Here is a 144,179-nt window from a genome sequence, read left to right on the forward strand (position 1 = left end):
ACTTGTCCTTAAGAGTATTCAACTGAAATACGTTGCGTGAAATCCTGGATTTATTAGTCAATAGAAAGGAAGCTGTAAGACTTGTGTGACAAGAAACAAGTTATGCTCTTTTTAGAGTAATCCTGTTAATTCCTGACATGGTAAACCATAATTTCATGATACGTTGACTTAATAAGTTCCTGCCTATTCAGTTATTTGAGGCAGCTGTTTGTGGGACCTGGTTAGACTATCTTGTTTGATTCCTATCTATCACTGAGTAATCACATGGGAAACATATTTGACTTAGAACTTGTGGTGGGCACAAGAGAAGGAAGGGAAATGTTTCGAAGGTGGCAAGAAGCGTACGAAAGATGACAGAGACATTTGGACACTGACTGATGCCTTAAAACCTCATCATTCCAGACAAGATAAACTGACTTTACTAAAGGACAGTTATAGAATTGTTAATGCATGGTTTGAAAAGCTTTGTACCCCAGTTTTATCAAATTCTAATATGTTTATTCCCTCATGTTCTATTCCTTTTTTCTGATTGGTTAGAATTTACTCCATTACAGTATTTCCTTATTTGGTATTGTTCCGCCCCTAAGTGCCCTTGTTTGAGCATTTCTCCTCCCCTTTACCCTAATAAGTCCTGAGTCTCTCCTACCCTTTCCATATATGGTGTGTCTCCACCCCCAGTTCTGGAACCTTCCCCATCCTACCCTATATAAGTGAGTCCCTGACAAGAATATTTCTACTTTGCTCGAACCCCTTTGTGCTGTTGCGTGATCCTTTCCCTATTCCTGACCGTGGCAAGAAGTAACACAAAGTCTTAAACCTTGGACCAGGAATAAACTACTTTTGCTTAAGCACAAATCTTTAAAGAGCTTCAGTTCCCTAACCCACATTCTTTTTACTGCACTTGTGTGCCTGGCTGGGACAGACCCAACAGGAAGAGCACAAGAGAAGGCATACCCTCTGGTGAGGCTGAGTAATGGGCATTGGAAAAAATTGCTACAATGACTCATATGGAGAAATGGTTGTGGTAAGAGGACCCACAATTCCGTCTCCCAGGACAGTGACCTTCACTAACTGATGGAGTCAGCCCACTACTTTTTTATTCTCTAACTCGTGGTTCTTCCAGGAAGAATGATTTCTTAGTGGTCACGCTTCACTAGAAGTAACAAGTAGCTCTTCTGCTGCCTTCTCGTGCAGCACTTCTCTAAAAATTAGGAACTACAGCTTCAGCTCTGCTGTTCTTTCCTCCCTTCCACGTGGAGTGGGTGCATTAGAAGTTCTTTGGTGGATACTGCCTTTGGTCTTTATGTGCAAGTCAGCATCACATCTGTAACTGCGCTTCTGTCTTGAGCTGAACATGGCACAGAGCCAGGTATGAATGAAATGAATTAGGTAAGCTAAAGGTCTCTGACCTTCTGAGAGGCTTAATCACAGTGTTACATTCCTCTCCACATATCTCATCATACCCATAAAATGTGTCTTCAGACTTGGGAATCCTGTAGCATACATGGGGTGGGAAAGTGAGAGAATACCCCTACCCCAAAAAGAAGTAACATTTGTTTTAATCTTATGACTTTTTTCAGTTTTGTTAGAGGTTAGGATTATGTTCTGAAACCTAGACACCAAGGCAGGAAATTGGGCAGAAAGCAGACTATTAACAAATAGAATGAGATCAGAAGTCAGTACAAAGGGGATTTTGTGTCTCTTTTAAAAAGGTACAAGCTGATTTGGAAACTCGGTCCATCTCTAGTTTGTTTTTCAGGATTTATAGATGAGGAAAAACATCTCTACTATTCCCTGTAAGGAAAATACCAGCATTAAGCCTAGGAGGCAGCTGGAGGCAGAGTGATACCATGTGGAGCAAAGTCCCTGTCAGTCTGAAGTAGATCCTCAGGAATACTACATTGACCAAACAATAAAAGTAACTTTCTGAGGTGGAAATAAAATCTATCTGGCCATTGTTAAATTAAATCAGTATCAGTCATGTCATTAAATGAATTTATTGTCATTATGAGTTATGATTGTCATTATGAGTGAGATTAAGAGACAAAAAAGATTTTCCTGTAACTTCATCCTGGCTATTCTGAGGTATCAGAATTCTTCCAGAATGGAAGGTAGCACATTGCTTCTGAATGTTTATAGTATATCTATGCCCTCCAAAGTTATCATCCAAAGGAAAACTGGACCTTTCTGCATCCTTCAGATTTGTGATACATAACTTACCTGTGTACTGTCTTCCATAAATACTGCTAATTTCTAACACTCTGGTGTCTCTACTGTTCTTCTGTGCCAGTTTCCTCTGATCAAGCAATGCATTTTTTCCTCTCAGAAACTAAACACCATTATTCTTGGGAAAGTGAACTAAAAATAAAAATGAGGCTTTGAGGTATTAGTATTCATTCTGACAACAACACTTAACCACATGGCCATGCTCACAGCTCTTTTTAGCCAGCTCTCTCTGCAGGCATACTGTGCAAATGAAGAGTAGTTAATCCAGTTGAAGAGACCTCAGCACAAAAGTACATAAAAGAGCACTTTCACCTTTGCTAACTTCCACTCTCTCTTTTACTTCATGACAGTAGTTGTGTTTCCTCTTCATCTCAAGATGGAAGCATCTGGCTCTTTTTCTTCAAAGCTCTGTCAATAGCTTATCCATCTGTACATTCAATTGTCATGATTCAAAGCAATTTGAACTCAGAGAGGCTTTTGATAGTGTTCTCTGCCTCACCAATCCCTCTTACAGAAGCTCTGCATAAAGCCTGTCATGAATTTCCGGATGGTTATTGATATGTAGTGACTTCGTTGTTAGTGTTGCCACCTATTTTTTCAAGATGCAGCGCTGGGGAAGTATTCCAGAATATCTGCTAACTGAGGGACACATTTGAAGCGTCCCAGAACAGGTACTGCTTGTCTTTTAAAGTGAGGGGTATTTGGAGCTGATCTCTTGCTTAAAGAACAGCAGCTCAAAGTATGCCTAGTGAGGGATATGCACCCAGATAAGCCTTGCCTGCCAGATGACACATCCCAATCTGGATTTAGGAGTTACTTTCTTGTGGTTTTACTTCTAAGGTTTCACTGAACTCTGCTTCACTGCCATGGCGTTTAGTATCTAACCCTCTACATCAACCCTTGCTAAGGGAGTTTGTCTGTCAGTCAGCTGCATAAGATCTAAACCTTCTTGTTACAAAAGAATTTTGATTTTTATTTGATCTGTATTAGTATGAGCATGTGTCATCATTTGGTTTGCAGTGGAAAATTTTAACTTTACTTTCTGGACCATAAATATGCAGTATTGTGAGTGCCAAAGAGGTTGTCCTGTTTTATTTTTACATAGCTAGATTTCATAAAGTTGCAAAAATAAAGATGCTCACTGGGTAGCTCTTCCTTCTGAATTTTTTGCTACCTCTTGGCCAAAACAACTAAGAGTCAAACCCTAATTTTGTTGCACTTACAATAGAAGAGTTGCATTTGGAACCAGAGAATGTACATAGATACCATGTACAGAATGCTGTTACCAGATTTGGCACAGCTCTGCACTGTTAGGTTTTAATGATGTACCACACAGGTCCATGTTTTAGGTCAAGCATCTCAATTCAGTAAGGCCCTTATCCATATAAGTAAACTTATACTATGCAAAGAGTCTCTTAAGCACATGCTTACATTTCATCAAGCAATGGAGTTGGTATCTCTTTTCTCAAATTGGTGGCTAATCGATCAACCCTTAGATAAAACAGTGGATAGTAATAAAGTCTTTTTGAGCATGTTGCTGTTATAATCAAATCACAGACTACTCTAACAAGTGGTACCTCCTTTCAATAAGAATCAATGCAAGACATTTAAAGGAGGAAGGTCAGGAGGACACAAGGTGATGGTGTAGTAGGTGCACAGTTTTGTGTACAAAGCAGTATGTACCAGTTCCATGTGACATCAACATCTTTGAGATGACATGAAGAAGTATTGAAATTGAACAGTTTCAGACAAAGTTCACTTGGGAGAATTGTAGAATCTGGGACTTCCTTTGAAAAAACTGCATTGAACAGGACAAAATAAAAATGCGCTACGAAGAATGACTTCTTGCTTTCCCTTCCTGCATCTGCAGCAGTCCCTGTACAGTGGGCCATAAAGACATGTACTCGGGAGCAGTTCACTAAACAAAGCTGTACGTCTCATTTCTCAACATTCAGCTTAATCAAGAAAAATGATGTCCAACCTCTGCAGAGCCACCAGCAGATGCTATACAATCCTACCAGCCCTGTTGTGGGGGAGTATAAAGGAAAAGGAGAAAAATCCAAGGGACTAAAAAGAGACAGAAGAGAAAATAAAAACATAGAGAATGAATAGAGAAACATGTTAAAATTTTTATTTCAGCAAAGGGTGGTAGAGGCTACACAAAGGTCTAGTTCATAAGTGTGAGGGTGCTTTCACCAGAAAAGCAAGAAAAAAAAATTGTAAATATGACAGAGAGATATTTAAGAGAACAAAACCAGCAGCTAGGTGTTGTTAGATAAGTATTTTCTTTTTTTTTTTTTCCCAATTTCTTTTATGGCTAAATAAATAAAAATCTGGCTTCTTCATGTAGTGATCTACCCACATCAATCTGACTCATTATTGTTTTCTATTTATTTTCTTGTGGCTAAGCATATTGAATAATGAGAGCAAACTCCATCCACCTGAATATATTTCAGGTCCCGCAATGTGACATATTATTGTAATATGGTGGTTGAATTAATGATTTCCATTTATAAATGAATCCGTGATTTAGAGCTGCACATATACACAATCTATTTGATCTGATATTCAGTCTTTGGAAGCAGCGTATATTTATTAGCACCTTCGCAGTAATGCAAATTATATTTGATTTGGCTTCTGAAACACCGAACAAAGAATCTTGTGAATTCAGACTTTAATCTAACTCTTTGTTGTGCATTTTACAATCTAGAACTTTAGCAAATGATTAGTCAATTTACCTGAAACAATCCTGGCTAATTGAAATAATATCCAGCCTCTAGTGGCAGAATTTTTTATTTATACTAAAATGCATTCAAGATTGCAGATCTTCATTACAAAGACAATGATCATTTGGCTGTTTCATGAAACTATGCTTAGCTAAAGGAGTTTAATGACTTAAATGTATTTGGCAGAGTCAATATAATAATTCTCATATGTTACAGAAATACAGGTATTACTGGAAAATTAATCTGTAAGAGGAAAGGACTTATTATATAGTTAGAGAATTATCTTTATTAAGCAATTATTGAATTCTAGTAAATTTTGTCTGCTGTTTAAGAAATTAGTTTCCTACTAGGAAAAAACATCCTGTACAAAATTGCTTTCATCTGTATTTGTCAAAAGACAACAAAGTAATGACTGAAACTGTCTTTCAAAGACAATTTGCTTAGAACATTTATTAGGTCCCTACTTATTCACAGAGGACAGAACCATTAGGGTTCTTGTGTTCACTGTCTGCAAATCTGAAGGTAGTGCTAATCAAGACCAGTCTCAGTTCCTCCTTCCATATCATATGTCTATGCCTAGGATGCTCTCTGGGACATGGCCACTCCCCTTCCCTTGTCTTGCAACTCACTCTGTCCTCCCCCAGTTTGCAGCCTGTTAAAGGACACCATTGTGTTGAAAAGTTCCCAGGATGTATCCAACAGAATGTTTTAGGAACCATATTGCATAACTCTCCAGGTTAGGTACCCAGATATAAAAGTGATTCACAAGACTGAGACAGAGTATATTGAATAGGGAGAGTTGGATTCCTAGGATTCAGTTTGCAACTACCCACAGCAAAACTAGATGAGGCTTTTTGTTTTGTGTCATAAAATATCTTAAGGTAAACTACAGTCTAGACGTTTGAAGGTGTAGCCAGATAAAAGAAAAGGTCTATAAGGACCAAAATTTGACAAGTGTTGGTGCTCGTTTTCAGGTTTTGGTTTTCATTATTGTTTGGTTTGTTACTCTAAGTATCCTAGCTGTTTTTCCTGTCTATTGCATTTTTAAGAAATAGGAATTGTCCCTGCCTAGCCTTTGAGACTGTTCTCTCTTTCCTTCATCTCTGTGGAAGTAGTGATGATAAGGAATTGTCCTCACAACTCCTTGTGTAGTGCAGAGAAGCCTAAAATAGCTCTGAGCTGGCTTCCATTTCTCAACTCCAGCACTTGAATGCAACAGAATTAGGTTTGCATGACACTGAATATGAGGACTAATTAGTGGCAATGGATGTGTCACCTTGACCTTGGTCCATAGGCATTGATCCTGGAGTTAGCTGGGTTATTTCAGAGTTGCATTCCATGGGGCAGACCTGCTTCTTATTCCCTCGTTTGACTAACAACTACTCAGAGTGAGAGAAATGAAACAGTTATTTTAGTGTAAACCAGGGTTTATTCTACTCAGTCTCTAATAGGATTTGAGAAGTAAGAAGTGGATTTATGAAATCTGTAGGCTTGTTCCTTACTTAAATGAGTTATAGCAGGGAAACACTAAGCCACCATTTGCCCTCAAACGCCATTCTATATCCTAGTTGAGGAATAATGAAATATTACCCTGTTATCACATACTGATCAACATTTTACACAGTAATGCAAACTTCTGTGACGTAATCTTTCTTTCTGTTGCTCCGGTAGTGGTTTTCAATAATTAATTCTGACTCACACTGCCTTTGCACTCACTTCAGTGGACATACTCAAATTCTGCAGGAATGCAAGGACTAAATCAGAACTGTCAACACCTAGTGTCACTTTCCTGAATTTTTTGAGTTATTGCTGGAATATTACTATGATATATCCCAAACAAGGGCTCTGAACTTTTTTGTCCTAGATGACACAGAAATACAAGAAGAAAATAGGTCACTATCCCAAAAAGCTGAGAGCCTGAGGAAAGGAAAGATTCTATTTTTAACATAGGCTGGAAAATGGTGATAAGAATCATCCATTTTCAAAATCAGAAGTAAATCTCTTTTTTTGACTTTTTGGAATCAATGTAGCAGAGAACAATTCAAGTTTAAAAACCCTAAAAATTACTGAAGAACACGACTTGCTCAAAGGGTCAAGATAATGCTCCTGTTAAGTGATATGTATTTCTTTCTGTGCTAATGGTGATTGAACAAAACATTTTTCATCCTTTTTTCTTTTACCATCTATAAATAATGAATGGGAAGGTTTTATTTTCTTTTTTTTCCCCCTATTTTTTCCTCGTTTTTTTTCCTCTCTCTCTTTTTTTTTTTTTTTCTGAAATACCTTCTATCAAGGTATAAAGCATAGATACTGTTGGCTACGGTTTTCAAGGTTAAATCTGGGTATAATATTCCATCTGTGCTTGCTTGTCCCTAAGACGATTCTGCAGCTCAGACTAGAATCCTGACTAGCTTTACTGCTTTTTCTAGCTTGTACTCTTAAGGTCTCCTTAATCTTATTTAAGTCTACGAACAGCTTACATTTAGCTGAAAACATGAGGTGGTTTTGTGTAGGAAAATGTCAAGCCCTCATCCTACGCTACGATAGAGCAAAAAGACTTGCTACTCAGCTTTCCTGGGTTTTAAAACTCCCTTGTCTTGTAAAGTAAGTAACATGCTGCCATCTATTGGCAATGAGAAATTATTTTATTTCTTCAAATGATTTAAGGAATTCAAATCCTCACATTCTTAAGGAATTTTGTTAGACGTTATTTTCTCTTCAGTCAAACTACAGGCATCTGAACAGCATAAACTTGCAAAGGACCATCCAATTATATCTTATTTACTTTAGGATCACAAAGAGATCTTTCTTGTTTGAACTGATACAAAGTCCTACCACAAAGCTCAACTACAATCTCCAAACTTTTTTCAACTAAAGGCCTAAAGAAATGTCAATTTCTTTAAAAACAAAGAAAAAGGTAATGTAAGAGTATACCCTCTCAAAGGGTTTTGAATGTCCTTCAAAACCAAGCAAACAAATGACAAAGGTATTTTCGCAGATAGTCTTCTGGTCCTGACTCTGAGCAACTGGAACAACATAAATGTTGAAGTAATTGCATGGAAGTGCTGCAAACTTAGAAATATTTGAGAAGAGAACTTTTTTTTTCTTTTCTTTGTTTTCAAAATAGTCCATTTATAAGAAGAAAATCAAAGAAACAAATGTGATAACTGTTCAGGGGGCTCTAGATGATTTATACCACTGAATTTTGTTTCCTTCTTCATCTCCAGTTAAATCCATTATGTACGCAGTCATATCACACAGCTGAAGAATATCTCTTTATGATTTCATGATGGAAAACCAAAAAGGAAAGAAAAAACAACCTCTTTTCTCATCTGAGAACTATAACTCTGTTCAAACTTGGCCTACCTGGCTGGAGTGCTGGCCAGTTTTGGTGGTGCAGCGACATTCTGCAACCAGAGGGAAGAGGTTTTACAGTGAAATAGCTGATTGAACCAATGTAATTTCCAACAGCATGTAATGACCATTTGTTAAGGTGAAAGGGTATATAATGTATTTATAATTTATACTTCACTTGCACATCAGTAAGTGTAGAAAACAGTCTGTGTCCATGTGTTTAAGTAATTGCTCCAGTTATCCAATCCATGACATTTTGAGTGACCATTTCAGAGTGCGTGTAGCAACTATAAACTGCTCTGTTGGTAGAGTGCTTGAAAACCAAAATACAAATGGAAATTAATTCTGCTATCCTGACTCTTGTGTTGTCACTTATAATGAACAAGTTGAATATTTAGGATACTAGTGTAAATACTGATGCTGTAAATACTGATTCACTTGTTATAGTAAATATGAACCTGCTCAAAACACAGGGCAAAACACATCAGACCTTACAGGTCACAAAAGTACGTTTAGTAAAACATAGTTCCACCCCACCCCTTAGGATAATTGGTGATACACCACCTCTATTTTATTTTCAAATTACTGTTTTCTTTGTCTCAGTCATATATTTTCTTTCTAAGTCCCTTGTTTTCTAACACGTAAGAGAAGCACAATGAACTTGTAGTCTTGTTGCTAGGCTTCAAGCTGCATTTATGCAGTCCTGTGAGACACTATTCTCGTTTTTGAATTCTAAATCAAGTCCCAAGGCAACAGTGCCTTGTTTCTTAGCAACACAGATGGGTAGATTGTTTATTCCAGCTCTTTTCTACGATGGAAGAATAAACAATTCTCTGAGTAAGGGTGTGCTGCAAGTTTGTCCCTTCACTTAACTTCCCCTAGAAGAGAGGAAAGAGAACGCTTCTGTGGTAGAGCATATGAAGTCTGTCTGGAAGTCCCCGTTTTTGCAGACTGGTGAGTCAGTCTCTATCTTTTTTTGTTCTTTACTTCTCTTTTGTGTCCTTATTCACCACCGTGCATATGGATCTGCAGGTATTTTGGATCAGTGAGTTCCAGTTCCTAGGATACAAACATATACATGGAATATCAATAGTAACAAAGGGGGCAGAGGTGGGATGTGTGAAAATACACAGACTTTTTGCTTTGGTGAAATTAATGGAGAATCATAGAATAGCTTTAGAAACTTCCTCTGCATGCAAAACCTTGGCTTTAGGAAGAAAATTAGGGCTGGAGAAAATAGGTTGAGGATTGAGAGGTAAGGAGGAATGGGTATTCATGTAATTCATAAGTTAGTAGTGTATGTTACCCAGTGTATGAAAAGAGTTTGTGGGAACTTAATTTATCTCCAGTGAGCTGCCTACCCAAATCCTTTTTCAGAAACAGTTTTGTTGGTAGGGACACATTTCTGTATGCCCTTATCCTTCAATGGACCAAAAGCTTATTCCATAAAAAAACCCCAAAACATTCTATCCTCAGAATGAATAAGCACAAAGTAGAGAAAGTTGTAATGTTATAGCTTTCCTTCAGGTTTGCTGAGCATTGAGTATTAAACAAAGTAGGAAAAAATTGTTTGTATTGTGTTGGGGCCTGTTGCAATACCCTTATGGTCTATGTATTTCTTCCAGATTTTCGGGGTGTACAAGGAACTCTTGTGTAAGACAGGTAACAGAGTATGGGAATGGCTTTTAGATCATAGAGACAAAACAGAGATAACAGATAGCTTGTGCAAAGAGTTAAATACTTTATTGCCTATTTAGGGTGTTAATGCTGCTCCAGTGGTTTTTCACCCTGCCCAGAGGCATCCTTGGGTGTAGGAAAGGGCCTCTCTGTACCTCTGGGCAAAAAGGTGAAGCTTGAGTGGCACTGCTGATGAGATAGCCCACGGCAGGACATAACACCTGGTCCTATACCAGGATAGCAATGGGGCAGCTCTAATGAACGTTGTGGCCTGGGTGTGCCCAGGAATGCAGAGCAAGATGAAAGTGCATCAGGAAGCATGGAGACCAGACCTTCAACATTTCACTCATTTAAGGTTCATTTGGTCACTTCTACTTGTGCAATGTGAGACTAGTGTAGGCCCACTGCTGCCCAACTAACCCCACTCCCCCGCCGTACTGCCCTGAATGTGCACAGGTTTAGTCTCCTGTCAAGGTTGTACTGCTTTATGAGGCAAGAACAAAAATGTGGAGAGGGTGTATTTGTGTTGTTACTTAGCAATGGGTATTTCAGACAAAATCAAAGTCAGCGCTTCAGTTCCTACAGGCTGGAATGAATGTGTAAATTCCTGAACATCCATGCTTTTGGCTTCAGATGGGGTTTCTCTAGGTTACTTCGCAGAACTGAAAGAAGGTATCAAGAAGCAATACTTCATCTAAGCACAGGTACAAAATAAAGTTAAAGTACAATTACACATTTATCTTCAATGAATGTACTAGGTTATGCAGACAGGACTAGCTACTGAAAGCAGCAATCAATAACAAACATTCTGTTGTATATGTGTGTTCATCCTCCACCAAGAAGAGAGAAAAATTTTATTTGAAAGTCAAAGCAAACTTTCTTCAAGCCTTGACTAGCCTTTCTCCCAACAACACACTGCAGTGCAGCAACCCAAAGCCAATACAGACATATGGCTAGCAGCCTCCTAATTTTAGCTTCCAGCTCTATAGATCATCCAACACTTCTCAGAAGCCACAAGGAGGGAGGAAAGAGGAACTGAACCCAAAAAGTACCTCTGAGACCATACTCATGCAAGAACTTTCCGGCATAGGTCTAGGCTGCTCCTTCCTCTTCCAGAAAAGAGAAGGGACTCGCTCCAGCTTGTCACTCGCTTTCAACGGATCAACTCTTACGAGGCCAAAACACTCCTTGTGAAGAATACCAAACATAAGCCTGGTGTGTATGAAGACCCCAAACCACACAATTATAGGCAGGTAAAGTGTCTGCCTCCCAGACTTTTATAAAGCAAATGCATTGAAATAAATATGTACTTGAGGATTGGTAAATGAAGCCACTAGATGTCAGTCTCATTAGCAAAAAAAGTCTTCAAACCCTGCAGTTAATACTGCAGTTGGGATCTAACTTTGATAGTTAACTGTGTTGTAGGCACACATTATTTGCCAAAAGATTCCATAGGTAATGCTGAAGAATGCAGCCTTGGAGCTCTATGTTTTAATGTGCTTTGTAGTTTTTATTTGGTAGAGCAGACTGAAATAGGGCTAATCAGTTCACCTTTACCTTGTTCACCGTGACATGTCTGCCTGTACTTTCTGCTTTCCTCAGATAAATAGGTAGCAGTTGAATTGCTCGACATGCTGGATGGAAGTATTGTATGGTAATTTTTCCATTTAGAAGCCCTAACTGAGACCAGCATCTCACTGTGCTAGATTTTTGTTTGTAATATATGGCAAGAAACTGTCCTTTCTTCTCAATACTGATTGTGTACAAACTGCATACAAAAAAGTTGACAGGAAATTTAAAAGTTCAAGATACAATTTAAATCAGTGTATTCCCTCACAATCAGTGAATTTAATGTTGAATCTACTAAGAAAGAGAAATCTTCAATCTAAATGTGCTTTTTTCATAGTAGTTATTTGGTTTGGTTTATTTGTTTTTGTAGCATCTTTTAAAATGAGATTCATTGTTCTATCCGTATTCAGTTAACTTCTCACTACGAATGTTCCTATCTCCTCTCCTCTGAGCCTTTCAAAGAATCTTACTCAAAGAGCAATTCAGCAAACTTACTATTTCTAGAATAGGAAAGAAAACTGAGATAGTAAACAAAATCCTTTCTGTCCTCCAAAGCAAACATTTATACCTGGACATGTAGTTTATTGAAGAACCACACAAATGGCATATGGCTAAAGCTACATTTCCATGGAAAACAATATTTTCTTCCCCCTTCTTTCTTCATAAGAATATAAATCTATAAATCATACCTTTATTTACTTGCCATCTGCTATAGGAGGAATTTAACTTCCTTGTTTTTTCTGCTATAGCAGGAATTTAACTTCATTGGTTTTGAGTTTACTTAAAGTAATCAAAAACAAACTTCTAGTTAGCTGTTACAGCCAAAAGAAATTTGTCCAATAATACTCTATCTCAAGGAAAATTTGCTTTATTTCAAGATTATCCAATTTTGATAATAGCAATTAGATGCTAATTTCTCTTAAAACCCACCAAACAAAATTTTCTCTTTAAGTAAATATGTCTTTTTTTTTTTCTCAAATCTTGACCAAAAATATAAATTTGCAAAATCAGCAGAAGGGAAAAAAAAAGTATATTTGTCCCACAATTCCAATGTTGTGTTTTCCAATATCACCAATTGAGAGGGCCTGACTATAGCAACCATATCTAAGGAAATGTTCTCAGGATTTCAGAACCTTCTCCACTTCATATTAGGAGAAAACTAGTGCTTTAATAATTTGAGTAGCTCCAAAATGTAATTCCAGAAAGTCTGATAAGTATACAACCAAATTATTTAGCTGTTCATGTGAAATAGAGTTTCAGGTTCATGTTATGAATCAGGTACTTTAGGAGATTTTAGTATCACCGATCACTGCTCTAATCTCAGGACTAATGGTTTATTGGTGTTTTTTTCTACCTGAGGGAAAAAAGTAATTATAAGTCAGCATTTGTGAAAAGAAATAAGAAAAAAGCAAAAAAGCAAGTTGAACCCAAAACTTCACAATATAAGTTCTGATAACAACAAAACATTTTGAGGTTCTTTTCAGGACTTTGTCCAGAGGTAGTGCTGATTTCCCCTATGAGGTCTGGAGGAAAACAGTATGTACTGTCTAATTGCTTTGACATACCATTAACTTTTCAGCTCACTGAAAACTTCAGGCTACGTAACTTTAGCAGGCTGTAGACTGTATGGTGATTACAAACTCAGTAGAACCGAGGACTTGCCTCTACAGGGAATTTAACACCGTATTTTCACCTCCACTAAAATGTCCCCTTGGGAGAATCCTTAGTGACATATTGTCAAGAGTTTAAAAGAAATTGATCAATCTCACTGGAAGATCTCTATGTAAAAAATGTACCTGAAGACTAGCTGCACTTGTCCAAAACTCTTAAGTATAGATTTGATCTTACATACACAAAAAAAGGCAATTTCTATGTTCGCTTAGAAATGTTCTCACCCTTCAGGCCAATGGGAAACGCTTCATTAAATGGAAATCAGAACTCAGTCAGAAAGGAATAAAAAAAGGCAAGGAAAAGGCAACAAGTAAAGTATATAAATTACCAGTGTACAATATTTTCTCCTCCTTGTGGCATTCTCTCCTATGCAGGTCTCATTTGATCACATCCATCAACCCACAGTTAAATATTCATTACAATCAAGTATTCAACATGTAACTTCACACACCATTTTTGTTCCCTCCATGGTTTCACAGGGCATTCATCTGACTGCCTAACCTTGCCATTTTGATTTTATCTTGTTCAATTAATCAAGGAAATATTTCTTCCTATTCATGCAGATGATGCTGATACCTCCAGAACATGACGGTTATTGATTTTCCATCTGGTATCTCAGAAGAAACCACATAGGTTAGTCCTTGACAACATGCACATTCATTGTGTTAAAGAAATTAGGAACCTGTGCTTGAACAGTAGGGAGCAAAAATAAGAGCATTGAACCCACAAAACTGGCTTAAGTGCCTCAGGTGAAGCTTATAGACCAAACATCAGTTTTTCCCCTCAAGTTTCAACATCAGAGAAAGTCCACTTCCTAATAAATAACAGACTCAGATTATAGAAAATAGTTCACTCATGCAAAGACACTTAGATTTAAGATATCCGATACAAGCAGGATTAGTAGCTGAACTGCTTGTCAATGTTAATGTTTCTGATAAGACTGCAATTTCAATCTTGTAATGGGGGGTTAGTCCCAGGCAACTGATTCATGTCCAGTGTCTGCTGTCATCATGGTAGATACAACAGTCTGTGGTGGATAGTTCACAATGAGATGCCTGCCCTTTAGTGTAGTTTCTATAGCTCCACCTCTTGAAAGGATAGCTTTTTAAAAAATAATTTACTACACACTAGTTACAGTACACAGACATACATATCATGCAGCATAAAACACTACTTTCTTTGTACATTCATAGCAAAGGCATGGACAGAATATCTTTTTGTTTATGATGTTTACTGTATATGTCTTTGTGTTCCTTTTTCTAGATCCTATCTGATTAACAATAAGCATAGTTTTTCAAATCCTAGAGTCCAGACAGTTTTTCCTATAGCTTATAAATACTGTTTGCTTAATATTTTCAGATCCTGGACTTGATTCACTGAAAGGAAAGCAAAAGGGCTCTGATAGGAGATTTCTTACATACAAGCCTTGTGCAAGCAAATGGGATTCATAGCTGCTACTGTTAAAGAGTCCCTGACCATCTAAATCTGCTTCATTTACAGTTAGTGACATTAAAACAAAACTTCTAGGTTTGTCTGCTTAAAAATATTTTGAAATAATAATAATAGTAATTCTTAATTATATTTCTTTCCTGATGTTTTGGATCATGCAATCTTGAGAGTACAGCTGGCATATTCTAAGGGAAATGTCATTTTACTGGAGATCTAGAAACATGGACCGTTAATTTCCTTTAGATTTTCAAGAATGTAATTCTGTTTCCACCTCTTGTTGACTTCCATGGAGTTGGAGAGATAGTCTCTTGGGGAACACTTTCTTATTTCAGCCTTTAGCAGAAGATTATACAGCATTGTATGTGGTAATTCATTTGTAGGAATTAAGATGTCCATATTAGACTGTTCAAAGACACAGACTATTTCAGAATATGCAGGTATTAGGTGCATGCCTTAATGGTTTGTATATATATACCAAACACTTAAATGTAGAGATCTCCAAAAGCAGAATACCTCTATTTTCATTATAAAACAGCTGCCATTTGCATAAAAAATTAAAATGTTTGGGGAACTGGTGTAGACGGTGACAGATTCTGAGTTGTGAATGTAACTCTACCAAATAGCAGCAAGTCAATACGCTTGTTGTAAAACACATGAATTGGCTGAACACAAATGTCTCTAGGCATTTCAACATGTTGTGCTCTGATTTGACTGAAACATGTCTGAGAATGAATTCTTTGATAAACTTGTTGAAGATCATCCGTATGACAGCCACTCCTGTTTTATTTTGTAGGTCTAATGTACCTGTACTTCTCTGCCCCCAGCAGCACAGATGGCAGTGTTGTGCTCACACTGTGTTCTTGGATCGTGTGGAGGAAAACTTTGCCAGCTGCATCAGGGAGAGGCAGGTAGAGATGCAAGTGTTCACTCTGCTATTTTAGGGACACTGGATCTAGCCTCATCCAGAGGGCAAACTTGGATAACAAAGGATTGATGGGTGCTAGCAGAATCCATAACTCCATTGTTTGGAAGGGTTAGGAGGACACTGATGCCCAGTTAAACTGACTAGACCCAAGCCTTCATTTGAGAGCAAAAAATGGAGATAGCTGGGCTGGCTTGCACTACTGAAAGGTTACTATCAAGTGCAGCATCCAGGGTGATCCTGGCTTACATGGGCTCAGGATATCCATGCAGGCAATGCAGCATTGTCTCAGAATCTGAGTTGCAATGCTGATAATCTGCATGAGATGAAAAACTGAAAATGTGCTGGTCACAACACTGACCTTAGCTGGAATAGCTTGTCCTTCTTGGAAAAATACACTTGTCTGAGCAGAGTCCTCTGCTGCTATGGCCAGAATCTATATTGCTGATTGTCAAATCTCTAGACAGAGATCATCTTGGGGAATAACTGCCACTCAAAACAGGGTCATTGTGGATGGCTTTCTAAGGCAGGTAGAAAGTAGGACTGCTTTTAAATGTGTTAGGAGACACTTTTTTAGCTTCCAACACACCTTTCCTTCAGTGTTCCTGAGTGGTTGACACTTGACAGTGCCCTCCAACAGTCTCCATGCCTGGCACCCAAAGTCCCGGGAGAAAAAGAAAAATATCCACGACAACCAGAATTTTCTGCTTCCATCTTATCTAAAACAAACCTCTCATGGGGAAAATCTTGATCTTTTCTCTGATGAAACCAATTTTCTGTAAAACTGCATTTTCTCCCATCGTGTTGGATACTAGCCTGATGTGACCTTACAGGATGATGACTATTTAAATGCCAATGTCTTTCCTTTCACAGGAACTCCAGTCAAAGCAGCATGGTGCTAAGAATAAAGCAGTGTGATATGGACTCCACATCATTATCCACATTGACCTACCAATTTCTCGGTCCCAAGAAATGTGTTCATCTGAATGTGCTACAGAAGACTAGTGGTCCTGAGATGTGTCTTGCATCTATCCTGTGAGTCAGGAATGAGCTCTTTGAGAGACCTGGCACACTTGTAACAAAGGAGGCCTAGGTCCTTCAAACAGTACAAAACCTGGCACAGAGGATAACAGCCTTTATCAATGATGTTCAAATGTTTTAGCAAATATCTGTTTCTTACTGTAAATACTAACATGGAACAAAAACATAGTAAATGTACTTTGTCTGGTTTATTAGTATTCGATCTCTTCTCCTTAGGTCCGGATTTTTGAAATAACATGGAAATTAACATTATTATCTCTTTCTACTTAACAAATTCCTCCCTATGTAGATTTCTCTGTATTGCTAAAAATTACTTACCAATGCTTCCAATTAATTAATTTTTTTTCTCTAACCAGTCCCTCAGCCATCTGTAAGTAAAAGAAATGGCACAGCCCATCACTGGAGGTGCTGAATGCCATCATGAGCTTACTTTGGAAACTCCCTGTCCTCTGCACCCAAGAGCTGGTGATTAGCAGACTATGCCAAAATAGAAACAGCTGCTTTGCTCTTGACTCTTAATTACTAGGAATTGACTGCTGAAAGATCGACACAGTCAGGTAGTTTCAATTTCTTTTCTAAACATAGTGTGTGGGTGTTGAGTGTAACAGCGGGAAGCACTTTTTGTAATAGTCTGCATTGCTGAGGGCTCTGGAGGTATATCCAGAGCTGGATTTGGACTCAAATCTCTAGACCGAAACTGTAAGTAAGCTACATGGTAAATGCACGCCCAGATAGTGATTTAGCACAAGAAAATTGCATATTGGATCATTTTGCCTATTCCAAAAGACAGTGAGTTACATACCACATTGGAAAGCTTGGGACACTAGTAAGAATCCCTTAAGCAACGATCTTTTAGCTCTATCTGCACTGTTGTGGAGTTCAGTGTTTCTCCAGGATTTCTCAGATGCAACACTTGTGGAAAGAAAAATGTGTAAGATGTTGACAACAAAAACAACACATTTTTTGTTAAAGAAGGCTTCCTGCTAATTGCGTTGTATCTACAGGCATAGTTTGAAGTTTGCAGTTCCCCAAATTTGGGTTGGAAAGAATGAAGTCCCCAGTCTTCCTGTAAATTACCTATTTTCTTGATGCCAGACAAACCCAGCCAAGTGAAAGCTGCTTTCTCTGTGCATGGCAGATGAAAGACTTGGGACAAATAAAATTTCAGAGGTTGTTTGGATCTGGAGCTCTTGTTGGTGGACATAATCATAATATAATAGTGTTGTATCTATACTAATCACGGATAATGATAAAATTCTAGCTGGGCTTCATCACAGTAATAGGAGTGACACTCTAATGAAGTGTCACATGTAGCAGTCCTTCAAAGGAATGCTATTGATCTGGTCTTTTTACAGATGGAAAACGGAGATACAGAGCAGGTAAATTGATTGACCCAAAGGCATGAGGGAAGAGTTAGTTTCAGACAAAGTCTTACAGGTAAACTTGATCTCTTATAACACATGTGAAGGCACTCCCAGTGTTCCCAAGGAAAAGAGGGATGAATTGGTCACTAACAACTGTACATGACATCTCATCTTTAAAAATATGGATGTCAGAGTTATGTCTTTCTTCTGACCCACAGGATGGGGGTTGTCATGGACGTGTTATAGACACTCATTTCCTGGCTTAGGCATCTTCACTTTTCATTAAAGAGTCAGGAAAAAACCACAGGGCTACTCTGCAGTGAGGAGAGTGCAAGTTGCTAGAGCCTCTAGGCTGCTAAGGAAACAAAGGTACCTGCAGTAAACCTGTGCATGGAAAATCCTCTTTACTGGCAAATATATGATAAGAGATATCCTAAGAACCTAAACTGAGAGTTGTGAACCTAAGAGTTTCTTGAAAATGTTGGCTCAATTTGTTCACCTCCTTTGAGTGGCTATTATATACTAAATACCTTTACCATATGTGACATATATAAGAAAGAACAGTTAAGAACACCGTGAAGAAGCATAAAGGGTTTTTTTCTTTGAACAGCACATCCTTGCAATGAAGCAGCTTAAAAAGCATTACTGCTAGTGACAGGACAAGTACATTCCTTCCAGATTCCTACAGGGGTATGACATCCAGCTGTAGCTGTTGTGAAAGGCAGCTATTGAGCTCTGCAGTGGGTTGACCCTGGCCAGATGCCAGGTAGCCACTAAAGCCACTCTCTCACTCTTCCTTTGCAACTGAATAGACGAGAGAAAAAAAACAGCAAAGGATTCATGGGAGAGGTCACTTACTGATTACCTTCATGGACAAAACAGACTCAAAGTGGGGATATGAATTAAATTTATTACTAACAGGATAAGAGCCAAAGAGTGAGAAATAAAACAATCTTAAAAACACTTCCCCTCCCCCCCTCCTTCCTTTCATGTTCTCCCTTCTCCCTACCAGTGGTGCAGGAGGACAGGGAACGGGAGTTATGGTCAGTTGTTGTTTCTGCTGCTGCTCAGGGAGAGGAGTCCTTCCCCTGCTCCTGTGGGGTCCCTCCCACAGGAGACAGTCCTTGATGGACCTCTCTGGCATGAGTCCATCCCTCGGGCAGCAGTTCTTCCCAAACTGCTGTCCCGTGGGTCACTCCTCCATGGGGTGCAGTCCTTCACAAATGAGCTGTACCGGTGTGGGTCCCCCAGAGGGGCCACAAGTCCTACCCGGGATAAACCTGCTCCAGCGTGGGCTTCCCTCTCCATGGACTGCAGGTCTCCAGCAGCACCCTGCTCCATCTTGGGCCTCCCACGGGGTCACAGCCTCCTTGAGGCATCCACCTGCTCCAGCATGGGCTCCTCCATGGGCTGCAGGGGTGTCTCTGCACCCTGATGGTCCTCCATGGGCTGCAGGGGCACAGATGCTCCACCATGGTCTTCACCATGGACTGCAGGGCCTCAGCTCCGGCACCTGGAGATCATCCTCCCCCTCCTTATGCACTGACCTTGGTGTCTACTTTGTTGTTCCCATGTTCTCGCTCCACTCTTCCCTGGCTGGAATTCTTTCTGTGCAACAACCTTCTGTTCTTATATATGTTATCGCAGAGGCATTAGTATTTCTCCTGATTGGCTTGGCCTTGGCCAGCGGCAGGAAGTCCATCTTGGAGCCAGCTGACATTGGCTCCATAGGACAGGGGAAGCTTCTAGCAGCTTCTAACAGAAGCCGCCTCTGTAGCTCACCCCCTGCCCCCCTGCTACCAAAACCCAGCCACAGAAACCCACTACAAGCTGCCATCCAGCTGTGCAGCTAGAAGCCCCCATTACCCTCCCAGGCTTACCAGTACAGTGGCTTGATCTGAAGATGCTGGTGATGCTGCTATACAATATGGAGATTTAGCTCTCCAAAGAGCAGTTCTGTTTCCACTGCAATATTGGCTTGATGTATGCCAGCATCCAGCAGAGCCCAGTAGGAGTGCAGTGTCACCGACCTTTTGCATTGTCTCTGTACCATTGCCCATGGCACTGGTTTACAGGTGCACATGGAAAAGCTCAGCTCCCAAGCAGAGTGCTGTGACAACTCTTCATGTCAGCCCCAGATTAGCATCTCCTTATCCCTCTGTTGCACACTCAAGTTGTTCCAGAGCCCAAAGATGCCCTGCAGAGATGTTTGCCATTCAGGCTGATCTCCATCTCTTCTGACATCTTTCACAAAGCTCTTAAAACTTCAAAGGAAGCAGACTGTGGTTTTTGTATTAAGTGTTGGCTAGAGTGGTGTTCTAATGCCTCAGCAGTTGTAGATACATGTAAAATCTCTTCATCCTTCTTACTTTTGCATTCTCATTGTGGGGGCGAAAATGCACAATAAATCTTGCTGACAGCTATGCCAGCATTTACGGACACAGTCAACTGCAGTGTGAGCACCTCTTAGCGCAGCTTATGAGGAATGAACAGTATCCATTATCAAAAATTTCACTGACCTCAAATCTCTTCCCATCAGTCAATATTTTTCCATTTACTTCAGTGTACTTTGAAACAGGCTTAATGGAGGTGAATTCTTTTGTTTTAGGCAGCACTCTTGGATTGTTCCTTTAGAATAGCTAATTGCTTTAGAATTGAAAATCTCTACAGCTTGTATAGATGCAGAGAGTGAATGTGGATACTTTCTGAAATCTTAAAAGGAAGAATCAGGTTTACAGGTTAACTGTAAATACTATGATCTCACAAATGACCAGAAGAAGTAGGTGTTACACAAAAATATGTTCAGATCTTTCACCCCCATATACTGATTCTATAAAGACAAATAAATAGATTCTGTACATTACTAATATTAGTATTTTCCATATGTATATAACTTACCCTACACATATTTAGTATAAAACAGAGAGCAAGATTTCAAGGTCTCTGCTCAGGATATCCTCTGCCCTGCCACTCCCCCATATACTTCAAATTGAATGTTATCTCTAAAACTGTTGTACTTTGGGCTAGATTTAACCATGTCCCCTGTGATTTCTGTAACTGAGAGCCTACTCATGAATGATTACCATGCAGATTCAGTATTTGAATTATACACAAGACTCCTAATTCTGATCTAAGATCTGTCAATAGTTCTGCAGCTTTGTCTATATTTTTTCCAAGAATTTATGCACAAGTTCAAAAAAAGACAACTTTCTATATCCTTCCTCCATCACAAACCCATATATTTGAAAAGTCAAGCACACATACATGGAGTATTCAGGTGGTCAACAAACTTCAAGTACTTTAAATGGTTGTATGATCATACTGGTCATGCTGCAAGTGCTAATATCCTTGACACACTAAGCCTTTGAAATACCAAATTTTATGCCTTTCTTGTGGAACAAAATCATAAAAAGACACAAAACAATAAACCTAACAATAGATTAACAGCCTAATGTCTAAAGAGTTATTATTCATTTATTAAGATCTTTCTGAGACCTGATTTATAAAATCTGGTAAAGAGAGGAGATTGGTTTGCAATAAAAAAATGTGGTATTGGCCACAATTAAAATTAATATACTGGAAAAAATGTAAAGAATAATGTGCTGCTAGATACTTCCCTGCTCCATTGAACATTGCTTTGAGCATTGCATTATACCTTATCTCATTGCAGTGATAGCAGTAGGGTAATTTTATTACCTTAATAACACAACTGCAGTTAGCTAACACTGCACAATTTAGTTCATATAAGAAAGAAAAATATTAATTTGTTTTAAGTAAGGGTCTGTTTTTAAAAAGCCACTAACTGCATCCAAAACGATGCATAAGAGACCTGTGCAATGCTAAATAAAGAAGTGAAGCAAAATGAAAAATATTCTGGGATGCCTCTTTTCATTTAGATAAAAGTAATACCTTCTTTTCCTTCAACACCAATCACTGGAACAGCTCAGTAAATGCTGGAAATGTTCTGGATGAATTTTGTGCACATGGTTGTGAAGGACAACAAACAGGGATAAGACGGGGAGAAGGGGGGTGGTGGAGTCATGGGGAGAGGGCTTTGGAGGGGGCAGTGGGTTGTGCACAGCAGCTGTGGCCGCGGGACGCCTGTACATGGTTCTTTTCATAAAGAGCCAGTTAAGTTTTAGTACCATGGGTTTTCCTCATATTAGAAACCAACAGGCAGCACATGAAACACAGAAACTTTATTCTGTAACCGTTTAAAACACTGAAGTGTGCTTTATAACACTGAAGTGCTGCTTTTCCTTCACAGAGGCCTTTTCTTAGTTGGAAAAAACAAAACCAAAGAGTGCCTGTCATGCAAGTTGTACTAAAATCATGTTTCATGCAATAAACTTATATGTAATAATGTGTTCTTCAACTGACTCTTTACCTATCATCTTTTACTTTGTAAAGAGAAACAGTTTATTTTCACTTCCTTCCTATATATTTGAAGAAGGCAGTAGCCAAGCAGTGATGGTATTCCTTCTATGTTCGTCTCAAGAGATGGATAGGAAAACTGCAATTGCCTGGCAGCCAGTGAAACTTCAAAACACAGAGCCATAAACAGCTGTGTTCCCGTACGTGTTTTCCTGTGAGGATAATTGTTCTTGTTGATGGTTATGTACCTTTGAAAGTAAATAACAAACAGTGTTACTAGTGAAAATAACTAGAAATAGAGAAAGTCAGAGGATAGAAATGGGATTTTTCTGCTCCCAACAGAGGAAATTTTCTGACCTTGTGGAGAAGACAAGGAAGGAAAGGGAATATAATGGCCTGATGTATTTTAAACAAATGTTTCAATATGTACCCTTCCCCCTGATTACGTCTTTAAGACCTGGCTGGCATGCCCAGTGCAAAAACATGAACCTAGCACATAGGGGCTGTGTAATCACCTAATGTTGGCTACCTTGGACTGAGTAAGGAAAATACTTCTCTTGAACTCGAGAAGGACAAAGCCTTAAGTGGCTTCCAGATCTGCAATTTCAAACACAAGGTCCATGCCCATAGTCCTTTGTCATTGAAGAAAAAAGAGCACAAAATTGTAAATTTATTATTGATTTTATTGTGCTGGGATTTGGGGGGCTTGATTGTTTGTTTTGGTGTGATTTTTTTTCTTCCTAGCACCACACGGTATATCACAGTTTCACAACATTATAGTCCTTTAAGACTGGGTACCACCCATTCTTTTGTGGTACTGTTAAGGATTTTATTTTTAGAAATAAAAATTTGATAAATATACTCTCAAAAGTCATATAGGAAGTGGGAATGTTTGGGATAGAGGTAACATTTATATTTGGTTTCTAGCAGATCTAGTCATGAAGGTTTGGAGCCAAGCTTGGAAACATGGGACAGGAGAATGCCAGAGCCCTCAGAGTATTGCACGAAAATGAGGGCATGGGATTTAAGTTAGAGGGATAAACTGAAGACCAAGGGAAAAGAGGTACCTAAACTACTGATTTTGAGAGAGAACCTGAAGGTTGCTTTCCATCTGTTAAAGAGTTTTATTCTGTAAGGAGTGAATGTTGCAATTCTATTAGGGAGAATAAGTATAAACGGTATTATTGACATGAAGGAAATAAGGGGATGATAAGTATTGGAGACATTAGCTCTTTTTTTATTTAGTTAGAGCATTCATTCATTCTGGGAACTATGCCTAATGCTAGCTTAATCAAGAGTGTGTAAATAAACTGCCCGTTTCACTGTCTCAGATCAGTTATCTCACACTTTATTTTATCTGGTATCTACCCTTTGTTAGTGGACAACCAAATAGGAAGAGGAATCAGGAGAACAGAGTTTGAAAAGATAAAGCACTGTGTCCCTGAGGACACGTCTTCTCTAGGGTAACAGGCTCCTTAAAACAAGATACTAAGAAAGTGGACTGAGGGACTGAGGGAGTTATGATTTACTGATCAGAATTCAGTTGATATGAAATGTGTGTTCTTCAAACTTTCTCATGAAAAAAACTTGTCCCTGATAAGTGGCAAAAAAGCTTAACAATATATTACTCCTTGTCTTTCCTTGTCACTTACACTTATGAAATCAACTTCAAAATAAACGTTAACAGTACAACATTTAATGTCAAGGCACCTCCATGCTTTCCTGGTATAGTGGCAATCAGAAACCAGAGGTTGGGTTCTTTTCCAGTAACTATACCTCCTAATCTTGAAACAGGAATTGGACTCAAGCTTTGATTTAAAATAGATCTTTCTGTAGATCTCTTGAGCAATATCAAGATCCCATCTTGAACACATGCTACCAAAAGACGACTGTTTTAGAAGCCGCCTCCAGCAGGTTTGCAGATGTCAGCAACTTTTTAGCAAATTAGTATACTTTCAATAAGTCAGATAAAAGGAAGAAGTTAATTTTATAAATCTGGTGATCTTGATGAAGAAGCAAATGTATGAATGCCTTTGTTTAGACAGCTTTACATTTAGATCTCCTAAATTCAGTAGCTGATTCCCAATAACCACCAGTGATCTTAGAAACTACTCGCTTAATTGGCCAAGGTTGATAAAAAAAGGGGTTCCTGCCCTCTTAAAACAAGCAATGCTGAGACTATTAAATTTAAAATGCTATGATGGGACTTTTGTTAGTGACCTTAGTGTTTTGTGCTGGCAACTTGGCTAATACATAAAGACAGACACACAGTAACAAAGTTCATGATTCTCAAATGTGTTATTCTCGGAGAGTTTAAAACCACATTTGACTAGTGAAAGTATAACAATACACTTTGTTATACTGTAAGAAAACAAGTACGAGGCATAAACACTTTCCTATATGATCTTGGTAACAACTGGATGTTTTGAACAACCTAGAAAATACTTATTTTTCCCAAGCTGGTGTACCAAATTCAAGAAACCTTCAAGCAGACTTTTTTCAGAAAGTCAGAGAACAGGTGGTCTTCCTCTTCTTTCCCTCCCCTTATTTTCTGTTTCATATATTTGAGTGACTTAGGTAAGTGCTCATGGCCAGAGAATTAAAAACTGACAGGAGGTGTTAAAGCTATTAGAAATTCTGTGTGAAGGTCAATGAATGTTTTTAAAAAATTATTTTCAATACATGATTCATATATGCGATTTGATGAAAAAATGTAACTTTTTGTGTGTAAGTATGAATAAAAATAGGATTTTTATTCATAGTTACACACAAAAAGTTACATTAAATTAATTTTACAACTATTTGACCTGGAAAAGATAATCTGGCCTATTCCATGCACATCTACCACTGAAATCAGATACAATGATCAGATACACATACAATTCTCAGAGAATTCAGAGGCACTACTTGCTAAACGGGGGTAGAAGATGCACATGCTTTGAGTACTCTGCTTTTCCCACACACAGCCTTTAAATACATAAAGATGTCTTCATCCAATAGAAAAAACTGTCTCAGAATAACTTTATTTCACCTGCAATTAGAATCTTATGAAAAATATGCTTTCCTTAGGATCTTAATTTAATGTCACACAAAGATTTTTTTTCTTATATTAAATTCAGTAACCTTCTCAGGCAGGTTAGTATCAAGGAAACAATGAAGTAAACATCTACTACTTAAGAACGCAATGAAATAAATTAAACTGAAATCCTACCTCAGTTGAGATAACTACTAGCAGTTTTTCATATTACCACTTTTCTAGAGATCTGATTGTTCCTCCTTCCCTCTGTGTAAGATGCCTAGAAGAGCCACTGGTTTATGCAGATGGAGAATGCTGTTTTCCCTGGGTCCTCTGCACTCCCCATATTACCATATCCAATATTTTAGGATCTCCTGTTGGAGAGTTGATCTTTGAGCTTAATGGATGTTGCACATTTAATTAATAGGTCCAGAAGATGATTGTGCTTTCTTCAAATTGTTCTTGATTTCTTGTTTCTGGGTAAAACTGTCTTCCTCAATTTTACTTAGATGCTTTTAACTTTAATTACTGCACTGATGGTACATGGCAGCGCAGCAATTTGCTTGTCCTTTATTACCAAGTATTCAAAAATAATTTAAACCATCATGAAAACCTTTAGCTGCAACATACAAAAAAGAAACTTCAATTATCACTTCTTAGCAATCAAAAGATCATCCTAAAATTACATTCAGGCCAAACTTAGAGTGATATTTTCAAATGCAAGATGGACAAACATCACTCTGACACTTACAGAATGTCAATCCATGCAGACACATTCTGTAACTGCCTTATAGCAGTCTTTTTAGGCTATGTTTTTGAACTTTAATTAACAAATAAATAAATAAATATGTATATAAATCAAGGTTTAATTCCCTTCCATCCTTTGTAATGTTTCTTTCACAAAGTAGTGTGCACCTGAATCCCAGTAATACTGTGGAAATAGATAAAAGCAAGTGAAAGAGGGTTTCTAGCAATAATCAAAGTTACTACCTGATATAAAATAGTCTTGTTTTAATTAAACTTTCTGACTAACAATTTTTGGCCATTACCTCTGAATCTTTCTTAGCAAAAAATGGCCTTTCAATTTTTCTAGTGTCAATGAACGTACACTGATTAATTCAAAACTTTAACTCTTTGAAAAGAGTTGTTTTCCCCATCAAACTTGGGATCACGAGATCTAAACATAAGGAAGCAAACTTAAGGATCAGTGGTCTGGATGAAACTTACTGATCCACATAGAGAACAGCATGATTTATTCCTTTGGTATTTATTCGTTGCTTTTCCAGGGCAGGAAATGTGGACAGGCTGACTGATCATTGATGGGAATAACGGCAACATTTTTCTATCTATGTAGACAAGGTGGGTAAAGTGATGAGTCTGAGAATATATTTTTCTAAATCTTGTCTGGTCCCATGAACATGAAATTAAATGAAATGTCATGTCATATGAACACAGAGGATACCTTCTCTGTTTTGGAAGATAGGTGATTGTTGAAGAAGTGCTTCAATTCTCTCTCTCTGACTCCTTTAGATACGATATACTATGGCTTGAGATGAACTTAAATAATAAGAATTTCTTGATTAAACATTTATGCTGCTCATTGAATAGTTCAGGGGAAAAACATAAGAAAAATGCAGGGAGCTATAACATACTTAATAATTAACACTTCACTTCTCACTATCCGTGTCAAAAATGTTTGCCTAGATTCTTTCACTGAAGCAAATATTCAGATCACTTTCTCTGCATACCCTACTTAGCCCCATTGCTGAAGAATGAATTTGAAGAGCGAGAACTTCTCATCTGAAGAATCCCTCATTGCCTGTACTAGAAGCATGGAGATGGCCATAGTGAGTAGGAGTGCTCCTGCAAGCAGAGCAGGATGTAGCCAGTCAGTTGACAAGTGGAGCTCAGAGTGTAGCTGTGATTCTGTCCTCTCTATGCCTTAGACAACTGCCTCAAAGCTACACAGAAAGGCCCTCTATTTGCTCTGGACTTGAGGAATTAAAACCAGATTCCTCTCTTGAAGGTAAAGGAAGACTTCATGTTTTTATATCAGATTCTGCATATGTCTCATTATTAGCTTTGTGACTCAAACTTTGTCAATAAGGAGGAAAGCTAGGTTTCAGTCTTTCATCAGCATGTTCTAGCTTTGCTAAAACCTTTCCAGTTGAAGCTGGGCTACTGAGCAGGATGATTTGAAGGACAACTATCACAGAATATTCTGACTTGGAAGGGACCCACATGGATCATCAAATCCAACTCCCTGTACAGGGAACAACTCCATGACCTTAGCCTCATGCTCTAACCAACTGAGCTAATCTCAGGGTCATGATGAGAGAATGGAGAGAATTAGTGGTAATATAGTTCTCTAGCTTGTTTTTTTTTTTAACTTGGCTGTCAGAGCTATATGGTCTGAATTCTGTATTCTCCTTCAGCTCACACAGTATCAGTGAAAAAAAATTTTTTAGATGTATATTGTAAATAAGAATTTAGCTCAGATCTCTGAACTGACTTCAGTCTGAAATAACTGTTGATTTGTAATTCAGCAGCAGAACAGATGAGAACATGGGTCAACTTCTGTGACTGTTTGGACAAGAGTGTGCTTTTGACACACATACTCTGCGTACAGCAAATATTGTCATGTGAAACTTGAGGCAAAACTAAACATCTGTAATCCCATTGTTGAGGTAGGGTCATAGAGCTCAGGAGGATACTTGGCATGAGTGGCGAAGAAGAAATAAGCTTTGTAGAAGGAAACACTTTTGACACTTGAAAATACTCTCTCCTTGCATTCCTTTTCATTTCTTCCATTGTTGGTTCCTGGTACTGTAATTCAAGACTTGTAGGAGAACTTAAACCTTAGACTTAATCTATACTGAAAGTAATTCCTGCTGGGAAAGATGCTGGGGCTTAACTTCTGAGGGCCCTTTTGGGTTCCTTGTATATATCACCTGGAAACAACCACTTTGTGTTTTTACAAACCTTATTATTGATTGGGACAAAAATCAGAACTCAGGACACTGCATTCTGGTTTTTTTTAATATATACACTCCCTGTATATACGCAGTATATGACAACAGTACTTTGAGGTAAAAAGATCCCTTACTCAATATAACAAAATACTTTGGAAATAAATGAGCAAAATTAAATGGCAAAGTTTTTCATAAATCCTTGAATCCCCTGAGTCATGGTAAAGCTTTAAACTCAATACGTTTGAATCTGCTGTTTTAAGGATTAGATGAGGAGCAGGAACACCTTCTAGCAGTCCTGGGTGATCTATCATGACTTGGGAAAAAGACAGGGCATTTAAAGATGGCCATACCTCCCACAGCGCAGTGAAGTAGGCAGAAATCTACATCCTTATTCCATGACTGTGTTCCTGGGCTGTGATAGCAGTCAATTGCTATATCCAAACTCCCCCTATGGAAAGAGTGTGAGGTAAAATTATTTCCCCTTGTTACTGAACAACTAAAACAGTGCTAGACCTTTGCCATCCCTCTGAGAAAGCCATAGTTTATCAGCAAGATATAATCTTTAGTAAATTAAGTAAAGTAGTCTGAAAGAAGTCTGAAACTCTATTACATAGCAATTTCTAATGAGCATAGCAATTACAATTTGACCTCGGACTTCTGAGTCATGAAAACAATGCTATTTTCAGACCTTTCCACTTCAATTACTATATCAAAGGACATACAAAAGCACATAAAAAGTAATTTTAAATATTGTTTTGGAATGTGCAAATCCTAAGATACTTCTCTTTTTTTTTCTCCAAAAATTTCACCTTTGAATAACCATGTTAAAAAGATTTTGTTTATTCCAGAAGTTATGAAAATCTGTGTAATGTTAACAATGCTAGCCTAATTTTGCTACCAAAAACAGTAGATGGAAATGGAAGAAGACAGTACAATTTTCATTAGGAGTGAGACTGCAAAAGCAAGATTTGCAAATAGTCAAAAATTAATGTTGAAGAGTACAAACAAGTATCCTGGCACTTAGGACACAAACTTCAATCCAAGGGTTTCTTTGCTAGGAGCCAAATGATTACATAATCCTAATAAGACAAACTCGGGCATGAGAAAACTCTGCTCTCAGGACTAACATCTTTTGTGTCTGAGTGGTGCCACAGACACTGAGACAAAACAGTTTAACTGTTCTTGTGTCTTTAACCTTTGTCCATTGGTGTGTGATACTGGGAATGGTCAAGGCTAAACAAATAGCATTAGCATGAGTCTCATGCCAGCAATGGGGATTCTGCTTACAGTAGTATTTAATCTGTAGACTGAAATTTTAAAGCTCGAATAAGGAGATATAAATTTAACAAACCTGACCTGTGTAATCTGTGCACAAACAATTTTAGATTGGTGAGACAGGCAGAACAGGCAGGAAAAATGAGGCTTCATAACACTGAGCTGGTTTGAACTCCTGTATGGGCAAAACTCAGCACAGTTCCAAAGTGAGTGCATCTTGCCAACTTCAGAAGAAATAGTAAATCCATACAATTACAGAGTATGTGGGAAGTTCTGTCCTCGCTGACTAAAGCAAACTAATGCACAAGAAGGCAAAAAGGCATGCAATTAGAAAAAAACAAACAAACAAACAAAAAATCCCCCAAAAATGTGGTTGTGTAATTAAGTGAGTAAAAGTGAACAGAAGACAATATTGAAACTGGAACTGCCAGAATTTTTTGGCTACTCTTCCTTGAGGTTTTTTCTTCTTCACATGGTGAACATCTAGAGAAAGATATTTCATTTGGGAAGCATTGTGCTTTATCAAGCAGGCTTACTGCAGCCCTGGCAGAATGAGAGAGAAAATGCTTGGCTGCGAACTTGTGAAGGTGAGCTGTAATATGTTCAGCTGAATCTTAGACAATAGAGTGCTCGTAATTTCCTTTTTTAACAGTGAGGATAAAGTTTAGGGTGCCTGTACACCTCTATCTGGAAATTGATGAGAGGGTGCTCACCAAAATGGGAGAGAAGAGTAGATACACATTGTGTAACATCATCTTTTTCCTCAAGACAGTATAAAGAGAAGGAGGGAAGATAGTTAAGCAAATTTCTTAGTTGTGGTGTGCTTTTTTTAACTTTTTTTTTTTTTTTTTTTTTTTTTGCAAAAATGCTCTCCAACTGATTTGTTGCATTTAACAGTGCCTCTCCCAGTTACTGAGGCAGCCCAGTTCTGAGCTCTTCTGGTACTAACTTGATAAAACCACCCAGTGGGGAAATCATGAGCTTCAAAACTCATTCAGGTGGATAAGACGATGAAACTAAACAAAACCCTTTCTAAAATGTATCTTTTGATATATTGACAGCTTGAGCTGCATCTACCCGTAATGTACTCAGACTGATCTACCTCCTATCAATATCAGATGAAAACAGTTGTTGCAAAAAAACCTGCAATTGCCATGTTGATATACCAACCATTTATAAAGGACAAAGACAAGTAGGAAATGGGTTTAAATCTTTCAGGTTGTTGCATAGTGTTGGAAAAAAGGAAAGGAAAAGGAAATTTATACAAATTCCGGGCTTCATCTAAAATCTTCAAAAATATTTTTCCCCCTAGAAAAAGTTTGCTAGCCATATTGGACAAATGAAATGGGATTACTGGGTAAATGAGAGCTGTGCTCTGCCATTCCAGCCCGGGGTGAAAAAGAGCCCAACCACAAGCGCAAGCTACAGAAACTCTTTGTATTCCGGTATGAGCAGCTTAAAGAAACAAGGCAGATGTGATAATTATAGAAACACACTGCACAGCACTGTAACACCCATAGGTACTGGGTTAGCCTGCTTGTACTTCATTTTCTTGACTTTTATGGGTTTTTTCTCTTATTACTTTAGAATAAGGAAACATTCTCTGCTTGCAGTGAGGGAGGCTGATTATTTTTTTTTTTTTATAATACCCCTGCTACGACAATAGGCACAGAAGGAAAAAAGGACGCCAAGTGAGTTTTGCAGAGGTGTAAAAAAATTAATAATTAAACAAAAGCTCCGCCGGCCCCGGGAGCAGATGGAAAGGGGTGGGACAGACGCATCCCACCACCCGTCCCGGGGCCGGCCCGGCCCCGCCCCGCCCCGGCTGGGCACTATATAAGTGGCCGCACCCGTTGCCCTAAAGGCTGTACTGGCTGTTCTGCTGCGCTCGTTCTCCGTGTCCCGCTATGGCTCCTGAGCGGCCCCCGCTGGCCTTCGCCGAGGCCGGGCGACAGAGCGGGCTGCAGGTGTGGCGCGTCGAGAAGCTGGAGCTGGTGGCGGTGCCCCCCGGACTCCACGGCAACTTCTTCGTGGGGGACGCGTACCTGGTGCTGCACACCGAGCGCCGCGGGTCCGGCGTCGCCTACCGCCTGCACTACTGGCTCGGTAGGAGCGGGCGGGGGCCGGGCTCGGGGCCGTGGGTGAGGTTTGTCGTGCCCACTCCTGCTGCCGTAGGTTCTTGCTGGGTTCTGGGGGATTGGGAGCTGGATTTTCCCTGCCCTTCTGAGAAGGGCAGTGGATGCGAAGCTTCTGGCTGGAGACAGTAGGGCTGCCACCAAGCATCAGGGTGATGTCGAGCTTCACCCCTTCTGATGGTCACGGTCTGTGTGGTGGGACAATGGGGTGCGGCAGAAAAGTGAACACTTACTTGCTCTGTGATGTTAGTTTGGAAGTGCTGAAGGATTAAAATTGAGTTTTGGGTGAACTCAACAGAGACTTACTAGTGAAATCCTGCTTTGACTCACATCAAGAGTTTTCTTGTGTTTGTTTCCCCTTGGATGAAAATTACCTCTTGGCCATCTCCCTGTGGTGTTGTTGACCTGGTTTATGTCTGGGCGTTGCCTTTTTCAGCTAGACTAATTCTGCTTTCTGATGATACAGGGATCAGATGGAAAGTCACCAGTTTTTTTGTAAAACCTCTTTAGTATCAGTCTGACAGCCTACTGGGAACACTGGAACTAGTCTGATGTCTTTTGCTTTCCACCTTGACCAGCATACTTTACATCAAAATAAAAGTCTGACATAGGGATGCATTTTCTGTGACTTCCTCATTTCCTGGAGGTATCTTATGACTTCCCTGTCTGGCCACCAAGTCATCCAGTCACAGTGTAGCTGTCTGAAACCTATTACTTTGTTCTGTTTCACCATCAAGTTTGTGTTTGTACGCAATCATCTCAATGAATGTACACAAAGATAGGTTAATGTGTATTAACATTTAATGTATTTGAGTTGCAGTGTTTCTCATTGTACTTTTGCATGCATTGAAAAAAGAATAGCATACAAAGCTGTGATTGCTTCTGTATAAATGCTTGGAGTGTGCTTAATTTTGCATGTGTTAGGAGTTTTTCAGATGGCAAGCAGGATTGTGTCCGTCTCTGATAAGAGTATAATCATAGATGGCAATGTAAATGAATTTCTGGCAGTTCTGTCAGCAGTGCTGCTAGTTAATAGCAGGGTTTGGCTGTTCAGACCTTCATTAATGAATCTAGAACTACTTATGTTGTAGTTAAGGTCTAGTAGACATTTCCCAGGGAATGATGTAAGGACTCTTTGCAATTCTTTGGAAGTGAAGAAAAACAGTGACTGACATTTGCAGTAATTAAAACCTCTTTGCTGTTGGCAAAAGAGCTTTAGTTGTACCTGCTGATGCACATTTTGTGCTGATGTTGTGATATGCAGATGCTGTAAATGGCTTCAGGTGATCAGGGTATCTATTGTTGTGCAGCTGGCAGGGTGGCAATAGGGTGGCTCACTGCTGAGAAATCCCTTACTGTTTGCGAGATACTTCAGTAGCAGGGTGGAGCATCTCAAACACTGCTGCACTCATAATATGAACAGGAGATCAAAACTTCAAACAAGATGTATGGGGAGAGCCAGTCACATGCAGGGCAAGAACCACAGAATCACTTTGGTATTTTTAACTGATTTGCACTGCTGATATGTACACCAGACTTTTCCCTTATGAGCAAAGACTGCATAACCTGTGGGCAGGAAGACTGCAGTAGGGTTTTTATGAAGACTTCCCATAAGCTGTCTCTGGACAGATACAGCAGTCACTATCAGACTTTTGGATGTAAAGAAAGAATCACACAATCAGCTAGGTTGGAAAAGACCTCTGAGATTGAGTCCAACCTATGGCTGAACACCACCATGTCAGCTAAGTACCACATCCAATGTTTCCTTAAACACCTCCAGGGATGGTGACTGTCACTTCACTGTGGAGCCCATTCCAATGCCCAGTGACACTCTCTGTAAAAAACTTCTTCCTAACGTCCAACCTAAACCTCCCCTGGTGAAGCTTAAGACTGTGCCCTCTTGTCATACTGCTGGTTGCCTGGGAGAAGAGACTGGCCCTCACCTGGTTACAGCCGCCTTTCAGGTAGTTGTAGAGAGTGCTAAAGTCTCCTCTTGTGAACTCTCGTGAAGTTAGATAGGTGGAAACCCTGCTGACTTTGGGCTTAGATACTTACAAGGGCCTTGCCAATTTGGTGACACAGTTCTGCTCCTGCCTGTTGTCTGTTGTGTGTTATTGTGGGGATCACAATAGTTGTTCTGTCATCCTGAAGTTTCCTATGGGAAAGCCACTGTTTTACCAAATATCACACATACACTGAAATGATGTTGAGGTTGGATCATTTCTGAAGAAGCTGACTCAGGTGCTGCAGCAGTGTTGGCATGGCTGAGCAATCAGTGCAGATCTGTGTCATGGTAGCTGTATCCATTTTTAACTTGGCTCAGATGTTCTGGCTCAGTTGTCTGTACTGGCACTTCAGAGATGCCTTAGTAGCAAAACTACCAAATCTAAGGGAGCTGTCTGGACTTGAAACTATCACTGGTGGAAACAGCATGTACTGTGCCAGTATGAGGCTGCTTGTAGAAGTAAGACTGGCTATACCCCACTTAATATCTTTAATAAAATCATACATAGTGTTTTTCAACTATTTTTTTAACCCTTCTCCCCAGAGGTGTAGTCATAAGATCTGTCTGTGTGACCTGGGATTTAATCTGGTAAAAATTTGTTCTTTTTCCTATATACTCTGTCTTATTTATGGCTGTTTGTTCATCAGACTGTGAGGTAAATATGTTTTTCATACAAACTTGAATAACCCATACTTGGACTGATGCCCACTTGATTTTTATTTTATTTTTTTTAATGGAGTTTCTCTGAGTATTTTACTGCATAGCAGCAGTGAGACCAGGCCTGGTAGTAACTCTTATTTCTAAAACTGTTCAAAAAACATTTTTCTTTATTCTTTACCAATACCTTACTGGCAAGCCTCCTGTGACACCAACACCTCACTACACACTTCCCATTCTTCTGCAGCCTGTGAGAGGTATCTCTGTCCAGGCTGTCTGGGCTCTATGCTGCTTTTCTGTTGAGTCACCTAGAAGCAGAGAAATGGTTAATGTAAGTGAGAAGCTGCTCTTGAGAACTGCTGCTTGTATACCAGCTTTTCCCTCTTATTTAGACAGAAAAATAAATCTAAATGGAAGACCTCACTTTTCCTTATTTTTCCAAAGTTCTTGAGAAGCTTGTTTTTTTCAGACTTCATCCTGTTTGTGCTTTCCTTTACACAATCAAAACTGCTGAAAATGTTCATCAAAAATGTATAGGCACATGTTAAAAGCTTTGGTTTGATATACAGCCTGATTTGTGGCATGATTAAGCCATCAGCACACTAGGTAGAGGCCATTTTGCCACAGTCCTGGGAAGAGGCTAATCTCTGAAAGGTACAAAACAAAGTGTGACCTCATGAAGCAAATATCGAAGCCCCATAGATGCTGTTCTTTCTCCCAGCTGTACTAGGCAAACTATCTTGCTTGCATTATTGTGTGAAGAGGGCTGCTTTTGAATTATTTTAGCTTTATAGCTTAGAGAATTGTTCTTAGCATAAATATCCAGTTTACCATCCAGATGGTCCTTTGACATGACCTTCCTTTGTCTTTGCACTTCAACTCAAAGTCCCAAAATCATTATGGCTGACAGTTACCATGCTAAACTCAATTGAAATATTCTTTTGTTTAAAGAGGCTAAGAGAAGACAAACTTTGCTATTTTTCACCTTTCCCCTCCCCCCCATATAAATGCAGTTCTACTATAAATGTAGTCAAGAAATGGTCTGGAAGATCATGTATTTGATGGTGAACAAGGTTATGATGTAGTGCTTTGTTGCCACATAAACATTGGCTGTACAACCTGCTGAAGGCAGTGCCTGATTGTCACGGAAACAATTTCTCCAACAGAATTCAAAGTTATATTAATGCTTTACAGACATAATATTTCCTCTTATTTCAGGAAAAGAATGCACCCAGGATGAAAGCACAGCTGCAGCTATCTTTGCTGTTCAAATGGATGACTATTTAGGAGGAAAGCCTGTGCAGAGTAGAGAAATTCAAGGATATGAGTCTACTGAGTTTGTGGGTTACTTCAAGGGAGGAATCAAATACAAGGTAAAGACTCTTGTCAAAATGAATTCTAAAATTATATGTAATATTGTCCCCCACAGTAAAAAAAAAAGCTTTTTCTTTGTAAATGGAGAGTTTAAAAATTGTTACTTAGTGCTTACTGGGCTTAGGTCTGAACTGCCCAACTTAAACTGTGGGAGTCCCAGTGCTTGTACAGAAAGAAACAGCTAGTTTGCCAGTGCTTCTTATGATATGTGAAAACCTTCCCCAATTATTTTTTCTCCAAAATAAAGCTCTTCTGAGATTTCATGGTAGTATGTCTAAGGGAGCTCAGAGTAGGGACTCTTTGTGTTTGGGAGGTATTAAATCGTGTGGAAATCACTTCTGTGTTGTAGACTGAATCATTTTGTTCAAATGCAGAACCCAGTGTGCTCAAGTGGTTAGAAACATGAATAGAGTGTAAAAAAACCAAAACCTCACTTGAGCCTAAAAATGGTGCTTTTGCAGTCCTACTGCAATTTTTTTTCTAAGGTAGATTAAAAAAACTCCCAAATACTTCTCACAAAAATTTTATATTTTGAAAAGGTAGTGTCAGCATTCTTGTGTCACTTCCAGAAGCTGAATATTTGAAAGGAATTTTTTTTTTATTTTGCAGCATCTGTGGGGGTTTTTAAGAATAAAATAATGTATCTCCTGAGAATCTCCCTATAGTAGGAGCTCTGGGAAATGTGGCTCAGTCAGCCTTTTTTTCCCCATTGTGGAGGCTTGTAACTTCTCACAGACTACAAAACCAATTTGAAGCTTTTAACTCTGCTTGCATAAAACAGTGAGTCATGTGCCCAGTCTTTTACATTTTATTTTTATTTGTAGTTTCAAGAGCTAGTTTCTGTTCCAAACCGAAGTCTGAGTCTCCTGGAGGAGTGGAGAACACTGCCTCACAGAGACAGGCAGCCAAGCCAGTTTACAGGATTATGTTTATCTTTATGACTATAGATTATAAATCAACAGTTTGGTCTCACTTTCCCAGTTTGGTACTCCTTGCTACATTGTCTCCTAAATTGCAAATATTCCTTTCATAAAATTACAGAGCTGCTGTAGAATTACCCATCCCTCTACACATAACTGGCGACTAAAAGCACCTGTACCTCTGACAGTCAAGTTTGGAAATCTTAAAAAGGAGCTGCATATTTCTCTGCTTTTCCCCAGTCCTTATTTGACAGCCTACTGACTTTTGTCCTAACAATGCAGTTCAGTGTTACCTCATCCTCTGCAGGATGCAAGAGAGTGCTGTAAATTCTGTTTTCCTTTTCCTTGTTTATCTGAAAACCCTTTGAAGCAGGGTGACATCTGTTCCCTTTGCTAAAGGTTCACACCTGAGAGTTCAGCATCAGCAGCAGTTTCTGTTGGGTCTGTGGTCAGTACTAGATTATTATCAACAGTGGATTATTTTGGCTTCGTTCTTGCTGCATAAACTTTTTTCCTCTGCTAGCTCCTCATCTGTAGCAAAAAAAGGTAAGTTTGCAGAAATCAAACTGAAATAAAGCTGGCTGCTTTGTTTTGTTTTATTCAGGCAGGTGGTGTTGCCTCTGGATTTAATCATGTTGTTACTAATGATCTGAGTGCCCAGAGGCTGCTGCATATCAAGGGGAGGAGAGTTGTAAGAGCCACAGAAGTCCCTCTGGCTTGGACCAGCTTCAACAAAGGAGATTGTTTCATTATTGACCTTGGAACTGTAAGTGTTTCCTAGAGCAAAATACACTGAAAATAAGACATGCAGCATCCCTGATAAGGTCTGAATCATCCCCAAAAATCAGTTGTGCATTTTAGTCACTCATGTAAACCGACAAAGAATCTGCTTTACAAAATCAGTTTGTAACTTGGAAGGTTTGAAACTGCCCTAAATATTTCCTGAAGTGTGCCCAGATTATCCTTCAGGAAAAAGATCTCTTGGATTTTTTTAGTCCTGGTGTTTCAATAGCTTAAGCTGTTGATATGGTTTGAAGCTGGCTCCCTGCCAAGTCTCCAAACCTTACCACAAGAGTCTCACCCCCCACCCCCCCCCAAACCTGAGGGAGAAAAACAACCAAGAAAACCTGAAATGAGAGAGAGACAGCTAAAGTGATATATATATAAATATATTACACTTATATTACAATTATATACTATTAATATATATATATATACAATTTCACAGGGGAAAGGGAAGGGGGAAGGGAAAAGGAACAAAACCAAAATAATATATATGTATCTCAATCAGTAGCCCGAGATCTAGTAACTAAAGAGTTAGCAAAGAAATATCCCACCACTCTTCTTGGGACAACTGAGAGTCGCTCCAGGACGATCGCCGGCAACCTCCGCCTCCCAAGGTCGACAAGGCCTTACCAGGCCTCACTCCCCAACACTGCAGACTCAACAGTAGGGAACCTGCACCTCCAAGCTGCTGGAAGGAAAGAGAGCGAAGGCCTCTCCTCCTTTCTTCTTATAGTCTGGCTTATGTAAAAATCGTAGGGAATACTGGGTAAATCTGGACCCTTCGTTGGTTACAAACTGGTCACCAAGGAAGACCTAGCCCAAACCACCACAGCTGTTCACAGTAAGTCCAGTCTGACTTTGACGCTATCACTGGCTCACTGGGATCAGTGCTAGTGTTCAAAGCAAAACACAAATTCAACCTTCACTTAAGAGCATTTCTTCATAGGTATAGAACTTTGATCATGACAATTCACCCTAAAGAAATAGCTGCAAAAGTGGTTATGAAACTACTTGAATATTTCAAGAGTTCACTTGAAGAGCAATCACTTGCTTCAAGACTTTCTGCTGAGAGCAAGTAGAGACAGCACAGAAGAATATGGACAGAGGTGGGAAGATAATTTTGCTTGCTTTAGATGAACTGTAGTACTGTCACCTCAGAATACATGTTAAGAGTTTGATACTAAAAGTAGCATCTAAGATGTAGTCCAGACTAGATGCTAGTTACCAATTTGAAATTATTCCCACACCTGATATGTCAAGTGTATTAAAAGGAAAGCATGTGAAAGAAAATAGTATCTGCAGTTGTTTTTAATTGTAGTGTTTGACAAGGAAGTGGTGAGCTACTTTCAGAGTTCTGCCGACCTTTTGAAAAATGAGATGAGCTCTTCTGAACTCATGTTGCACATTTGGCTTTTTCCTCTGAAAAGCATCCGCTGGTGTGACAGTTGAAGATAATCGATATGATTACTTGATACCAATATGACTTCGATTTATTATGATTCACAGCCTTCAGAAGGAACACCAGCCAGTGTTTTTTGAACAGTATTCTATTCCTCCTATATCAGTGTGATCTAATCATCTGAAACAGTCAGGTGATCAGTATCCAAAGTTATCTCTCAATGTCACTTTGCAAAAAAGACTCAAATCATCTATTCCCTTTCGGAGTTAACACATGGGAGATGGCAGAGTTGGAATTAAACATTTCTAGAAAATGCTGCTTTTGCATTCAAGCTGTATGAGTTTTCTGGAGTTAACCTCCCATGGACAGCCTGTGAAACTGGGTGTACTTCATGAATTCAACTTGTCCTGGCCCTTATTGTGCCACAGTTACTTAGTTTTACTCAGGTCACACTGTAGACATGGCTATGATACTGATGAAGTGCACTGTGGGTATATTGCAGTGTTAACCTGTATAGCTTGGGGTTCATCGCTTTTGGTGAGATTTGAGAGTGCTGTGACTAAACGATTTAAATGTAATATGGCTTTAGGGTCTTATCTAATGCTGAGTGTACATCATGAGTTTTTTTCTTTTTTTAGTATAACATCACTCTGGTTTCTAACTTCCTGTTTGACAAGACAGAGGTCAAGCAGCAATGCAACCCTGTGCCTTCATAGGAAGAAAGATTAGATGTGAATTTTTTTTTTTTAACCACTCTATGGGAAATGTCAGTCAAATCACATGACTAATAACAGCTCTTGGTCTTGTCATGTCAGTTGTGTAAGAGGGATGTTTTTTCTTGGATGTATTGACAAGTTAAGGTAAAGAGTGTTTCAGCATCCAGACATTAGTAGTTACTTCACCGTAGGTTATTATATAAACCAGACCATGCATGTGGGAGATGAAAAGGCAACATGTGACATAGTTCAGGATGAAGTGCCTGTAGATAAATGGGTGTGGTAGAAAATATATTGTCACAGGGGAAATCTTGAGCAAGTTTTATATGAACTATATTTCAAGCTAGAATAACTATTTCAGATTGAAATTTTCCATGACTATGGGTCCATTGTAAATAGATGAGTCTTTACAGGACCTCTTAATTGAATGTAAGGGTCATTTAAGAGAAAAGGATTTTGGCTCAAGTAGATTCCTTTACTTAATAATTGAAATAAGTCATCTTAAATAGGATTGCTCTTGAATCTTAGGATTTATTGCAGGGCACTACTGACTCATTATCTGAGAATAGTGGGCAGTAATTGCATAAAATAATGAGCTTATGATCAGTGCTTTTAATATCGAATTATTGTATCTCAAATAAGATGAATTTTCAAGATCTACTTTCTCCAGTCTCTTAACTAACCAGAAGGATGGCCTCCATGGCACTGCAAAATTGCTTGTGCAGTCCATTTCCTGTTAGATTTTATCAAACCACTTATCTAATATAACAAAAAATCACTTCAGTTTTCCCATTGAGCTCAATTACTGCAGTATTTTAAACCCATGGTTTGAACAGATGAGGGGAAATTACAGAAGGTAATAATGATCAGGAATAAAATTGTTACTGGTCACTAAGGTTTCCCTCATGTGGATAATGCTTTAAGGAAAAAGTATTTGTGTGTGTTTCTAGCTACGTTTACAAATTTACAGTTCATGTTCTGATAGTCACCTCATACCTAGATCATAGAATAGTTAGGGTTGGAAGGGACCTTTAAAGGTCATCCAGTCCAATTCCCCCTGCAATGAGCAGGGACATGTTCAACTAGATCAGGTTGCTCAGAGCCCTATTCATCCTGACCTTGAATGTTGCTGTGCAGGTTATTCTACCTTGATCCAGAGTTCTAAGTTTGATATCAGAGTCAAACCTCGGTTGGAAATAAGATTGAAAAATAGTGTTGTAACTCTTTCTTGTTTTTTGTTGTTTTTTTTTTTTTTTAACAAGAATTAATGTTGCCATATTTAGTGCCGTTCATTTGAGTGCAATGTGGACTTCCCATCCATTGACAAATCAAAAAGCTGTTGCTGCAGCCCTTCCACAGCTCTGGGAAACCTCTTTTCTGAGCCTGACCCTGCTCTTAAATGTGGTTGGGGTCCTGTGCATGTCTTGCATGTCTTGCATGTGCACAACCCACACAACACCCTTGGTTGATGTGTTACCAAGCCACATTTACAGCACTTCAAATACCCTGCCCAGGTCTAATCTTCCCTCCTTTGAACTGTTTTGGCTGGAACAGAAAATATCTGCAGAAGGCAGAAAACACTGTCTGTGATATGAGGGGAGTTATTAGCTGCAGGTAATATGTGAAGCCTTTCGTTCAAGCAATCTTCTGTAACATCATGACTGAGAGCGTTGGCCACTACACTGATGTTCCTGTACAATGCATGATCCAGGAGAGTGCCTGGAGTGCCAGACCCTGATTTAAGATTTACGTTTTTTTCTACAAGGGTTTTCCATGACACCCCTTTAATTAACCCAGGGATCTCTCCAAAGAGCGCCTTAGGGACAGGGCAGCAAAGACAAGTGCAGGGCAGTTGCTGAGAAGGCCTGGAGTAGAACACACCTTACTGTGTCAGGTGCTGCTTAGTGTGTCCTGTCCTGGCATAGATCTGCTCAAATCCTCCCAGAAGCTGTTATCTTCTGCCATACTTCCTGTCCTGTCCTGAACTATTCTTGGTATCCCACCTGAGAGGTGCCAGGATGAGTTTGACAGTTGTTGGCCACCATAAACTGTCTGGCCTTGCTCTATATTTCCCCTTTACCTCCAGATGCAGCTCTTCCTCCATAACACCATTCTCCAGCCACCTTTCCGTTGGCCACATCCATTTTTCCTCCTTCATCTCCAAAACAATTCTCAAAACAGCAAGGAGCATGGGAGGGCATGGAAAATGACCACAGAAGGTGAGGAAAAAGCTGAATCATTGTGCCATTTAGTGAATAACATACACACAGTTTCACAGGCTATTTTAGGATTTATCTAGATGCATATGTAAATATACTCTATATGTTTATATTTATGATAAGATGTGCTGAAGATTTTCATCTCTTGTCAATTTTCTTGGTTTAAAGTAGGAAGGAAAGTTGTCAGTATTGTGAAGTTCACCCTATGTACATTGTTGTATGCTGGTGACTTACAAAACTGGAATGTTGAGATTGGAATGATAATTTGTGTAGTTATGAAAACGTGAAGCAGAAGTAATGGGAGTAACAATACAATAAAACAACACGAAGTGATCAGCTGATTTTATTGAAAGCTTCTCAACTCAGTTCAGGAAGCTCTGCTGTATCAGAGCTGTTTAAAGTTGTATCCTTAATGACCAGCAAAAATATCCTCTCTGCATTTGTTTGGATAGAGCTTTGTAAAATGTGAGACTTGATTCTCTCTGTCTGACTTACCTCTTGATGGGAGGCAGCAGCAGTGCCATGAGCTAAGTGACTGCAGAGTGCAGGGAGAGGGCTGTGCACCGCTCAGCCTCCTTGAAGAAATTAAGAGACAGTTGTTAAAATAAGGGTGTGAGGAAGGATGTGTGATAACTACCAATCAGTTTTGAGCTTGGGCCTGATTGCAGTTGAAAAGTTTTGTCAGTGCAATAAAAGTTCTGCGGATGAGACATTACCCTTCTGCCAAAGGAAGAATGCAGATGGTGAGGTGATAACTGTAGCTCAAACTAAGTGAAAACTGAAGGTAAACTAGATTCAGTTGTCCATTCTTCCCATTCCTACAGTGGTGCTTATAAACTGATTTATATACAGCCAAGAGGTTGCTGATTTGAAAGCATGTACTTTTTAAGGGCTCCAAGGGAAAATGATGATGCTAGAACTCAAAAGTATGAGACTGAATAGAGCTGTTGTGACATATCTGTCAGTATCTTCTTATTTTGAACTCCTGACATAATAGGTATGTCAAAAGAAGACAAAATTGCTGCCTTGCACAGATACTAGAAAAAATACATCAAGCAAAAATGTTGGCTTTTTATGACAACTGCTTTTCATAAAAGCTGTTAACTTGGTATAGATTAAATTATGTTTACAGAAAGAAAAGTAACTTCTGCTTTTTAACAGTAAAAGACCAAGAGAACAAATACTTGCTTTATGATTATGACTGTGGGGTATGATTCAGCATGTCAACCTTAAGCACAGTTGTTTTGCTTGCCTCTAATCTCCTTGCCTTCTTGCCTGCACTATCTCTTTCAGTGGCTTTGCTTCTCTTCCATTGGAGAAAACAATCCACAGTCAGCACATTAACTGCTTTAGTAATGTCACTTTAGGTGTAAACAGGACTGGAAGAGTAGATTCTTGCATTTTGCAGTTCATTGCTTTAAGTTTCTAGTTGCTTTCCCTGGCACTAACAACTGACTCAGGTAATTTTTCCATGTTTTTCCATTCATATATTTCTCCTACAACCTCTTCCCCAGTTTCCTCCAGCTTAGGGTTAAACTATTGCTCATACTGTAGCAGGAAGCTGCTAAACAAGTAGTAGAGCTTGAAGAACTGAACTGATTTCATTCTTTATTAACTTTATAGACTTATTAACTTTATGGACTTATTAATAACATTAAACTGTGGCCGTATCTATACAATGTATATCTTGATAAGCAAGCACCTAATTTTTCTGTTATTCTGTGAACCAATTACTTTTACAACTCTAGTAGTGTTAAATCCAGCATTCTGTAAATTGCTATAGTGTCAAAGTCATCAGATGGAAAAAGAAATATTAAGCCTTGTTCCACCCCTATACTTCAGTTAGAGTATACAGAGTATGGATTTTTCCTTTATACTCTATGGACTGGAAAGCTTCTCCTCACCCCTACTTGTACACAAAAAATGATTGGACCAGAGACCATCCTTTAAGCTTCAGGTGGACAGGACAGACATGCATGCACAGGGGTTTGGTTAAGTTAGTTTACTTCCTGATGTTGTAGAAATCCAGATGTTTTGCTGATTGAACTGCTGTTATCTAGAATTGATGTCCTTCTGGCATTCACCCCTTAATGCACTGTGGTATTGCAACAGCTGTTCTTAGTACATACTAGCAAAAGAGTTGTGAGAGGAAAAATGAGTGTACTAACTGCATCACTGCTATAGCTAACTTTATTTTTAGTCTGAAAATTTGTTCCATTTGAGTCAAATGGGAGATTCCAGGACTGGTTACAAAGTCACTATTGTAATTATACTAGGACCAGGCTCATGGTGGCTTCAGCAGCATTCTGGCTGAATGAATCTAGAGTTTGTTTTGGATTATCAAAACTCCACAACTTTCAATGGTTCACTATATTACAGTTTCAACACATGTCAGAGGCAGATTTGATGGATATGTGAAATGAGGGTTTTTTTCTTCTCCCTGCCTGTATCGACAATTCAACAATCAAGACAGGGAAGAAATTGAATAATTTAAGAAGACTAATGTTTTTGGAAGGCTATGTTAACTTGGTTGAATTCAAATATTCTTCTTAATATGTATCATCAGTTCCTAGAAAAAACCTGAATGTCAGTGAACTGACAAAAAGTGCTGTATCCTAGTAATTTTTATTAAGTTTTACAGTTCAGTTATCTTCCCCACTGTGTGGACTTTAAGTACAAAAAAGTAAATCAGGAAAAGAAAAGCTCTACACTCTTGTTTTATTTCTAAACATTTGATGTTTGAAATATGAACACCAAGGTAATATGCAATTGTTTTACAAATACCTGGAATTGAGGGCATTGAAAGCATTTCTGTTGCTTGTAGCTTATATGTAAACTTTTTTCCAAGTTTATTTGTGTTTTGTATTGGCATTTTTTTCCTTTAAACCTGTCGACTTTAATTAAGGGACTAGACTTTAACAAAGAAGAGTTTCAGCTAAAATTAACTCATGCCTTATCTGAACAACTGTTCATCAATGACTGTGAAGAGAATGGAGTCTCAGCTGAGTGCATGCCAGTCATTTTGATAGTAGAATGATATGTATAAAAGCTTTGCCAGTATTTATACATGTTCTATCTGACTCTAGCTTTGCTGGGTTTTTTTTCTGCTTCCCTTAGGAGGTGAGCATTAGAAGTGCTGGGTCCTTTGGGCACTCCAACATCACAACTTCTCTCTGACCCACCTTTCTTTACAAACCTCATCAGCCTTTCTTCTACCTGCTGTGAAACCACTACAGTGGCTTTCTGTATTATGTGGTTATTTGTCTGGACTCTGATCTGCTTCTGAATAGATGAATGAAGAGTGGTAATTTTTATTTTTTTTTTTTTCAGTTGAGGTGCAGTTACGTTCTGGGAGCATATGCTGGTGTAGATGCAGACAAAGGTGGACAGGTTGGGTGTATCAGGGCCTGCAAACAGTGAATGGAGGCACACCAGCTTATGTGCTTTCCCTAATGAGAGATTGAATTTTTATTTTAATATTTTAAGATTGAGACTAAATCTCTTAAACATTTCATTATTTTCTACAAAAATTGAAGTTTTGCCACAAACTTGCTTCAAGTTAGAGTTTTGAAACCTATTTAATTTGTTTAGCTTTGTAATGTCTCTTAATTTAAGAGAATGCAAATCAGCAATTACAGTAGGAGCCTGAAATTAGTAGGTATTTCAACAAAGATATAGGTCTAAAACACTTGCATGTCTAGGACATATTTAACTAGAGCAAAAATGAGTTCTTCATGGATTTAAGCTTCTTGGGTTTTGCTGTCATTGTCCTGGCTAATGTCCACAGAAAAGATGTCATGGCGCAGAGTTTATTTTCATTTGCCTCCAAACTCAGCAGACTGCCAGTTGAATACAGAGGTGCCTATGTGTTTAGAAAGGGAAAATTTGGTTTTTATGTCACTTGTGAAATGAGTGATTTTTTTTTTTATTTGTTTGTTTTTCCTTCTCTTGCTCTACGTGCCATTTGGGGCTGGACCAGGAAGCAGGAGGTGTACTTTCACAATCCCCTCCATATAGGGAAAAGTGCCAAGGTGCTCTTTCTCAGAGTTACGTGAGCCATGCATAATCATGCTGCTGCATGCTTCTGTATAGTTGGGTCATTTTTAATGAACCGTGGAAATACATGACTTCCTCAAGGTCATTTTGTGGGCCGGAAGCTACATGGTGTGACTCCTGGGGATGGTCCTGTGCAGGGCTAGCTAAGAGTTGGACTCAATGATCCTTGAGGGTCCCTTCCAACTCAGCATATTCTGTGATTCTGTGAGTAGGAGCAGGGAATCCTGGTGTTCTGACTAGAAGACCAAACTGTGTCCCCAAAATGACAGATGAGGAGAGACCTTGCTATGACCACAGTAGTCATGGCACAGAGCTTCCCAACCCCCCTCAGGAGCTCTGGGGTGGTCATTGTGATTATTCATGATAACATTTTCTCACTCTCAGCTGTTAATTGTCCTACTGTGATCTGACAAGCCTAATTATATCAATAACCATTAATAAAAGGTGGCAGAATAGCTTTCTTCCATAGCATCTCTCTCAAACTCTGTTAAAGAGATTTTAAAAAACCCAAATACTGCAAGTACAAACTTCTGAAAATAAACTGAGATTGGCACAGGAATTACCGATGAATGAAGCTCCTTTTATTTTGAGGCAAGTGAACACTTGAGGTCTGTTTTCATTTTAATGGAAACATTTTTTGGCAGCCCACTAATTCAAAATAAAGTTAGAAAAATAAGCCTAAAAATAGTGAGAGTGTCATACAGCTAAGAAATTGTGAAAGCACTGAGTAAGCTAGAGCTAATATTTTGGCCATAGTTGAGCCCTTTACATGTCTAAAAATAAATACAGGAATACTAAAATACAACCCAAAAGCTCAGCAGTTAGATAACTAGCTAACTTTATTTTGGGTAAATCCAGATCTAAATATTAACCTCGTCAAGAAGTGGCTGTAACTTTTAAAAATCTTTTTCTGACTTGAAATTGTTGAGAAACCCAATCTGTCTAGAAGTTGAAATGGATAAGGTATATCAGGAAGACAAACTTGTAAATATCAAGCTGAGCTTCTCTACCATGAGGCCTCAAAATTAGATCCATTACAAATGAGATGATTTTACTTCAGAAGAAAAAATTAATGAAATCTAAGCTCCTGAAAGCTTGTAGCACTAAATGCTTAAGCTATTTGTTTAGCATTCATTGAAAATACAGTAAACTATTATATACTTGGGGACATTTTCATGACTTGTGGCTGCTCGTTTCCTTTTATTAGATTATATAGTACATGAAGTTTAGCTTTCAGACTTTTAATAAAGAATACTGTCTTTATTCTCTAGTGCTGAAGAGAATCAGATTCTTGTTTCTCTAGCTTTTAAAATCAAGATTTTTTTAAATAACCAGGAAAGAAGAAGTTTGTAAAATCCAGATCAAGGATGTTTTCAGACACTGCTTGTTGATCCAAGCTGTTTTGAGGGATTTTTGTAGACCAGAAGAAAGTCTTACAACGTAAGATTTCTCAAAGTTACAGCTAATAAAAAACACTTATTTTAGTTTATGACAAAAGTATTTGGGCTAGGTTATTATGTGCAAATGTGGACTCCATAAGGAAAATAATGAAATCTGCAAATCTAAAAATCTGAAGTCCATTAGTGCAGATTTTTTTTTTTTTCTCCTTCCTCAGGCTGATTTGAAACCTAAAGACAGTGGACTGTAGGAGAGCTCAGTTTAGTGACTTGATGACTGAAGGCAAACTGGGAGAATAAACTATGAATGTGGGGTAGCTTGGGTGCAGTGCACCAGGTATATACTAAGAAAAGAAAATGTGAACTTATTGTCCAAGAAGTAAAGGTCTTTGTAATTTCACAATATCCTTTGTGGTCAGTACATCAAATATGATTCATTTTGTAGATGTGACTGCTTGTTTGAGGTTGCATGGCTGTTTGCCAAAAGACCTACAGAAGGCTGATAGGCACAACTGAAGTTGAACTTTTAACCTTGCTGAATGAGTAATCTCCACAAAGTGCAGCATCCACAGTGAGATAAGGCAATAACTGCCTCACCTCCTCAGCTAGTTCTCTATTATGACTTCTTTCTCTTCCTTATTGCTTCTATAGATTGTGGGAAATAAAGAATTCCTGTTTATTGCTGCACTATCTCTAGTGACTCCTGTTTTCTCACATAATTGCAAATAAGCTCAATTGGTAAGAAGTAGGCCAGGATGAGAATGAAACTGAGGAGTCTCTATGAAAAGTTTCCCAAAATTTAGAAGATGACTGAAGAAGTGCATGGCAATAACAACTGTACCAAAAAAAATCTACTCAAATTGAAACTTTTTACTTCCTATACATTAAATTCTCTAGAAAATTCTGTTCCCTGAGTACAAACAGTATCTTTTTTCTGGGTAAATGTGGAAAGTCAGATTTAAGATAAGGTTCAAACCTGAAGCCAAGTATGTCTCCAGATTCTGGATACTTAGTAAACTGACAGTATTTAAACCAGAACTTAAGCCTACAGTCAAGTTGGTAAGGGCAAGCTGAAAACCTCACAGCTTTCATTGCATAACCATCTTCAAGTTGAAAGGGATACAGTTCTGAGAACCTGTGGTGTAATTCTAATGAAGCTTAAAACTTCGTCTTTGAAGATGCTTCTGAAGGGAAGGGAACTTGGAAGGGAACAGTGATATCACTGAGCTCGTCAAGAATAAATATTGGAAGTTACTAGCACTGTTTTGTGTACAGATTGCATCAACATGAGTTGTCTCCTAAAAATTTGCGTCTGCTAGTTCTGAGAAGCTGTGCTTCAGCTCTTGCTTGTCTCAAACCACCCTTTCAAATACTATTAAAGAACAGTAGTGGTCAGCAGAAATAGCTTAAAAAGGTATTTTGGATGAAATGTTTTCATCTCAAATGCAAGTTTTATACAGTTGTATATGCATTGTAAAACTAACCCTCAGTAACTTAGTGAGGGCTCTGATTAAATCCTTATTTGCATTTCACAAACCAGTTCAACTTTTATTTAAAGTTGAAAATTACTGTGTAATTTCTATTATTTGGGCTATTTGATAGAGTTGTGTGAAGAATCAAATTGCTTTCTTCCAGGAGAAGCAATCAGCCAAGATCAGTTATTTCATTTGACTAGCTCCTTCCAGCTCAGCCTCCAGTGGCTCTGCAGCTTATGTTCTGCCTCTTGGTAATAATTTTCATCAAGACTGAAGTCTAAATTCTTTATTTTGAAATGATTTTGAGTTCATGATGAATAATGAGAATTGCCAAAACTGGGGGTCCTTGTTCTGTGGTATGACTGAATCAGGTGACCTGTCTTAGGCTGATTCTGGTGGCTCTCCTTTCTGAGAGGTGCCTTGGGCTTATGCTCCATTTTGGCTGAATCGCACTTTCCTTGTCATGTACAAATCTTACCCATTCAGTCAGATGAGAGGAAGGCCTCAAAGGCCCGCAGGATGATATCTGGTGGGGCTGCTGTCACCAGAGCATGCAGAGCTGCTGCTGCAGTGTCTGAATGCTCCTTGTAAAGCTGGCAAAGATGCTGGGGTGGATGGTCCCTTAGTCAGCAACTTACTTGCATATTACAGAATCAATTAGGTTTGAAAAGACCTCTGAGATCAAGTCCAACCTTTGACCCAACACCACCACATCAGCTAGACCACAGCACAAAATGCCATGTCCAGTCTTTTCTTAAACACGTCCAGGGGCAGTGATGACTCCACCTCCCTAGGTAGCCCATTCCAATGTTTAATCACCCTTTCTGTGAAGGAATGTCAAACCTAATGTCAAACTTAAATCTCCCCTGGTGCAATTTGAGACTACATAGATACTACAAATATCTATGTGATTTAATGCAAATCTCTGCTAGAAAGTGTTTCTGAAAGATGTTCACTGATGTTCTGGTGGTTGAGATCCAGTAAGATTAAATAAGTTTCATAATTTTGCTATGTTGAATCCTATTGCTAATGTCTGTCTTCTATTCATTATTTTAGGAAATCTATCAGTGGTGTGGCTCATCATGCAATAAATACGAGCGGCTGAAGGCTACTCAAGTTGCTGTTGGTATTCGGGACAATGAACGAAATGGAAGGTCTAAATTAATTACTGTGGAAGAAGGGAGTGAACCAGACCGGCTCATAGAGGTATTGTAATATGCAAACCAGTTGCTGACATAGCTATGAATAAAAAGTTTTTACACCTCAGGAACTAAATTGGATTGGGCTGACTACAGGAAAACAGACACAGGCTATAGTAGGCCAGTTTATACCTTCACCTTCCTTATCCAAGCAGTGTTAATTGGACATTACAGTCTGAGATAATTAATCATCTGAGAGTACTTTTTCACGAACTTAATGTTTGTTTTTTTGAGTTAGCTGTGGGGTGACTGATGCTATCTGCTCTGTGTGAGGAATGAACATCAAGCTGGGACAGCACCAAACAAGGAAAGACACAGAATTACTGTGTGTAGAAAGTTAAAAAAAAAATGCAGCAAATTGCATGTTTATGCACGGGGCCAAGCACACTGCTTTGCATACCTACTTCTATTCCAAGAGCGTATGCACCTAGCCTCTAAAACCCTAGTAAGGCCCTTCCTCATATGTTTAGAAAGTTTAACCATTTACTTTAAAAATAGATTTTAGATTTCATAACTGAGCTGATCAAAGTAGAGTGAAAAAAAAATCCCCAATTTATGAATTTTATCAAATCTTGAAAAATTAGAAAACACAGTTGTTGCAGGCCAAATACTAATAAATACATTGTCATTTGGCATTTGTGTCCTAAATTAAGCTCTTCCCATTTGTTCTCTAAAAAGCAGGAAGAGGAAAGCAGGGTCATAAAGGAGTCCTTCAATAAAATGGAGTATATACAATTAGAATATTGCCTCGTATTTCAGGAAGTAATGCTAGCAGTGCATGCAGGTGTAACATTACTTTTGCTGGTGCTTACACTTGGTGTGGTCACATGCAATATAACTAGTTATTGCCTAGGCAGCAAAACATACCAGGTGCTGAGCCACCAGCCTGTGGACATGCTGGCTGTGGTGACCCCTTTGAATGGTCTGCCCATATCCTTGCAAAAACTTTTTTCCCTGTGGATCTGAGTACAGACGTGGCTGTGCTCAGATGGGGAGGTAGCACCCAGTGCACTGGAGATTTTTGAAGGGGGAAAAAAATCCCCAGTAAACAATCCTGCATCTGGCTTTTTACTTCCTTATACAGACTTTTCACATTGGCTCTGATGTGGCACATTTTACACCTATAACTTTTATGAAAAGAGCACAGGTTGACAATTAGAGCCCAACCTTCTGCTCCTGATTGGAATCACAGCATTGGGTTGCAGCCTGCTGCAGCTGTGCCAGGGTGGCACTGTGGGAGCCTGCTGGCATGGTCCCTTGGCCCCAGCTCCTACTGCCAAGCTCATCCTGGGTTTACCACTGGAGGCTTTGCACGACGATTCTGATAAGCTTATGTGTGAGCTGGGAGCATCGATCAGGGCAGCTACACTTTGCACCTCTTATCTGGCTAAGGTGCAATGCAAATAAGTCAGACTTCTATGCCACCACAGCGAGGACACAGGCCAGCTGCAGGGATGGCTATTGGGAGCCCAACTGCCACCCCCCTCACAGGCTCTGAGCAGCAGGGACATGCTGGCCTCGCTCCTGCATCTGTTTTCCAGACTTTTCATCTGTGTGCAATTGTTGTTTTGTAGCAACCTTGGCACACGATTAAGAGCAGGAAAAACACCAAGGTTGCGTTTTGATCCTGTAGTGCATTGTTATTGTATCAGGGAATAAATCTTTTCTTCACTTGCACAGCAGTATATGAAGAAGTTTCTGCTTTTCCTTTTGTATTGTGAATATAGAGGGAACAAAAATGGGTAGTCCAATGCAACTATATTCATTGCTTTTATTGCCACCACTGTAATGAGCCCAATTTGACCGTGTCTGCAGTAAAGGTTTACCTTCTAGTCTGCATCATGCTAGGTAGCCTTGATTTTTAACTGCTGCTTGCATAACGAGGTCTGCACCTCAGCTGCGGCTGTCCCAGTACAAGCTCTGAAATGTGCTGCTAATAAGCCACAAGAGTAGTTAACCTCACAAACATATAAAACCTATTAATCGCTATTCCTGCTTAAATTGTATCCAGTTCCTGGTGCTCTTTGTTTGGATATCTCCTTGCTCCCACAAAATTGTCTCTTAAATGCTGTAACACTTTCCTGGGCTAACTGCTCTGAAGTTAACATTGGGTTTGTTTCTTCTCTCCATATCAGGAAGGATGGATTTTTGGCATCTCCATCGTTCTTGAAAAAGGTTGACTTATTTTCCAGGGAAAATAATTATGTACTTTAAATATTCATTTTGTCATCCAGTATGTCACTGAAATCAGAATGAGATTTCTTAAAATTATCTCCTCTGAAAAATGTCAGGAATTGTTCCCCTTCCTGTTAGCTAGAAATCTGCTTCCATATCAGTGACTGAACTTGCTCACGCAGTGCAAGGAGGAGCGTGTTAACGTTCTCAGGCAGGGGCTGACATACCCACTGTGAGTACCAACGTAAAAAGCTGATAGTGGTCTTACTCCTACTTCATAAGCACAGAGTTGTGATTCCTAACCAGAAAAGCAGGACTTCTGTGCCTACACCCCACCATGTAGGCAAGACAGCTGATTGAACTAACCCTGCCACACATCTGTCTTGCTACAGGATTAGCAGAGGCAGCCATGGCTGTGATGAGGTGGTGTTTCCTGGCCAGTCTCCTTTCCTGTTGGGAGCTGTGGCACTGCAGGGGAGGTAAACCAGTCTGACAAGTTGCCTGCTCCCAACAACCATTTTTAGCAAGAACTGAGAACAGGCTGGCACTGCTTGAACAATTTGCCCATGGGAGAGAACTGTCTGGAGCACACTGTACGACTGGGTGTATTGCTGTGGCAAGCCAGCAAGATGCAGCTCACTCGCCCTGGGAAAGGAAAGTGACTGGAAGCTCGGTACATAAGTAGTCTTGACAGCAGCAAGCTCTTTTTTAATCTACTGTAGTGACCAGGGGCCACTTGGGAACACACAGCGACCATCCTGTGCTCACACTCAGGAAACGCAGCATGTCTGGAAAGCTTAGACCTGCAGTGGGTGCACAGAAGTTCTCATAAGATGCTTCAGGAATCACTAGAACTCTGAGTGTGAAGATGAGGCAAAAGCTTTCTGTGCAAACACACTGAAGGTATTTAAATCTATCTAGTTTCACCTCTGTGTTTGTACTTTAGGTGAGGCTGACTTGCAGGTTTAAATAAGCAGTGCTGTATAGGGTTGCTGCCTTGGAAATTTAAATAATAAGCAGACCACCTTGGACAAATTGCTGCTATTGCTCTGACTGGTCTCCACAGTCACAGCAGACCATAATAAAATGCACCAGATTCCAACTCAGCTCTGATTTTCACATGTAAACAGCTGAATAGTTCCCCATTCTGCTGAATCTTAGGCCTGAAAATTCTAATTGTGTTACAGAAAATTTTTCACCTGCATGGGACCAATCCAAAACCTGGTCTTAACAATGCTTGAGTCAGTTTGGGAGCTCTCAATTGACTATGTTAGGGTTAGACCTAGCTACATTTTTTTTTTCCTTTTAAATTAAGGAAGACTAAATATGTGGTTTCAAAGATATGCTATGACCAAAACCATCTAGAGTCAGTTACTAGCCCTGTATGACACCCTTGGGCCCACTGTGCTGACACTGATGCTCATCATCTGACTGCTTGCAGCGGTAAGCAGAGATCTCACAGCACTGTATTTGGACACCCAAGAGATCACTGAGACCTGAGAGAGCAGCCAAAGTAGCAGGTAGCCAGGCTTAGGACAGACAATTTTCCAACTGTGGTTGGAACCTCTGCTCTAATTCTGAAGGAAGGACAAAACTAGAGAAGGTAAAAATAGTTTCGCATGATCTCATTATTTAGCATTATGGGAAGTGGTAAGCAGGATGAGTCAATGACTTGTTGCACCCTGCTTCCTTTCTCCAGTGAAGTTATTGCCCACTGTTGGACTAATGAATGTGTGACCTGTGCTTCTGTTTTCAGAGTAGTGGCAAAATGGAGAAACAAGGAGTCAGAAATGTCTTTTATCTGTGAAGTTTTGTAGTTGGACAGCAAGCTGAAGGTGCTTGCAGTAATACAGGAAGCAGAAATTGAGTTCTGAGTCACCCAAGGGAAAGATGTAAAGCATCCAATCCTCCAGAGAGGAGTAGAGGGGAAGAGAAAGTCTTAGTATAATTGTTTTCCTATATTTGTGTAATTGGAAATATTAGACACCCTAAAAGATTTTTAGATTGATAGTACTGTTCTGTCTACATAGACTCATCTCTTTGTCGTACATTTTAAATATCTCAGGCAGCTGTGACAGTCTGTCTGTACGGTATAAAAGCCAATGAAAAAGTAGGATAGACTGAGTTTTACCAAAACTAAGTGTTGAGCCTGCATCTGTGCCTTCTACTTAATTATGACAGGTTCAGCTAACACTTTTAAAGATAGTTCTGTTCTCTCTACAGTCAAACCTGTCTGATTCATAGAACTGCTTTATCATTCCCCTGTGAGTTACTCCCTTAAAACTGCAGCTCTTTGTACCATGTGATTGCTGCAGGTTTCACTGCTGAGGCTTTTGGCTTTTGTTTTATTTTTGTAATTTTTGATGTTCATGTTTGAAACAATGAAACCTGAGAATTGTGATGGCTGAGGTGTAAAACCACAAGAAAATGAAGCATCGTGTCAGTAGGTATCTTTGAAATTACTCCTCTGCCTTTAAACAGAAAATGCCATGACTTTTGTTTACTCAACATTTGCAGTTGTCGCGTGCCTGGTTTTTTTTAGCTTTCTAGGCCTTACAACAGGTGGGTCATGACATCTCATAAAATACTTGTGTAAATATTCAGTTATTGTAAATATTGAGCAACAGGGGGAACCTCTTCCTCCTTTCTGATAACACAGCCTTTCTCCTCCTCCTTTTTCTGTAAAGCCCCTAAACAATGCTTAATCATGAGAATTCCTGAATGCTATTGTGTTCAGTGATGATTGTTTTTGCCTATGGTGTGAATAAATACCATGCATGAATGATTTGATCATATTACAGCCAATCACACTTTTCTGCCTTTGTGACTGAAAAGGGACTGGTAGCACCACACAGTGCTAGCTCAGTCCTGTGGATAAAATCCCAAGAGCACAGGCAATAAAGAGATCCCATTGCAAATGCAAGTTACAGAGGCTGTTTCTCTAGAGACCTCAATAATGCAAATATGTTGAAAATGCCAAGCTCCGGTAAACCTTAAATTACCTGGATAGATATCTGCCCATAAGGACAGAAGAGCAAGATCACTTCTTCCTTTCTTATTAAATTCAAGCCCTTAAAAATCATATGTTACAAACCAAAGATAATTTCCAAGGGCAGCATGGAGCACAGTGAGGTAGCTTGGAGAAAGTAAGTCTTGCTTTGACTTGCAACTAGCATATGTGGATGTGAGAGTGCAAGGGCATGCTTCTTTGAAGGAGCTGGGCAGGTTCCTGCAGTCTCTGGTCACATGGATCATTATATAAGGCTCAAAGACCAGTGAGTGCCCCACCGATGGAGGTTTGTACCTGCTACTTTCCCAAAGCCAGCAAGAACAGGATCTGTCATCGCAACTCTGCAAAAGCAAAAACTGCTCTTGCTGCTCTCATAACATTTGCATTTCTTCTTGTTTACTTAATTTTGGTTGTATTATGAGCTCATCATGCTAAGGGCAGGCTTGTTTGTTTTATATAGAGATGAGTAGAGGAACAGTGGGAGTGAGGGTGATGCAGGAGGAGGAGGGGTAACTTCTTAGAATAATGGTCTGTTCTAATCTTTTGTAGAATACAAACTCCAGGTGTTTGCTAGAGTTAAACAATTGCTTAATCATGTAGCTTGTACACAGTTTTACTCAAACGTGGCATGGTTTTAAGCTTTGAATTGCATGTAACTATTAGGGTCCAGCCTGACCTGTTCACAACCAAGAATATACCCAATATGAAAAATACATTAATGAAGTCCTATCTATGGCTTTGGAAGTAAGTAAACCAAAGTATTTTATTATCTAAATTAAGACATATGGAAAAAAAATGGACATGATTTCGGGGAATTTTGCGAAATGAATAGTAGAAATGAATTTCAGTCCCAGGGCAGAGGCAGTATTGAACAGTATGTAAAAAAAGAAAGTGAATGCATTGAGAGAGGGGTGAGGACAATGGAATTTGTACCTGTTCCCAGTGCAAAGACTCAGTAATGCAGGCACTCAGAGAAGTTAACTACATTGTCATGAGAATGTGAAGACTTAAGCAAGCTAATGCACAGAAGATAGCAGAACTGCTAGGTCTAATTTCTATCAACAGTTGCATTGGCTGCTCAAATGAATAGCTTTCTCAGGCTGCTTTGAAACTATGGGTCAAATTTACTCCTCAGGAAGACTAATATGCTTCTTCACTGAAATGGTTTTGGATATATGCAGGTGCTAGCAAGAATTTGGGTCATTTTGAGCAGTAAGAGTTTGTAGGATACAAACTCAATAGTAGTCCAGGGGGAAAAATCCTACATGTGCTTGTGCGCCTTTCACAGCAACACCTGTCCAGTCTGCAGAGTGGCAGTTTATTAATCATTACACTGTTGGATTAAAATTTATGATGGGCTATGAATGTGCATACAAAGTACAAACCCCTTGCCCTGCAGGATACCAGTTTCAAGCTGTCAAAACCAGCCATCCTTTCTATTTACTGAGCATATCTCCTTCCTTAAGGACAGTCCTTTTTCTTGATGCAAATTTGCATTTAAAGGAAGCAGTTACACAGCCTGTACTCAGACAAAACATGCATGGCCTGGATTTCAGTACAGCTTTGCTGCCTTACCCCAGCTGAGCATTTGGCCCAGTGTTTTCCCCACACCCAGGTAGAAAATCAGGAGTTTTGCCCAAGAGTAGCAGAGGCTGGTAAGGAGGACTCTTCAGGAATGTTGGGAGTTACCCATAATGTTCTTCAAGCTGAAGTTTTCACTCTTGGCTGCTTGAAGCCAGGTACTTAAATGACGGGGAATTAAATAGTAGCTGCAGGTGGCAAATAGATCTGAAAGCTAGGCTTCTATTTAAGTCTCTAAATACAAATTTCAGTGCCTGCATTAGAAATTTAACTTCAGAAAATAAAATGTTCAGGTGCATCATACTGCATGGCATGAGCTAAATCCTTTATGAACAGCTCTACTATGATTGAAAATCTAATTTCTTATGCTAAGAAAGTTGCTTCTATACTAGGTATTTTAGTGAATTTCTAAGATCCTAATGATTTTCTGGAAGTGCTTGTGATCAAATTATAACATGTCATTTGCACTCTTGTGAGTTAGAAAACCACTCATCTTTATTATGTTTCCTTCTTCAGCAGCTGTAGCACTTGCAAGGTTACCACGTTAGTCAATTATAATCCTATAATTACATGTTAGAATATTAATGGAGTTTGTAATATCTTTTTTCCATTCTGTGCTAGACTATCAAGAAATCTATTGATGAAAAAGTACTATAATTTTCAGTTATTAAATGAGTATAATTAAGAAGACCAGGAAAAAGACAAGAGTTGTTAGCAGTTATCTCCACGTGGAGTTGTTTGAACTTATTTAAATGTACTTCCTCACAACAGGGGAATTTCATGGAGAAGACCTGAAAGGATAGATTTTCCTTGCTGTATAAAAATCTCAGAGCTATGATCTTCCTGGAATCCTGCATCTCCCCAAGACAAATGCACCTTGAAGGGATATGGGTTTTTTTTCCTTTTTTTCTGCAGGTCTCTCTCATCCCAGCCTCTGTGCAGACCAACTGGGGTCTGTGCACAAGGTTGCCTTTGAATTTTCTTAAGTGAAAGTTCTGTAGTGCAGGGAAGGGCTCAGGGAGGAAAACTTTGTAGTTTAGAGTTTTTTTTCAGAGGAGTCTGCATATGCACAGACTGGTGTTTCCTGTCTAGGCTATATAAGACTGGAGTAAAAGTCCTCTCACATCTGGGCAAGAGTGAAGAACAGCTGTATAAAAGAAAGCTTTCCGTGTGTTGTGGGATCAGTTCAGTATTTTCACCAACACTGAGTGGGTAACGCTGAAGGAATCTGTAAATATAATTATTGTATTTACTGCAAATTAGATTGTCAGGGCCAGGTCTTCTGCTTACATAACTCCCTATGACTTTGATACTATTTGTTTTTACCTGTAAAAACTAAGAGGTAGGTAAATTAAGATGGATTAAAATACTGCAGTAATCAGTGCTGCAAATTCCAACTCTTGAGACCTGTAAATCATAGCCACTTTGTTGCACATTTTGGCTCCTTTACACAAAATTTGAGCAGATGTAGGAACTTGAAGACAGAAATCAGTTAGTGGAAGGCACCTAAACTAGCAGGAGGAAATTATTTTCAAAGAGCCAAGCAGGATGTATCTCCTAGAAAAGCCCGGTGAAAGAAACATCTTTGCTCTCTCTCTTTTTCTCTCTCTTAATAAATATTTCATTGATTTCAAGCATCTGCAGGAGACATTAGAGAAAAATCTGTCAAAATACCCTCTGATTTTCTTTTTTAAACATTAAGGTCCAAATCTGTGCTCTGTCTCGGATGGAGGAGTTTGAGTGTCATACCAGAGAAGATCCTCTGGCATACCTGGTCCATTTGCTGTATGGGACTAGAAATGCTGAGCTTGTGGATACTGGCAGTGGTGCACTGGGAAAATTTTCCAATGCCTCGGGTAGCTTTTTCCACCTTTCTATCTCATTGACCAAGTGCTGAAACACCTTACTGCAGCTCCTTCTGTTCAGCCTGCTGATGCTATGTGTTACAGCTGCCTGCTGCTCTTCCAGCTGCTGTACATCCCTTGGGAGCACTGATTTTCTAGCGGGGTCTCAGGCTGCCAATGGCAGGCTGCTGCCTTCAGCTCAACCTCCATGGAGTGTTTGCCATACTCCTCTTTTTACTCCAATATTGCTATGGTCCAGCCTGCCACAGCCTTGGGACCAGCCTGTCTGGTGGCTCTGCAAATTCCCAGCTGCAAAACTGGAGGCACTTAAGGAATGAAAAGCTGAGAGTTTTGTGAATTTTATCAGATAAATGTTCTTTGTGTCTGACGTTCCCTGTTGGCATTAGTTACTTATTTATTTCATTATTATCTAACACATAAGCAGGCACTGTCAATGCAGCACATAAGATATTTTGTCCACAAGACTTTCAGAGATCTGCAAAGCTACAAAGACTTCTGTGTGTGCCTAAATTTATGTCTCAAGAAAGCAGAAAAAGATGTAGAGGTGAGGTGATTGCTTAGTGCATTTTTAATTCTGCTGCAGGTAGGCAGGTCACTGAGCAGCTCAATTTTCCTTGTTCATTCAACAGCAGTAATGGCTACAAAAAGCCTGCTGCGTTTGCATAGTCATTGCCATTCACCCTCCTGGTTTCTTTAGTGTGGGATCACTGTTCATCTTGGAGGCATCCTAAAAGCCAGATATTTGATGACAGTGTAGGCTGGGGATTTCCTCAACTCATTTCATGCACACCCAGTCTCAGAGTAAATAGATACTGCCAGCTGTGCAGTCCCAGCAGGACAGAAGGTAGCTTGTTTCACTTTGGAGCCAAGCTATTGAAAAAAAATTGAATTTGTACTCTCACGCCTGATCTAGATACTTCTTTTGTGTATCCATGGCCAGTTTCACAGAGCAGAAAATTAATTTCAGAATATTGTAATCATGTGAGTAAAGGTTTTATATTCAAATTATCCTAGACAGATATGCAAAGTTGCAAATATTGTATTAAAAGTTGCCAAAGCCTAATGCCCTATTTTTAGGAAGTTAAGCATAGAGCTTTGAATAAAATTATGATTTGCATTTGAAATTCCTGAGACAACAGAATCTGGCTAAGAATGTAGGCCATAATTTATGTATCAAAAGTGCCATGAGTAACTGATGTGTTTTGCTATTTTGTAGCAATCTGAATTCACACTGATCAGGTTTGGACCTTAATGCCAGAAAGTCCTATGGATAAATTAGGTGGTAGACCCCAGAAGTCAATAGCATGCCAGAACTATTTGTTAATATAAACGATCCTTTTGACCACTTCTCCGTGCATTATGGCTGTTTCCCTCTCATTTTCAATCTGCGTTCAGACGGGGGGTAGGTCATCTGCTCAAGGTGAACATGTAATGACACCTTTTGTGGCTGGAATAACTAGTGAGAGGCAATTTTAGGCAGAAACCCTGGGAGCAGTTCAGTGAAAGGATAAATCGTTTTTCCTGTTGGGAGCATAATTTTTTGTAAGACTATGAATGTTTGCTCAGATTGATGGAGAGATTTCCAGGTTACAATAACCAGTAAAATAGGCATATTTGGCTATTCATAATGTGACCAAAGTCAAAAGTAATTTTTGTCTGGCCCAGAATATCCTCACCAGTGGTTGTGCTCTGGCAGAGGAACCAGTAACCTAAAATAATTAGAAATTAAACTTTTGCCAGTTTAGCAGCGAAGCCCTAAAACCACTTTTGCCTGATGATCTTCTACATAGGTACCCAGGATCAGCCAGGTAGTTACTAGCCTGCATCATATTCATCCCTTCCTCTCTGGGATGGATTTTTTCCTTTTACTGGCTGCTGGATTAGATACTTGAAACAATATTTATTTCAGAGAGACATTCCTTGTAATACTCTTCTCTACTTTGAAGGTTAATAAAAATCTAAGTCTTTATCTACCAACAAGTTCACACCGTGCCTGTCTTTCAGATGTGTTGTCCTGCACAGAGGATTTATTCTGCCATAGCCCACATGTAGTGGGCTATTCTGCCATAGTACCTTGAATTTGTGGAGCAGGATATACTTGCTTATGTCAAAGCATGCAAGACAGTAAATGATAAGCTACTAACCCTGATTGTTTTCCAGAAGTATTAAGTAATAAAATGTCAGGCCATCTAGACAGCTTTAAGCTAGTTAAATTTCTTGCTTTTCTTTAGGATATAAAGAGAGCAGTTTGAGTGGTTTTATGATCTGACATTTGGGATCACAGCCACAACAAATAGTTCAGTTTCAGACCCAGAAACCTAACCCAAACTGTGTATATTAAGAAGAAACTCAAATACAGTGCTAGTGTACACAAGTTAAACTGTATAAACTGGTTTTCTCTCTTAATTAATCTTCACCTGACGTGTTCTTCAAGTATTGTTTTCCTGCTTGGATTTTCAGCCTCACTGAACTCCTTAAGCTTCTTGCTCCCATTAAATAAATATCAACTATTTTATGATGCAGAGCTGGCTTCCCCAGTTATGAAGACAATATTTGCTATTTACCTTGCCACATTCCTTCAGATTAGAAACTTTTGTCTGTGATTTCTTCTATTCTTTTTTAAGGGTGGAATTTCACTTGTGAGTAAAAACATTGGTTCTGTGTTTTGCACTTCTCTGACAGGGTGCAGGTATTTACAGAGAAGAGCTTGTGCACATGCAATTATGAAACAGGTTTTGCAGGCAGGTTAAGCTACATCACACTTACCACTAGAGTGAACTTGGGCAGTTGTTGTAGATGATCCATTGGTTTGCATTATGATATTCTTGTGCTAACCTAAGAGTTTCAACACAAACATCTAACAGAACTTAGGCAAAAATTTTAAAATTAATGCAGATTGACTTCCTGTTATATCCCTCAAGACAAGATCTAAAGGTGTGGAGTTAATGAATACTTTTGCTAAAACAACGCTAACTCGGCAGTCTGATGCTCTCACTGAGAGGTCAGCTGGCATTAGGCTGTAGCTTTGTAAAGCAAGGTAGGCTTTGCTGTAGCCAGCTGTAGATATCTTACTCTGAAACAACTGTGAAGCAGATTAAGCTGTGAGTGGTCAAAACCCCTCAGGTATACCATGAGGTTAGAGTGTACTCAGTGGCAGTCACTGCAGAATGGAGGCACTACACCTGTGGGCACCTTTGCTGAGGCCAGTGTTGCTTGTGCTTTTCTCTTGATATACTGCACGAAGGAAGCAATGGTGGGGAGAGGATAAACACTCTATGGTGAGTAAACAGAGAGCAAGGAGTGGTTTGACACTTTAAATTGTCAAGGACAGATAAGATGAAGTGATATGGAGAGTCTCTGTGGTTTTGAAACAAGCCGCAAGGAAGGATGCTAAGCCCAAAGAATGAAGAAGCTGGGGCATCGTGGGTATGCTTTCAGGGCCTCCAATTACTCTTTAGATTATTTTTACGGTAGCAGTAAATAATTTAAAAAATAATAATCATAATAATATAATGATGTTGTTATTAAAAGGCATTTCAAGACCTGTGAGTGCACCTGTGTATTTATAAGAGGTAAGGTTTGAAGTTTGTCAGATAGTTGGACGCCTGTGGAAGAGAGTGACTAAGCTGTCTTGCATCCCGAAAAGAGCATGGCTATTTCTAGGCGGTATTTGTGGGTCTGAATTCTTGGCATATTTGTAAATTAGGGTCTCAAACCTCAGAGCACTCAGGAGAGCCAGCCTAGGGCTGTCGGTACACTGGGTCATAAGGTGTCAAGACCCAGTGGAGCAGCCTGACTGTATAGAATTATATGAGCAAATTCCTGTGTAGATAAGGTTCCACAGGATTTGTGTGAAACTAGGAGTGTTTGTAGATAGGGGTCAGAAGACCGAATGTCCTTTAAATGGTCTGTTGGTATAAGTCATTGTATCGGGGTACTTTGCTGAAAAGCTTTTGGAGCCTTTGACTGCAGTTTCAGCTGGCATGATTTGTTTTCTTTTTGATCCATCACATGAGAATTGTCTATAGAAAGGGAGGTGCCCCAGAGAGCTGCAGCTCAGCCAGCTTTATGCTTGCATAATGATACAACCCAATTCCAATTCCAAGTAGCTGTTGTTTAAGTAGTATTGTAATCTTCTTGATAAAATTATCAGTTGTCATAACATCCAGGCATATGCATGTGGACTCAACCATAGCATGGGAGTCTGGCTTAGAAGGAAAAAAGATCACTTCTCTGGAAGGCATTTCTTTGGGAAAGAACTTATTATATTTTTAGCATAAACTTCTTTCTGTTTAAGCACAGAATTTTTCCTTCTATGATCTGTCTTGTCTTCCAGTCTATAAGACAAACAGGCAACAAATGCATGTCGGAAATTACCTAAGTCGTTCCTAGCAATACTTATGTTTACTGACTGTATTTCATACAGCATCACTTCATATATTGAGTATATATAGTGAATGCTGCATATCTTCACAAATTGGTGTCTTTGCAGCCTTAGATCATTTATCTTGTATCATCTTGGGTTTTGATACCAACACATGAGGGTACCCACTAGCAATTCAGCTCAAGGCTTTTTTCTGATGGCCATGTAGGCTGCACAGCTCTCCTCACAAGTCCTAGATTTTCTCACCTGGTGGGAGGATCAGTGTATCATGTCCCTTCTTAACAAGGGTCACCAGAATGCCAGGATCTACAAGCAACTGAGACTTCACATGCAGGAGAAAGAGGCACCCTCAAGGCCCTTCTCCATTTATTTTTGGGCTCCTCTGAGAAGCTGCAAAAGAATTACAAAAATGAGTGATCTATCTTTTCTGCTCCCCTGCTGAAGCACAGGGCTCCTTTTGGCCAGAGAAGCTACTATGTTTAGTGAATTGTGAATGGATTTCCCTCGAACCACGTTTCTACCCTTTCCAGGGCACTTTATCTCATACCTGTAACTGCACCTGCACAAAGGGGGTTCTGACCCCTCTCTCTGTGCCAATGAACTGAGATTTCCTAAGATCAGACTTCGTGAGTCTGACAATAATTCTCTACCTAGCTCAGAAAAACATTTCTACATGCAAGTTTAAGACATGAACAGGTCAGGCCAGTGATCTAAACTGTGCTGGGCCCAATTTTAAAGCCCAATATTTAAAGCATAGGGTCTGCTTGGTTTAATTGCCACCACAGTGGAGCACCTAGACTGTGCTGTGAATAGAGAGGCTTCTTGTGACAAAATGCTTTCGCAAACACCAACAGGCACTCTTTGTTTAAAAATATTCAGAGTGACACTCACATAGCTAAAAAAAAAAATAAATTATTTTATATCACTTTTGATGACTTACAACAATGCTGTAAAATAATTTTGGTACCACAGATAGTCTGTGTGCACAGCAAGGGAAAAGACTGACTCTAATTGCATCAGGAATCACAATTTTGTGTTGGTGTTTTGGTTTTTTTCTGTAAATACCTAATTAAGCAGACAACTAGCGAGTATGGACTTCTGGGAGTTTTATTAAAAGGACACTTTTACCCTCTGAATTGTTACTGACAGTCAAATGTTACAAACCCCTCAAACTTGTTCAGTGTCTATTCAGGCAAAGATGTATGCCTGTTATTTAGCAATTTTATGTCCCTGGCATTACAAAAACAACTAATTCTTGGAGCTCTGTGGCTTGTGTGCAGACTGGTAGGAAGGGAAACATTTTCAGAAACCTTTTGCCAATAAGCCCCATATGCCCCCTGTTTTAACCATTCACGGTAGTACTCTGTTATGAACATGTAGCCCTACTTGGCCTGTAATAAAGTAAATCTGCAGCCATGTGGAGTAAATTCAGGAAATGCTGGCTGATACCTACTGAAAAGCTACTGATAGCATCTTTCTGAATCACTCAGGGTATGACTTTCTTGTCTTCAATGAGTCACAGCCAAAATATTTTAGCTTAAACTGTAGCAATCACACTTGGTAAGGCTATTTTTATTTAGTTTTTTTTTTTACGGTTTTACTGACTTTACCAGGTCAGAAAACTCCACAGATGGCAGATTTCTATTAAATATTTATTCTGTATTGTTTTTCTTTCCAAATTCTTTGCAGCTGTATGCTTTGTCAGGCTTTCCTGTTATCAAATATTTACAGTGTTTTTGCATGTGACTCCATGTTATATGCAAATGCATGGCATATTTAACATATAATGATCAAGTTAATAGGAAGGCTGGCACTGCCCTTGTACTTAATGTTAATATTTAGTCACTCAGACATCAATTATTACCTTTGCTCTGGGACATAATTTCATAGAAATCCATAATATTCTGTATGTAACATTTGGATCTGGTCATATATGAATCATTGAGGAAAGACCATTAATAAAGCGTAACTAGGATCTAATCATGACTACTGACCCAACATATTCTTGATGAACCTCTGTAAATTTCTTGCAGTGATAGTTGGTATAACATTACCCATGCCGTAAAACTACCATGATGAAAAACACTCACAGTAGTGGTAGAGCATGAAAATGTGTTTCTCACACCATATATTAGACCCTAGCTAAATTTTCCCCCTTAAAATGAGATTAAGAATCTGGAATTTTAAAGATTATTTAACTCATAATCTGATATTTTATATCGTTAATTGAAATAATTTATAATTTTAACTAATATATTTTGTTCTTTATTTTAATTTTAGTATTGTTAGTATTAGTTATTATTAATTTCATCATCATCATCATGGCTGGGCTTCGCGAAAGAAGATTTGGGAAGGCTTTATCCACATTTGTTACAAAATTATTAATTTAGTAATGTTAGTATTGCTCTTTAATTTTAGTATTGTTAAACATTTTAAGAATAATATCTTTCCAAAAATTGTAAGATGTGTTTGCTGACAGTTTAGAAGTTACTATTAAAAAAAAGGGAAGATAGACATGAACACACACATAGGATAGGATCACATAAACCTTTCTTTGTGTGTGTGTGTGTCCACTGAAGCTTTTCTCCATATATCACTTCCTGTCCCAGTATAGAAGACCAGCAGGTTGGCCTGTGGGAAAGACATCATGCAAATATAAAGCTGCTGGAGATCTGACACAGTTTTTAAAAATTATCCATATGTTGGTGAACAAGTTTGGTTTTAGATTGGATTACATATAAAGATGATCCCAATGATTCGATTACTGGGACAACACATTAGTGTTTATGTATTTATGCTACTGCACCTACTCTCTCTGCATTGAATTTGTTATTCTTCTGTACAGGTTTTAGGGAGCAAACCAAAGCTTCCTGAGTGTGGTGATGATGATGATGAGCTGGCTGATATTACAAACAGGAGAAGCGCTAAACTATATATGGTAAGTTGATTGTTTGTTTGTTTGTTTGTTTATAGTTAGGTACTCGCAATACCATGCATTTGTTCATTCCTTGTATGTGGAGTTTTAGCTTCATTTACAGAACTGCTGTTGTTTTAGTTAATTTGCAGCCAATGGACAAGTTTCTCAAAGGATATCACTGAAGACAGCCCAGGTAATTTGAGGGAAAAAAATTAATTACATTTCTGTTTACTCAGGAAACAGGGCCTATAAACCACTCAGTGCAGGTCAAAGAAGAATTAACTGGTCTTACATCATCCTGTCTTCTTAATTTAAATAGTGAGAGTTTTAGTAGTCATATGTGATTTAGTTATTCTTAGCAGACTTTGAAAGATAGACAGTTACGTTGTATTTAATATGTACAAAATCAAAGGGATTTGAATGCCAAATTCCTTTCTTTTGCAATGTCCTTTTTCTCCTTTCTCACCTGCAATGGTTTAAGTGTCACTGCCAGAAATATTACCTATAAACAAAATGGATAAATATTTACTCCGTTTAAATCAGTGGGAGTTTTTTGTTACATTCAGTAAAGTTATGATAGGCATACTGCTGTTTCCTAGAAGAGACATGGAATTTATTCTTGGTTGTATCAACACAGTATTTGATCTATATATAAGGTTATGGAACTATTTCTGAAAAGCAAACAGAATCCAGGCCTCTATTTTTCATCTTTTACTTTTTTGCCAAAGCTCCTTTTTCTTTCATATTCTCCCACTTGAGAAAATATTTAGAAAAGGGGGATATTTTTAATGAAATCCAGAACATACTTTATCCTCCTCCCCCCCCCCATTAAAAAAAAAAAAAATATTTTCTCCTGAAAACTGCAAGAAAACTTTTTTTACAAGCAGCTCTCACTAGCACTGAGATCTGGACCTTTCTCTTCAGCACTTTGTTCTTTGGCTCCTGCAATGAGATTGCCCAGCGTGACAGAAAAGAATCTCACTGGTATAAAATGTGCTTTATTCTCTTCCCCATTATCACTCAACAAGGAGGATTTGCCCAACAAGTGGCAACACTGACAGCACATAGTGCTACTGGATCCCCATGTGTGTGACCTTTTAGGTGCCACCTATAGTAGCCTCAAAGCTGCTGTGAAGTGTGAGAGAGGATGAGTCACTCCCTCCACGGTTCCTGAATCCCACAGACCACAGCAGGATGGAGCCACCTCTCTCCCTGCCTCTTACATGATTTTTCCACTACCCATAAACGTGGCTGGGATTTACAAGAAGCCTGTGTGAGGTGATCAATGTTACAAGGCCATTTTTAGTCCCAGTTGTCTATGTGTTTTGTTTAGTTCACATTAATCATTCCTTTCATGCCAAAAAATCTGGCGCATCTTTATAGCAGGGTTTTAGGTGAAAAAAATGGAATAAAAAAGAAGGCCTGCATGTATGATCAGGACCACTGTAGTAAGACATAAATAGAGAAGAGAAAGGGCTTGAATGATTTTTAGAATCCTGAGAACTCTCTGGAATTTTTGTGGCTATGTAATAAATTCATCTAAGTACATAGTCCTGCTAACAGAGCTCTATTAGCTAGATTTAAATGTGCTGCAATATAACAGTGAGTGCCAAAGGCAGGAGACAGATCTATGGTGAGCCCTCAGAGTAGGTATAATAGTTGATTTTTATTTGTTGTATGCGGTGGTACATTCCCTCTTGTGCTTCTGTAATATATATCTTATATATATCTTATCATAATATATATCTTACATTGTAATGTAAGATATAATGGTGTATTTAAAATTAATATTTAATTACAAAAGGAAATAAAGACTGCTAGAAAAGTTATTACAATGGTAATAATTTATTTTCACTAGCAATAACTGGTCTTTTCAGCTATACAGGAGTGTATTTTAAAAGGTTTTAAAGGTTTACATGAACTTACAGTGGTGGAAGGGGTTACAAAGCAGATTCTGCAACAAGTTTTATATTACAGTTTCCAATTTATAACAGTAGGTTATAAATGTAGGTATTTTACTTGTTAGTGTCAGACTGTTTTATTATTATTTCAAATGCTGTTTTTCAGGTTGTACATGTATCTTTGGCTTCAGTGTGGGTGGTTTGGTAGCAGGGAGTCCACCAGTTCAGCCGAGGACATAGAAGGGACTGAAGAAAACACAGATTTTTTATCTTCGAACAGTTGAATTAAAGTGGAAGAGAAACGAATTTAAAGAAGTTGTGTGACAGGGACTCAAGAAACTCCCTAAAATTAACACTACATCTCCCTCTATTGGATGTAAAATGAAATGAAACAAAAAATAATCATTGGCCTACTTTACTTTTCAGCAGTACACAGATTTCATATAGCCATATATATAGGATTGGCAACTGATTTTTATGGTAATTTTTGGAGCAGAGATTAATTTGGTTGTAAAAGCCAGAGTTGATGTAAATTTGAAATTATTGCTTTCTTAGGTGTCAGATGCAAGTGGATCCATGAAGGTTTCTGTGATAGCAGAGGAAAACCCCTTCTCTATGGCTATGCTTTTGTCTGAGGAGTGCTTCATTTTAGACAATGGTGCTGCCAGGAAGATCTTTGTGTGGAAAGGTAAGAGGTCACTTCATTGGAAATGCAGAAGCTATGCAGAGATACCTAAGGAGTTGACACAACACCCTTGGGACACTAGCAAGAATTTAATACTGGCTGCTCACAGTACCCTGCACACAGTTCTTTCCTGGTGTGGTCTGTGGATAAGGACTGCTCACTTGTATAAGGGCCTCAAGACTGAGTCTTGTCTAAGGATCCTGGCTATTTTTGAGGCACCTGTAAGCTTGGGTGCTTAAATGCTTATCTTAGAGGCAATTACAAAACAAACATAAATAATTCTATGAGTTCTCTATATTGTCATCAAATCCCTATCTTCTGGGGCACTGGACACTGAATGTTCTATATGGGTAGATATCTCCATACATTGCTCCACAGAGGTGTAAAATTGAAAGATGTGCATTCCAGGCATCAACTAAAAGCTTGCAAATACTTTGATGCTTCTCTTTTTTTAGTAAATATTTCTCTGAGTGTATGTAGTAGTGTCTACAATGGTTTTGTCTGAATGTTTCCCCGGAGAAGAATACTACTACTGGGGAATTAGGTCTGTTGTGGTGCTGCCATTAAATCCAGTGCTGAGTACCTCCTTTTTTTTTTTTCGTCGGAGGTAGCGTATTAATTATTCTTTGGCATTTGCATTTTGTTTTACCATATGAAATAGCATATAATTAATTGATAACCTTGTCAAGACTCTCAAGTCAGTCCAGGAAGCATTGTAAGCATTTTGCTTGAAAACTTCATTTGCAGTTCGGGAAACATCCTTTAAAAGAAAATATTTTGGAAATGTTATGCTCAGATGGCCTAAGGTCTATCTGAATCCCTGATTCCTGATTTTTGCTCCATGTTACAGCTCCTAGAAGAACCAAGCCAACAGGATCAGGCATAACATAAATAAAATATGATTTAGGCCATTTGACTGTGGCCCTTTGTGCTCCTGTGTGTATCCTCACTTTGCTGCTGCCGGTAACAATAATGTGTGAAAAATCCTTAATAGACTGTGAGCCTCACCCTTGCATGGGAGACTGCAGTTATCATCTCTACTAGACATCCTCAGACCACTAGGCTGAGAAGTGTGAATTACTTCAGTAACAGTCTCATTCAATATGGGATACAATGTATAGCTTTTCAGAGCATCTGATCAGATTAAGAGTTCTTTGGAATATAGTCACTGACAGCCAGTTGAGATGCAGACCCTACACAGTGTCATCCCACAGGGACTTTCGGAGATGTCTAACACTGAGTAAAGCTGAGCAAGGAGCAATGGATAGATAGGGAAGGGTGGTGGTAAATTGCACAGCCCATCCAGACAACATGGAAGTTTCTAGTACTCGGACTGTGGCACTGCCTGGAGAAGTGAAGGCAGTTCTGGAGGGCAGCTTTATTTACCATATTGCAGCCCAGCAAAGGAAGAGTTAGAAAATACACCCCCCCCCCCCCCCAATAATTTATCGATTTTCAAAGAGACTGAGGTACTGTTTCAGTCATTCAACTTCGTGTGAATCTTCTTGCTCATGCTATGTCTAGCACTTACGTTTGTTCAAGACTGAGGAAAGAGAACCTGGCTCAAGGACATCTTGTGTTTGCAGGTTCTGTGAGCTCATTGCCCTTTCCCATGTGTTGTTATCCTTCTGTTTTAATCAGGCAAAGATGCTAACCCTCAAGAGAGAAAAGCTGCCATGAAGAATGCTGAACAATTCATACAGCAGATGAATTATCCTGCCAACACACAGGTGTGATCTATTTATGAGGTGATACCAGGACAGCATGAGCTCTGTTAAAGACTTTGTTTTTAAGTCAGAAAAAAAAAATAAAATTTAAGGGCTTATAAGACATAAGGGCAATATTTCACTAACATATAATTCAGGAAAGTTTCTGTTTGAGTAACTGTGTCAGTTTTGCTTTCCTTCCATTTCATGTGTCTTCCTTCATTTCAGATTCAAGTCCTTCCCGAAGGAGGCGAAACACCAATTTTCAAACAGTTTTTCAAAGACTGGAAGGATAAAGATCAAAGTGATGGTTTTGGCAAAGTATATGTCACAGAGAGAGTGGCTAAAATTGAGCAGATTGAATTTGATGCTACCAAGTTACATGAGTCTCCACAAATGGCTGCCCAGCATAACATGGTAGATGACGGTTCAGGGAAAGTAGAGGTAATTTTTGTGTTGTATTAAATTGTATCCTATCTACTTAATGTGTTCTGCTACTACTACTGGGATAAGCTGCTACTCTGTGTTAATTTTTATACTGTTGTTTAGAGTAGCACTACATTAGTGGCAATGTTACTTCTACTATCAGAAAAGGTGCTTTGAAGTAGAAAGTGAATCTCTTTCAGCCGTATGCTAGGTTATGTTCTTGTGGTGCTTATGATGAAAGATGTACCAAAAATAGAAATCAAACAGCAGAAATATTCCCCCTTCTACACAATACCGTATAAATATGTATTTTAAACATGATTCTTAGCCTAGAGAAAAACTTCTGGCTCATATCAGTTTGAAATCTGGAGTGGGACACACAGTGTCCCTGCTGTGTCTCTCAGGTAACCTGGATTTGGAGAGAAGAAAATGACTGTACAGCCTTTCTAGATCTGTCCATATCCCACTTCAGGACTATCTTTGGACAACACAGGGCTGGCATGGCATTGTATCAGCTTGGCCTGTTGAGTGCAGATTGCATGTTGGGTTTCTGGAAGAAAAAGAAGGAATGAATACTTACTCATTGGTCTATTTTCTGGGTTTCTGACCTCACACTTGGGTTGGTTCATAGGCTTGAGCCAAAGCAGCTTAGATCTGAAGCATTTTTTCTGTACACTTTTAGCAGTATGTTTTTGGAGAGCAGTTATTAACTGAACTGGGCTGTAAAAATGTGCCTAACAATATGTTATCTGACTGTAGCATGCTTCTTCAAAATGATATGATAGTTTTATGATGAATAATAGTGTTGAGCCATTCATGTCACCTTAAGGTGTTAAGAAAATAGGTTCAGCATAGCATTATGAGGTGATTGTGTGCCACTAAAGCATAAAGACAAAGAAAAGTGTATTGCAATCCATTGTTGATGGTCATTATTCATTCATTCAGTGGGCACAGGGTGTATCTATCTACTTCATGAAGCATCCTACCTGGTTTTATTCTGTAACACTTGAGAATATAAACAAAGGTCACTCAAGGGATGGACAGTAAATTGCTTCATGAAGAGTTTCAGGATGAAGTTCAACATTCTCCAGTGACTTCCCTGTTTCCCCAGATCTGGCGTGTGGAAAGCAGTGGCAGAGTTCCTGTGGGACCTGAGACATATGGACAGTTCTATGGGGGTGACTGTTACATTATCCTCTACACTTACCCCAAAGGGCAGATCATCTACACATGGTATGTTTAGTTGCCTTTGCACAGACCTGCAGCACATGGATATTATTTTATACTGACTTTTTGTCCTTTTGAGTAGAACCATGTGTAAGTGCAAGATTGTTCACTGTGCATTTGTCATGCAGTATAAGCTCTGTGTGGTGTTGAAACTGAACTTAACCATTGCCTTTCTCCTTGTCTTCCTCAGGCAAGGAGCACATGCTACAAAAGATGAACTGACTGCATCTGCATTTCTGACTGTTCAGCTGGATCGGTTGTTGAATGATCAGGCCGTGCAGGTTAGTGTCTTCTGGATAAAATTCAACAACAACAGAGCATGTGATATATGCAAATTTCAATGAGAATTGAAAGGAAGAGGTTGCATTTAAAGACTTTAAATGTCACTTGCTTGTGGTCTGTATCACAACAAGCACCATGGGCTCCTTTTAAAGTCAATGGAATTTTCCCATTTGAATCTTCCTTTCTGTATGAAGATGTCCAAAAGAACGCAGATATACTGGAACCTAAAACTGCCTTTTCTTTCCTTTGACTTTCACTGTTTAAAAATTACGTTTCAGTCCTGCCTAGACTTACATACTCTGTGCATGGCCAATGAAGACTGAATGATAAGATCCTCCTGGGGCAACTGACAAATCTGTAGCCTTGTCAGAGCTCCCCTGTCTCCTTTTGATTATGGTGGAAGTTGTGATATTTAGCACAGACAAGACACCTGACTTTTAGAGGGCCAAAACTGGGAGATATGAAAGCTACGTGACTACCAGAACAGGAAAGCCTGCTGGAATTGTACAACAGGGTCTGACTTGTCCTTGCCTCAGTGAGGAACATAACTTGGGTTTTCCCATCTCATAGTGCTTGCAGCTCCATGAAATACACTTCCTCGTGTGCAGAAATGGGGTGGGCAAGGCAAAGCACAGGACATTGACAACTAAAAGGCATAAGGAGATAAGCTAGTTCCTGGTTTGACTAGGGTGTGCTCTCCTTACATCAGTTGGGAAAAGTGGTGGGTAGGTGAAGACATGCGAGGTCTCCTCACAGAAAAGGTAGAGCTGTAAATTGGCAAGGGAAAAGCAGAGATTTTCTAAGCAGTAGGAGATAATTCTATGATTCCCATTTCTTGAATACAAAAGTAAAGGGCTTCCCCCCTCACCAAGGTACACTTAATTCAGATGGCAGACCATACTTTTTGCCATTAATTGGTTATGATTTATGATTGAATTATATTAAGGAAGGATTAGAACACTTCTAGGTAATTACTGCTTGAAATATTCCTAACATGTGTTCTATATTTGGACAGAGTCCAGCACAATATGGTCCTGCCTCATACCTAAGGCTACTATTAATACTAAACTTATAACGGTATTGCTACTAACAACTGCAATAGTAAGGTGCCTAAAAAGTCTTTTTAATAAAGCTGCAATAGACATGATACATAAAAGTACTTTTAGCCTGCAATGATTTTAGGAATATATATATATGTATATGTGTACATATACATAAGTGTATATATACATGCATGTGTATTTATGTATGTGTGCATTGCTATGCAAATAAATAGAATATGTTACCTGTGCTTAATGTCTGTATCAGCATTATTTGAAAGGTTTAAGTGTGCTATTTCGTTTGGTCACTAGATGGCACGCCAGTACAAATGACTATTAAAAAGTCAGGCTTGTAGGAATATGTTTCACCAAGTGGTGTTTGGAATTTTGGGTTTCTTTCGAGTTTGTTTGGGTTGTTTGTTGGTTTTTTTTGTGGTTTGTGTTTTTTTCCTGTTTGTAAAATCCTACTGCACTTTGTCATCTACAAGTATATATATTCTCTGTTATCTTTATCAGACAGTCTATCCACCTGTGATACAAGTTAAAGCACCTGCTCCTGCCCAGCTGCAGCCATCCCTTTGGGCACCCCAGCTCCCAGATGCCCCAGGGCTCACCAGGGGCTCTCTAGTTCTCCTGCTTTACTGGCTACACAGCATGTCTCATTCCCTTTTTTTCCTTTCTTTCTGGGAGTGAAAGACAGGGAGTTGCAGCCTGCCACCTTGGTGTGTGGTTCTGTTAAAGGAAGAATAAATGGTTGCATACAAATAACTTTTATCGTACATTAACCTAAAACCAGCTGTTCTTCATAGTGCAATGTAGTTTTTTAGATGGTAGTAGCATCTTTTGCATCTGTAATTGAAGTCCGTTTTTGTCATCCGTGTTATTCTCTGGAAGATAGATTTATGCTCAGCTTTTTCATCCCCTTGCAGATAAAATACATATAAAAATAATGAATAAGTTGAATAACCATTCTCTTCTGCTTAAATACAGGGTACCTAAGCTTCCAAGATAGTTTTTCAGGGGAAATAAGTCATTGTATAAAACACTATGAAATGACAGTTCTTCTGAAAAAGAGTGATTTTCTTCTTAGCAGCCATTTTAATTAGCTAAACATTATGTTAGAAGTTTGACTCTTGTCTTTGTGTCAGCATGATTGACAAAAAAATCTCATAAATGCTCTAACTCTATATGTCTGGAACTATATTTTTAGAACTTCTCAGCTTGCCGCCTCTCATTTGTGCTGACATACTTAGCATTATTGGCTGACACCCCCTATGCTGTTCAACAAAGACCGAAAATAACTACCTGTGTCCTTTTGTTTCTTTTATTGTATTTCTTTACATATGTACAGATCCGAGTCACTCAAGGCAAAGAGCCTCCACATTTACTGAGCTTGTTCAAAAACAAACCACTTATTGTCTACAAGGATGGGACATCCAAGAAGGAAGGTCAGAAACCTGCTCCACCCACACGACTCTTCCAAATCCGCAGGAACCTGGCAGCCATTACTAGGATTGCAGAGGTAAGGTCACCTGCTAAGTAAACCAACTATTCCCCATGGGAAAGAGTATAGCTGCCATGAGTCTCTCTGACTAATCTTTTTGGATAGTCACAATTGGTAGGAACACAAAACTCCAAGTGCAATCCACTGCTCTATGTGACCAACCCATCTCATAAACCAAAGAGAATATGCTGTAAATGGTTGCAACCAATCTACATCATTCAGAGGACACTGTAAGAATACACATAGTTGACAGTCAGTTGACAAGGAATAGACAAGAAGTCAGCAGCCCCTAGGAGACAGTCTTTATCCTATTTTATGGGATAGTCTTTCCTACTGCAAACAGTCAGAAGTTTTCCCTGCCAGTCAGTTTTCCCTGTCTTAAGTTCTTCTCTAATTTTTATCAGTATAAAACTAGGGAAAAATTGAAGACCAAAAGCATAGCTGATTAACACATCTAAATATTTTATATAAACATGCAAAAATAGTGATTACATTATTTGAAAATTTGAAGAATAAAAGAATTTCTTTTTTGATCTAGGTTGATGTTGACGCAATGTCACTAAACTCCAATGATGTCTTTGTTCTGAAACTGCCAAACAACTCTGGCTACACCTGGATAGGAAAAGGAGCAAACACAGAAGAGGAACTAGGAGCTCAATACATTGCCAGCATTCTTAAATGCCAAACTGCTAAGATTAGTGAAGGCCAGGAACCAGGTTAGTATGAGGCCACGTGGCTGCTGATAGACAGCTGAGAATACACAGCATGCACGGCGATACCGTCTAAATGGTTTTTGTAATCTTATATTTTGTGGGCAGAAGCATATGGTCACACTCTGCCTTTGAAAATCCAACCTGACATTTACTATGGAGATCCATCCAGAACTGGCTGATGCACAAGCAATGCAATGCCTTAGAAGTCTGTAGGACAGTAGCAGGAGCTGCAGAGGAATGGGGTCCTTTCTTTACCTTGAGTGCCTAAGAAGGGAGAAAGATAGCCCATTGCTAAGGCTAAGAGAATTGGGATTGTTCAGCCTGGAAAAGAAGAGACTTTGGGGTGACCTAATTGCAGCCTTCCAGTACCTGAAGGGAGCCTACAAGAAGGGTGAAGAGAGACAATTTACAAGACCATGAAGTGACAGGAGAAGGGGAAATGGCTTCAAACTGAAAGACAGTAGGTTTAGATTAGATACTAGGAAAAACTTCTTTACTGTGAGGGTGGTGAGGCACTGGAACAGGTTGCCCAGAGAATTGGTGGATGCCCCATCCCTGGAAGTGTTCAAGGCCAGGCTGGATGGAGCTCTGAGCAACCTGGTCCAGTGAAAGGTGTCCTTGTCCATTTTATGATTCTATGATTCTTGCTAGGTTTGCAAGTTATATTGTTATTTTGACAAATTGCAGGAAATACTGTAAGAAAATGCATTCATCTTTGAGACAGAAAATAGATTGTTTGAGGATACCTGAAACACTGTCTAACAAGCTAAAACACCAAATGTTAAATCCAGTGGTGAATAAATTATATATTGTGTATTTCAGAGGAATTCTGGAAAGTACTTGGAGGTAAAAAAAAATATCAGACTTCATCACAGCTCTTGACAAAGGCTGAAGATCATCCCCCTCGCTTGTATGGTTGTTCTAATAAGACGGGTAGATTTATTGTAAGTATCTGAGGGATACTTTCCTCTCTGTTTTGTAGTTTCTGATGTATTTTGCCTTTTAATCAGTGGACATTAAATGAATTTGGGGATCTGGCTTAGTTAACTGTGCTTGGCAAGAACTAGAGAGTTGACATTTGGTGCTTTAAACAATTCAAATGCAAAGGATGGACAGAATAATTAATAAGGCAGAAGTTTGCATGCAGAGCCTGCTCTGGTCTGGAACTATAGGCTTGCAGATGCAAAAATATAAGGTGCTTGCCCAGTCAAGAGCAATTTAATTCTTGCAGAGCACTGCCAGATTGCTATCAATTTGCTGAGAAAGTGTAGGTCAGTGCCTTGCCTCTTGCATGTTTGGTAGTGATGGTGAGGAAAAGAAATGTTGCTTGCCAAAAATCCCTATCAGTCTGAAATTTTCCATAGAGATTTAAGATGTGTAATTATGCCTTTAAGGTATTGGCCTGTGCTCAGGGAGGTAGGAAGACCTATTTCCTTGGCAGAAGTACCCAGAGCTATTCACTGGGTATTAAGTCTGTAATTCAGGCTTAATTGCATACTGTATTCTGGGAGGGCAAGACTGTGTCACTGTTTGGCAAGAATGCACTCATTTTTAGGTAGGGGACATAGTTACCTATCATCTGCAGTCTCCTTAAAGCACAGTCATTTGGAAAGGGATTAAACAAACAGGATCCTTTAATAAGGACTTTAAAATCTTATGAGAGTAGTAAAGTGTATTTTTCTAACAAGCTTCTAAAATACTCCTGTGAAATACAGTAATAGGAACCAATCTCTCTTTAATAGTCTGCTGGGAGCTATGGACTTGCTTTTTATCTTAAATTCCCTCCAAATTCTGAGAAATCCCCTCTTTCCTGTAGCATTTCTCTAGTAACTGAATCACCACCATTAGAGATCCCATAAGAGGCAGGTCATTCTGACCTCCTGGCCACTGTAACACAGGGTGGGGAAGAGGAAGGCCTTTTGCACCATCTGCTTATCGTTCCTTTAGCACTTCTACACGACCATGCATAGCCAAAGTCTTGGCAAGCCTTTAAAAGTAGGAACCACTAGCTACATTATTATCTCCCCTTCTCATACAGAATAATGTTGAACTGCCTTCCTATCTGCCTCTTCATTCTTGGAAGAAGCAAGCAGTCTGCCTTTGCTTTGGGTGCTAATCCTCAGTGGCTTAGTCAACTGTTACATCCCATTGTCTAGTGACTGGGAACCAAAGAAGTTTCTTTTTCTTATTAATGAATGTAAGCTGCATGAATATATCAGCTGATATTAGCTTGATTGGTTCAAGATGCTCTGTGGAAACATCCCTGTCTCCTTCTTCTGGCAGACCTGAGTCCCAGCTTAACAGTAGTCAGCAATTACAATGTAAACCTTTGCTTGTCCTGAGGTTATCCTACCAATTCTACAAAACTGAGAGGTGCTTTTATAGGACATGCCATTATGTGATTTGGTTTTGATCCTTTAGGAGCAAAAAGAATGGCTCACCAGCCTTTGCACTTATCCTTTAAAAATAGCTTTGGTCTGTGCATAATTGTGTACCTTGACAAATCATTAAAAACAAAAAAAAACTCAAAACATAATATTCTTTTTAGATTGAGGAGGTCCCTGGAGAATTCACTCAGGATGATTTGGCTGAAGATGATGTCATGTTGCTGGATGTTTGGGAGCAGGTGAGCTGTGTACTTGACTACTGCTTTTTGTGAGAACGAGGATTATTTATTTTTAACCACTTAGTTTGTGAGATGGGAGGAAAAACCATATTGTGAGAATGGAAGCAGTTTTGTTTTCTTTAATTTATACCATATATTATATTTTTTGAGCTATATGATGTGCCAGTGTGAATAGCATGATTGAATTTCCAAGCATAATGTGAAACCATGTCAGGCACTTCCTATTTAAACCAATAGAGCCTGCAAGAGTATAAGCCCCAGCAGTGTTCTGGAAGGATTCTCAATAGTGCTCATGATTTTATCACTAAAATTTATTAATTTTTTAAAAAATGTTAGTGCATTAAAGATATTTAGAAGCCACAAAATACATGTAGCAGCAGCACCTACAAAAAGTCCTAGTAGAGAAACGGACAAACACTAGACCCTTACACAAATTTCTTCATGCTAGAAACTGGGTGGAGGGTGACAGAAACAATCTCCATCCTTTCCTGGGTTCACTGAAACTGAAAATGTGGAGAGCTTTTTGAATGGCAGACAAACTCACTGTGGATGCAGAGAACACATCTGTTTCTCACAGTATATTCTCTCTACCCTTCCTCTCCTCTTGGAGGGAAAGGGGAGGAGGCCACAGATCCCATGCTTTTCAGCCTAATCCTTAAGGAACAAAAGGCTGAGGTTTTTGGAAATGAGAAGGAATGTCCAAGGTCCATGTGGGAAGGAGTGATAGGTAAGGTGGGGGAACAGCTGGTTGGAAAGTAGCTGGGACATACTGACTCAAGTAAGAAGAAAAGAAGTCTGGGACACATAACTGGTTTCCGAAAGGATCCTGGGCAGAAAAGAAAAAAAAAATAAAGGGGTATGTGGGGGGTGTTGCAGATCTAGGCTCTGGTTGTTGGGTTTTTCAGTGCATTATCTAGCAGTTGCCTAGGGAAGCACTGATCACAGGGCACAAATGTTGGTGCACACACAGAGCTCAAACCAGAGACAGTATTTCTACCTGCAACCAAAGGGCAATTTCCTGGGCAAATTGTAAAAGATATCCATGGAAAAGATAATTAGATTTCCTTTCATCAGAATGCATAAAGGTCCAGCCTTCCAGTGTCATAGCGAGCACTGAGATTTCTGAGGACATAAGTACAGTCTTTCAAATGGAGAAAAAAACATCAGTTGTGGTTTGTGAGAGCTGTATATCTGTGCAGTCTTTTTCTTCTCTGCATTCTTTCTCCTAGTGGAATCAACTATTTTGTACTTTACCAGCTGTACACAACTTCCTTATAACAACATGGGATCTGTATCTTTCCCCTGTTTACAGGTTTTTATCTGGATTGGGAAGGATGCTAATGAAACTGAGCGACAGGAATCCGTTAAATCTGGTAAATCAAATCAATTTGGCAGAATTCTGAGTGAGGTAGCATCAATATTACTTAAAGAAGAGAATAATATGATGTAGAAGAAATCTATTTACATTTACAGCGTTTAAAAGTGTTACTGAGCTTATTAAGATTTTATACAAAAGATGATTATTTTTGCCTTTAAATGTGCTTCAAAACTCTGTAAGTTTATGAAGGATAAAACTAATCAAGATAGCATTACTAGGCTGCAGAGCTTTTTAAAATATATATAGTAGAACTCCATGAAAAGAAACTGAACTGAAAAGAGAAAGAATTTAAAAGGAGGTCCCTACTGAGCTGTACCCTCACTAATGTATATAGAGATAGGAATGCCAGCAAAACCTTACACTGCCAGCCTTCACTAAGTTAAATTTTCAGGAGGAAATTCCAGTTGCAGAACAAATCAAGACAACTTACGTGGAATGCACCTCCTTGAAAAATCATGTGTAACCTCTGGTGTGACTTCATATAGCTGAGCTGTTCTGATATAGTTTGTGCTGAAAATGCTTGCATCTGTTTCCCTGGAGCAGCTGGGGTTACCTGGCTGTGTTCCCGATATGTACTAATGTCACATTTTGATGTCAAGGAAAACTACTCTGTCTCTCACATGGGGGAAATGAGAAGCCTGTGCATCCTCACAGCACCAGCAAATTCTTTCTCCTGTTCAAGAGCCAAAACCTAGCTGTATGGCAATGAACTGATCAGAATAGAAATCCCTATCCCTCTGTTTTAACTTCATGGAAAATTCCTTCACTGCCAGCTGGGAGAAATCAGCAATTACCTGATCACTTCATTGCCTTTGAAATAATTAATTGAACACTGTATTATAGTAGCCCTGGGCTCTTTCACTATGGCTTTTAATGTATTTTTTATACCAAAGGAATGAATTAATATATTACATGTTTTATTTCCTCTCTGCTTTTAGCCAAACGCTATATTGAAACAGATCCTTCTGGCAGAGATAAGGGGACCCCCATTGTAATCGTGAAGCAGGGGCACGAACCCCCAACATTCACAGGCTGGTTCCTGGCGTGGGACTCCAACAAATGGAAGAACTGATCTCTCCAACGAGACTCCAGCTTCAAGCCAAAGAATGATCAGAGCCCAGCTACTTTCTAGTGTTTTTAAGCATAAGCTTATGAAACAGTATGATGCATCTGTTTTTTCACTTTCTTGAGCTTTGATATGTTTCTGTGAATAACCTGGAAATTCTTAGCACTGGAAAGGATAAATGATAATTGTAAACCGACCAAATGGGATGAGTGGGGCTTTTCTAGTAGTAAATACAGAAAGTGCTACCAATCTTTAATATTTAAAGAAAGAAATCTACTTTCTTTAATCTATTGATTATTCAAACAAGCTGTGGATCAGTTTATTTTATGAGCTAAAATGGACCAAATTCTGCCTTCACTTAAAAAGCCAAACTAATACCACAGAAATTCCTTTAGATTAAGGTCAGCATAATATTGTGCAGAATTTGGCCTGATAAAGGAATAATTCTATATCTGTTGCAAGGGTAGGACTGGACCTGATTTAATTACTAGGCCAGTGTATTGCTACACTTACTTAAAATTTCAGATGGTGTCTGATCCACAGTGGGAGCTGTGGCTTGCAGGGGGTATTTTGAGAAAGCTGTGCTTAACATGTTTACTTGCTCCATATACATACGTGTGGAGCTTTGGACTGAATGCTGTTAGAGAATGAAGTCGACAAAGGTTTTTTTGAGGGACTGTCTAGCTTATTGTTATGAATTCCTTTAGATTTGTCTCTGTGAACCAGCTCCACGAGGTCTTTTTATCCAAAGTTCTTAAACATGTTGTAGTGCACTAGTGCTTTGAAGTGGAAGCAGAAGAAGCAACAGCTTCAAAAACACATACTCTGCCTTAACCAGACTGCACTGAAGCCATACTTTGCCTCAGTTGCCTTACTCAGCAGTACTCAGTTCTTTTTGAGCATGTGGATTGTTCACCTTGTCAGGTGCAGGATATCTTTCTAATTTTCTGTGCAAGTCGTGGACAAATATCAAGCACATCAAAAGCAAGGAAAAGTAGCATTTCTGGAAATTTGGATGAGTATACACCATAGAATATGACCTTCTCTTTTGTCATGGGCACAGTAACTTGGGCTTTTTTTTATTCTGATGAATTTAAGAATACATTTTCAAAGTGGCTTTTATTTGTAACTTAGCCAGAAAAGTATACTTATGGGCAGAGGGAAAACTTCTTCAAATCTTGAGCATGGCTTTGATCACTTACTCTGTAATGCTTGTTTTAAACAACAATTTGTACAGCTGTAAATCATGTCAATGTGGCTTTTTAATGACAGCATTTCAGCGGTTTTGTTATTCTTATAAGTGAGGTTAGAAAGTGAAATTTTAGACATTTTTGTATTTTTTTAACATGACTGTGATTTTGAATCTGGGTAATGCAAAATAGCAAATTTAGTCTGAGCTGATAATATCAATGATAAAAGAATTGCAAAGCTAAGAGATTAATTGTAGGAGTTTGTTAGCTTTAAACATTTGTTTAAATGTCTGCTAATATAACTAGGCTGTACTGAATGTAATTTCATTTAAAATAAAATTACGAAAACCAGTATTCTATATGCCAAGCTGATCTTCCTCTCTCTGACATATTGTTAGTCAGTGCCTCCACTGGTATCTAGCAAGACTTCCTAAAAAACCAAGTAGAAACCTTCCTTTTTAGATGGACAATGCAATGAGAAGTTATTTGTTTTTACTTTGGTGCCTTTTTACCCAATGGAGGCTTAACTCTTCTCAACAACTTGAAAGTTACAAACCTAAGTGAAAATCAAATAACTGGGTGCTTATTAGCTTGTTATTTTCATCTTTAGGAAAAATTACCGTTGTTATCAAACTCTTTGGTTTTATAACTTTTTATTTGCAAAAATGATTGACTGCAGAAATAACTGTTTTTTAAAATAGGAGGAAGCAGGTTTATGTTTGGTTTTAAAGGATAGATCTTGCTTTTTACTTGTACGAGTAGATAAGATGTCCTTCTCCTGCTGGAATGAGCACAAAGACCTTTTCAGTTCCTCAGTCACTGAACAGCCTGTAATTATGTGATTGTCGTCTTCAACACATACATATGATTCTTCTCATTTTTAAAAAATAACAGTTATAGTAGCTTCTGAACCAAGGATTAGACAAGATTTGCCCTCCTTGTACATAAATATCTTCCGGAACACTGAGGGCTCTGAACTGGCACAGTCTGCCAACATATTCTCCAGCACTATGAAAGCCTCTTTTCAGTTCCCCCACACAAGACAGAGGAGCTTTTGTGGTCTCCTGGCCTGGGCATTTGAGTTTGTAATACATTGTCCTGGCACATTGATTACTGATGTTGAGAAGAGCATTGAGAGCTCATAAGGGAACAGTGTTCTCAACTGGGCTTTAAGCACAACAGCTGCTAGCAACATTGTTCTTAGGTTTATTTGCCAGTGGGGAAGTTTATTTTTCATACATATATGTGCAGTACACACTCTTGAGGGAGGGAAGGAGGACAGAGAGGATGGACTATGAGTGCTTGGAAGTGTTAAAGATTGAGCTGTTTTCAAGAAAATATTTAAGTACATAACTATGAATACACATAGAAACCTATCTGCCTTGATCTCAGAATAAATAGAAAAAATTCTGTAGATAGATACAGTCAAGTTTAGTCAAGAATAACCTACATGTGGCACTATTATCAAACTGCAATAGCATGTTCACTCTATTTGTAAAGGCAAAATGAGACCCCGATTTAGCAGTTTCATTATGCTACTAAACAAAAAGCATTCATGTTCTATTGGTTGCAAATGCACCATAATTTTTCATCTTTGTTTTATTTCATTGCAACAGAAAGATGTTAGGAATTCTTAGAACCAACAGAACATCATAGTACTATATAGTATTTATATGACATAAAATACAATGAGCTTAGAATATAACTACAGATTGTGCACAGGAGAAGAACCAATTTATGGAATCACTGCTCTAAATACCCATTTTAACCATAGCACATAGTGCTATATAGCACCAGATCTGCTGTAAATGATTATGTTAAATGTAGCTAAATTAAATTGAACAGTTAGATTTCTTGCCAGTGTAGATTTACACAGGCTTTACCTGCACCAACAAGAAAATAATGGAGATGGGAGATGGTAGACAGTGGGGTTGCAGTACTATCCCTCAAAGGAGAACTAAAGAATTACGCAGAAAATGTTTTGCTCACTGGACTATATCAGGAGGTGCTCTCAGACATCTGTATAGGCTGCATGAGCAATTCTGGTTCTAAACTTTGGAATCTTCTTGTAGTCTTCATTTTTACTGGATCTAAAAGGGCTAATAAAGAAAACAAAACCAGCCCAAACAAGTCTATACTTTTCCATGGACTGAAATTGCTCTTCAGTCTTTTCTTTATAGGAACTCTTTTCTTTATAGGAAAGCTTGGGAAAAAGCCTTCGAACTTTGCTTTAGGATACAACTGCTTCTTCAGAATCCCACTAAAGTTCTGCCTTTATGGCTTAATTGAGCTAAATATAAGTATATAAGATAAAAAAATTATTATCTAATGAAACCAGAGCTAGATAATACTTTGATGTGCTGACTTTACAAATACTTGCTTCTTGTTTTTTAAAGTCAACAATTTTGTCTATAGATAAAGAAATAGTACACTTTTCCCTTCTTATGGCTAGGACTTCTGCTGCTAAAATCAAAGAAACTTTTCAGTTAATTGAATGGCATGGCAGTGAGGGCGTGGCACGGCACTTTGCGTGGCAGTTTGCGCAGGCGGGGGTGAGCAGGAAGGGCACAGCCACCCTGCCCGCTCTCTCTGCTGGGTTGTGAGGTAGGTGTGTGACTGTGGGTTTGGGTTTTTTTTTCCCCCCGCAACTCAACTCGACCCAGCAATGGTTTCCAAACAAGCAAAAGCCGTTGCTGCTGCTTTCAGGGGGAGTGTGCTAACCCAGACAGAACTCCCCAGGAAGGATGCAGCCGTTCAGGTCTCTGGCTGAGTGGCTGAGCCTGGCGTCAGTACCAGAGGACAGTGCGAGAGACGCCTGCGTACGATGCGAGCAGGTGAATGATTTGCTGTGCTTAGTGGCAGAGCTCAAGGAAGAAGTGGAGAGGCTAAGAAGTATTAGGGAGAGTGAAAGGGAAATAGACTGGTGGAGTCATACCCTTTCGACCCCAACAGAAGTCCAGCAGGAGATGGTGAAGCCCTGCCCTTCCTGCCATCAGGCAGATGGAGCAAACCAAATAGATGGGGGGGAATGGAAACAGGTCCCCCATCGAAGAGGTAAAAGAATCCCTTCCCAACCCCCATCACCTCCCATGGTGCCCTTAAAGAACAGGTATGAGGCCCTTGGCCCAGAGAGTCAGGCAGAGGGCAGTCAAGAAGGTTGAGTGCCTGTGGATCAGAATCAGGGGGAAGGCCAAAAAGGCTGACATCCTGGTGGAAGTCTGTTATAGACCACCCAATCAGGATGATGAGGGTGATGAATTATTCTACAAGCAGCTGGCATATGTCTCAAAATCACCAGCCCTTGTTCTTGTGGGTGACTTTAACTTGCCAGATGTCTGCTGGAAACTCAACACAGCAGAGAAGAGGCAGTCTAGGAGATTCCCAGAGTGTATGGAGGATAATTTCCTGATCCAGCTGGTAAATGAGCCTACCAGGGGTGGGGCCCTGCTGGACCTGCTGTTCACAAACAGAGAGGAGCTGGTGGGAGATGTGGTGGTTGGAGGCCATCTGGGGCACAGTGACCATGAAATAATAGTTTTCAATACCCAGGGATGCAAAGAGGACCATCATTAAAACTTCTACCCTGGGCTTCTGGAGGGCACATTTCAGCCTACTCAGAAGACTGGTTCAGAGGGTACCTTGGGAAAGAGCCCTTGAAAACAAAGGGGTCCAGGAGGGATGGACATGCTTCAAGAAGGAAGTCTTGAGTGCACAGGAGCAGGCTGTCCCAGTGTGCCGAAAGGAGCCGGGGGGGAAGACGGTCAGCCTGGCTGAACAAAGGAGATTTTGAAGCAATTTAGGGTAAAAAAGAGAGCTTACTGACTATGGAAAAAAGGGCTGGCTACTCATAAAGAGTTTAGGAATATAGTTAGGTCATGTAGAAGGAAAATTAGAGATAAAGGTAAAATTCAAACTCAATCTAGCCACTTCTGTTAGGGATAACAAGAAGTGCTTGTATAAATACATCAATAGCAAAAGGAGGGGCAAGGAAAACCTCCATTCTTGGTTGGACACGGGGAGGAACACTGTCACCAAAGATGAGGAAAAAGCTGAGGTACTTAACACCTTCTTTGCCTCAGTTTTCAACAAGAAGACAGGTTGTCCTCAGGACAACTTGCTTCTGGAACTGGTAGACAGAGACAGGAAGCAAAATAGCTGCCCTGTAATCCAGGAGGAAACAGTTAGCGACCCGTTGAGCCACTTGGATCCACAAGTCTATGGGGCCAGATAGGATCCATCCTAGGGTGATGAGGAAGCTGGTGGAAGAGCTCCCCAAGCCTCTCTCCATCATCTACCAACAGTCCAGGCTCACTGGGGAGGTCCCAGATGATTGGAAGTTGGCGAATGTCACGCCCATCCACAAAAAGAGCTGCAAAGAGGACCTGGGAAACTACAGGCCTGTCAGTGGCTGGCAAGGTTATGGAGCAGATCATCCTAAGTGCAATCATACAACACCTACAGGATGGACAAGGGATCAGACCCAGACAGCACGGGCTTAGGAAGGGCAGGTTCTGTCTGACCAACCTGATCTCCTTTTATGATCAGATGACCCACCTGGTGGATGAGGGGAAGGCTGTGGATGTGTCTACCTGCACTTCAGCAAAGCCTTTGACACCAGCTCCCACAGCATTCTCCAGAAAAAGCTGGCAGCCCACGGCTTGGACAGGGGCACCCTGTGCTGGGTTAGGAACTGGCTGGAGGGCTGGGCCCAGAGAGTGGTGGTGAACAGTGCTGCATCCAGTTGGTGGCTGGTCACTGATGGTGTTCCCCCAGGGATCAGTGTTAGGTCCAGTTCTATTTAATATCTTTATTGATGATCTGGATGAGGGGACTGAGTGTACCATTAGCAAATTTGCAGATGACACCAAGCTGGGGAGGAGTGTTGATCTGCTGGAAGGCAGGAGGGCTCTTCAGAGGGACTTGGACAAGCTGGAGAGATGGTCTGATTCCAACGGGATGAGGTTCAATAAGGCCAAGTGCCAGGTCCTGCACTTTGGCCACAACAACCCCCTGCAGTGTTACAGGCTGGGCACAGAGTGGCTGGAGAGCAGCCAGGCAGAAAAGGAGTTTGGATTGACAGGAAGCTGAACATGAGCCAGCAGTGTGCCCAGGTGGCCAAGAAGGCCAATGGCATCCTGGCCTGGATCAGGAACAGTGTGGCCAGCAGGTCCACGGAAGTGATTTTTCCCCTGTACTCAGCGCTGGTGAGGCCACACCTTGAATACTGTGTCCAGTTCTGGGCCCCTCAGTTCAGGAAGGATATTGAGGTGCTGGAGCAGGCCCAGAGAAAAGCAACGAGGCTGGTGAAGGAACTCGAGCACAAGTCCTCTGAGGAGAGGCTGAGGGAGCTGGGGTTGTTCAGCCTGGAGAAGAGGAGGCTCAGGGGAGACCTCATCACTCTCTACAACTACCTGAAAGGAGGTTGTAGCCAGGTGGGGGTTGGTCTCTTCTCCCAGGCAACCAGCAGTAGGACAAGAGGGCACGGTCTTAAGCTCTTTTTTACAGAGAGAGTAATCAGCCATTGGAATGGGTTGCCCAGGGAGGTGGTGGATTCTCCGTCCCTGGTTATTTTTAAGATGAGACTGGATGTAGCACTTAGTGCCATGGTCTAGTAACCACAGCGGTGTTGGATCAAGGGTTGGACTTGATGATCTTGGAGGTCTTTTCCCACCTGGTTGATTCTACGACTCTATGAAAACACAATCAGATCTTTCAACTACTATACGTCCTTAATGTCTAATTACATCCTCTCTTGACCGACCTAAACTTACTTTGACCTCCTCTGCCTATTAGCACATTACCTTATGCTAAAAATCAATATACTACACTCACTTCAATTAAAGCTTCCAAAGTGCAAGAGGGAGAAGGGCAGACCAATGGGGAACTGGGAAAATTAGTGGATGATTGTTCTAGCCCTTCTCCCCTTGCATGTCATTTTCCTCTTGCCATTAAAGCATATTTGTATTGCAGGGGAAAAAAAGTATTCTCTACAGAACAGAATACATAAGCTGATTTTTATGTTTTTCTTTTAAATAATAGCAAGTGGAGTTATTCCAGGGTAACAGGCAGAAGGGGAAACAGTCCATATGCAGCTTCTTCCTAAACACATCTACACTTCCACCCTCTTGAGTGCTGTCTCCTCAAAGAGATGATATGAGTATACTGAGAACCACACAATTGGACATTTTACCACCACATTTAATCAGTCATCAGTGAAATGTGGGCCTCCATGCACATGAAATGAAAGCACTAAGCGAAAGCATTGGTTTTTATTGTTTGTTAGACTGCAGATCATTTCCTCAGAATATCACCTGGATGGGGGCAAGCAGGGACAGTAAAGGTATGTGCAATGCTTCTTTGGGAATGTATCAGGAATCCAAGCAGCGAGGTTGGGACAATCTGAATGATATCCCATCAAAAGGCCCAGAGATAGACACATTTGCTTTAGCAACAACAATGCTTTGATTATCCTAAAAAAGCCTCTTGACCAGTGCTAAAAGAGTACAGTTTTCTCCCTGCTGCTCTTTAACAGATATCAAAGAGGTGACTCAGGATGATTTTACAGCAGTTGGCAATATTAACATCAAGGCTAGATGCAATCAGGTGATTTTACTATCACTTACCAAACAGTCTACCATGTTTTTTGTTGTCTGATGCCCTTCCTACAGAAGAAACAGCTACAGAAGCAATCCTGATTAAAATAGATTCACTGGTAGGAGGAACAAAAGATAAATTTCCCTCTGGGCTTAGATCTTTACAGAGGTGGCTCTGAAAGGTCACAGGCTTCCTGTAACAGGCATGGCAGCACAGCAGAGTCTGCATTTAACCAGTTGAGTAGGGCTGTAGATCTCTCTAGATGGTGGCAAAGATTGCTGTCCTTCCCAACTCTAACCAGCTGCTCTTCTACTGGATTTGGGCGAGAAGTTAATTGTAGCAACAGCGAGAATGGACAGGAGTGGCAGTGAATGTCTCATCCAAGGACAACAGGCAAGAAGCCCACTATAGCAATCCCCTACTCTCTTGCTAGGTAGGCCCAGTCAACATTAGCTATCTCATGTGCCTTCTGCTGCCAGACCCTGTCCCATCCTGGCATTTGCAGATGCGCTCCAGCATCCAAATAATCCCACGTGTGAATTCCCAAAGCTCAAAGTGATTTTTTTTAAGATTGTGTGAGGAAAGGTGATGAAAAATTGTCTGCTATTTAAAGCAGCAAACAAGGATTCTGCTACCTGTATTTCCTGTGGTCTGTGAGAAGTAAATCACTGAATTTCAGTGCTTCTATTCTCTACCTATTGAATGAGGATTTCTTTGATCCTTTCCCTGTTTATTTAAGCTGCTCTGTCTCTTACTGCGTGTTTGTACAATGCTTGACCTAGTGAAGTCACTTCTCAACACTCATCTTGTAGGTACTGCTCATAATCCAGACAGCTGCCCGGGTTATTGGTGCCAAGCTGCACAGACTTGCTCAGAGCAAGATTAGATGAGATGAGTGTGATACCTTGGAGACCTGCTGAAGCATAGATGCAGCTCCACCAGTAGTGACATTGGGGCAGCACAGAAAGGGCAGAGGCCAGCTCAGCTGAGAAGTAAAGCTTTTATGTTATAACACAATGTAAGCAAAAATAGATACCTCACCCCTGCAGCAGTACTGTGCAGGGGTTGCTTTGTCAGGGCACTCCTTTAAAGCTGCAACCATGGGTGCATCTGCAGCAGGTCCTCTTCAGATTGGGAACAGCTGCTCCAGGGATTATACATGTGAAGGGAAGACAAGGCTCTGCTGTATTTACAAAGGAATAGCAAAATCCTCAGGTAACTCTTTACTTTGACCAGGAGAGTGAGAATATTTGCTTTTAAAAGGTATGGCATCTTTTCTGATCTCCCATGTCCTGAAATTTTTCTGCGGCTGTTGTCAAAGACAAGAGGCCTCTCTGCAGTACAGCTCGTTTTGTTTCTGGCAAGTGGTGTTTTCTGAGTGACTCAAGGACTGTGGTTGTGGGTAATTTATTGGATCTTTCTTCTTTTATTACTGAGTTATACTGGGTAACAGACATCCATTGATACGGGGTCCTGTCCACCATCAAGAATACGAACTGAGAGAACCAGAAAGTGTCCACTGACTACAGATGGAGGGATGATGATTACCAAGTATCTAATTCATTTTGAGGCTTTGGCTTTGCATTTAAATGTTATCTCCACTGGTGAACAAATGTCTGCTGGCTGCTGCTGCTGCTATTGGTTTCACACAATTTCACTGTTCTCTCATAGTGAAAGCTTGGAGTTAGGGCATCTGTGGTGACTGCTAATGGCTATTGTTTTATCTCAACTCTGAAAAACACAGAAAGCCATACATGCTTTATGTGCCAGACTGCTATGCCTTCAATCAATCCTCTGCAAGGACTCAAGGATGAGTGATTTGCAAGGAGTGCAGTGGTGCTAACCTAAAAATCCTTCTATTTGCAGTTGTGCTGATATGAAAGACCATGCAGATGTCAGTGTCACTAAACAAAAGGGTTGGGTTCTTAAAGTGAGACTCAGCAGGCAGGATCTCTTAAGACTTAGCAGCTGGCTTTCACAGAATGACCTATGGCTTCAGAGGCCTTCCTTCCATCTTTAAACTATGAGGAAGGGATGCAACCATTTCTCCTCTTTAAAGCTTTCTAATGCTTCCTTTGAAGATTCAGTTTGGGGTTGCATCTACTCGTGAGCTGTACGCATCATATATTTATCATAAACTTGCCATCTGAAATACAAAGTCTTCAAAGCATGAAGAATTCCCTAAATAGACCTCTTCTGTTAGCAGTGTGTCCGTGCTTACTTTTTTCCTTACATAAAGAGGTATTATTTGTTTTATTTTTCTTTCCTAGTAGTAGAGAGGCCTTGAATGGAATAATTCAATTAGAAAAAAACAATTATTATGTTTATAGTATCCCACTGCTGCTTCTGCTTCCTAGAGTCCTGCCTGGACTCTTCCTTAATCTTCTCTGATCAGTCCTGGTAGAGGTGAAGAGGAAGACCTTCAAAGAGGAGATGAAAACTGCAGTTTTTTACCCTTGCAGCAGTCTGAATTTCTGGCTCTTGCAGTATTGTCTCTATTCATTGGAGTTAAGTAATGTGATTAAAATTTCAGCTAAAACAATCTGTTCCTCCCCAGGTTTGTTTATCTGCCTTCCTTACTTTGTTTAAAGCCTGCTAAGTAGAGTTGTGTGGCCATGAGAGCCAGAACAGGGGAAACTTACATTCTGATAAAATGCTGCGATGTCAACAAAAGGCTTAAAAATGTATGTGTTTAAAAATTAGTATTTTGGCAGGTCTTTATGTGAGTTTACAATTCTAGTGGCAGCAGCTGTTTGGTGCCAGATTCTCTGAAAGACTTCTCTTTTTCAATATTATGAAACTGGAATGTATGATGTGGTTTGTTTGAATCATATTCCCTGTGAGAGGAAAGCAAAAGTGATTTTGCAGGGACAGATTTTATAATGTCTTCAAAGTGAGTTTACTGTTGTTTTCGTCCAAGAATTGAAACTTAGGAGCGTGAAAGAAAGCTTTCTGCATAGCACCCCCTGTGATTAGCTTGAAATCAATTTTCAAGTGACTTAGCTTCTAAAATTTAGCAAAAAGGAGGCCTAATCTTGCATTCACTGAGGTAGTTTTGAGATTTACTGTTAGCTTAAAAAGAAGCCATGGTGAGCTGATAAGATTTAAAAACTCTAGACTACAGCTGAGCAAGGAGCTGAATTTACTGGTCCCCACCCACACAATGTTTGTCTTCCCTAAAACCTTGTTCTTTCATCTTCCTCTCTTTGGTTTGTTTCTTTTTCCCTTTTTCATCTAATCATAAATACAAGCTTGGGAGCTCCCTAAGATAAAAGTTGGGTTTCCTTTTGCAGTAATGTACTGTATTAGGCTCAGATTTCACACTGAAACTGAGAAGAATAATTACCTTTTGGTTTTTGCTTAAGTTTTAGAAACTGCAACAAATATCCAGTACTTAACTTCTGCCATCGTTTCTCAGTGGCAGAACTGAAGCATTCATGCAGCAGTTTAAGCTAGCTGGTGAAACTTTCCATGGCCCTGGGGGAAAGAACTCCTTTGGAGGCACTGAAACTGTAGTTCTTATCACCTGCAGCCAAACAACTCTGTTTGGGCTTGAGAAAATCCATCTAGAATGCTTAGCTCTCTCTCATGTTCTGCAGACTGAAATCTACTTTTCATACCAGAAATCAAAGCAAAGGAGTATTTGCTCTTTCCATTCCCTCGTGTAAAACTGATTTTTAACACCCTCCTGCTTCAAAACAGAATTTATTGTATTAATCAAAATCCAAATATGTTCAGGGGCTAGATACAGCTGCCACACACTTGGCAAAGCTGTAGACCTGCTATATCATGGTTTGCATGTGCTACACCTTGGAGTGCTGTTGGGTTGGAAGAGGGGGTAAATGCAAGTAGGTCTCAGCTCAAAACTCCTAGTACCCGGTAAATCTCCAAATGAAAAGCCAGTCAAAAGTCTGACCTTCTTTGCAAGCTAAGAATTGGGTCATATATAATTCTGAGTGCAAATTTCTGTTTTATTTTGCTGGGCTAGATTAAGTATTTTCCCTTGTGTGCTTGACTAAAAGACAGATTAAAAGATCCATCCAGGAACACAGTTTTTGAAAACTCCTCTAAAGTGCCTCACAACTACAGAGCTAAAATGAAGGGCCTGGGAAAGACTTCTTGCAGGAAGTGAAGCAAGCAATACAGAGGACGAGACCAGTGGACTGCACATATGCTCAGTGGGCTTTGCCAGTCTTCCATGGTTGAAAAACACCAAGTTAATTTATGTGTTAAAGCATATATTTGTTTTTCTTCAGGAACATTATTAATCTATTAATTACTTCAATAAAGAAGTTATGACTACACTTGAGCTCAGTTATCTGACTAAAATTAATAATAAATTGTTTCTTTCTTTAAAAAAAATAAAAATAAACCCTTCTCTTGTATCTAGGGAGCCAGATACAGCCAGGTCTTTCTTTTTACTCTAAGAAAGACACGCCAGAGAGTAGATATATTCCATACATATTTGTTCTGTATGTGACCAGAAGTTATAAGGAGCACTCACAAGCTCCCATTATTAGGAGCACTGACAAATCACCCAACAGTGTTTGGAGAACATCAAACAAATTGTTTGTGCTCTACTTCATTGTCTCAGTGGGGACTTCTTTCAGCTGTTGCCTCTAAGCACCAAGCTCAAGGAACTGTGATATTATCACTGTACTACCCACATTATTATATACTGAAGCAGAGACTTTAGATTTTCCACAGCCCTCCTGGGAGCTTAGGCATATCTCCCATAAAATTTTATTTCCATACACTGCAATCTCTGTGAAATCTGCTTCTATTGCTGCTACGCGTTTTTTAGGAGAGGTGAGCAACTGAATTTCCTCTTCAAGGTGTGCACTTAACTTGATTTACAGAAAGTTATTACAGATCAACAGCCTGCTCGTTTTTAGAGTGGACCTCATTTACTGGATGGGCATCACCTCTCAGCTGTTGCTAAAACGGTCAGAACACATCCAAGAGCCAGCTGTGCTCACACCACATGGGCACAGGCTCCCTACTCCAGCCAGTGACAGGGACAGATCAATCCCTGCAAATTCGTGGAGCTTCAATGCTTTGTCTTTTGTGACTGTCTTTGAAAATCTCTCATGGCAGGTTTCAGTGCACTGCATTTGTCATTTAGGCATTTCGTTAATTGTATGGCAAGTCCTACTCTGTGAATTGAGTGCTGTATGCTTCTTCCTGTCCTGGCACTTCCTTTTGGATATGTACAGCACTCGAAGAACAAAGCATGGCTTTTAAATAAGTAACTGTTGCAAGCAGATGGATTGTTAGGAAATAACTGGCTTAAATGAATGTTTCATCCCATGAACACTTAGTAAGAAGCCTCAGTCAGAACTTGTATCTTTTTTTTTCCATGACAGTAAATTAACTGAGACACAAGTTAATCAAAGAAAAGCCCTCTTAGTTCTGATGTTCAAGGTCTGTTTGTTTTCCCTCTCTTTTACAATTCCAGCAAATCTCAGCACCGTTATGCATGTTAAATAGTTATAAAATATTTATAAAGTTCTTTAGAAAAGAAAAAATTTAATTGTAGTTTTTTTGTTTGCTTCCTTGTTACTCTGTGCTGGCTATATCGCAAAGGAAACAGCAGTATCTGTTATATTACTAATATTTCCATTATTATTCTGGAGCTGGGAATATACCCTCACATATTAAATCTAGCTATGCAGAAGCAAAACAAAACAGATGCTGCTCTTGTATTTGTATTTGAAATTGTAGTACTTTTAATCTGCTTGCAAACTGCTCCCATTGTACTAAAGTGCTATATTTAAAAACTGTGCAACCCTTTTCAAAGGAAGCACTGTGAGGAGATGGCAGCTGGTCCTGAAATCTCAGCTTGATAGAATTTTAAACTATTTAGAATTACGCTGGCATATGAAAAAAAGCTCTAAAGTGTCCATGGCTTTCCTGGAGCAAAAAAATACTGGGAAAAAAATAAAGATCTTGGAACCAGTTCTGTAACTGGCAAGAGTTTCAAACAGTAGCATTGAGTAAACCCAGCATTGTCAGCAAAAGAGTGTGACTGACTCAAGTCAGTAGTTCCAGAGAAAAAAACAAAAGAAAACAAAACAAAAATGCTGTCACAAACTCAGGGCAGGGGGTGGGGAACCTGTTGCTGAGGTGAATATGTCTTTGATCAGTGTAAAACCATTGAAGAAAACATGCAAGCCAAGGCTTGCTTTTATGTAGTATCACACATTGGACACTTCGGAATTACTCATGATGCAGAAGGCTTCTCTTGTATACTGAAGGATTAAGGTAGGAGGTATTTTTTGACTGTTTATTAAAGAAACGTATTTGTTGGGGTTTTTTTTTAGTGCCAGGTGCTTAGTGGGGGTAAGGAGACTGGAAAGCAGGGATACATGCAACAATAATGTTTTTTTCTACTTGTTAAAACTGCCTTGTAACTAGTTGTATGTCTGGGTTTGGATTTTGTGACTACTAACTTTGTATCATATGGAGATGGGATTCATGCTTAACCTTTACTAATTACACTCTGCTATTAAATGAAGAATAAGAGAGTTGGAACAAGCAGAGAGTTTTGCTACACTAGTCCTTAACACAAAGATGCTGCTGGGGACAGCCCTTTTTCTGTCCCACTCGGCCACAGGAAGGAGAAGGTGTTCTACTCACACAAACACATGTACACAAAGCGGTCAGACTGTTCTCTGCAAATCTGGAGTCATTGCCATTACAGCCATCCCTTTAGAGGATGAAGCAACCAAAATTTCAGAGTTTGGAAGGTGGAGATTACAATTTCAGTCACTCTGAGCCAAGACTTGCTCAGTGTGACTAAGAACATTTATGAGCTAGTACCACTTTCATTCAGCTAACACACCTCAGCAGCACTGAAGATGCAACAAAGTGTGACTGTCAGTATCAAAGAAGGAGACTTTTTGTTTGTTAGCCTGCTATGTGGCATTATGTATATTTATGAAAATGAAAGCAGCAAAATGTAAATGTTAGACTTCATGTGAAGGTAGGTATGAAATGAGAATAAGTTTAGTTAACTGGTTTAATCAGAGTGGTAACTTAAATTGTAACACACAGTGATTCCATCTCCTAGTGCTCTAAGCTTTGTTATTTATTGTGAGGGAATAAATCAGATTTTCTACCACCAACTCCTTTTTAATAATCAAAACAAAATAATTCATACAGCATGTAAATTATCATAAAAGAATTCAGCAGATGTAGCAAAGATGATAAAAGGCTTCTTTGCGCAAAACATTTTGTATGTCAGTTTAAGAGATGGTCGTAAGAGCAAGACTTCATGTGTTGCAATTTGTCAGCTATTTCATTCTTACCACTCATTTTCAAGGCGGTTCTCTAAGTCTGTGGTGAAACCGCTGTAGTATTTTATTTAGGAACTTGATATTCTTTTAGAACCACATAATGACAACTCAAAGTAATACTTTTTTAGTTCTAATCTTAGATCTAGGGTATAGTTGAAGAGAAGTAAGTTCAATTTTTGAACGTACAATGAAGCTACTGTTGGTTACTGTAATAATTATCATTATTACTATGACACATTCATTAATACATATTACTCTAGCCTAGGTCTGCCATGTCATTGTATTGAAACACAGGTGATTTTTCTGTTTCATACACATTGAGAAATCTGCTCTATTTCCACATGGAGCAGCAAGAATTGGTGGTGTGAGGCTGCTAACACGTCTCTTTCATGAAGACGGAGGGTTGGGATACAATTGCTATATGCCAGCTTCTGTAATTGGCAGCACATTTTCCCTGCAATAATTTCATCCTCCTTATGGCTTCATTCCTTTGTGTTTTACAACTAATTCAGCTCCATGATGCAGCTGGTTCCTTCCTCTCCCTCCTTCAGCATTTGCTCCTGTGAGCTTCTGTCCTTTACTCTTCTGTACTTCTGGCCATATCCCCCTGCATCTGCAGTGCATGGGCTCTGGGTCATTTCTCCAATGTTTAATTTTTCATTTGATTTGCGTCAAATTTGTTACACACAACACAGGGTGCTATTAAAAAATAACTCTAAGGTGATTAGCTGTTGAACTGGATAATGAATGTCATTAGCCTATTCTACAGAATGATGGTATTTAATAAAAACAAAAGGAAGATTGTGCTTATCTGGACAAGGAATTTCAACCCCACTGACTTTGCTATGGAAGGAATTTCTCATCTGCTGTGTCTCTAGATGTGGTTGTATAAAACAGTCATATCTACTTGAGTGGAATTTACCTTTAAAATGACTAGCACTAATGAAAGCTCTGATTTAATGTCCTGCTACAGCGAACCTCTCGTGAACTGCCAGCTTTTAATTTCCATGAATTGCTATTTCCATATGAAAGGCAGTTTCTCCTGAAGAATATGTGAAGCCTTGCAAGTAGATGTTTGATGATCCTTTGCATTTTTGTTGTTATCCGGGCACTGCAAGATAGCTCCTGTAGTGCATGTGGTGATGTGTATTAAAAGGTAACCTAAGTCTCTGCTGGGTAATAATATTTAAACTTCCAAGAATCTTATCTTTCCACTGTGTGCTGATTCTTTCTTGGCAATATTTCAACCAATTTCATGGTCCGCATCCCTAATAAGGACTATCTAAGTTTCACAGAGTCAGTTAATAGCTGCAGCATTGGAAGCCTGGTCCTTTCAAACCTGCCCTGAACCAAAATTATCCCTGGACCATTATGGAATTAAAAGAAACAAAAACCCAAAAAACTACTTTACCATAGTGAGGAAGCTCCATGTTACGCAAGTACTGCTTCTTTTTCTTGAAACACAAAGGTTTGTCCCAGGCTCTCTTCTGTGAGGAAAATATTTACAGACTATATGTATAAAACAGATGTAGAAAATAATATATCACTATTTACGCTGGTAAATTGGTATTCAGGAAAGGGGAGAAGGTTTTTAGCCCAGAGAAGCTGAAGTTGCAGTTGTTTTCATGAGCTGAGGAATGCTGAGCCAGAAAGAACTCAGATCTGTAGCCATTAGGTAGGAAATGAGAAAAGTATAAATACATGAAATGACTCCAACATAGAAATTAGGTACCTCCTTATTTTGCATTAAAAAGTCTGCACATGGCTCGAGCCTTTTTTCATTGTTTCCTCTTACATGTATCTTGCAGTTATTTTCAGCTGTCATCTAAGATCAGCCTGCTCCCCCCATTTAGCTACACACTTGAAAAGAAAGTAAGTACTCTTCTTTCTGTACACTTCCTTCATTCAAGACTTCTACAGGATAATCAAAGCCTTGTTTCACCCTTACCTTCAATTATCAAAGGTTGAATGTGTCAACTCTCCTACACTCCCACTAATTTAGATACCATTACTCCATAACACCTGGAACACCTGCCCAGTCTGTATCTTTGACTTCTAAAGTAGCAAAAAGTGTATGGGAGGAGTTGATCAACTTGGATTGTTATTCAATAGTTGTTTTGCAGAAATGCCTACAGGCATTAATTAAGATCAAGGTGCAAAACACTAAGAAGACTCACGATGAAAAATAGTCCCAGTTCCGGAGAGTTCATAATTCACTTCATAGCAAGTTACAACAGGTAGATGCAATAAATTAACTGCAGGGAGTGTCCGAGCATTTTCTGAAGAGCAAGGATAATTTTCATGTATATATTTACAAATATATAGAAATGCTCATGTTCCTGAAGATGTTAATTTCTATCTATTCTTAAAATGACCTTCCCGATGTCATAAAATTCTTCTTCCAAAAAACTGCATAATCTATCAGATTCCAACACCTGGTGTGTTGGATATGCTATACCTTAGAAAAACACCAGTTCTGTATCCCTCCCTTTTCAAGGGCACTGAAATATTATGTGCTGATGGCCGTACAGCAGAACAAGAGATAAAGGCAAGCTTCACACATTTTATGTTTAAAATTAAAATACCTTCAATAACGGTGGGAGCTGGCCTGTATCCCTCCTTGTGGAATTAATTGTAAAATGTGTTATTAAAAAGCTGTGTAAAGTTTGAACGGATCTTGGTAACAATCAGACGTTATGATTTAGAAGAGTGTAATATCTAATAGGCTTATTTTTGCATTAAAAATAGGGGACACTTAATTTGTACGTGGAGATAAAGGTCGATTTGATTTATTTCAGCTTGTCAAGTTCTATGAATAAATCTATTATCTCCAGTAATATTCCGTAACAAGGTACTTCTAGCTGGTTTCCTCCAATTTTAAATTACTGAAAACCATCTATGAAATAATTAAGGCCCACTTTTACCATTACTATAAATGCTTTTCTATTACGTTGTATGCTGTGCAGTTCTTCATGTCATGTAAAAGTAGTGTAAAATACTGCCAAATCAGAAACCTTACCAGTTGGCCTCAGGGGTAGTAACTTGCCTCTCCTTTCCATAGAAGTAAAATCACCTTCCTATACAAATAGACCACTTCCTTCAAAGAGAATCATCTGCAAGATCAGGATGTAAATAACTAACAAAGTTAAAAGCGGTGAAACATTAATCTCAGATGTAAGCAAATTAGAATTTTATTTTTAGTAGGACTAGAATGGGTATTTTAACATTTCAATAACATGAAACCTTGCCTACAGCACATGGTGGAATTTTTGTTATGTGCCTTTACTATTAAGTTACTTCTATTTTATATAAAATTCTCTGATATTTAAAATACAGAGTACAATGCTTTCAAAGGGGAAAACAAGAAATATGATTGCCTGAATACACTTATAATTTCATCCCTTTTCAGCAGCCACATAAAGACATCTTAAATTCTTCTAGAAAAAAAGCAAGACTAGTATTGAAAATGCCACTTTTTCTTTTTTTGCTGGAGCCCAGCTGGTCAGATTTGGATGGTTGCCCAGAGAAGCTGTGGGTGTCCCATCCCTGCAAGTGTTCAAGGGCAGGTTGGATAGCGCTCTGAGCCACCTGGTCTAGTGGAAGGTGTCCCTGCCCCACAGAAGGGGGGGTTGAACTAGATGATCTTGAACGCCCCTTCCAACCCAAACTATTTGATGATTCTATGATTGCAGTACAAAGTAGAGAAACTTGGATTGGTAGAGTAGATTAGCACACTAGTGTTAGTTAGCAATTAAACATATGCTTTTATCAAAAATATTGATTAAATTTTTATCTAAAGATGAAGACTTCTGTAGTATGCTCTGCTCTGAAGCCAGTATGTCTTATCCTTCTTGGTGCTATTTTACACTGAGCTGGTGTACATCCAACACAAGCAGGAGTAACCATCTACATTGCCACAGCTGTATAGAAGTTACAGTGGCAAAGGCTGTAAGGGAAAAAAGCTGTGGGAAGGAACAGAATGATGGCAAGATAGCAAAAGTAGCTGAGACAAAGTACTTCCCAGGCCTCCTCTAAAACCTGTATGCCCTGGAAACAGTAAATGTGTTATCAGACATTAGTAATTAGTTCTGGGAAAGGCTTCACTGCTCAAATCAGGCTGCAATACTAAAATGAAGAATTACTTAAAATATCCCTGTGCTATGGGAAACCTTCCTCGTAAATAAGCTAGGTGCTGTGAGTGTTCACTCCGACCCGAGCACTGCTGCCATCTCTGTGTGCCAGGCGTCCATCAGGACCGCCTCATCCATTCCGTTATTCCCGGCTGCTCCCGTCTGTGTCTCCCGTTTCGCGGGGACAGGCGAAAGGCAGGTACAGTACGTGCAGTGAGCGTACAGAGCCGGACCTCGGTCCCTGGGGCACTGATATTCAAGCAAAAACTGCAGAGCACCGCGCCGACGGCGCACCGCGCAGTGCGTCAGCGGCGCAGGGCGCGGCCGGGCCCAGCCGTGCCGCAGGTGCGCGGGGAGGCGCCGCCGAGCCGCCCTCGGGCCCGGCGGGGCGAGGCGGAGTGACAGCTCCAACAGCCAATGAGCGAACGCGCTCCGGGCGGAGAGGCGGAACGCCGCCGGGCCGCCTCCTGGGCTGGTGGGAGAGAGTCGGAGTGACAGCACCCACAGCCAATGAGCTCACGCGCTTCGGGTGGAGGGGCGGGGCGCTAAGGCTGGCGGAGGGGCGCCACCGCCCGCCGCGGGGGGTGAGAGGCTGCCGTGGGCGGAGGGCGCGGCCGCCGCGGCATTCCCCGAGGGAGGGCAGAGGGAGTGAGCGGGGCAAAGAAGGGCGTGGGCGGGGTGCGGTCCCCTTCCCCGGCCGCGCTTGGCCTCGGGTAGTCGGGCTGCGGGCGGTACGGCCCGGGCTGTACGGTGAGTGGCCGGCGCCGCCAGCCAATGGGCGAGGCGGAGCGCGCCTTCCTCCCCGCCCCAGAGCTCGGCAGGGCCAATGGGAGCCCGCGGGGCGGGGCGCGCGGGGCTAGCCGCGCACTGGGAGGTGCCCGCGCCGCCAGATGCAGAGGAGAGTCGCGCGGGCGGCGGCGGCAGCAGCACAAGCACAATCAAAGGCGGCGGCGCGTGCAGTGGAGCGGCGCGCGGGCATGGGGGCACGGGCAGCGCGCGCCTCCCGGCGCTGAGGCACCAGCGGTACGAGCGGGACGGGGGGGCTGCCCGGGCGGGGGTGCCGGGCCGGGCCGGGCGGGAGGGACGTGTACCGTGTGCCGTGTGCTGGGTGCCGTTCCGCGTTGCGCTGCTGCCCGCGGCCGCGCCCGCAGTCGGGGCGGCGGCGCTGTGGCCGGCGCGGTGCGGCCGCTCGGCGCAGGCGGAGCGGGGTCTAACGACGTTCGTGTCGTTGTCAGGATCCGAGCGCAGCCGCGGGAGCCACCTCTGCTGGTGGCAGCCTGCTGTCACCTTCCCTGCTGGCAATGGGGAATGGACTCTCGGACCAGACGCCGATCCTCTCCAGCCTGCCTTCCTTTCAGAGCTTTCACATCGTCATCCTGGGGCTGGACTGCGCTGGAAAGACGACGGTACTCTACAGACTGCAGTTCAATGAGTTCGTCAACACTGTCCCCACTAAAGGATTTAATACTGAGAAAATCAAAGTGACGCTGGGCAACTCGAAGACGGTCACTTTCCACTTCTGGGATGTGGGCGGCCAGGAGAAGCTGAGGCCGCTGTGGAAGTCGTACACAAGGTGCACCGATGGCATCGTGTTTGTGGTGGACTCCGTCGACGTTGAGAGGATGGAGGAAGCCAAAACAGAACTTCATAAGATTACTAGGATATCTGAGAATCAAGGAGTGCCTGTCCTTATCATTGCTAACAAGCAGGACTTGAGGAACTCTCTCTCCCTTTCTGAAATCGAGAAGATGTTGGCAATGAGTGAGCTGAGTTCTTCAACACCCTGGCATTTGCAACCTACCTGTGCAATCATTGGAGACGGACTCAAAGAGGGACTGGAGAAACTATATGATATGATAATTAAGCGAAGGAAAATGTTGAGGCAGCAGAAAAAGAAGAGATGAGTTCTATTTTGACCTTTCTGTTTTAGAGTAGTTACATGGTCAAAATTTGACTTAAGACAGCTTCCAAACCCAGGCCTGCCTGTTTGGATGCCGTTAAACTTAGTTACGTTAAACAATCAGTTGCACAACCTTGCTGTGTGAAGGAAGGCTGTGCAGTTGTGGAACTTTTTTTTTTTTTTTAACTAGTCTCTTCTGAGTTTTATGGCTCTGTATTATTTCAGAAGCCCTAATAGATGATGTAATGCTATCAGGAAATGGATGTCTAAATAGCCAAATAAAACGAGGGTTTTCTGCTTAGTGTTGTACTCATACGTTTGAGGGTGCCCTCTGCAAGCAGTTTGCGTTGAAGGTGTTTGTATTTTTAAACTTCTAATGCTCGTAAGTGGAGTGCTTAGGTGAACATTATACAGCTTTAAAAACATGTATAAAGCTAGTAACCCATAATTCCGTTGAGGCTGTTTTTTTACCTTGTTTGGGGATTTCCATGGAAGCTTGGCCACATGTGTAGGTTCGGGTTTTTTTTAATTTGGCACTTTTTGAAATTGAATCATGTTCAGTTCAAATACTTGAAATTTTAAGTGCTGTGGATTCTTCAACTCATTAAAGAAAGACTTTGACAAGTAAAAAATGTAAACAACACACTGGAGCATGAAAAAGTGGTTTCCCAACATATAGCATGTTTTTGGTATGTAAGATTTTTATTTTTTAGAAGTAGCCATTCATCATTATACAGTGCTAATCAGGTTTAAACTGTTACTCAAAATTAGTAATTTATTTCTGAATGGTGAGTATTATGTCCTCCTAGTATGAAAGTAAAAGTCAACGAATTGCAGTAAAGAAGCTATAGAGAACAGTTCTGGCTGCTGTGGTTCTAACCAGTGCGGCATTCTTTGCTCTACTGGTGACTTCCTGGCAATATAACATAACGAAGTAAGGATGGAGGTAAAATTAGCAGACCACATCTTGTATCTTCCCAAAATACCCCATTTTATTAAAGTGGTATTGCTGCGTCACTTTCAACGTATGCTTTTTTTATTGTGACTCTTACAGTATTTTGTGGTTAGGAATGTAATAATGCTTTATACACTCGAACATTAGACACTACCGGGGGCGGGGGTGGGGGGGAGGGAAAGGGGGAAGAAGATTTTCAAGATGGGCCTGTGTTCTGCTTTAATTATGCTTTAAGCTGTTCTTGTTTACAGAGTGTGCAAACAGTGTTAACTGGGCAGGATAGTGCTTGACGGAAAAGGGAGGGTAGTTTTTCTTACTGGTACAGAGCTTCAAGTGACTCTCTAGATACTTGGTTAGCAATTGAAAGGGCTAAAGCAGAGCCTGGATTTTTAAGACTAACTTTAGTGGTGCTGTAAAAATTCATCAGAATGTTAGATTATCTTTAAACTTTTGTTGGAAATACCAGATTAAAGAAAAAGTAAAAAAAAATAGCAAAATCTAGTTCCTCCTCTCGACCAGCAAAGTAATGCATTTTTCTTACCTGCTGCCATGTATCAGGAGGATGACAGCTACAAATCTGAATGTCAATCGATGTAATTTAGCTATGTTAAAAAAAAAAAAAATCAAACTTTTTAACCAGCAGCTGTTTGACCAGGAGGTAACCAAAAATGCACTTTAGTGTCTTCAATAACTGAAAGTGACAGCTGTTTGTTTTTTTAATGACATCTTGGTCCTTTTTGAATAAACTGAAGTAGCTTCCAGTGGAGCTTTTGTATGGTGGTTATATATGTACCTGCACTGGTGACATTGTAAGTCACTTACTCAAGTAATGTCTATATTTATAGAAATGTGGATGACTTCTTAAACCTCAATAAACAATTCAAAACAAGCCTGCAGAGAGAAGGTGTCTGACTTCTTATACTGCAGTGGTACATTCTTATTGACCTCTGTGCACATAGTTCTGCTGTTATTAGAATCAGTATTTCTGCTGAAAACCCAAGTCATATAAAGGTGGTGAGATTCATAAATGTCACGGTGTTAGAAATTGGAGGTATGCAATTGAAAACTTAAGATCAATGGCATGTCTGTATATTCACAGAAGAAATACTAGCTGCAGTGACTCCTTTCTGAAGTGATAGATCTTGCATAATTTGAAAAGTCTCTTACATAGCTGAACCTATTTTGTTATGTGCAATGTTTAATAGGCACTGTTGGGCATATATCACATGTACTCACAGGTGGTTCTTGATTTAGTGTCTCTAGGCTCGTGTATCTGAAGCTGTCTGAGGGATTCATGTGTACGTAAGCCTCCTCGGATTTTACAGCAGTGAGTAGCATGTGTCCAGATGGGAAGCTTCTAATTAGTTTCAGGACTAAAATAGAGACAAGATGAACTTTGTTTAGCCTGCAGATGGAAATGGCTAACTTTGAACAAGAATACCCAATCCTGTGTCTCAAAACCCTGATATTTTCATTTCTGTTTATGTAACTGCTGGCACATCAAAATGTAGGTTACTACTAGTCTGGAGGAAAAAGCTATATGAGTGATGCTGAACCCGTGAATTTGGCATGTAATTAGTATAATCTGGCTAATGTTTACCTTCCTATCAGATGCATTGTACTACTAGTTGAAATGGCAGGCTGGGTCTTTATACCCAGTAAACTGATACCAAATACTAATTGCTTCATTTTCAGTATTCATTAGGCTTCTCTTGGGAATAGTTGAAAAGTCATACTGCTTGAAAAAAAACCCAAACAAATTGTGTTTTGTACTGCATATTAAACATGCTGGTGTTTCATCTGGTGGCAGTCTCCCTAAACTCTTCTACACATAAAAATAGCAATGAATGATTTTAATTACAAAGATGTGATTGATCTGCACTCTAGCACTCTGGAGGAAAAAGAGAAGGTGGAGATTTCGAAAATGTTATGATCGTTAGTGTTAATACTGACTTGGAAGTAGAAGACTTTGGGGGATGAGTTTTACTTTCAGGCTATACCTTTATCTGTACTAGAACTGTTTTGCTGGAAATTTACAGTGACTGTTCTGAGTACAATACACAAGTATAGCTGTACCTCTGAAACTGGGTTTTGTGTTACTATGGCAAAGTCTTCAACTATAAACAAAATAGTGATCCCAGTAGAGCATTTAGTATTGTAACTCATTGAGTTTCTGCTGGCACAGTCCTGCCAACCTGGGGTCACTTTCTTCTGTATGATGAATGGTCAGTTCTGACCTAAATACTGGTATGTGTAAGAAAATCTTTAGAGGAGCTGAATAAACAGATGTAATTTTGTTACAATGCTGGAGTTACACATCGTAAAAATTTAAAATACTGTTTGCTAAAAGGTGCTAACATGATGCTCTGTTCTTCAAGATTCTAGGTAAATATCTTTAGCTGCTTCTACTTTAAGGCAGTAAGGAATTGCATTTAAATCAGTGCAGCACTACTGAACAAACCACAAAGTCGCATAACCTTATCACTGTTGTTTTAGCTTACAGAAGTTGGTATGGCTGTTTATGCATATACAATCATTTAGAGTTAACCAGGCTTCAGGGTCTGGTCTCTGTTTTCTAGCTGCATAGCTGTATGTTAGCTTAGGACTGCTTCAACTAGGAAAGATACTGTAGGATGGTGAGACTCTTCAGGTTCTAACATCACTTTTGTGATGATGCTCTGAATGTGCACTTACATTTGAAAAAAAAAAGTGCTTTCAACCAGGTGACAGATGAAACCTTTCTCACTTCAAATTTTCATGTTTTATTGAGACACGACTGATCCTTTTTGTGGAAAGCAATACTTGCAGCCAGTCTGTTGTTCCCAGCCTGACTTGGGTACTTCTGTACCACTCTACACAGCACTTCGGTCCTGCAGGAGTTCGTTACCCAGGACTCAGAGCAGGGAGGAGCTGAAAGGAGTCAGACCCCTGCAGGTCTGAGTGAAGGCAGTTCTGCCTTGGTGGGGTTATCTACATCTTGGATCATTTGTTTATGAATAGCAAGGTGTTAATTAGTGTCTGGCTGAAACTTTGTTGAGAGCTGAGTGTCATTCTTGACACAGGACGAGGATTTAGGTACTGCATTGATACTACAAAGGACTTGGTAAGGCAGAATGTGGACAAGGTAGGCAATCTCATCCACTAACTATATATCGGGCACCGGCCCCAACATGCAGTCTTGAGTCAGCTGTCAGATTGCAGTGCATGAAGGCTAGCAAATGTTTGCTCATAATGCTGCAAACTTTTCATGAGAGAGAGATCTAGGCATGAATCAGTGCTTTTAGGATCAGTGTTTTCACTTTACTGGTGGGTGACTCATCTTTTGAGAGGGTCACAGTTTACAGCCTGCTCTGATAGATTCGTGTCCCCAAGCCAAAACAACCCTTGTTGCTGCTGGGAGGGATGTGTAGGGAGATGTTTGTTTAGTCTGAGGGATGAGGAAAGCATTTTTTTTTTTAATTTTTTTTTTTTAATCCTGACTGACATAGGTATGTGAAGGCCTGCCCCTCATGCTGCTCTGCAGGCTGTGATTATTTTTAGGAGCAGTATGAGACTGCAGAGCTGTGTGAATAAACTGAAGGGAAATACAAAGCCTGGCTTCGCAGCAGGGTGATGCCGGGGTTTGTCATGTGGGCTCCCACAGCCATCCTGCCCATCTGACAACAAACTTAAGGGCCACTACACAGCTAGTACGTTGCCCTTCGTTAAAGCATTGGTCAGTCTCCTTAAGCTAGCTGTAAAGAAGCAAAAATGCAGTTTTGAAGACCTAGCTGAAAAACATCCCACACAGCAAATGAGGGACTTTCGTTTTCTCCCTACCGGTGTCGTGTTCTATTGGTGCTGGCTGGGAGTGAGCCGAGGGACCAGTGGGTGGGTGATGCTGCCTGCAGCCTGCCTGCTCACTGCAGGGCCAAGTAGTCACTGATTTTATTCAAAGGCAACCACAAAATCTAAGGAGAAAAACTAGGCAGGGAGGCTAGACAGTACTTCTAGGCTAAATACCTGCTTGCAAAGGGCTCAGGAAAGTAAGAGATAATAATCCCTGGGCTTTGAAGATTATGGTTTCTTAGTTCCAGCTATATTTACACAGCTGCTCCACAAGAATTAAGAGCTAAAGATGACAGAATAGTTAGGAAGGAGAAGGTCAAGTATGGTTGTTGACTGTGGGGTATGTGGAGAGAGAGAAGATTTGAAACTTGTTTTTTTTCCTAGCTTTTCAAGACACATTGAGCCCTAGGGAAACAGATGTGCTTTTAGACTGCTTAATTGGTTCAAAATCTTTATTATTTTATGCACTGCAGTTTCCCTATTGCTGAAATAAACAATACCCTATTTAAGAAAGCCACCTAATCGCTGCAATAATCTCCGAGTCCATTGACAAAAGAGAAGGTTAGCAGGGGTGTTGAGTCTTGTAAAATGTGCTGAGGGCTCCTGGCTGGCTCTCAAGCCGCTGTATGTCATGGTCCTTTCTAAAAATAACAGAATGGTAGAATTTAGGTCAAGCAAGATAAAGGTGTGAAGCCTGATACCTCAGGCGCTAACTACACATAGTCCAGAGGTACCACAACCACGTAACTGCTTATCTTCTGTTAACACTCTGTGAATTATAATTTAGGATAATTTCCTTTGGAGCATAACATTTTCGTCCCTTTCCTATTTCAGTGTCACTTGCCCTAAAAGCTTTAACAGGTTGTTTTGATATTGGAACATGGAGTTGGGTGTCATAAGGATGAGTTTGTGAATGAAGAAGCTCAGGAAAGTGTTCACCTTTGCTTCAATGATTTGATTAGCTAAAACCAGTCTTCTTGTAAAGCAGGCTTAACATGGACAAAGGTGATCTAGAAGAGAGAAATTTTCTAAAAATATCTTGTTTCTAATACCAGCTGAACTACACTGGTCTTATAATTATTGTATGCTGTTGAAGCTGTGGGCTGCTGCTGTTCTCTTGACACCAGTTGCACGATGATCTCTAAGATGTCTTCAACCATTTATGGGCAATGTGTAAGGTCTCCATGGTAGTTCTGAATTTATATATCCATGATGTATGTTTTTAACTATCTACTTGAGGTGTTTCTGTGGGTCAGTTTAGTTTCTCATAGAACCTTGATTCTTTTTGAAGCATAATATATCAAATGACTCTGCAAACATAGTTTATTCCTATTTGGTTCCTGTTATAAGTGATACAGTAAAATGGCAATCTACGGATTGTTAATAACACTGTTTCCCTTGAACTCCAGGCACTGAATTTCTATTTTAATCATATATATATATATATACATATATATACATATTCCATTTTTCTTGATTATCCTGTATTTTGTATAGGAGCTCAATTTTGCTAACCTTAGAAAGATTAGCCTCCCTGATTTTAATTAGCCTAGGAAATTGACTTGTATATTTAAAGTCACTGTAATTTAGCTGTAATGAGTCATGTTACACTGGAGACAAATGGGATTCGTGGACTGAGCCCACACTGATGCTTTCTGACAGCTCTCCTATTGTCACATCAATACACATCCCTCGCTGTGTCTGTGGTGGCACTGGTACCAGCAAACTGTGTTTCTATATGGTTCAGTAACTGCGTTTCTGCCACTCTGTCATAAAACTTGCTTATATACAATATTTGCTTATGCCCTGCTATTGCTACTGTGATTGTGATAGGAGACTGAAAAAATTCTGTACAAACACCCAGCTGTACACTGCAACTTTAAAACAAGTACATCAAAACATGTAAATTAGTGCTAAAGTACCAGAGTTAATCTGGAAACCGGAAGATCGGTACATCCAGCCCAGCCACTGAGTGTTGGTCATTTTATCCTTGAAGTCTCTTCATCTGTGTGTAAAACAAGAATCTCATAGTTGCTCTTACATTTAAATTCATTCTTCAAAGTGCTGGGAGCTATTAAGATATTATAGTAATACAGTGAAATTGAAAGTAATAGAAGGACTGTAACACTAATTCAGATTTTTTGATTGACATGCAGCATGTTTGTGTTCAATAGTTATGCATCAGGAAATCATACTATTTCAAAAATAATTCGAGAGTTTAAAAATACAGTTCCAACATACTCTATGATCTCTGACCGTATGTGCTTCAGCTTCACAGAAAAAAAAAAGTTACTGTATTTGAAAACAATAACTTATTTCTTATGCATCAGTGAATATTCATCAATGAATATTCATAAACTGGATTGCTTTATGATCAGCTGATTTTTGTTTGCATTTGATCATAGCTATTAAGCAAAAGTACTCAAAATTATGTTTATGTTTAAATTAAATTCAGATGAATATATAGTCTTCCAAATTGGGCATATAAGAGTTTTCAAGTAAAGGTGATTTGCACAGATCTCAAATTTAAATAACATATATTGTCTTAAAATAAGCTTTTATTTGGAATATTTACAAGAATGACTGGAGATGCCTTTGAAAAGATAGCATTATTTTATATAGTATAGTGAGAGAAGTAAGTTAGAGTGATTTCAGACCTCAGGATTCAGAGGGTCTCCTGTTCTCGCAGGCTTTCTTGGCTGTAATGAATCAGTCTGCACAGGATGTGGCTGCTAACAGATGATAATGCAAAGTGAAGGGCTGGGCCATGAAAAGCCCCAGGGTGGCTCAGCGTGGTGCTGAGTTCTCACGAAGAGCTGATTGCTTTCCAAAAATAAGAACAGGAACTAGGGCAGATAATCCATGTAAAATGCACTTTCCACCCTTACCCATTCACAACAATTTATTATGTTCAATTTTATGGAGCTTTACATGTTGATTACATACATAATCCATCCGGGCACATACACCTACCTACACACTTCTGTTGTATTCTTGCAAACCCTGTTTCTGAGAATTTCTCTGGGATCTTGTTTTGTGGGTGTAACTTGAGAATATATAAATAGATTCACATTTTCCCATCTTTTAAACCCAAATGTGACTGCAAACATGACAGCACTAGAAATACGATTCTTTGAAATTATTTCCTCTCTTTTAAATCTTTCATTTTGTTAGGATAAGGTAATCTGGGCTGTTCACATTGCATGTGAACCGTGCTCTGGTGATGGCATTACCAATGCTCAGAGTTCAGGTTGTGTCAGCACTTCTTTTATAAATATAAAAATATCCTTATTTCACAAGCTTAATAACATAATAAGCCTTGAAATTTCATACTTGTCTGAAACTTGGCACAGAGTATTAATTTTGCCTTTTACCACATTAAATAAAAGTATATATTAGAGAAGAATATAAATAAACAAAAAAACCTTGTGATTTGCTGACTTTTCTATCTCAAAGTTAATTTTGTTTATTGAAATGAAATGGCGTGAACTCACAGTTCTAAATGGAAACCTTGGAAATTTTTTTCTTAAGTTAAATGTTACAATTGTTAGCATTTGTAAATCAGGCCTACACATATCCCACAAACTTGTAGAGCTCATTCATGGTGAGTGAAATTCTCTTATCAATGTCAGTTGTAGAATTGGACATATACAGAGAACAGAAACGACCATGCCTTTCCTTAGTTTCTTTCATATATAATTTCAAGTCCTTTCATTCATTAAATACATTTTCTTAGGAGTGGTGATGTGTAAAAATAAATAAAATACAGGATTTTCTCCATCTTGTGAAAAAAAAAAACCCAAAAAACGTGCTTGTAAATTTTCCAGTCTGTTTCCTAAACCATTAAAAAAAAAATGGAGCAGTAGAAGTGCTTTCTCAGTAGAAGTGCTGAATCTTTTGATGTTTGCTCTCCCCATCTAGATAACCCTGAAATTATCCTGAGGGTTACTAAGGGCATAGCTTGCCTGGGCATAATATCTTCTTGCATAGATGCACACATTTTTTCTTAAAGGTAGAACTAATACGGGGATCCTGTATTAATGATGGCTTTAGTCTGACCTAAATCACTTCTGGCTTTTTCCTTATGGATTCACTTAAGCCTCTGCACAGGGGGTATAGAATCTGGCTGTTTGAATCTGTAATACTTTATTCTTGCTTTGCATTCGTTTCATGTGCACATACATGCCTGCACAAAGCAACTATTGCACTTCCTTACCAGGGAGCATTGATCTGTTCAGAGGACTAGACATAATCTTCACTCTTGCTTTGCCCAGCCAATTTTATAAAGGGCATAAACCTTAGATAGTTAAAAAAAAAGGCATTTTTTTTCCCTACTTCCTTTCAAATTGCACTTTCAGTGGGATGGCCATAATTATTTATTTTGTGTTGGAAAATCGTTATTCACTTCAAGCGCTTTGGGTCAATTTTAGAGTGCCCTTCCATTCCATCTGATTTCCTTTTCTTTTTTACCTTCCTATTGAAAGTTTACCACATTTATAATGCCCTTGTAGGAGCAATGCGGTGTGTTTTTAATACAATACAGGCACAGCAGTCAGGATTCATTTTACTTAATATTAGACCTTTAAAAATTAGGTATTCTTATCCAGTTTAGACATCTGTAGGCCTTTTTACAGTTCATGGAAAGAAACGTGTTCATTTACGTTATGATTCATCTTAGTTCAGGAGTAGTATCTAAGGCAGATCAGATAAATTGCCCTGAGCTGTGGTTGTTTCTCTCTGTTCTAAGAAAGCATAAGCTGATTAACTCAAATATAGACACCTACCTTTTACACCAACTGTCTATATTTATACATTAAATGATAGCCCCAAATCTGTGCCAGCTACTCTGTTGGAAAATGCAGGTGTCTGCCATTTGAAATCTGTGTCACTGTATGGCAGCTGAGAGCCTCATGCAATGCTTTGCCTTAGCAAACCCACCCCAGTGCTTGTGGGTGTTGCTCAATGACAACGCTATTTGTAGAAGGAAAATAGAAAGACCAGTATATTAAATAATACATATTTTAAAATGTGTAGTGAAACATTTTATTTACCATGAAGACCACATTCACAGTCCAAATATTCTCATTAGAGAAATTGTAAACCAAATTACTTCCTCTTACAGTGCTTTATGGCTCAGTAAAGCTACTTGTGCATGCAAAGGTAGTTTGCCAGCTAATTCAGTGGGTGTGAGATAAGGCTGTAGAACTGTGCAACAAAACTGTCATCTAGAAAATCATCTAGAAAAGCTTTTAGGTATTAAATTTTGATTCTTTTTTTAAAAAATGCAAGTAAATCCCTACCTACTCATTGATACTGTAATTGAGTCTAGCAGCACCTGTGCCTGCTTCTGCATGTGTTGGGAGCTGCAATCGCTCTGGTGTGACCACAGAAAGGCTATAGGCAATCATCTCGAAATTGTTAGAGGGTGAGAGGGATTTGGTGAAAGAAAGTTTGCTAGCTGGTGTTTAGGGCTGATCTGAGCAGAGGAACAAGATGTGAACAAGGAACTCTGTAAGCAGAGGAAATTATTAATTTCCTGCTATGGTGTCTCCAGGTTTCCTTTTGTCTAACAAGGTATGAGTAACTGAAAGCCTTTCGGAGAAACCCCTGACTTTGGATAGGGTATGAAAAAGGAACTTCCTTGTCCCTGTATTGTGAATATTGTAGTAGTTTAATATTTTCTTAAGTATCTATAATGGTCAAACTTTTTGTTGTTTAAAAGGTTCAAAAACCATTACAGACAATGCTCTGGGATTACATATAACTTCTTTCTTTAGGGAGTCAAACTGAAATGCTGGGAACTGAGGTAAAGGGAGGAAAAGATCTTGAAAATAGAGATTTTAGGGTATAGTGTTATGGCTTTGATTTTTAGTGAATGATTCCACTGAGCATGTTGTGTATTTCTATAGGCTTGGGGAAAAGTGTGAGACTTTGTTTTGCGGAGGTAATTGCTTGATCTTAAAAGAAAGCTGTTGTGCAGGCTTACTGGGAGATCTGCATCCCCTAAATCACCATATCATCACATGAAACACAGTGAGGGTGTACCTCCTGGAGGCTTATCTCTGATGTGAGACCAGGTGCTATGACATCCTATCCGTTATCTCTAGTGAGAAAATAACTGTACATAGTCTCCAAAGCAGATATTATCTGCTTCCCTAAACATCCTGTTCACTCTGTGTAATGTGTGAATTAAACTGGGTTGTGAAAATGTCGAAACTGAAACTGAGACTCCTGCTGGAAACCTGCATTGTGCCTGTTAGTTCACTTTTCTCTCTTCTGTTGCAGATGTGCTTAGAAAGCCTTTACCTGTTGCTACTCGGGCCTGTGGCAAGGAATTAATAATGCATAACAGAAAATTCTGCATCAGTAAGTGGTTGCACTGGCATTCAGTGAGTTTTCAGCCCTGAAGAAGAGGAGAATGGTGCAGGGGTATACTCCTGCAGAGGACTAGAGGACCAATAAGGCTACATTTGGATGTATTGGGTAGAGTGGTTAGGATTTTTCCTGTTCCTAAGACTGGAATCCAGCAAGCATTCACCTCATTTCATGTTGATTGTTGGGCCATTGATTTTTTTTTTTTTTGACTGATTTATTACAAACTGAAAAGTAGAGATGTGGGAGCAAAGACTTGAAACAAACCAAACACTCATAAAAATGCAGTCTGCAAAAATATATGACAACATTTGGCAGCTATTGTTAAAAAAACCCCACCACCAATCCATGCCCCCAAAAAACCTGCAGTTAACAAGTGACTCCAAGTTTTCTTTAGTAATATTAATACTTTATAGAGTGGAGGGGAGTGGGTTTTGATGGGGCATTTTTTGGTGTTTTTTGTTGTTGGGGTTTGTTTGGTTGGTTGGTTTGGGGATTTTTTGGTGAGGTATTTTTGTTGTTGTTGTTGGTTTTGGGTTTTTTTGTTTGGTTGATTTGGTTTGGTTTTTTGTTTGGTTTTTTTTTGTGCAGAGTAAACTACAGTCGTACTTTTTCATCAAACCATTCATTCAGTGGCCTTCAGCAGTAAAGCTTCATGGATGCCTGCTGGTGGTGAGCTAGGTGGCAAGCACAGGAGAGCTTTTATTCAGCATGCTGAGTCAATGTAGGTGTTGGGTTACTCATGTTGCAAAGCTAGTGCTTGTGTGCTGGCAGTCAGAAGGAACCTTTCTCTGGAAAACTCTAGACTTGAGCTCTGAGAGTCTGCCTCATCCAGCTTGGTGATAGGAATCTCCCAAACAGTGTGTTCTGTGCAATTAAAAGCTCTTACAGTGCTAACAGCAGTTCACCATGAGTGAGGATCCAACTTGTGTTTTCCCTCTTACATCTCAGACTCCTGTTTCCTGCAGTGATGGTGTTGGACCCTAACACATGTACTGTACTGTGATTCTGAAAAGCTTGATTTAAATCCTGATGTGGATCAAATAATCCTGTATCCAAGCAGACTGCTGAATTTTCTCTCTTGCCTTTAAGAAGCTCACAGAGAACACTGAGGGTATTGCTACTCTTTTATAAGGAATGGGAGGCCAGGATACGATATCTGAGGAATATTTTGATGGGGAGAGTAATGACTAATTCGTTGTTACTCTCTTTGAGGAACCCTTTTGATGCATTTCTTTGGTCAGCTGTCAGTGACATCTAGGACTAGAGGCTGTCGGTGTTGGTGTCTCTGGCCTGTAGAGCAAGGCCACCCACCCATTGCCAATCCTTTGCCTAACCTGCCAGAAGATTTGTCTGACCTCCGTGGGCTCCAAAATGTGCCATGCTACTCACAGTCTCTCCTGGGGAAAGTGATGAAAGCTGTTCTGACATGAGCTATTGCATAACGATAGGAGTTGGACTAGGTAGTGTTTCTGTCCCTCTGAAGGACAGAGGTGGGGTAGCTACCATGGCTGGTGGTCGGGGCCTATTGTTACTGTTCTGTACACCATGGTGCTCTGTTTCAGTTTGTGCTGGTTTGGGAAATGATCTGTTTTTTGCTGAAGTTGACATGGAAACAAAAGCAGTGAATATTTCTTATGATTTCCATTTGGATACTTTCACTGGTGACTCTTGGGCTGATAGGTGTTTGGAGAGGCTTTGCTTACAGATGGATGTATACTTTCCTTCAGGGAAAAGGGGAACAAAATGGGGGGAGTAGGGACCCTCAGGAAGTCCCTGCATCTGAGTGACTGAGATGGAGGTGCTGCCCTGTCCCAGTGTATATGCAGTAACACCAGCATCACCCCATTGTCCTGCCTTTCCTTAGCACTGCCTGAGGTCTCCTGGCAGTACCTCCCGTGCCAATATCCCTGTTCCAACATACCTGCAATGTAGCCTTGGTGTGCAGCCATGAGTAGCTGCAGCTTGTGGAGGCGGCCCTGTAATTCAAAGTCCTGTGCTCCTGTAAAACAGTCATACCTCAGGAGGGGTGGTAGAGCCCAGTCTGAGTACTCAGTCCTCAGCAGTGTGATCTGAGGAGTGTGGGGGGCTGCAACAAGATGGGGATGAGGTGGGTGGCTGGTGTGATGCTTCTGCCCAGCCTCAGTAGGTAGTGCTGGAGACCAGCTCTCAGCAGATCTTACTCTGTTTTATGGCGGATGTTTGCAGATGTTGCCTTAGGATCTATTCTTTCTCACCGCTTGTCCAAGGCATGTGGAGAGGTCTGGTCTGGGCAGTATGTACTTGACGCTTTTTCCTAGTGCTTCAAAAAAACACAGTGCCATTTCTGTGGTTTGTCATGTGTGCCTGGCCTTTTTGTGGCAAGCTCCTTCAGTGTCTCCTCTTAGAAACATTTCTGTGGCTTCCAAGTGTTAACGACTTCTTCACTGTGATAAAGTGAAAGGGATATAATCCATTGGAGTGCTACTTTTCCCAGGGAAATATTGTCTGGATAAGGGCTTTCCTATAACCAAAGTTTGAAGTCTTTTAAGAACATTATTTCCAGTATTAGCATTTCCTTATCAGCTTTTTAATCTTTTAAAGTAACTTGGGGGTGTTTATTCAATCTTTGGATTATCATGTATTTATTTATTAAGCTCTGTATTAAGGCCAGATTTTATTTTATTTTTCAAGTAGAATTTCTGACTTCTGTATATGCATAGGATGAGGCAGAAGAGTTTAATTTTTTTTAAAAACTGTAAACAGCTACATTCTTTGGCTGTATCTTTATTGTATGAAGTATTCTGCAAAAATGTTGTTTTGCATCCTGTAACTGTACTGGCACAGTTGCCTGTGCAGCTGTATTATGGCAGTCACAGTGAGCTGATCTGGCTTCAGGTAAAATTTCTGGGTTAGCTTCCAGATTATCAGTTCTGACTGCAGCTGGCTGGACTCTATGCCAACACAACTGGAGGAGGCTGTGCAGAGATTCAAAAGATAGGGCTGAATGGTGGGAGTACCTTAAACTAGTGCTCTTGCTGCTGAAGAATTCTGGATTGTGAAATCAGGGCCTTGATGTTTGCTGAGTAATAACAACATGCACAAAATATAATTCAATAAAATGATTTTTTTGTTTGTTTGTTTGAAAAAGCTGAAAAAAAAGTTACAGACTTGAAAGCATTCCTAGACAGGTATCATTGGTTACACTAGTTGCTATCAGCAAGATAAAGAGCTGGAGTTATTTTAAGTAGAAATAAGAGGCAAACATTAGTTCTTAACTGTGTCTGCCTTAATCTACAGAGGTTTCATATGGTTGCTGTTTTGATATTTTCTCCTGTTATATCACTGTACTGTGTACTACAGCGTTTTTTTCAGTCTCAAAGCAATGATTCTAAGTTTCTGAAAACTGCAGGTACGCAATTGCTGTACTTATGATGATTTGGTCTCTGATTCATTAATCAGAATATGAGCTTGTTTCTGCAGAACAGGGAAATTTTATAGGCTAGAATGTTATAAGCCTCTTTTAAGCTTCTAAACAACTCTCTCAAACGTGAAAAGAGTAAAACTGAAGGTTGAAAGCTCTTATTACATTCTAAAGTTTCCGAGACACCTGGAAGTTTGTGAGGTCAATTACAAAATGTGATGACTGTTAAAGAGGAGGAAAATATTTTTGTGTGTTTTGGGATTTTGGTGTGGAGATTTGGTTGATTTTTGTCGCTTGTTTTTTTTGTTGTTTTTTAATCTTGCGTTTGTTTTTTTTGCATTTTTTTCCTAACCTGCAAGTTGATGGAAGGATGAGATCTTGATCCTCCTCTGAAGGCTGGCAAATAATGCCTGGAGACATCATAGTGGTTCAGGACAAGGAACTGTCTGTTCTGAGGGTCATTCTATAGTACCTCAGCCTGCTTGACTATTTCTCAATGTGCATAAGGAAAGTAGACTTTGATCTTAATTGTACCTATGCTTCTTCCTTTTCCTCTTCTTGTTCCCCCACCAATTCTGTAGGAGAAAAAATATGACATCTTAGAAATGTCATACTTGCTTAAATCATTTCTAGGTACCTTCTCTTAAAACTTTGTGTCTTTGATTAGTGTGGGGTTGTTCAACGTGCATAATACTTGACTTCAGTATTAAACAATATTACAACTTAAATTCTGATGTGAAATTCCTTTTCTTCAAGTTTCATATCCAGTTTCTGAAGCGATATTGTCTACTGACAGCTTCTCAAATCATCTTGGTCAACTCAGTTCTTGGCTAGAAAATTTTAGACATGTATGAAAGCTTATGGTGATAACAAATCAAAATGTCACTTTTACTTCCAGTATCGTTAAGTTTTTGAATTGAATGTTTGAAGTAAGACATTATTTGTTTGGCTCAGATGGTGTTTATTTTCCTTTCAGAAGGAGGTGAGCTGTAGCTTCTTTTGAGATGGATGTAAATCTATAAAGACACAGTAATGATAGTGTTGGCTATTGTCAGTCCATCAAATTCTTTGATTAGTAATTAGATTACCTGGTAATCCGGGGAAGAGGATGCAGTTGGTCTTCCCTGGCACAAGAGCCTCTCAATTCTTTTTCTTTCGCTGCTGGCAGGGAGCAGTGGCTGCTCCCAGGGCTGGAAAATACCTGTGTACCAGAAGGTTACTGCATCTGGGCTCCTGGACAGGTCAAATAGCTGTGAGGTGCCACTTCCAGGTGTCTTGAGCAGTTTGGGTGCCCTCACTACGGCATGAGGAGGTGCTCTGACAGAGAGCATCTGTCTATCTTGCTGGTCATGGCTGAACCATGGGAACTGATGACTCACTGTTAAGGCCTCTCTATCTCTGGTAACTATGTAAACTGGAACTTACATATACAAGCTCCCTCTTTCATGGTAAACTATCCTCCAGCTTCCTGTGTGTGGATTTATTAGGGTTTAAAGATGAGTGGGTGTGTACTTAAGGAAGATTCAAACTCTTCATTCCCTTCTAAATTAACAGCTGCTGGAGACAGCACTAGGAGCTTGGGCTGTCCCCATTGGATGCTGCATGTTCCTTGGCCTCCCTGGCAGTGCTGCCTGCCACACACAGCATCCCTGTTCCCCCTTCCCAGCCAGACCTCAACCTGGGGCTCACCTCTTGCCTTCTGTAGTTCTGCTTGTATCTGTCTGTATACCTGGGCTTATATCATAGATACTAGTAATGTATTCATTGCTTTATTAATACAAACAATCACAACTCATATTTGGTCCCTCATAGCCTTTTGCTCAGTCTTGCTTTTTCTATATTTATTTAGACAAAAAATAGGTACAGTGATATTCTGCTGCATTATCTAAAGTGAAAACAGTCTTAGCGAAGGGATGTCGCAACTTCGTTGTGATTTCTGTGTCTTCTTGGGTAGTGAAATGACAAAAGATCTTGAAATTACTGAAAAAAGCCTACTTTGATGTAAAATATAATAATAATAATAAAAGAACTGATATGATTCTCTTCATCCTAATTGTCTGGCTTGTGATGTACAGGCAAATATCTGTTATGTTCTACTTAGTCTGCTATTGTATTAGGTAATTGTTTTTTCTGTCACACTTCATAAGTCAGGAATTTATCCTCAATAAATTAGGCAAATTTATCCTCAATAGAATTGATTAATAGATGCCAAAATCTTGTTACAAGTGTGAGTAGCATGTCTTAAGCACATCAATAGGAGGCTTCACCATTTTTATGTATCAGCCATCTCCATAAAGAATTGAACTTATGTTAGTATAACACCATCTGTTAATTGTTTGGTAACTCCTTAGTATAAATAGATATTCATATATACTTTGTGAAGCGTGATCATTTCTTTAATACACTCAACTTCCTAAAGCAGAATTTATTAATGGTAAAACATATATATAGATATAGTTGCCAACAACTGAATTCAGGTTTATCATGACTAGGTACCCTTGGTGCCTGCTCAGACCACACTTGGACACCAAAAAGATGCAGTACCTGCTTTAGCGTTTACAGACTACTTTGCTAGACTTGAAGTTAGTGGGAGGGCACTGAGGAAAAACAGGGATAGCTAGAGGAAAGAACAAAGGCTATGCTTGTGTGGTTGTGGGGCTTACGTCACTTCGTTAAGTAAACAGGGTGGTTCTGCTAAGCCTTCTGACTTTGTAGCTGTAAGGATACGTGCCTCTTGTACCATGCCAAACCATCCCACTGACAGAGAAGTTAACTTGTTCTCCATCTACCTGTCATCTTGCCAAAAAGCACTGTGTAGATTGTGATGTGGGGGATAAGATCAAATGTAAGGGAATATCTCCCTCACTCCTTCTCGTGGGAGACTTGCCTGCTTGCTGTCCCCAGCTGTTAGTCTTATCATTGCATTGTCAGTATTTTATACACCTGTTCTCTTTGTAATCTTTTCTACTGCAGTCATTCTCTGGTAGGGGGTACTAAAAAGGCATATCCAACAAAGATGTACTTATATCTCTTATGTGCTGGACTTCATGCTTCCATCTTTGAAACTTTACCTGGCAAAGCACTGACGCAGAATGACACCTTGGCAATATTTTTACGTGTACCGATGTTGTAGGTGTGATCGCAACAGAAAAAAATGCATGTGCTGATATAATTTTGCTGGGGAGGTAAGTGAAGTTAGAACATCATACCACAATAAAAAACCTTTACTCATAATGTGAAGCTGCAGATAAGGAAGGAAATTCCAGTTTTACTAGTCCGTCTGGGGTATGTCTGTGGTCTTAGTGGGTCTTTCTCATCCTACCTAATCTGAATCTGATCATATAAACTAAAGGGGATAAACAGTTAGAAAAGATTAATTTCAAAGGAAAGATTGTCACTTTTGCTTGAAACAAAAATGCTTATCTGGAAGTCTCTTTCCTTCTGTGGTTTGTGAAGGCATATGGGACCAATGCAAGTGCATCTGTTAGCACTGGTATGGCCACTTGCATATATGGAGAAGTCTTTGTCACTGCCTAAGAAGTTATCTCTTTCTTTTCCAACATCCTTAGACTGTCATCTGCCATGATGACTACAAAGACTTGCTCCCTTGAACTGTTACTGTCTTTGTTACTGCTCTGCTACAACTGTGTGCCTTCCTGGCTGTGTACAGTGGACTTTGGGCTTATCTCCAATCCTCATTTGTTGCCCAAGTCTGTTATCATCCTCTGGAATGTGGCTCTAGCACACCTGGCAGGAAAGGATGAGCTGTTTTCCCCCCATACCATATACTTAATGGCACGTGTCTGGGTATGGCAGAGGCAAAGTCCTTTCAGCATTATCACAGGACTGGCTCAGGTAGCTGTAATAGCCCATGTCTTCTCTGCATAGGCCAAGCACTGCATGTTTCAGAGGCAAGGGGGTCTGTAAGGAGCCTGAACAAAACTAAGTAATGAAGCTGGATTTTTAGGAAAACTGTGGGCTTTGCGCTCTTCCTCGGTCAGTGCGCTTAAAATAGTTAATTTTGGTTAGTTTCTTCCAATGGACAGGTATATGGTCTTTGTTTCTGAACTTAAATTGACTTCTGAGGTAATCTGTCTTTTTACATCTCGAAGTATAGTGGGCTCTGGTCTCCTTGTAGCAGGAGTCTTGAGCTCCTACTTGCTCTGTCTGATACAAATGACTACTAATGGTCTCCAGCACTGTGTGCAGAGGCAGTTCTACATTGAGGAAATGATTCTGAAGCAGCTTAGCTGGCTAAACCTGGTGGCTGAATTAAGTGAATCAGCATTCCTGCTTTAATGAAAACTAAAGTGTGTTATTGGAATATCAGTCACACTGCCTGATGACACCTCAGCTGATGTGACCACTTTTTGGATGTGATACAAGATCTTTGCTTCAGCACTTGCCTGACAGTCAGCCATCTCTTATTTTTCCTTAGCTGTGATGAGGTACAAGTATGTATGACTGTTACTACAGTAACGCTATAATTGAATGTTCTAGTAGGAATGTGTTTATCTTAAGAACTATATTTATCTTTTTTGTGAACAGTCTCAATTTAGCTAAGACCCTTTCAAAGTGAAAGTTTAAATTTATTCCACTGGAAGATGCTTTCTTGCAACAAACTTGGAAATGCATCATGAACAAATTGTGTGTGTGTAGAGGGTGTGTTGTTTGAAGAATGGGGGTTTTTTTAGAAAATGAACTAGATGCCTGAAATATCTAAATACAGCAAGCTATAAAAGCTATTAAACTGATTTTCCCAACCAGAGCAGTGCAAAAAAAGAAGGAACTAAACTGAAGAAGCCAAAACTGAAGTTCTGCATCTGATTTAATGTATGGAGACAAAAATAAAATATGTATTTTACTTACTTACATATGCTTGGATCAAGCCTTGAATTTGAAATGGGGACGAGGGGACGATTTCAGCAGGTATTGACTCAGATTCTTATTCTGTTCCCTCTTAGCAGAAAGTCTCTCTGCTGTAAGCTAAGGAGGACCAAATCCTATCTCCTTCCCTTCCCCAAAGTCTGTGAGTCCTGCTACAGCATCCTCCTGAAGCCTTTGGGCTATCTGCTTGCTAAGTAAATGCTGCCTATCACAGATGGAGCTTTAGGCTATTAACTAAATTTGTTGAAGACTGGGAATACTAATGAGCAACCACACTTGACACTGATGAAGAGAGTTAAACAGAAGAACTCTCAGGCTAGTGAAGGCTAGCTTTCTTTGGAAGGGATATTTCACTATGAAATCTCTTCTCCTTGGTTGGCCACTGACTGTATTTTGTTTAATTTTTCCAAGCTAGACTGTTTACCTTCTTATGAGAGAGAATATCAGTTGTAGAGTTTAGGAATATGATTTTATTACAAATTCATATGTTGCTGGTGACTTTGTTCTTAGAATTGGGACAACAGTTGTATTACTCTTGCTATACAATACATTAGAGTGACTGAAGCACTGAAGAAAGTATGTTAGAACTTGTAACATGACCAGTGCTCTCCCAGTTAGTAGATTAAGTGGTCTAATTTGTATGAATATTGTACTTAAGACCTACTATGGACCTGCACATAATTGTGCAAAGGGCTATGCAATCACAGACCGAAATGTTAGTACTCAGCCTTGTAATTTAAATGAGATGACTAGGAATTAGAGGAATACAGGATGATGGAAAGTGGGAAGAACAGAAGACAGCAGTGAGCAGATGCTGGTGTGTGATGTGGCCTCATGGAAGACAACCATCATTCAGAAGTGGGATAAAACTGTAGCATACTGGTAATGAAACAAAACGTGAAGGCAACTGCCTTCTGAAGTTTCCTAGTGCTGTCACCTAAATTAGACCCATTCCAATAGGAATACTGTGCTTTGAATATTATAATGTTTTTTTTTTTGAACCATGAACTTAAAACGCCTTAGAAAACCATGCTGAAGCCTCTCTATTCATAGGTTTTGTCCCTTGGAGACTGGAGTTGGTAAGACAGTTCTAGAGCATGTACAGGAAGGAAGCTGGGGGGTTTATTCACTTCTGTGAGCTGAATGCTAATGCTGCTGACTTTGGGAACAGGTGTTAGTAGTCTGGGAGAATTCATGCAGGTGCAGTGGCTCCAATCCCTCCCCTGGGAAATGATTTATCAGCAGCTTAAAGCAATAGCTAAAACAGCCACCTGCCTTATGCCATTGCAGTTGGCAGTAATGTTGCTGTGTGAAGAATGCCATAGGTGTAGAGAGGCCATGGTCTCTCCCTGTCCTAATCAGGAAAGAACTGTGCTGAAAGCAGAAAGTCTCTTCCATGTTTCTTGAAACTTTTTAAAGTTAATGATTTATTTGGCTGACTGGATTGCATGTGGTTCTGTGACCATCTTCAGGTGATCTTACTAAAATGATAAGGCAGGAGAACTCTTACCTCTCCTGCTATTATTGTTTGCTCAGGTGTATAGGTATTTCCTGCAAAGCCAGCTCGACAGAGCAACTAGAGCCTGGCCATGAAGTCATCTGTAATACAGGAAAGCTATAAATTCAAGCTGTTCTGCAGTTTGCATAGTTTACTCTTTTGAACTTGGCAGTTTATAGTTTCTTCTGCATGTTTATGGATTCTGCTTAGACTCTCCAAGACACTGGAGTTTTTCATGTTAAAAATAACTGGAAAAAAGGGAGAACAGAGTGCCTCTGAAAATCTTACTTCAAGTTATTGTTTCTCTTTTTTAGGTGAAATAAACTTCATGTGAGGTTGTGCTTGAATCTCTTCTTGATCTTTGGACAAGAAGAGTCTGGTCTTGGCATTCATGATCATTGAATGACGTTTCAGAGTTTTTTGATTTTTTATTTTTTATAGATTTTAGAAGTAGTTATGTAGTGGATGTAGATTTTAACGTTCCAGTGTTTATAGTAAAAGTAACTACTACAGCTTAATGTTTGCACATACCAAACCCCATCCCATATCAATCCCTTAAAATTCTGTTAGCTGTTTAGTCTTCTTTTCAAGGTAGAATTGCAGAAAAACACCTTAAGGCCTGCACCAGAAAATGTAAACATAGGCGGAGTGACCTTCAAGCCCAGAACTTTGGAGGGCCTCCAAGGACTCAACGTGCTGTGAGGAAGATGAAGATGATGAAAGAGGGGTCCCAAACTCCCCCAGACTCGATTCCCAAAGGGGTGTGCCAGGGGGCGGAATGGGGCAGAACCAGGGAGTGGACACACAGGGATTGGATGGACATTATTATAAAATCATAGAACCAGTGTCTGGACGCACACACGAGGGTATGTATTCCTGGGGCCTAGAGGCTCATTAAAGCTTCAGCTCTTCTTATTTTATCTCCTATACTAAATTGGCCTGGAGTCTTTTTTCTCTGCAATCTTTTAGGCAACAGAATCAAACTCTGGCAGGATGCCTGGTCCAACTCCCTGCTCAAAGAACAGCCAGCTCTGAAGTTGGGTACATCTGCTCAGACCCTTGCCCAGCCAAGTTGTGAATATCTCTAAAACACAAAAAGTTCCACCTCAACATGAGGAAGAACTACTTTACATTGAGAGTGGTAGAGCACTGGAACAGGCTGCTCAGGGAGGTCGTTGGGTCTCTCTCTCTCTCAACATTCAAAACCCACCTGGATATGTTCCTGTGTAACCTACTCTAGGTGACCCTGCCTTGGCAGGGGGGTTGGACTAGATGATCTCCAGAGGTCCCTTCCAAACCTAACTACTCTACGATCTCAAAGGATTGAGATAATACAATGGGCAGCCTAGTATATGGTCATCCTTATTTTGACCCCCATCCTCTGAGGGAGCCAAGAGGTTCTGATGACTGACCCTTTCAGCCTAATTATTGGTCCTGTAGTTCTCTAGTTCCCATATGTGCCAACCATCCATCCCATACCTCTATGACTGGATATGGTCTGGACACTGAGGGACACTGTTGAAAGCTCTAGTAGAGCCACGGTAAAGGATATCCACTGCTCTTTCTTTGTTCAAAGTCACCCTTTTCTTCACAGAAGGAGATCATGTCAGTTGAGCACTATTTCCTTTTGGTAACTGCCTATTGCCAGTTCCCCATGACCTTCTCATCTTTACTGTGCTTATAAATGGCTTTGAAGACTTGCTCCACAGTCTTTCTAGGGACTGTGATTAAGTCTGCAGTTTCCCAGGATCATCCTTCTTGAAGAGGAATCTGACCTTTTTACCTTTCCACAGTAATTGGGGCCCTCCTGAAACTGCTATGACCTTTTAAAGGCAATTGAGGGTGGTGTCCCAGTGGTGCTGGCCAGCAGTTTCACTGGCCTCATTTGTCACATAAGCCCATAGGATTGGACAGATATTCAGATATCTGCTCTCCTAGGTGCTTTCATTAGACAGATGAACCAAAAAGGCCTGAGAGCACACCTCACCAGTAAAGGCCTTTTCTGCTTCTGTTACCACCAAGTCCTTCAACCCCTTCAGCAACAGAACCATGTTTTCTTAAAATTGCTGTTTCTGTCTCTGTACCAGGAGAAGACCTTATTGTTTCCTCTTCCACTTTTTCACTAATTTTGGCTCCAAGGGAGCTTCAGCCTCCCTAGGACCTGCCCTGTACACCCAGGCATTGTTCCTGTTTCCTTCAACCTTCTACTTTCTAAATGCTTCTTTGACATCTTATGAACTCATTCAGGGATGTAAACGGACTACATAAAATACCTACCTTGGGACTTTGCTTGGGTAAAGGCAATATTGTTAGGATTAAAACCCCCAAAATAGTACCCTACTAGCATATATGAATACCCATGGCTGAGGTAACTTGCAGTGCTTGAGACAGAAGTGGTGTGTGGGCTGATAAAAGTACTTGCAGGTATGTAAAGGGACTGCTAAAGGTGATCTTATTTTTGATGAGAACTTATGAATATTCACTCAGTTCCTTCTCAGTTTCAGCAGTCACTTCCTATTACAGCCTGTTGTGTATTGAATTGTTGGGGATGTATTCTACACCTACTCTTCAGGTGTTGCCAACTCTCACAAGCACTCTTGTTCTGATTAAAGGAATTGCCCAGTTGTATTGCCTGAATTCTTTTGGCCTTATTCATACTAGCCTAAAGAAGGAGGGAAGAAAAAGCACAAACTTAAAAGGCTTTAAGTAAAAAGCCACAGCAGAGGCAGCTCATACTGGTGTAGTACAGGGCATCATCAAGGTAGGTGTTACAGCCAACCTCCTGATGACTGGCTATGAGTCCAGTGAGCTATTACAGCACTGCTGATGCTTCTTTCAGCACTCATGAGGAGGGGTTTAGCTTGTGCACTCCTTAACCCACTAACTTCATTTTGGTCTCTGTACAGCCTGCTGAAACACTTCTGGGTGCAGAATCTCCTACAAGTAGAGCATGAAGGAATAATATAAAATTTCTCTGAGCTAGAATGAATATCAAACTAAGTTGTGTGTTACTTGACAGATAGCTCTGCTGGAGATGAATGGCTGAATGAGAGCTTGGAGATGTAATGTGGCTCTTAATGCCTCAACATGTTTCACTGGAACTGAGTTTTGCTTTATTTAGCTTGGGATAACAGACTACACTATGACGTCCATTTTATAAATCTATTACTAAAACTGTTTTTTTTCAGCTTCTGCTGCCTTTAAGACTGCAAGAAATCCCAGTGATGAAGCCAGAAAGAACATAATCTGTTGAACTGTGATGCTGAAGCAGATTTGCAAACATCAATAGTGAATAAAATATTCTGCTTAAAAACATAAATCACTACAATCTCTGAAATAGCTGACTATGATAAAATGGCTATGAATTTTTCATGAAATAGAGCAATAGCACCAGATGGCTACTGGGCCTGTGGGAGAATCTTTCCATTTCACATTAATTCTGAAGAACAGTGAACTATACACAGCATGCAGTAATGAACTGGTCACTCACAATGTAGTGACCCTGTTAGTTTGGATCTAAAATAAATGGATGGAGTCAGGTTTTTTCTAAACTGCCATATTTTCCTGGACTTCTATCTGAGGTCTGGCTCTGTTAGTTCTTGTCTACACAGGTCTCTCTGCAATGTGTAGGTGGGTGGTGTTTGGCTTAAATGCTTTATGCTCACACAGTTGTCTTGTGTCCTTTTTTTATCTTGTCAAATCCTGCTATAATTAACCTGCATTCAAAGAGATATTAGTTCAATATGGAATGTATGAAATCACTGCAAACATTCATGTGAACTTTAGCCATGTCAGACGAGCTACAGTGGTAGTGTCTGCAGTGCACAGCTTTGCTGCTTGTTTTGGAACTCGTGTTAGTTTAACTTTGTACTTTCCAATGTTGAAGCAACACTTTTATTAAACATTGGTGTGTGTCCCTCTGTATTTGTCTGTTACTTAAATTTATGGCAGGTTCTAGCCACAAGTGTCTTATGTCTACCATCCTCTTTGCTGCTCTTAGTCATGGGTGGTGACCTGGTTTATCATCCCTAGCAGGGATGACAAACCAGAAACCCTAGAGTAAGAGTACAAATTGCTGTTGATGTAACACTTAGGGAAGCAGTAATTCAAGGCTCAATCATGTCACCTGTCAAAATCAAAGAAAAATGCTTAATTAAAGATTCCTCAAAAAGAAAATTCATTTTCCAGAAGCCTGGGGGGGGGGGGGGGGGGGGGGGGGGGGGGTTTGTTTTGGTTTGGGCTTTGTTTTTTTTATTTACTTTTTTTGTTTTGTTTTGTTGGGGTTTTTTGGGTTTTTTTTCTCAAGCCTAGGCCACATTCTCGCCTTAGATTTGAAAACCTAAATCAAATTTTCTACTTTTTTATTTTCAAAATGGCATCTAAGCTAATTTAACAAAAACAAAACATGGTTTTGGCTATCATTGCACGTCTGACCACGGTACTTTTGAGTGGTAGGAAATGGACTTGAACAAATGGTTGCGTACGTAGAAATGACGACTGCCTGAAACTGTTGCAGATTAAGATTTAATGCGTACTAATCCATATGAAGTAAAAAATTTTTTTTTAGTCATTTGATTTCATTTTACTTATTTTGTTAAGTACCCTCTACAGTTTACAGCCTTTCTCCCCAGCTTTTCTGTGGAGAATTTATCTGTGTGTACTTTGCCCTCATCAATCTGCCAACACATGGGTGTATCCACTCTTGGAAGTGAAGCTGAGAGTTCTTATTTGGCTTTGTGGTGGCTGATATGTCCACATTGCACAGTAAAAGTCACATTATCTTTTAGGAGAAACAGCATAAATTTATTAGCCTGATGACATTCTTCAACTAATGTGCCTTGTCTTCCTACAAAATTAGTCAGACTGACCCTGGCGAGGTTGGCTGACATAGGTTTCTAACTAGAGGTACTCAAAATAATCAGGATATATATTCCTGAATATACATTTCAAGAACTACACAAACCCATGAGTATACAGATATCAAGGCAAGGTATAGCTCCTGTGTACAAAATGGATCGGAGGAACTGAGTCTAAATTATCTAATATTAATTTATAATAATGCTTTAGATTAGCCCCCAAAATATGTTAGTCATTCACCACTTTACTCTGCTTGTATAGGAAATTAAGATGTGGGGCTTGGTGGGTGGAAGTGAGGAGGGGATAGAGGGCACCTGATCTCCAAGACTGCATCTTGGAGATCCAGTGCCTAAGATTGGGCTGTGAAGCAGCAGGCTTGCACAGCCCCATGGATCTACCTAATGCCCTGAGGGACAGGTAAGGCACTGAACCAGAGAGCAAATGCTGTCTCCCAACACCAGCAGTTCAGCAGCAAATTACTGAACTGTATTTCAATATGGGCTGTTTCTGGCCACAGAATTCTGGTTGGTTTGGTGGGGATGGGGTTTGTAGTGTTTTCCATGTTTTCTTAAGAGTATTGTACTGCAGTATTATGATAAGCATTCTTTACAAGCCTTAAGCATGCTGCATGCTGCAAAGCCGGACAGGTTGAATCTCAAAGCTGAGACTATGGCAGGAAGTGCTGGAGCTGGAGTGAGAGTACAGTGTGTCCCCTTCCTTTCAGGAAGACGGCATAGTTTATGTGGTGAAGTGTGCTGTTAGCTGAGCTGTAACTCCTTGTTTCTGAGTTCATGAGTAAGTCTTACCTAAAGCAACTGACCTGTAACTTCTGGGTTTTCTTTTGTCTAATTTAAACCACTTCAAATATGACCCTGAAACAAAATGAACAGGAAGATTTAGGAGTAGACTTGACAAAGCCTATTAAAAAAAATTGGCAAGCAGAACTGAAAATGTGCCAAGAAGTTATGGATGGGCGAATGGATTAAAACAAGAGGTTTAGAGGAGAGGAAGCTGGGCATTGTGCAGGAACAGACTTACAAAGTACGTAACGTTACTCCCGTGTAAATATGTGGAACGTGCTTCTCCAACCTAGCTCTGCAAGATTCTTTTATGAACACAAGGTTCAGAGCATTATCTTACAGTGGTGTGACCCAGCAAAACCAAGCAAATGAAAGAAGCACCCTTTCAGTGTTAGTCACCGTGACTCTATCTACATATGCATGCTGATGACTGCATATACAAGCTGTATTTCAGATGTCATTAGGCCTGTGTTGTAACTGTCTCAAAAAGTACACTTAAGATTTTATTGTTGTATTTAACCGTATAAAGTTAGTAACAATACAACAGTTCTATGCCAAAATCATTCCACCTTAAACAAAACAAGCCATTATCTTCCTCTGTCTACATTCTCTGGGTATAAACACAGGACTGCTTTTGCTGGCTAGAGAACTGTGCTCTGGTTATTTATAGCATCGCAAAAATCTTTCCAGATTCTCTTGTTACCTATTAACAGACCATTCTTTTTGACAAAGGACAAAATAAAAATATCACAAGCATCTAGAATTATATAGGGAAAGGACAGAGACTCCTGAGACCGCATTTCTGTTGTCCTTTTTGCTTTTCAGCAGTTGCTTCCAAGTCATGCTGCTGATCTACAAGATACTCATGAACAATTCTCTTGTCTTGTGAAAATACCCCATGAAAAGCTTCATGATTCAGAGAAGAGGAAGATAACCTCCTCTAGGGCTCTCACTGCTCCCTGATATCTTGTTTTACTGAGGAATGCTGATTAGCTGGACCTGAGAAGTGGTGTTCTGAGCTAAACAAATGCAGATAGAAGGAAATGTGTGGTTATGTTAGTCTCATTTCATGTTTCCTTTTTTTTTTCTACTCCATGCAAAGTCATGCCTGTGCCTGCTTGCATAACATATATAAAAAGTACTGTGGTGTAAAGAAAACATAGTTGAACATCTGAAAATCTATCTAAGAGTGAAATGAGACTTTCTGAAATAACACAGGAGAAGGTGGAAATGTTTCAACCCTCTGGCATCTGTTTAAAGCGTACTGCAGGAATGAGTCCATGTTGCTGGTGGCTCAGAGCTCTTCAAAGGCAATTTTAAAGTGATGGTGTGTACACATACACGTGCAAATATACACACGTGTATTTGGAGACTTGTGTGTGTTAGGTGGCTGCCCCTTGCCTCCTCTCTCCTTGAACCCTGCATCCTACAGCTGCTGAGAGCACAGTCAGGGCAGTTCCCAGTGCTGGTGCTGGGTTTCTGTGGCACTGCTGAGGTCCCTGACAGGGGAAGGAAGGTGTGTGGCTCCATTCACTCCTCCTGAATTGTGCAAGATGAGCGTCAGCATGAGGTCAAAGAAAGAGTCAAGTGCATTGATGCCATACAGTGGTTTGTTTTTTTTTTTCCCAAGTGTTTTTTTTTCCTTCCTCCTTCCTGATCTTGTCTAATTTCCTTTTTTTTTTTTTTTTTAATCCTGGTAGCGCCCCTTTCCTCTTCTGCTACGACAGCATGAAACAGGGTAAGTGTGGCTTTGGTGGGGTTTTGAAATCGAAGAGTATGTTTCCTTTCCCACTGCGTTACGCTGAGTCAGAGCGGTGGAGGGGTGTTCCTGGCAGCTGCCTCGTGGCCGGGGCTCTTACAGCCGCACCCGCTGCCAGATAAACAGAACACTCTGTCTGCTTATGAGTTCTGTACTTTGGCCAGTTCGTGGCGTTTTTTCAAAGCTATGCTATTGTTGCTTTTCTTTTGATGTGCAAAGCTGAGCAGGAGAGTGAGTGGCCTGTTTCTGCAGCCAAGAGCTCGGGAGATAACAATGTTATCATAGCATGAGATGAATATCCATGTAATTGTGTTAATATTCAGATAGCACTGACTTTCAAGAGATAATGGAAGACTTTCAGACTTTCAGCCAGGCTCTTCTGCTTGTAACATGTAGGCTGGGTTAACCCACTGAAAAAAAGGGATGTGTACGAAGTTTCTGACCTTGATTTAATGTAACTGTTAACAACAGAAAACTCAAACCCAGCTGTACTTCTGTATGTAATTAGGCAAGTAATAAGAGGAGGTTCCACATCAAACAGATGTGTATCACTGCCCACAGCTAAGCAAAGCACATGCAAGAACTAGGACTAGCGTTAGTGCTCTTCCTCATGAACAGGGAAGCTGAGGAAACTAGTTTGCACTAAAAAAGCCTTGGAAAAGTTAACAGTAGTACTGTTGATTCTCTTACAGGGGAGAGGTTATTTGTAAGCTTTTTTCATCAATAGAATGTGTGGGCACAATGCTAGGTGGGAGTAGGACCAGCGTTTTAAATTTTTAGGATAAACTGTACAGCCTTGTGCTCTTTGAGTGGATAAGGCCCTTGAGAAGAACATATTTTAAGCTAATAGGATGTCCATGTAAAAATCAGAGGACGTGTTCAGAACTTGCTCTTGGTGAAAGAACAGGAAGCTGTAATGCTGTCTGCTGTCTCTGCTCCTGGAAACCACCCATGATTCTGGTGGGAATTTTCAGACAGGGTTGCTTTGATTTAGATTTTTTTTTTTTTTTTTGTACCTAGCTAAGGTGAGTTCAGTAGTCTCCCTTAGACTCTATTAAAGTTCAGTTCTGTGTACAGTTTGAGAGCTAGGCAAACATGTTGTTCTAGATGTTGAATAGTTGCGTTGTCTAGATTTTTTTGCTGCAAATGTCAGAGGTGCCTTAGGTTAACTACAGGGCTAACTGAAGTAACAAACTTACATCCAAGATCTGTATTAGATGATATATTAGACTACCGGTGCCTTTGTAGCTCTCTCATCCTTTGGTTCATAGAGCTAGGGAGTGAACTTAAAGTGCATTTTCCTGTGGAGGCAAGAGCTAATTCTGAGGCACTTGAGTGTCTTGCAAGTCTTCTCTGATCCTGAAAAACCTACTCTAGACCTGCAGAATATTATTGTGTTATGTGTGCACCATAGTCTCGGTGAGATTTCTGAGAGGAAAACAAGGCGTTGGGACTATGCAGTCTGCAACAGCCATTATCGTTAATAATGTATTAAAAAGAAGGTTTATAGCCCTGAGGCTATCATCTCAATGATGCATAATCTCAGAAATGCCAAGGTGACTCAGGGTGACATGATGGACCATGGCATCTCTGAACTGCTCTGTGTTCCAAATAGCACACATGGTGAAATGCACACAGCAAGCAGACACAAAGGCTTAGTTGCCCTCTGAATCATAAACACTCTTCTCCTTGGTAAGGATATGTAGCGGCAGTAGTGTGTGTTGTCTTTGCCTCATGAAAATGTGGGCTCGCTTTTATGGTCTGTAGCTAATTTAGGGATGCGAAAAATTCTGTGGGTAAATAATAATTTAATTTCCTCCTTTATCAGGATAGAAGTACTTTTTGCTCGTGTCAGTAGTGGGGGAAGCTAAGTATGGCTCAAAAATATTGTGGGGTCAATAGGACATACTTGAACATTGTTGCAGTTTAGCTTAAAGTTCTTAAAATTAACAATGTCTGTCTGTGTGTGTTGGTTTTCAGATGTGTCACTGTACTTCTCTCTCAGATAACATTATTCTTTTTATGACAGCAGCCTCTGTTCACACAGTGGGTTAATCAGCACCATGTTCTTGTTTATAGATTGCATTACGGCAGCTTTGAGCTCTTTCCTGAGGTCAGTGCAAATCAAAGACAAGCACTGAGGCCAAAATTGCACATCTACTCTTTGACCAGTGTTGCTGGTTTGTTTGTTTTTTTATTGGATATTTTGGTAACACAATTCAATGTAGCAAAAAAAGCATGTTGATGATGTGAAGGGAGTTGTAGGAAGAAATTGATTGGAATTATTCAGTCTATAACAGAATGTCATCAAATAAAGGGCAATTCATCAGAATGTCTTAATGTCTTCTTCAATTGAAGTAGATAGTTGCAAATTCTCAGGAAACAGAATTCCTAGTAGACACCAGGTGGTTGAGCCACTCCTCCCAAATTGTGACCTGATGTTTTCATTTTATTTTTATACAGAGCTTTTTAACAATAGCCTTTTATTATGTTTAGTGGACTCTTCCTTTTTTTTTTTGTTTATAATGGGCTGGGCTTCCTGAGCAGCAGAATGTTTATCTCGATTGATAATTACCCAGCAGTTTCTCTCAGAAAGCTCTACTCTTAGAGTATGCTATCAATAAACTTAATCTGCGCTTGGCATGCTAAGTAGGTAATTTCATTTTAGCACCAGTTGACTTTCTAAATGAAAATAGCCTTGCTGGTATAACAGTGCAGCTGCATATTTGTTGGGTCCAGAACAAAACTGATATAGACCCTTACCACTTCCAATTTTTTTATGCTAGAGGACTGACACCTAAGTTATTCTTGGGCTCTGATGTGGTTGAGGCTGTGCACTGGGAAATTTGTCTTTGCCCATTGCATGTTCTAGCACAAACTGACTTTGGGTAGTGGTAATGTGAGTCAGAGCTCTGTGGTAAACATCTGGCTTTTGCTGAGTTAGTAGCCAAGCTCTCATTCATTTCTATAGAGTCAGGCTTGTAAATATCTTTTTTTTTTTTTCCCTCCTCCTGCCTCTGACACAGAGGCAGTTATGAGCACATACCTGCCTATACATTTTGTTTTAAAGCCGGGTGACCATGTTAGCTGAGGTGGTGCCATGCCTGAGGCTACAAAGTCATGGTGAACTGCTTTGTCTGATAGGTTGGGCTTGATGCTGTCCTAACATGCTCATGCAGACACTTCTTCTTTTCCAGCGTGGCACATGAACTGCAAAAACTTTAATCTGCTTGGCAGAAGCCTACAGTATGCAAACAGATCCCTGTCTGACATCCAAGTGAGTTATATACCAAGTCTGTATTCCACAGTTCTTCTTTGTAAAATGATGGTAATTCTTTCATCGTTTTGTAAGATGCTTTGGACGAAAGGTGTTTAATTGACATAAAGTGTTACTGCTAGGAATGTATCTCGTGGTTTCCAGCTGCTTATGTTGCTGGCATACAACCCAATTCTCTTCCTCTCAGGCATTATTCCAGTGAGACAGAATTACTTTTAACTGCTCTTCATGAAGTGATACCCTCAAGTTCATGGCTTTGCACTGTTTTACCCCCCTAATGACTGACCTTGGTTGTACTAATGCTTTTCCTAATCCTGATAAGAAAAGTAACTTTTGCTTTTGTGCATCGACTCTAAATAGGTCTGTCAGGTTTAATTAGCTGTTTTTAGTCTACGGCACAGATAGGTATACATAGGAAATAAAAGAGTCCTAGAGATTTCTCATAAAGGCATGGATGGTAAAGTCAGAGGTCTTGGGAGTGGTAAGGAGCAAGGGATGTTACCTTCTTCTGAAAAAAACCAAACAAACCCCCCTAAACAAAGAAACAAAAAAACCCAGACAAAAAACTTCATATCTGGTTCCTTTCTATCTCTTTTTTCTTTTCTCCCCTGGCCCTGTGGCTGCATTGTGCTGTTGTGAGAGACCTGTTTGGATTGCAAAGTAGCAGTTTGCTCTTGGCATGTCCTACAAGAGCCTGATGAAAGAAAGGAGTCATTATCTGGTATCTGCCAGCAGCTCCGGGAAGAAAGAAATGGAATTTAGGTCTCCCTGAAGGTGTCTGAATTAACAGAAATGCAGCCTTCAGGTGCTTGTTATTTATAATAATATAACCAAGGGTTAATTAGGAAAGCCCCTGTGGTATTTTGAATGAGGGAACTCTTAAAGCTGAGAAAACCAGGCTTTGGGATGTCTTAAGAGGTAGTCCCAGGGGACTTTTGCAACTCTACGGTGACTCTCACTTTCACTGGCTCAGCTGGCTCTTTTCTAAGCTGTGACGCAGATGTTAACGCAAGAATAGGAAAGTATTAATGCCTGATAAGCAGCAATTTGCAAACTCGCTAAGTAATTCAATTTGAAGCAGATTACCATATTTATAGTCTGAATGCTAGCACTTATCCTGGCACATACGTGGTCTTGTATAGATAGTCATGATATTAACTGATTTGTTACATATTTGTCATAGGGTGTGTATTGTTTTCTCACCAATGCTGAACTGAAGGCTAGCTCTAACAGCATAGGAAAAAACAGCTAAGGCTTTAGGTACGGATAATTCACCACGAGGAGTCTGTATGTAGGTATACTTCATCCTCTGCATCTGGTACACATCAGTTTTTTGAGCAATGGCTCGATAAACCTAGAAATCCTGGCTACATCCTTGAAACCAGCTGTGTAAGAATAAAATCTATATAAAAAGAAATAGTCTATTTTGCAGGAATATACTTCAGGCAGCTGTGGAACTCCTACTGAAAGAAATTGCCAGACTCTGTTTCTTGTGGATTTTTTTCCTCTTCAGACAATCTTGATGGAAAGTCCTCAGTTCATTTTCCTAATAACATAGAACAATTCAAAGAGCATAAGGTACTTCAGTGTTTCCTGCTTTGTCTCTAGCTGATATTTCAGCAGGGTACAGGTCCCACAGTGTCTGATTGCATATGCAACCTTAGGCCTTGGATACACCAACAAATACATAAAGCATCCAGGAACTTATTTCCTCCATTAGTATAGTACCATGGAAAAACTGTAGAGTAAAAACTTTTCAGTTTCCTAAAATACAAGTTTCTCCAACATCTTATCTGCTTAAGCAGCTAAAAATTCTCTTCACTAATAATATAATGACTCCAAAGTTGGGAAATACTTTATCTGTTGTTTGTTTGTTTGTACATGTTTGGGGTTTTGTTTGTTTGTTGGGGTTTGGGTTTTTTTTTTTTTGTTCAATGCCAGATACTTTTCAGCATCTCCAGTCAAAAGTTTCTGTCTAGGACATGATATTAGGTTTTGTGGGGTTTTATTCTTTAATACTTAACTTTGATCTCGTAGTTTGTTTCCTGAATTCTAATCAGTAACAAAACCAGTTAGTTCTGTGTCACTCAATTCTCATTTGAGATTTATGTGTTAATAAAAATCAACATCAAGTTGCAGCATGGGTTCTCTTCCAGGAGTATATTATGCAAGACAGCAGCAGTAAGCTGTGCTCGGGAAAGCCTGTCTGAGAGCACGTAGCTGAAAGGATGGGGCTGTGCTTTTTTCTGCCTTGCCCTGCTGCACAGATCATAGCAGGGCTCCAGCATCATGGAACTGCAAATCTAGGCAGATATTCTTTAACAACTGTTTTGATGTGTGGTGTTTTTGACAAGAAAACTCATTTAAACTTGTGTTCAAAATCAGTTGAACTTAGATCCTAAAATTGAACCCTCACTGTACTCTGGTTAGTCTCCTTACTGTCTTCACAGCAGGAGCTATTTCTAAAATTACTGATGTGAGAAAGGGACTTTCCCTGATTTTGAGAGGAGTTGGACCAGGGATCTACTCTTATTTTATATTTTTTTTTAGCAGCCTTAGCCTGACAGAGTTAGTGCACTCAAGATTATCTTCAGAACTGCATAAATTATGACCAACTAAGGATCTTTCTGTTATCTCTTAATGTTGAATAAAATAAGAATACATCCAACTTGCAATGATAGCAAAATGCATCTATGGGAGGCGTAGGCACAAAAAATGAAGTATATTTCCCTGTTTTGGCTCTTTGGTCACAAATATACTCTGTATTGGACCCAGCCCTGCCAGCTATTATGCAGGGAAGTTATGCAGATGGATACTCCTATCCCTACCAGGAGGAGATGTGGAGAATGAAGGTGGGGAGGAAGGACTGTGGGGTTCACTCATGGCAAAATCTTGTGTCTTTGAAAGATGAAATTGTGGAGATTTACTCTATGTATTAGCAGCTGTCATTTTTTCATTGAAACCTGTATCAAGAGACAGATATTTGCAGTCAGTTGGCTATGAGCAGAATTTCATTTGAGAAGGATGGTTCCTAGTCATTGTAACCCTACTCTCCTGCAGCTGTTATGATGTTATAGCTATGTTACTTATCCTCACAAAATTGTCGCTTCAGCTTATTATACTGTCATTAATTCAACAGGAACTTCTTGTATACTGTACTATACTTGTACTTACCATACTATACTATACTTAAAGTGCATCAAGCAGCAACAGGAGTGTAGTATCCATCTTTTTTTAAAAAAGAGATTCATTCCAAAGAACCAAATAGTAAGTGGATAAGAAGTGTGGGTCAAACTTAGTATCTGTCAATTGCGACAACGTACTCTCTAATAGCAATAGGTAATAGGTGTCCAGTGATGGGAAATCTGCCTAAAAGGGAGGTTAGAGTATTGCAAAAGAAGTTTTCTATAGAGTCATGGATATAATAAAAGTTATATCAGTTTCATTGGAGTGATGAGTAGAGGTAAGGGTAGAACCCAAGAAAATGGTGGTATACCTCCATGAAGCAGCCAGTGGGTATTTATAAAGAGAGTGATCCGTGCTTGCTTCCCAGACTGTGCTGTGTGGCCCAGCGACACAGGCTGAGAGTGGTGATCAGGCAAAGCATTCGAGATTCGGGCTGTTGCCATTGAGCTTTTTTTGTTTTGTTAATTGCTTGGAAGCAGGGAGGGGGCTCCATCAGTGCGCAAGTACCTGATCTGCTCTCATGTCTACTGCTTTGGGGCAGTACTTCTCCCGTCTGGAGAGCTCGTGATCCCTTGGATACCTTCAGAAGCTGTTGGCTGCTGTTAGTGCTGCTGAATAACAATCAGGTATTTTCTTCTTTCTTCATATTTTCTTTCTTTCTTTCAAGTTATCTCCTCTGAAAGCTGACTCGCAGCCTTTCCACCCCACACACCATCTGTTGTTCTCTGTTTGAACCCTGCTCCCAAGATGACTCTGTTTTTGGTAAGGACTTATTATTAGGATATATCTGCTTGCTTTTCTCCTATGTATTTTCCAGATGGACAGTAGTCAGTGGCACATACCACATAAAAAATACAAAAAACCCCTATGCTAATACTTCTTGTAGCTCTGGAGAAAAAAAAGTCATTTTAGTATAAACCTCTGCCCATGGGTTCATTTTTCACTTTCCTCTGCTTTCCCTATTGCCCAGTTTGCTAAGGGCACTGCCTCCCACTTAATGCAGGTGTGAGGCAGGTGTTCCTTATGACTGAAGATGGTCTATTTGGGGTAAACATGTGTCAGCCAAACTCCCCACCTGCTTTTAGAGTATGTTCTTTAATGTCAAGTTCAAAGGATGGCTTGAAGGTCAAAGGAGATTTTGTGATTGTTTTTGGTTATATGTCTGCATCCTTGGTATAGTAACTAGAAAAGTAAAATTGAGGGAAGTACAAGCAGCTGAATTCTTGTCAGTTGATATAATTTGAATATTGACTACCTTTATGTAGCTTTTTATGTGTGTAGAGGAAGGCAGTTTCATGAAAAAATGCCAAAATGAGTCTGTGAGGTGAGATGTGTAGAGACTGTCCTTGAGACTCAGCTGTTAATACTGGATAGCTGGTGCTGATTTTGGCTGGGGTTGTTAGTATGGAGTTATTTGTGCTGGAAACAGTGTTCATAATTCAGGAATCTCTTAGTTACTGATATGTAGTGCTTACACTGAGTCAAGGCTGCTTCTGATTCCCATCCCAACAGTGAACAGGCTGGGGGTGCACAAGGAGTTGGGAGGGGGAACAGCCAAGACGGCTGACCCCAACTGACCACAGGGATATCCCACACCATATGGCATCATGCTTGGCAATAAAACTAGGGAAAAGGTTCACTGGGAACCTGCTGCTCAGGGACTTGCTAGGTATCGGTGGGTTGGTAGTGAACAAATGTTTTCATTTGTGTCGCTTTTCTTTTGGGGGCTTTATTTATCTCTTTCTGTTACTTTTTTTAAATAATAATTTGTTTTATTATTTCAGTTATTAATCTGTTCTTAAAAGTGAGAGTTTTCTCACTTTGACCCTTCCAATTCTCTTCCCTCTACTCCACTGGGGATGTTGATTGAGTGAGCAACTGTGCAGTGCTTAGTTGCCAGCTATGGTTAAACCATGTCATAGCTATGCCTGATTGGGGGGTGTAAAAGGAGGAGATTGGCTTTTTTTTTTTTTTTTTTTTGTTTGATAGGGGGGTTGTTCCCCTTTTTTTTTCCCCATAAGTGTTAGTGATAGTGCTTGCAGCCTCTGAAAGATCAAATTTAGGGGATATTTCTATGAGTAAAATGAACACACACAAAATCAGTGAGTGTATAAAATTGTATTGTAGCAAATTCTTTATCCTTCTTCTGTCTCAAACTGACTGTAGCACAGACACATAGAGATCCTCCTGTATATTTCCAAACTGGTTCCTGTTTTTTGCATTATTTCACATATAAATACATGCTACCAAGTGTCTGAATATATGGTATCTTTTGGTTAATTTTCTGTGGAAAGTAAAGGTCTCTGAAGAGAATTTATTTTTAAAGCTGAATGGAATTAGAAGCTGAAACATAGCAGTGCTACAATGAGGATAAATTTATACCAAAATGATTTGCATAGCTTCAGTAGTTTTCTGCTACCTGGAAACCTCAAGAGGCTAAATAATATTCTTACCTATCTGCAATTCATAAGGGCTATGGATATCTCTAGTCCACAATTTTCTCTTCATAGAGCTATGTTTCCTATTTCTGAGCCTGGCCTCCTGGTATATTTGTGGAGGTAAGGAGGGTTTTTTCTGCAATGTCTTTGGGTGTGCCTGAAAAATGTTTTCTTTTGATAAAGAATTTGTTTTTTTTTTCAGAGCAACCCTTGCCATAGAAACTAATTTTCAATTTAATGCTGATAGGAAGCTGTTTATTTTTTAAAAAGTTGCAAACAAGTAATACTTCTTTTTTTTTTTTTTCATAGCCATGTCAAGATGGTGGTTTGATAACTTGCTCAAATAGAATCTTAGGGTCAGGATGACAGTACTTCAAGTTTGGAGGTCAACATGTTCCTTTTGTGAGGCCACTGCTGATAGTACCACTCCAACAGGGTTTTCCTGAAAGCCTTTCCCTGTGTTTTGGGCAAACATCCTACTGGTGAATGGGTGGTGGTAAGACGGCTGGTGTGACTGAAGAGTTTTATGTATGACACTTTTGGACGAGGCAGTTGTGTGAGCTTCCTGATGGGGCCCCAGTATCTCATCCCCTTTCTGCCCTGCTCTGGAGCTGCCTGATGGCATGCTACTTCTTGTAGCCATCCCTGCAGTGAAGAGAGAGCTCACCTGCCTAATCCTCCTACCCCTTTCTTTCCCAGGGAAAGAGAAGAGGGAGTGGGACGGAATACACAAATGAAAATCGTGGCAGGGGCACATGAGCAGGGCTGTGCTGCAGCACTGTGTTTCCACTTCCGTCTCTCATGTCTCCCATCTGGTCCTTAAAAATGATCCCTTAGGTGGTCTGATTGCAGACAACAGTAGTCATTGCTGTGAGAGTCCTTTTGGTGTTACTGGTTTTGATCTGCTTCTGGCTGCAGGGAGCCTGGGCTGCAAGCCTCAAAGTATGGGGCTCCTTGTTTGGGATGGCTCCCTGAGCAGCTTTCCAGAGAAAGATTATTTATTCCCGAAGGTATTTTCTCTGACTTTATAGAAGAGGCCTTGGTCTGCTGCTGCTTCACTAGGAATGAGCTGAAAACCTTTTTTATTTGAAAGCTGAGATGTTATGATGTGATACACAGATCACATGGGTAGCTGGGCAAAAAGTATTCAGTGTTAGACAGATAAAACTGCTCAAACCCACTTTCTTTTATTGTTCTTTCCAGCAGGGCTGTTCACATAGTCTGTAACTTCAGTTTTGGATTAGATAACTATGAGAAATCCTATACATATTGGGTTTACTGGGTCAAAATTTGCTTCTTATAACTGATCTTCAATGTTTGCTTTTAATTTACTCTGAATGTCCATCTTGGCAAACTTACTCTGCCAACTATTTATAAAATATGAATGCAAACAAACAAACGCCTAAGGTTCAAACTGAAAAGTTTTTGCAGACTTCATCGAATTGTGTTTACTTTCTGTTTACCTTATGTTGGTTTATTCCCTTTTATTAAGGTGCTGGGGTGGTAGCTTGGAGCATTTTTATTTCATTTTATTCCCTTTCTTTGTTCTCTGCAGCTCAGGAGCACAGGAGAGAATATATAGGAACTGTGGCCAAAGAAATCAATTTCCTTTGCCTTGTGTCCAAAGAAACTGAGTTATGGATTTCATGAAAATCTGAAGTCTGAGCTGCCCCGTGCTTTCTCCCATTCCAAGCATTGATATGGGATCTGTACCTGACCATGCTCTCCAGATTGCTACCATGAGATACTTGAATAAGAATTAATTAATTAAGACCTCAGGAACTTTTTTCCATGAAAAGAAAATCAAGACAGTTGTAATGAGAAGAGAGTTGCAAACAAATAACCTCACTTCTTAGTCTCAAAGGTTGAATAATTCTGTATGCATTAGCAGAATAAATTACAAAGCAAATGTGCTCAGGCACTGCATCCAGAGGGACTTCATTTTGCAGCTAATTTATTACTTGTTTTCTTGTTAGTTGGCCTGTCAGAAGATCTACTTATCTCCTGCATGAACTGTTATCATTCTGGCTAAATGCTGTTCTCTGCTAACAGGAATAATGTTTTTCAAGTTGAAGAATGAGATATTGTAAAGCCCATGAATGACCAGCCTAGCAGTGGACAAACACCATTTACCTGGCAAACATATGTGCCTTTTCATTTGTATGTCATTGGCTTAGGTTAAGCTTTCCCCTGACATTCATGAGCAGAACATTTCAGTGTTTAACGTGAAGGGGCAGGACCAATTAAAGCACAGTGTGCTAAGGAAGACCTGTTCTTGTGGTCTGGGCAGTGAAGCACTGGGCAGGAGGCAGATGTTTGTCCTGCTGAGTCACTGGCTGTTTGGGTTTTGTCCTTAGAGCTCTTACTTCCCGAGTCAGCTGAACATGTAATTAGCACAAGGCTTGGCTTTTGTCTTGTAATTGTACTCTTGGAAACCCGGGAGCTTTGCATTGTTTCAGTGCACCTCCCTAACTTGAAAGATGCAGTAAACCTGAAATACAGTGTCAGAGGGTTGGTGGGATTTTTTCTCCCACCACGTGTAGTAGCTGGGGCTTGAAGGAAACTATTGTAAGTTCCTCAGCTTGCTGAAAAATTATCAGAGCTGGCATGCTGGGTGTAAACGCCCTGCACAAAGTGCAGCAGGTCGTGCTGGGGGCCGATGGCCTCACACACACAGCCTCATGGCAACGCCCAGCTGGGACAGAAGCAGAAGCCCACAGCTTCTTGCTGTACCCCATGCTGGAAAGGCAATAGAGCTTCATTTTAGAAACAAGGTTTAAGCCTTGCTCTTGGTGGCAGCTCCATTAAATAGGCACTTTCTTTTAAGTGATCAGGAGCAATATTTTGGCCATACTAGTCTAGTTCAGGCATCAAAGTCACTGCTATAAGTGTCAAGCACGAAGGGAGCCGAGGACTCCCATAAGACCTATGTGTGAAATTGAGTGTAGTTTGCATAGCAAAACTCTTCATAGGTGAAACTCTGCCAATTAATTCAAGATGTAGTAACTGGCAGCAGTTCAAACTCAGAAGGCCATCCAACTGTTATTCTGTTTTGGGGGGTTTTTTTGCCTTTATTTGTAATCATTGCTGGCACAGTAAAGGAATGTGCATTCTTTTTCTTATTTTTGCTATGTAGCCTTGCAAACCTCTTTGCACAAACAGGGTCTGCTGATTTCAAGTGAAGCAATGTTCACTGAAGTGATAATCTTTTATTTGTTTCCAGAGAGGTGTAGATGTAAATAAATTAGTCCTGAATTACTATTGGCAACCCTCTGTTCGAGTTCAGGCATGCTCCTGGCAATCATGCCTGCATGCCAAGGAGTTCTTGGCTAATATCTGTCAACAGAAACCCTCACTCAGTGCAGGCATCATGCGTTACCAGTTCCTAGACTGGCTCAGATGGAAGGGATAGTCTTTCACCTCTTTTTCCCATTAATTATGGGGCCAGGTACTGAATTATCCAGAGCCCTGTTAGGAGAGGTGGCCGCTCCCCTAGGAATGGAATGCTGTTTGGCCATCACTCTGAAAGCCATCCCTTGCCACCTGAGGCTTATGGTTAAAAATATAAACCTTATATATCCTGTGTATTGAAAGCAGAGATGGGCTAGAGACAGGTGTGCAGAAATAAAGTAATTCTCTATTTCTAATGGATAATTTTAATGCCCATCCCTCTGTTTTTTATTGAGGATACTTGTGAGACATATGAATGTTTCATGCTAAAACTTGCCTTTATAAAAGGAAGCTTGTGATTAAGATATTGAATATCCTCCTTCACATGGAAATTGGATAATTTGAGTGTATAGTCAACATTCTTCATTCCCCTGCTGGAAATTTCTTGATTAGTTAATTATTCATGACATTTGTTTTAGCATTCTTTCTACCAGTTCACTGACCTCTCTGCTTTTTAAGGCTAGAACAGATTGATGCCATTTGGATTAGAATAGAGCTGTTCCTGTCAGAGTAATGACTTCCCTGATGTTCACCGAACTGAAAACAAATCACACAGTGGATCTTCTGCCTAGCAGGGCAGTGTTTACATCAGTGTAGAAGTGTAGTTTGAAGGTGTTTTACCATATAAACCTAAATCCCAAATGTTGTAGTATTATAGTAAGCTTAGGTGATTTAACTCAACTATGGAAAATCTCTAATGTTAATAAATTTCTTAAAACACAAAGACTGAAATTTAGGAATCTTGGAGTTAGGTGGGTTTTTTCATGTGCATGGTTTTCTTTCTCACTGCAGATAAGATCCTAAAGAAATATTACTCTGGGACATTTAAAATTACTAGAAACCAAGGAAAACCAGTTAAATTATAAATGTTTGCCTAGGTGATATATGTAAAGCACATATTTATTATACAGGTGTAGGCACAAGAGGGTTGCTGTGGTTTTTGTACTCGCACATGTTTAGTATGCTTTGTGCCAGTGATGGGAAAGGCGTGGGGTTGAACTGAAGCTGCAAGGCAGGAGAACTTTTTGGAAGGGCTGGCTCCTGACATGGGCAAAGGAGGTGGCCCAGAGCTGAAACGCCAAAAGAAATGCATGTTAGTTGTGGGTGACAGAGCAGGAGGTCAGGGCAAAGGGAAAACCGCAGGAAAAGGCATGAAAACCATCAGGTAACACAGCAAAGTGCTGGGAACTCTGCTTGAAGCAACAATGAAAAAAGGGAAGGAAATGTTCTTGATGATCCTAAGTTGCAAGGAACGTGCAAGTTCTGCTGAATTACTTTAGGCATGTTTGATCTTAAGTCCTGTTGGAAGGATAAATCGAAAGGTCTGGTTTGGATGAGATAGAAAATGAATTTTGTAATGGAGTAGTGATTTGGAATGCTATGCAAGTACTAAGAGATCCATGGGATACCTCTACACAGGCCAAGGGGTGTGTGTAACTTCAAAGCGAAGTGTGTAAAGGAGACAGAAAGGGAGTTACTTAAATACTTTTTTCTGATTACAAATAATGAGTTCAGAATAGAGCTGTTTATCTTCACTATGGGCCTGAACACTTCCCTCCCAGTTACAGTTAGTCAAGATAGTATAAACTGTTTCTGTTTCTCCTTCCTTGCTGTTTACAAGATAAACAGTGTTGTTGTTTTTTTCCTTTTTTTCTTTTTATTTTAAACTGTAGGTTTGTGATTAACTTCATGAAGGAAAGCTAAAATGACTTAATTTAATTTTCTGTGTGTGTGGTCCCCCCCAGTTTAGCTTCCATATGTATATCGTCAGAGAAGCTGCAGGCCTGGGGCAGCTGCAGTTTCTTTTGTGCCAATGCTAGTATACAACGAAGCAAGACTGAAATTTACTGATTCTTATTTTATTAATTTTTTTTCAGAACTTGTAAATGAGACAGAC

At 39.9% G+C, this 144,179-nt stretch overlaps 2 protein-coding genes across 2 annotated transcripts; both read left to right on the forward strand.

Moving 5' to 3' along the window:
* The first annotated feature begins 31,521 nt into the window (after nt 1-31,521).
* On the forward strand, nt 31,522-81,998 carry SCIN (scinderin). Its single transcript, XM_027639307.1, has 16 exons — nt 31,522-31,742; nt 35,652-35,806; nt 37,332-37,493; nt 49,832-49,981; nt 65,835-65,927; nt 68,363-68,495; nt 70,134-70,222; nt 70,427-70,642; nt 71,736-71,857; nt 72,042-72,132; nt 74,525-74,695; nt 75,216-75,393; nt 76,213-76,334; nt 77,939-78,016; nt 79,329-79,389; nt 80,333-81,998. Exons 1-16 carry the CDS (start codon nt 31,544-31,546, stop codon nt 80,464-80,466), a joined length of 2,154 nt encoding a protein of 717 aa, XP_027495108.1. The 5' UTR covers nt 31,522-31,543; the 3' UTR covers nt 80,467-81,998.
* Nucleotides 81,999-100,646: 18,648 nt separating this feature from the next.
* Nucleotides 100,647-103,416, forward strand: ARL4A (ADP ribosylation factor like GTPase 4A). The gene is made up of 2 exons (XM_027639253.1): nt 100,647-100,695; nt 100,908-103,416. Exon 2 carries the CDS (start codon nt 100,974-100,976, stop codon nt 101,574-101,576), a length of 603 nt encoding a protein of 200 aa, XP_027495054.1. The 5' UTR covers nt 100,647-100,695; nt 100,908-100,973; the 3' UTR covers nt 101,577-103,416.
* Nucleotides 103,417-144,179: the final 40,763 nt, after the last annotated feature.

This window comes from Corapipo altera, unplaced genomic scaffold, assembly GCF_003945725.1.
Source record: "Corapipo altera isolate COAL_440 unplaced genomic scaffold, ASM394572v1 44, whole genome shotgun sequence".
NCBI classification, from domain to species: Eukaryota; Metazoa; Chordata; class Aves; order Passeriformes; family Pipridae; genus Corapipo; species Corapipo altera.

What these genes read in the sequence shown, in the direction of transcription:
- SCIN (XM_027639307.1), top strand. Translation starts at nt 31,544, where the DNA reads ATGGCTCCTGAGCGGCCCCCGCTGGCCTTCGCCGAGGCCGGGCGACAG. An exon ending in CCGCCTGCACTACTGGCTCG is followed by an intron (nt 31,743 to 35,651) that starts GTAGGAGCGGGC and finishes CTCTTATTTCAG; the next exon opens with GAAAAGAATGCACCCAGGAT. An exon ending in ACAGGAATCCGTTAAATCTG is followed by an intron (nt 79,390 to 80,332) that starts GTAAATCAAATC and finishes CTCTGCTTTTAG; the next exon opens with CCAAACGCTATATTGAAACA.
- ARL4A (XM_027639253.1), top strand. Translation starts at nt 100,974, where the DNA reads ATGGGGAATGGACTCTCGGACCAGACGCCGATCCTCTCCAGCCTGCCT.